Raw genomic sequence first — 114,993 nt, forward strand, 5'->3', positions numbered from 1 at the left:
TTAAATTCAGACAGGCTTGGTGCAGTGACTACTTCCCTGGGGAGCCTGTTCCAGTGTGCAACCACCCTGTTGGTGAAGAACCTCTTCCTGATGTCCAGCCTAAACTTCCCCTGCCTCAGCTTAACACCGTTTCCACGGGTCCTGTCACTGGTGATTACGGAGAATAGGTCACCTGCCTCTCCACTCCCCCTCACGAGGAAGCTGTAGACCGCAATGAGGTCCCCCCCTCAGCCGCCTCTTCTCCAGGCTGAACAGGCCCAGTGACCTCAGCCGCTCCTCATATGTCTTCCCCTCTAGGCCCTTCACCATCTTCGTCGCCCTCCTCTGGACACTCTCGAACAGTTTAATGTCCTTTTTGTACTGTGGTGCCCAGAACTGCACACAGTACTCGAGGTGAAGAGTACTATGGTTATATGGTACTATGGTACTATATGGTTAGAGCAAGCCTAAACAAAACTATCCAATCAGACTGGTAAATCCATATATTAATACAACATACTGAGATGACATAAGGTTCTAGCAAGATTAATATTACGGTTCTAATATGGGTTCTTTAGCACCCAATGGCTCTGTTAAGAAGTTCCTTATTTAATAATTAGCCTGCTATTTGTATTGTAGTCTAACCACCAGAGAGTCAAGACCACATACCTAAGCTACTGCATATTGAATATTGACTTAAATATTGATGTAGATGGGGGTTGATTTTTTTTTGTGTGTGTGTGTGTTTGTGTGTGGGGCTCTTTTGTATTTGTGTTTTAATTTAACAAATTTGGAAGAAAATAATGTTTTTCATCCTTTTAGGACTCTCTATCAACATGAAGCATGGAGTTGAATAGGAGCATTTAATAAAGTGACTTGTATGTGATGGACAACAGGATAAAGATCAGAGCAGAGGGGCAGGTACAATCCAATTTGGAAATGAAGTGGGCAGAAAAGAGGTAGTGAATTCTTATGGTAAAACTTTTTGAAGTTTTGAAACCACATTTAAAATCTGTCCTGCAAATATGCTCCTTCATCCCCTGGCTTGGGACTCCTTTGACTTGTGCCAGGCAAAAATCTGTTGTTTTCTGCTGATGTGAGGACGAGGAGCTCAGAAATTGGAGAGAGGCAGTTGTGGCTGGGCACCCACCCTGAGGGAGCAAGTAACAGACAGCAGGAAAGCTGAGATGTGCTGCACCAAGAGATGAAGTGCAAGGAAGAGTCACAGTCTTGCAGGTGTGTACAGCCTACACCTTGGGCATTGACTGTCAGACTTATGACAACATTGGGACTGGGTTCATTGGGGGGTTGAATTTGGAGCTCTTCATAAACATTTTAAAGAGAAATTGTTGAAAGTTTTGTGTAAAGCATGTGAAGCTGGCTTGCCTCATCTCCAGGTGATACAAAGATGAATTTTCCTACTACAGAATATCTAGCCCATGAACATCAAGGGCTACTTGTTTGGTTTCTGATTTTTAGTTCTGTCCACTTTTTTATTGCATTTTGTTTTTTCTTTTGTCTATTATCTGGACTGGTGAGGTTGGTAAGGAAAAGCAGTGCAGACAAAAAGTGAGGTTACTTTGGCATGTACAAAGTGACCTAGAGAGGAAAAACTTTGGAGGCACTGTGTGCTGCAAGCTCTGCTGCCACCAGAGCACAACTGCAGCTCAGGAGAGGTGGTTTCACTTGTTGATTTAAATGGTGCATTTATTTGAAATTTTGTACGGTACGCTGACTGTATTTGAAAATATCTTAGGGCTATACAGCCCCCAGCTATATTTTCCCTTACTGCAAGCATGCTTTGGAAAGTTAATAGAGAGGAAGTAAAGCAGCAGCTCCCACGCAAAGATTAGAAGAAACAAAAGGCATCGTTTAAAAGCAAAAAGTTAATGCTTGTGGTATTTGAAATATGCATTAGATGAATTTACATATTCACATAATGTGAAAATCACAAGTTTGTTTTTTTGAGATTTCTTCTTTGGGGTCTATGTTTTTGGTTTATTTTTCTTTCAGCTGTCAAAATAATAGGTACATCCTTTTCCAGTGGGAGCCTCTAGAGAGTGTTCGGATTGGGTGTGCCCAATTGACTTCAGGAGGTGAAACTTCTGTTTGCTTTTGTTGATTCAAATTTCTGAGTGGAGGATGCTTGGTCTTCTACTTTGAAATCTCTTCATAAAAATCAATCTCTGTGAAATAATTTTCCTTTAGCCACAGTATTTGTGCTTAAAAGCACATCACAACCTATCATGGGTATAGTTAATTAAAAGAATAATTTAAGCTTAATGAACCAGACTTTCTCCCCAAAGTGGAAGGATACTTCTAGTAGGTTTGTATTTGTGATGTGCACATGACCTGTTTTTACCTTGAAAGCGCCCACTTTCAAAAATCTTGCGTCTTGTTTACCAGTGATTTTGTTCCGCTGTGCAGTGTCATTTTTTCCTTTTCTTTCTTCCTTCTGGCCCCTTTTTCTCTTCCTCCTCTTCTATTTCTTTGTTCTACACTCTTTATATTTTGTATAGGTTTCCCTCCCCTCTGGCATTTTTACCATTTTAAAACATAAAATAGGGCCTCTCCTCTCATTCTGCAGCTGCGACACCATCCCCTGCTGCACCAAATTGACACTTCCGCGAGCAGCGGCTCCAGTCAGTCACTCAAAGGCTGCTACTTTCAGAAGTGTTGATTTAGTGCAGCAGGGGATGATGTGCCAGCTGTAAAACTCAGAGAAAAAAAATAATAATAAAACAACCCTATGAAAAGTCTTATAATAAGAGAGGAAAATAAAGTTTGGGGGGTTGGGAAGAAAAGATGTGAAGGGTGGGAAGGGGCATGGTGGGAAGTAGGGGAGCAGTGGTCACTAGGCAGTGGGGTGCATGGCTGCTGATGGGACAGCCAGGAGGGCAGCCCATGAGCAAATGCTTCTCCTCCTTCTGTTCTCGCTGCTTATAGGCGGTGCCTGAGGTTGACAGGGCTGAGCAGTGCCTCCTTGGTGCTCTGGGGTTTTGTATTTCTCCCAAACTGGAGAGTTATTCTGGGAAAAATTACTGGTGGCACAGGGTGGAGGATTCAAAGTTATGACTTATGACCGAGGGGTATCTGTGCTCTGGGGTCACTTAATCCTTGCAGATTCTTGGACAGTAAAATACGTGGTAATTTTATTCTTATGGTTATATGTTGTATGGTTCATGCATGTAAAGGATGTATTTCTTAAAAATATACAAATAGCACACTGATGTTTAAAGCGCACAAATGGAGAATTCCTTCCAAAACAGCCCTGATTTACCTTCAGTAATGCTCCTAGAAGATATAATTCACAACTTATTGATGTCAAAATATTTAATATGTTGTATCTCTCTCTGCTGTATAACTAAATCCTTAAAGGTCTGGATGGGCTAACATTTTCCGTTACAGTCTCCAGGTGCTCAAAGTTAAGTCTGTTCATTCTGATTGATTTATTCTTGCTAAGTTCCTCAGGTGTTTTAGTAAGAGAAGCACAACCCTGGCTTTCCATTCACTCCTGGTTTGCGTGGCAGCTGCTGGTAATGCCCACTCAGGGATCGTGTCCGTATGGGTACCAGCATGGTCTCAGTGATGCACTGATGCAGCACATCTGCAGGGCACAAAGTCCGTGCCCTCCACCAGCATCGCCTGGCCATGTTGGAGGGAACTTTGCTGTGGCATACGGGCTCGTCCAGCCCTCCTTGATGCCATGCTGCTACACAAAAGCAAACCCTACTGAGAGGCGCTTGCCATACCTTTTGTATCTATTGTCATATCTATTTATATCTATATCAAAGCATCCCTTTTTCAGAGGGGGAGAAATAGAAAAGAAATTCCTTTTTTTGTGATCCTAAATGTAATGGTCTGGAATTTTCATTTTGGCAAGAAATTTCATATAGGTTATATGTACTGATTTCTATTTTCATTCTCAGGCATTGAACCAGTAAATAAATTATTTCCATGGCCCTAATATTTAACTATCCATCACTGATCTGAGGCAGTGAATGAAATAGACTATCTGATAAATATTAATATTGGTAGTGACTTAATCATATGATAAGATAGGACAATTTCAAGATGGACATGCAGAACATAATTCACAGTACACTTCCCAAAGTATTTTCAGCATCTTTTTTTTTTTTTTTTTTGTGGTGTACAAGTCAGTATGACAGACTGTAATATTCATTAACGCTGTTCACAGTGTCATGTGGGTTAGATTAAATAGGAATTAGTGCAGGAAGATGTGTGGTTTCGACCAGTGATCAAAATAGTAGCTCTGAGCTAACTTAGGCTGTCCCTGTCAGTGGCAGGTTTGAAAGGTGCTAATAAATGTGTAATAAACATTATTTGTTTGCTTGATAGCGTACAACGCTTGGCAGGGTTATGTTGAGGATGGGGAATTTTACAAGGACTCTTGGAAAGCCCTTTTCTTACAAGTTTGCTTCATCTTGTAGGTTTGGGCTGTCTTTGAATTAATGGGATACTTAAAATTAAGCATGTACTTAAAAACTGGATTGAGGTCATATTTCACAAGTCTTGGGAAAAAATCCCGTTGTCTGAAAAGCATCTGCTTTTCCACATTTAAAGAAATTCTTTGTAACAGGCTTTCACAATGATGACCTTTGTAATCTTGTTATTCATCATATTAATTGAAGAAGCTCCTATCTGATAACCTTTTGCTGTTTACGATGTGTTACCAAATCATCAAAGGGTGAAGGAACTTTGAAAGAGAAAAGACAATAGATCATTCAGTCCATTTTTCTGCCAATGTAGGATTATTTCTTAGAGAACATTTTTTAGTGTTATGTCAACTTTAGTTTTCAAAATCCCAAGTGAAAGCTTCCATATCTCTCCTTGGGAGACTATTTCACAGGCTAATACATCTCGCTGTCAGGAAGATTTTCCCGATACTCTATTGAGCTTAAGCTTTTTCTTTCCATTATTTCTAGTTATATCCCTTTCCCTTGATGGCTTTACACACTTGAAATATTTATAGATTATTATACTTTTCCCGTAAGAAGTTGTTCTTGAAACTTTCCTCAGCTATCAATATGCTTTTGGTTTTGAAAAACCCACCTAAGACCTTCTAGGCTGAGAATGACATTTACTATCAAACCATACTGTAGAAAGATGCTCACCACAGCATTTTCTTCAGGTTCTTTTTCTCAGGGTCCAACATCCATATGAGATTCTAGCTAAGAGAAATCTGATAGAATGATTTTATCAGTGCTTTGAGAAAGGCTCCTTTGCTTTGCTTCTCGATGCACAGCTCTTCTGGCTGTGCTGAATGAGGACCCCCTACTGCTATTCAGTTCTTTATCTCCTACCTCAGTCTTCTACTCCACAGAAAACTTGCATCCCTATTAGTTTTTGTACTTTGGAGCTTGCATAAAATTTGCTTCATTCCTGCAAATGTAACTGTTGTGGTCAGTACACAGGATATTTCCAGGTAAAACAGAAGGCAGGAGGAGGAGGGTGATGCTGTGCTATAGTCTGAAGTCCAGTTTGGAAGCCCTCAGCTGTCTTTTAGCTCCTTATTTAGGAAACTAAACTAATGTATGTCCATGCAGGAAAATGCAGAGAGCTGTGACAAGTTCTCAGGTAGACTTGCTAGCCTGGGCTGGTCCCACCTTCTCACAGTTCACGGTGGCAGAAGGGGGGCTCCCCGTGCCAGCTGGGAGCGTGGGTGAGCTGGTGCACTACCCATGCTGACAGGCAGGCCCTTTGCTTCCCTGCAGCTTTCTGTGCTGTGCGAGGGGAGCTGAGAGTCTGCTGCTGGCTGCCAATGGATACTGGTGCTGCAAGGGCCTTCTACTGTCAGCAGCTGGAAAAATTTACTTTCTTTTTAGTGCAACTTAAGTTATTGTTATTAGCACTAAGCGTTAGTCCTGGCTTACAGAGAATGGAGGGTAAGTGAAATGGTTTACAAGCTATTCATGTTTGGAGGAGTAGCTGCTGTTGATGCTGTAATTTCTAGCTTGATTTTCTAAGGAAATGCTGCCTGTCTGTCAGCCTTCTCTAATTATTTTCAAACACACTGGGCATTTTCGCAGCTGAGTCTGGTGGTGGTAAAGGTCCCAAAGACGCCAGCATCCCACGGTGGTCCTGTGCCTTGGAAGCAGCTGGGGCACGTTTGGTGGCCTGGCTGGTAGCACAGCGGGTGCCTGAGGGCTTTGTGGCTGGGGACACTGGGCTGAGGATGGTTTTGGAGAAGCAGCGTGGGGAAGGAACGCACCGTAGGTCCCTCACTTGTGGGTGTGTCATAAGGCATGAGGTAGTGTTTTTCCTGCCCAAAGAACTTGAACCTTTCCCCAGGATTTTTCGGGCTGTTATACACCCAGCACTGGTCTAATCATTCGTTCCCTCAAATCAGTAGTTAAACTTGCAATGATTTCTGCTGATACCATATACTTAAAATTCCAGCTGTGTTTCTGAACTTGAGATCTTCCTCCACATCTTGTAGAGGACTACCTGCAGCAGTGGTCTGCCGTCTTATGTAGTCCTGAGCACGGTGTTTCGTCAAGGAGCGTGTGAGGTGGGAATGCCACCCCAGGTGCCACTGTTAGCCTTGGTGCTACTGTCCACCAGGCCACTCCTTTTCCATCCATGTCACAGTTAAAGTCTGTACCTGGTGTGCTTATCCCCAGGTCTGCATCTCTTGTTCAGAATGGCAGCTTTCTGCTTTCCTCTTCCATTTGACTATTCCAGGGCATTTTCCCTAGATGTTTTACCTGACATTTACCCAAGATAACTTTTATTCGTTTTTCTGTGCCTAATTTCTAGACTCTGCTGTGTACATTTCTGCTTTACTTATACTTGTAATATTTTCCAGATTTACATCTTCCACAGCTCTTGACAGTGAGATTTATTGCCTAATACAGATAATTCAGCGCCTTTATTTCTGTACTTAATTTTTAAGAGATTACTTTCAAGTGTATTTCTTAAACAGGTATAAAGAACAATGTTTACTAGCAAGTTTCCCTTAGCTTCTTTTCATTGAGAAATGAAATAAAAAGAGTAATGATATTGCACTTCTGCTGACTACTGTGCTTGACTGATTCACAGGGTATTAGCTCTTAACATGTTGTAAGAGTTTAAAAAAAAAAGTGTCAAACTTTTTTTTGGCACCCAGCTACAGTAGATGCTGTTAGAAGAAACATATGGCCTCACACTAACAGTGTTAAAGCACTGCTAAAGTATTGCATGCATGACATTGACAAATTTCCTCCAGGCTTTTTGTTTTCTGTGTTATTAAGCATTCAAAGTCCAGTATTTCATTACCACTGATGATACGGAGAACCTTATTGACATTCTATCCATCTGTTCATAACATACATTATTAAATGTGAAGCAACTAGTAGGTAGGAGTGCACTTGCCAGCTGTACAATGAATTCTCAGCAGTTTGATGCCCTCTATAAATTTTCTAGTATTCTGCTAGTTTCTCAACATAATTTACAATGGGGATTTTTTTTTATTGGTGTTGTGCATTGTACAGAGGAAAGTTGCTTCAAAAGAATTCTGTATTTCATAATCCTTAATGTGTAATCTTCAGTTATAGTTTTGAAAAGCCCGGGAGTATAATGTACAGGGACTGTGTCTGATATCAGATCTCAGTAACTACTATTTTTTTTTCCTCTAGGACCAAATATACCCCATTACCTATGAACAGGACAAGGGGGCCTCAATGAGTCACCCTATTCATGTATTTTTGGAACCCAGAGGAATTGGTTTGACTATTTACAGATTATAACAGTTGGTAGTTGAATGTTTTATTTTCATTCCCAGTTGGTACAATATGTTCACAGCTGATGCTAATGGCTTGCCCATTTGATATCACATATGGTCCACTATTTGGGCCTCCTGAAGCTTTCTTTTGTGGTCAGGCTGCTTTAAAACTATCATATATTTAGGTTTGTTCTGTCTGCTGAGAAAATGACCATGAAAGTCTGAAACTTGGCAACTGTAGAGAAAATCAGCAATTCTGTTGATAAAGGCTCGAAGAACTTCCATCCAAATATTCAACAAAGAATATTTTTATATAAAATTGAAGACAAACGTTTTACTAGATCACTTGAAATTTGAAATGTCCTCTTTGTTTTTTCCCTTATCTTTGAAGCTGTATTTGAATTTCCCTCGAGTGTTTCAACACTTGAGTGTCATCAAGACTACTTTCATTGTGTGTTCATTTGCATTGGAAAACCATTTGTGTTGAATTTGTGTTACTCAAATCATTATTTATATCTTTATTGGAATATTAGATTTCTGGTAATATTTTACAAAAGTAGAAAACTTGAAAAAGTAATCTAATTTTTCCTTTGGTTTCTAGAATAAGGAGAAATGAACTAAGAATTTGAGAACAAAAATTAAAATTACAAGTGTGTCTTTAGTTCTTATCCTATGATACACAAGTGTTTATATTGACTCTAAAATATAACTGATAAAGCCACAATCTCATGAAAAGATTATTTCAAAAACTATTGCATTTTCCTCTGAGAGTTAAAATTCTCATTTATTCATAGGAGTAGATCATAATAGCTCTAATTCCCTGAGAATTGGGCATTGTATGATAATTGAGCAGGCTAGAACGTTAATTGTCCTCCACTTCACCTCTAGATGTTTAACTCCTTTTCTAGTCAACCAGCAAGCAATAATGCTCCCTTATTTGTGCCTTCCTGTTCAAATAATTTTTTAACTGGGTAATTTATGTGAAATAAAGCAGAATAAGCGTATTCATGTGGAAGGGACATTGAAATTGCGTTAGATTTAACATATTAAATGCCATTTGTTGGTAAGATAGGGTTTTTATGGTTGTAGTTTTCAATCATAGATTTTCAGAATAACAACAAAGTGACCTCATGTGCAGGAGTACTTCTCTAACAGACAGATTTAGCAGTTTGCACTGTATGGCTACTGCTTTCTTATGGCCTCTGCTGTCCCTTGCCAGTGCTAGTTAGGACAGCACCTGTGTGAAAGTTGGATACCTTCAATGGTCTGGTTGGATTTGCTGGACCGAGAGAGGCAACTTTCAGGGGCAAGGTGCCGGCTTGTTTAGTTTAAGATGGTAAGGTGCACTGCACTTGGCTAGTTTGTAGTCTGTTCCTGGAAGCAGGTGGAAATGGAGCTCGAGTAGGAGTCTTTTTCAAGTGAATAAAGTCAGTACTCATCCTGGGGCACTACAGAGAAAACTAACATTTTCTGTACAGGAAAAAAGAAAAACAACAATGTTTTTGCAAGTAAAGCTAGTAGATAAGAAGAAAAATTCTGTCCTCTATTATAAGCAATCTCAGGGATTCAGAAAATGACAGTAACACTTTAACATGCTAACAGTTTCACCTACCTTGAAATGTCTTAAGAAAAGACTGAGGGGATCAAATTATTCAAATAATCACAGCCAAAGACTGGTGCCTGTTGTGGTACAAAGCATTTCTTAGGGAAATCTTGGTCCAGAGAGAACCTAGAGAGGCTAGCAACATGTTGTCTTTTGCAATTTATTAGATAACAAAGTAAGATTATGCAGGAAGAATTTGGACCTACTGGACACAAACTAAATGGTGTTCAGAAAAGGCAGTGTTTCTCATAAATAATTGAAGTAAGTTTTAAGACCTTGAAACAATACTGTTGCACTGTTATTTTCTTGGTCTTATTTATAAAAGTCATAAGCCCACAAGACTCTAGGAACGATCACTTTTGTATTGGCTTGTGGGTGTCTAGCAAAACCTGGGTATTGCAATGCAGAAGTGGTTGTAACCTGGACATTTTATGTACATGAGCATGTCCCCAGGGGTCCATGCAAAATTATATTTAGGGTTGGTAAGCCTATTTTGAGGACGCTGCAGTAGTGCCTGCAGACTCTCTCCAGAGCTAGCTACAGAGAAGCAGCAGGGTGACATGGTGTCAGCTGTGCTGCGTGTCATGGAGCTTGTGCCCACTCTGCCACCACACCACCATCTCTGAGGCAACTGTATTATGTCCCCTGCGTGCTGAACAGCGTCCCCATTCCTCTGCTGTGTTGGCTCCTGCCTCGCTGTGGCCACAGGGCAATTGCTGCAAAGTACAGGATGCTCATGTGAAGGTGGGTTTCAGCTCGTTCTGTGTGCGCCAAGTAATCCTGTTAGAAAGAGGAGTTAAGCTGAGCATGGTCTGTGACTAAGGAGACACAAACCCAGCGGTCAGTGCTTAATAACGTTCACCCGTGAAGTTTTCAAAGCAGCTGCAGACCTGTGATTTTAAAGTTGCCTCCAAATCCACTTGCTTTGCCAGACCTGTTGTGGAAGAGCATGGCTGAGAAGAAACCTGTTGCCTGTGTATGTTAGAGCTGTAGGCCTGGTTTATAAACCTGAACTTGTATTTAGTGAGATAGAAAACAGGGAGATGAATTGGGTACTGTCTTAGGGTATGTTTATAAATGATGCTTTCTGCTTCCATGCAAGTTTGTTTTACCCAATTAAAAATGAAGTTGCGTTGTTCCAGACAAGCTCCTCTGTACAATAAGTCAGAGTTATCCTCATCATTAAACCACTGGTATTTTGGATTACTCCTTAAACATTATATATCATGTTAAAATCCACACATTTAATCTCACTTTTCTTTCCAGTAAAGTTTGGCTGTTATAATTTTATTTATGGTTGCCTAAAACAGGCTTTGCAATACCATCCAACCTACTTTAGGAACATACGCAAGAACAGGATCTTTTCTGATGAGCACTAGGAGAATAATATATATCCTGGGGGATTTTCCCCTCTGTTTTTTTAATATATATATATATTAATTGTTTTAGTCACCCATGTCAGTACAGCAGCAGGAACTTCTTCCTGTGATGTTCCTGCTTCTTCCTGATGTTCCTGATGTTTCCTCTGGAAACCTGCAGCAGGTGTGAGTGGCAGCATCAAATCATTGCAGCTCTAAATATACTTTCTTCTCCTTTTTCTTCTTCCAGCAGAGGAAGGACCTGAAGTTGGGGCTGGCTGAGGTGAAGGGCACATGGAAGTGGCTCATTCAGCTGCAATCTGTACGCTGTGCACAGTGAGGGGTGGGATGGACTTGAGGGAGGCAGCCCCATCTTGGGAAGAGGTTGATTAGAAAAATGGCATGAAGTTGTAATTTATCATCAGCTCTGGATATATTCTGGGGAGTCCCCTCTCGTGATTGGGATTAAATTATGTGTGGTGTTAATGCAGAGTCTTCTGCAACAATGTAAATGAGTTGTTAACATGGCACTTCACAGCCATAATAATTCAAAGCTGGTAGCAGGCTTGATGGGTCTGCAATAAATGTTTTATTATTTAGGAAAAATATACTATACAAGTTGCAATGTGCCATGCTCATTCATGCTGTAAATCAACAAAGATCAGCAGACTGAATAGAAAAATGAAAAGCTTATTTAGGAACTGACACAAGCTTTCAGATGAGCAGGGATGGCTGAAGTTAACTGCATTCATTTTTCTTTGCTTGTCACAGTTGCCACTTGAATTTCACTGCTAAAGATTGTGGATAGTTTTGCTTTATGAAATTATATCTACAGAAACAGTATTTGCATTTATATAGGCTTAGTTATAATAAAGTTTAAGCTTAACACACCCCCTTGCCTTTGCAAACAAACAAACCGATCAGCCAACCAGAAACCCCTGTTAAAATAATATTTATCCCTTGGTTTTTGTAGATCTGAATAGGATTCTGCTAAATGGGTCCCACTGACTGCTGTAAAGACCTAAAACTGGTGAGCATGTGAAGCGCAGGAATGCGAAGCTATGGCCTACCCTCCAGCTTCAGCTTTGCTTTAAGGCTACCTTTGTCCTCACATGAATTAAAAACAAAGCTCTCTTAAAAATGTGGTGAGTGAAAGCACAGATTGGGTGGAAGGGTTGGGAGACTGGGAATTAACATGGTTCTCATGGTGTGGTGATGGAATTCCTGAAACGTGTGCAGCTGCCATCCTCTCTTCTCTAAAACAGTCATAGAGAGCTCATAGTGAGTTTGCTTCACAGAGGAAAAGTTTGTGCTTCTGAGCCAGGCATTTGTATACCAAGGAAAGTCCAATTAAGATGACTGAATTGTAAGTGTCATAAAATAGAGAAGGCAAACAACATTTAATTATAGCTGTGGTGCCAGGGAGTGGTATAACAAAAGAAAAAATGTTCACCTACAACAGAGTGCTGCCTAGCGTATTTGGTATAATAGAGAGACAATATATGGTCTAAACATGCACTTTGAAATAGTTCAGAAATCCGTATCTTCTGATTTTTCATGTAGATGTTTTCCAATTATCAACACAGTTTAAGAAAAAGTAATATATTTTTTTAAGTATCGAGACCTTCAACTTTGTTCACAGGTTGAAGAAAAAGCATTATGCATTAAGACAAAAAGGTTGCCTAAGAAAATGTATTCGTGACCCAGAAGAATGTATAATTGATGTGTGTGGTTGTCTGGATGGAGGAATAACAATAGCAACCATTAGTGATGAGAGCTGGAACAAGTCAGGCAGTGAGGCAGGATGTGTTTTATAGGTCATCTGGGCTCCATTCAGATCTACAGGTTGCTATTCCTTCTCTATACTTGAAAGCATTTAATGGATTATTATAAAAGGAAAAGGATGGTATGCAATAATGGTTTAAATTGAAGCTGTGTGTATATATCACCACTGCGTGACTTCTAAATGAATGCTTCATTTTCAAAATTCTCCTATGGCATACTTGAAAGTTTGCCAGAGCATCAAGGAATTAAAACAATGAATTCAGCAGCAGCAACAGTAAAGGACACTGAACACTACTGTATAGGAAACAGTTTTTCTATTTTGTGACATAGACTGCTATAAATAAGGAAAGCTCACCAAGAAAGATTTTTCCAAACCTGCTGTCTATTCTCTTCAAGGCACAGGAACTGTTTTTGATCTGTTTTTTTTTTTTTTTTTTTTTTTTTTTTTTTTTTTTTTTTATGTATTATTAAGAAAAAAGAATTTTGGGAAGAGGCTTAACAGTCAAGCTATCAAAGCTGAAAGTGCGTGTTACGGAACTCAAATTCGAAATCCCTGCTTGCCTGGAAAATGGTTCTTTCATATCAAAATTGATATAAGTTACAGGGTGGAGAATCTTTTCTGCTTTGTTTCACATGAACATAAAAGTTTTATTCCTGCTTTTAATGGGTAGTATTTTACAAATGTAATGGAACATAATTTTACCAGGTTTCCCTGAGGGAAAGTCATGGCATGATTACACAGGCAGTCCCATCTCATTTAGTATAATGCTTACAATATACATGCAAATATACGTAGGCTACTCAAGTTAGAGGTAGATTGAATGGCATTCAGATAATCATAGAGTGGTGTAGATCCTGAAGATAGTTTTGCAAGAGGAATATGGAATGTATGTCTGCAGGCACACATACCCCCAAGTAATGTTTCCCTGCGATACAGAAGCTTCCAGCTGTGCCAGACGGAAGAACCTGGCATGTGTACATTGGGTGGTTCAGGCCAAACATCTTAGCTCGGTCCCATTTCAAATCCCATCGCTAGCATAGCCCAGCAAGTGAGAAGGAAGATAGATCGAGGAGACACAAACCCTTGTGGCTTGCAGTGTGCCCGGCAGTCAGGACAGCCTGGGAGAAGGAGCAGTCCCCTTCCAGGCAGAGCTCTCGTATCATCCCTTGGGATGTGGGGTTGCAGGGTGGCGGGAGGGACGCTGAGGGGCTCTGCAGGCATGTAAGAAGATTCAGGCCAGGTCAGATAGAGGTACAGGGTGACATAGTTGTGAATTTCACACCAGTGGATTCTGCTCTCCAGAGTCATTGCATGGGGAAACGTCCAACTATACGGATCAAATACATCTTTATCATAATAATAACAAAATGATTTAGTACAGTGCAGTGCAAACTGCAATCCCAGCATGCTGGGTGGATATGTCAGGAAAGTAACTTGCAAGCAGAAATCTGTGCTATAAGCTAGTATGAAAGGTCTTACATTTGTGGACTTGCAGGGGTGTTCTTTCTGGCTTGGCTTGTGCAATTGCGAAGGAGAGACCTGTAGAAAAATGATCTGAATGGCCTGTTTTCTTGCAGGAAATGATTGAGCCATTTTAAAACATTCTACCAGCACATGTGAATGTAGCATATTCCCTAGTTCATGAGCAATATACAGTCTTTTCCTTGCAGCTTTATTACTTCTGCTGAAATCGTGACAGATTCTCATATCAGACCTGTCTGTCACTTAGCCTGATGTAGATCAGAGTACCCTCACAAGATCAGAGAAACTACCCAGATTTTCACTGGTGAAGTGTTGTAAGTCTATAGTGTGCAGAAACCTGGACTTATTACTACTTCTTTGGAGATGCATGGAGGAGATGATCGTAACCAGCCTGGAGTCGAAGCAACAGCAGTTCCTAGTGCTCTCCTGCGGGACTGCTGGCAGCAGAGCTGCCTCCTTCTCCAGGAGCTTGGGGCTGCTGCTTTAGCTGACATCTGGATTGCAGGTGTGAGGACAGCAGTGGGGCTGGCAGCTGCAGTCATCTTTGAGTAGGCAGATCCTTTCTCTTTGGGTTTGAGAAGGTCAAGGTATAATAAGGACAAACAGTGGAAATGATAAAAAATGAAGTACGGAAGCTCAACACCTCTGTCTATGTTAGATTTTTCTTAAACTTTCCCGCTATTGCTGTTAGTAGCTCATATCTGTAGGGAATAGTAATGGATATGTTAGTGCAAAATATGTATTACAGATATGTGCCTATATCTGCTGTGGAGAAAACTAAAGACAGCATTTACAACAAAAATAACTTTTTGTATCATAGTTAGTGCTGTCTGTTCCCTGACCCATTTGAAGCCAACCTGCTATTTAGCGTTCAAGGGGAATATTTGTTTAATATATATATATATTTTTTACTTTATTTTCTTTGTGTTTGTTTGCCACATCTCAATTACTTATCAGTACTTGGGAACATGAATTGTATCAATTTCCTTTTAGTCATGTAAAATTTATCATTCAGATAAACTAACACCTGAGTTGGTTTCAGGCTGCAAGTGTTTACTCTTCCTTGTTCATTAGTTAACATTTCATCTGTTAGCCTGGGATGCGTAAATTTCAGAATGCACCTTATTTAACCTCTAAAAATGTTCAGTGACAGGGCACCCCAGATCCATGCCTGCTCCGCTCATCCTTTTAGAGGACAAAGTTGCCAGATGCTTTCCATCACAACCTTGTCTCATGAGACTACCTTGTTTGTCTGTCTTTTTTATCTAAAGAGATGTTTTCAGATGGGATATAAGACTGATATAAAGTTGTGTTTCTTTGTTGTTTGCTTTTCAAGATTTGCAACAGCTAAGGTGAGCACTGAAGTTGGTGATCTGTTGGGTGTCCCAGGCTCTGGGCATGCTGTTGTCATTTTCCTCTACAAAAGGATGTCCGTTTCTGCTACTTGCGAAATAGCTTTAGATTTTTTTTTTTTTTTTTTTTTTACAATACATTTGTGAACCAGGTAAGCAGGCAATGTAGTTTAATATCAACCAGAAATACATAGTAGGGGAGATTTTTGTTTAAACAAGGATTGTTCCAATTGTAGGAAAATTCAGAAGAATGAAAAGTGTGAAGTAAGCGCATCAAAGCTAGAGGGGTTTAAGCTCCTCTGTGGATGATCTAATTCAGAAGGAAAATGGCCTTAGTTCATGGTAGCTTAATCCTCTTTTACACTAAAGTCAGACCACTTCTCAGTGAGAATATCCACACAGGAATTTAATGTATTTTAACTTACATGCATTATTATCATGGGTTTAGTTGACTCATCTTAACTTGCCTGAATGACCTCTTGCAGGGAAAAAAAAAGACCCCCCCCCCCCCCCAAACCAACCAAACAAAAAAACAAGCAGCAAACAAACAAAAACCTATACACAGATGTATGGTACAAGCTTTATTTAAAATGTAGTCATGCCCATAACTTGCTGTGGGTTTTTGTGTAACAATGTAAAGTGATAGGTGAGAACTCTTTCATAAAGTGCACTTACATACCCTGATCCCACAGCGTAACACAGTTAATTTCTTATGTGCAACTGCACTGCCCAGAAATATTTGGAAAGCCTCAGAATAAGTGCTTGATATCTGCTCACGTGTTGGAAACTACAACACCGGTGACTCTTCTTCATTCAGAATTCCAAACTCTGAAATTTTGGGGCTTGAATGTCAGCAAAAATAATCTCTGTGATTAGTCTTTGTGTAATCATCATCTGTGCTTTTTTTCAGTCCAAAGATATAAAATGATACCAGTCACTTTGGAGAAATTTGTCTAACACGATGTCTATATCAGCAGAATCCCAGAAGCATCTCTGAACTTGCAGTTGATACCTGATGGGAAGAAAGGGAGGAGAAACACTGACCAGCCAGTTTTTCAGCATGTCTTTGGAACAGTTTCCTTTGAGGAGTGTTTTTAATGTCAGACAAATGGCAATGACAGGACAAGATAGTGCTGGAGCCATTCAATGGTGCAAAATGTTGGCAGAAACCAGGATTATGGAAGTCCACTTTTGAACAGCTTAGAGCACCACTGGCACACAGGGGCATCCCAGTTTTTGCTGCTGCTCGTCTGATTCACCTGGCTAGCAAGGCAAATGTAACGGAAGATTTCTTCAGAATGATGCTTGCCTCCTGAATGGTAAGTACCAGCTGTTTTGGGACACTGTTGACAACTTTGTGAAGCTACTGTGAACAGGAAGTGCCACACAAACTTCTTGGTCTTCCATACCAGGCCTTGGTGTTCAGCAAAATCACGTTATGCTTAGATGATATTAGGCTGGTGAGTTGCCGTGGGTTGTTAACGTAAGATGATCTAGCAAGGCTGAACACAGTGGGCTGTTCCTTTCTGTGGCTGAAGAAATCTCTTCGTGAGAAGGAAAATACATTCAGAAATGTGGTGGGTGCACCAGAAATGCTGAAGGGCTGCTGTTTTGTAGGTTGCCGTTCCTAGAGGAGGGGAAGCACAGGCTGTATACGTTACATTGAAAGGTCTGTGCTGCCACATAACCACTACTGCTGCGGTGGATTGCCTTTTTTCGAAGTTCCTTTTGTCACCATTTGAGGTTATGGAAGGTGGAGCAAGCAGTAGAAGCAGAGCTCCGTGCTAAAACAAGAGGTACAAGGGGTTCTTTGCAGATTGTTTAAATCTTTCTTCCTTGTTTCTGCAGCCTCGTTTGAGCAGTTTACTTCACAGTGAGTTTGGCCTGAAGCTTAGAACACTAATAAAGCTGTCATATAAAAAGCATTACTGGTATTTGAGGAATTAAGCCTGTATTTGAGAAGTTAAAGTTTGCCCTGCCTTTTTTTTTTTTTTTTAGCAGTGTTTGTGTACCATGCCTTTTTGAGTTAATGCATAACAACTTGAGTCGGCTAAAAGTGTATGGCAATGAAACTGTGAGCTACATAAAAGACTAAATTGCTTTTTCTTTTTCTGTAATTGCCACTACAATAAAAGCTGCCTTTACTGTAAAATTTTTCAGGGTTAACCCCTGCAGAGCTCTCAGCTTGATGAGGGAGAAGTGTGATTAGAGGTGCGTATGGGAGGAAGAAGGGGGAGAACAGCTGACTACTGGTAATTAGGGATGTTCAAAGACTTTAGGCAGCAGAGGCCAAAAGTTGCAGCCGTGCTGTCCAGTGCCCAGGACGAATTGCAGTGTACTGAGTGAGGGTCAGCTGTGGTCCCTCAGCCCAGTAACTTTGGCAACTCTGTCCTGCTTTGTACCCTTTTCAGAACCCAGCTGAATGCTGCAGAGAGTGACTGGAAGGGGATGAGGGGACAGCTCTGGTTGTAATTCAGGAGAAAAAGGTGAAGGAAGTTTTTGTTGTTCTCTGCTATGACTACTGTTTTGACCAATAGCCATAGATATTCTAGAGCGAGAAGGCAAATGTGGCAGTTCCTTTATGCAAGACCTGGAACCAAACCTCCTGGTTTACAACTTCTTTTACCTTAAAAAAAATGCATGATTTCATCTCCTGAACTGTCAGTAGAGATGCATAGGTTTAAATGGACATACATGGGCAGAGGTCTCAGCCAGCAGAGTAAGAGATGGTTTTGATGGATACACAGTATATTTAAGGGATAGGCATGCAACCATCCCAGTAATTATGCCATCTCTATATTAACCCTAAATATAAGCAAGTCCGCTTCTACAGAAACATCAGCAACATGTGTTGTGTTAGAGCATTCACCACATACCAGATTTTGGTAATGTAATACATTCTGAAAGTCAGAAGAGTCTCTGTCAAGGATATAGGCATCGAGCCTGTATATCTACTGTTAAAATCTACTTTTGTTTTTAAAGTGTAATAAAAATGCCATGTCATTATGATGAGAGACTGTCTTAGGTGGAGAGATTGAACATAGTATTTTTGGTATTCCTGTGGTCAAGTGATGCAAAATGCTAAGAAACACTGCTGATAAACGCTTCCCCTGCTTTCAGTACCCTATGTCATCTGTTCTGTGTGCTTTTCTCCTTTTCTTACTGTTAGAACAGAAAATACTTTTAAAAGCATGGAAAGTAGTAGACTTTTTAAATGTCTGAAATACCATTTCATCTGGAAAAAGGTTTAGAATAAGTAACCTGACGTGTTAGAAAAGGTTGCTAATTATCTGAATTTCACTGTGGTTTAATTAGTGGCATCTACAGTAGAGGATGGAGGTGGTGCTTGTCACCTGCCAGGGAAAATGTTGTCTTTCAGAAGAGGGTAAATGATGTCAGCCAAAATACAGCTTGATTTTAGATGTACAAAAACATTCCCTTTAAGGACTTTTGACGGGCTTAGTTGAGTGGGCCTTATCAGTGGAGTGGGGAACTAAGGTACTAATGCCCTGATGATCTCTGGCCCCATCCTGGGCAGGTCTGAGAGCCACCAGCATCCTCGGTGCTTGCTGTGAAAGGAGACAGCTCTCACTGGAAAAGGCTCTTGGGGTGCTGCTGGATGGGCACACTGCACTCAGTGGCTCCTTACAATTAGAGGAGAAATGAAAACAAGTGGAAGTGTCAGTTCATGGGTATCAGACTAATAATGCACTATCTGTGAGCCAGGTGCATGCTAGCAGAAGCAAAATATTTCTGGTTAAGTGTGCTTCGTCTTGATGTTATGCTTTCTTTGTTGTCCTTGTTAGCTGTTTTAATAAATGCAGTCTGTAATTCCCTTTCAATATATTTTATAGTTAAGGGAATTGGGTATAGATAGTGGTCATTTGTTATGGACAGCTTTGTCCATAGCAGCTGTATGCTTGGAAACACTGGAATCATCTTAATGAGGTGGTGGGTCTGAGCTGGAAGTTGTTGGGGTCAGTGGAAAGGTGGCATTTGATGTCTCTTGGATCCAACAAAACAAGGTTGAATCCCTGTCTAAGATGAGAATTGGTAATGTTTCTGTAATCCAAGATGTTATTTTCTTGCCTGCTCTGTGCTTCTAAGCTTATCCTTTTTCCAGAGTAAGGATTCAACAGGTTGGTAGGCAGGGTAGGTACAGTTGAATTATGTAGTAGTTAGTATTTCAGTAATCATTTCATGTTCACAAAGATGTTCTGAACTCTTTGCTTAGAAATGAAACTATTCTTATGGCAAGCAGTATATATAATGTATTTCTGCTTTGTAATGGAGGAGAGCAAAAGGGGACGTTCATTTCTATAACCGGTATTTTTAAATTTTTATGAAATTTTAGTTCTTAATTATTACAGAAGAAATTGTTTCAAAAATACATTTTTTCTATAGACAGGATTACATAGTAAAAAGTGTTTTGGACTGGCCTTTATGACAGCGTCCATAACGATTTTGAATGTATTAGGCAAAGCAGAAAAGAAACAGCTAATCTGCTGCTCGTAGGTAAATTATTTTTCAGTAATTCAATGAATAAAGTCAAAGCCATGAAAAAAAAGGGGGGGGGGGTACTGATTAAGTGTATGTGTTTATCACAAAAATATCAAAACAATTAAGAGACCATGTGGCACTACTGTGTAGTCTTTTTGTAGTCAGGATATTTTTCCACAGCGTGTGCATCCTGCACATAGGTACCAGTACTGTAATAGGCTTTACCCACTGCACCAGGTGGGGCTGTGGAAATGATGTGAGTGGAAACTTGATGAGCCCTACACACCAAAATTATTTCCTTCAGGCAATCAAGGGGTACAGAAACACCATTATCACAGGATGAACATTTTTCAGAAAATAATCTGGCCATTCTGGCATTCTGGTTTTCAAAGCAGATTTACAAAACAAACCAAAGAAAGAACCTGCAAATGAAGATGCTGAGTAGCAGGGACCCAACAGAGAGGTTGGTTTATGACATGATAATTTTCATTCCTTTCCTGCTAACTTTTCAATTGTATCCGACTATCTTGTTTTTCTGTTTCACTCATTTCCCTGTCCCACAGGAGCGAGTGACCTCAACATGGCTCCTTGTGCAGGAGCTGCTTGCTGCTCCACAGGTGCTAGTTGTCCTTTCCTCTCATATCACTTAATTGATAATATAATAACTTCATCCCAGAGCATGTCCTCCCAACATGCTTTTACTGCAGTTTGCAACCTCTGTTTCAGATCTAAAGAAGGGCTTATTTGCGTGTCTATTTTTCCCCCAACTCTAATAGCTGGTCTCATAAAAGATATTGCCTCCTCCCGTAAACCTTGGCTCTCTAGCCTATGTACATGTTCCTTGGGGGAAGCGAGCAAGAAAACAATCTCCTCAAACCTGGAATTTCCTTGTGAGAGTGAACTGTAGCCATTGAATTACAGCATTTTTTTATAGCAATTTATAACAATTTTACCAATCCCTACTCATCTGATTTGAATATATGAATATGGACTTGAGAAGGGAAATTGAAATATCTCCAGGGCTGTCCAGTTTGTGCCCAGCTTGAAAGATGCTGCTCCGCCTGCACACCCACACGGCCCAGCAGATGAGGACTCACAAGCTTTGGCCAGAGTTGAATGAGAGGCTATGAGGGGTGTGTGAGTCCCCATTTGTGTCACATCATAACGTCATACCCAGCAAGTGATGCCACATTCCTGGTATGAGGGCTTCCTGTGAACAGAGGAGCCACAAGGCTTCAGACAGCCCCTTCCTGAGGGGAAGGCTGGAGGCACGAGGACGGGGGCACTGCTAGGCCTTGCCGCAGAGCTCTGGGCGTGAGTAGCTTTTGGGAAGCTGGCTGTGGCATCACTCGCACAGCTCTCAGCCTTAGGTCAAAACCCTCCTGGGGTTTTCCCCCTTGAAAAATCACCAACCTGTTTCTGAAATCAGGCAATAAAATATGGTGCGGCAAACCAAAGCAGTGGATCTGGCCCCATGCTGGGGCACCCTTGGGGTCATTCAGTGCAATCACACCTGATCGTACTGAAGAAGCGATTTGGAAAGTGCTTAATCTGTATTTTTTGGAAGTGGCTTCATCAACTGATTGCCTTTAATTTCTGATACAAAATACTAATGTAAGAAATCGTGAAGTTTAACTCACAGAGACGCTTCTCTCACTCATAAGTAAGTCTGCGTTCAGCTGAGAAAGCAACGGACATGTACAAAGTAGTAAGGAAAGCAGATTGATTAACCTGACCATCCTTGTTAACTACTTCTGGTAATATAAAAACTAGAAGCCTTGCATGAGACTGAGGTGATGACATAAAAGGATATAATGTGTTATTATCTCTCATTGCCCCCATGTGTTGTTATGGGACAGTCTAGGCTCTACTTAATTCAAAACATAATGAGACATTTATATAAATGTGTCCATTATCTTAAGTAACATTAAAACAGGGTCATAAACACTCTTCTTCAAGTCAGCAGCCAGTTGTACAATGTAGTTCGGTCTGTAGCTCTTATGTGGACAGTTTTCTTCGCAGTGTTTTTAGCAATATCTTTGGGGTATGTGGCATTGCCCACTGTGAGGGGGCAAACAGAGCACCCTGGTGCAGCCAACGTGTCCCTGTGAAGGGGTGCTCTTGACATGTAGCTCCACTGTTGCTGTGTAGTCTTCTGTATTTGTCTTTTACGGAGAATTCATGGATATATTCCTAATTCCCTAGATCTGCCAATTCTGTGTTTCTCACAGAAATGCCTCCTCTCAGAAGTCTGTCAGAAAAGCTGGTCTTGGGCACTGGGTGATGCTGTGCTCACTCCCGGGGGCAGCCAGGAGGGACCTGTCTTCAGCTGGAGCCATGCCCCTGCTGGGGTGAAACGCAAGTGTGGAGGGGCTGAATTTAATGTGTATTGATCACAGGGAAGGAGAAAGATTGTAAAGGAGGATGTCACTGGTACAAGGTGAGCTCAGAGCTGGGTTGTTTTGCTTACTTTACCCCATGCTATGTGGACCTGTGCTATTTTCTGTATGTGGAATGCTCTTGGGCTACCAGTCCCGTGTGTGCCAGTATTGCAACTTGTCACTTTTCAGCCTTCCTCTGTTGGGGTTTGTCACAGCAGCTCCTTGCCTGTCTTTCATTGCCTCTGGGGATGTTCAGTGCTGGGTCCAGCCCAGCTGGTGGGGACCAGGTCCTTGTGTCACATTGATGCTAATTGTGCTGGGCTGTAGAAGCTTCATGTTCTACTCATTTTTGGATGAAAAAACTCCACAAGAACAACCTCGCTGGGCAAGTGGGCAGGGGCGAGGTCGCGGGGTGAGCAGGGGGAGCCCAGTCATGAGCAGGGCCCACAGCCAACACGCACGGCCCCGCGGCTCAGCCAGCACTGCCAGCTAAGGCACACCAATATTTAAGCCACGATGGGCAAACGGCAGGACTGAGACAAAGGGAGTAGCAGAAAAGCTGGTGAGCGGGAGACAGCAGAGAGCAGCATGGAGCCACGTTGGCGGCCGCCCACGCCACAGGGCCAGGCCTGTGAGGAGATGCGTGCTAAGGCTGATAGCACAAGCACTTCTGGTGCGGAGCCCTGCTCTGTGTGAGGGCACATTGCCTCACTTGGCAGCCAGAGCGCTAGCGAGGGTGCTGGGTTTGACTTGGAGAGCACAGGTTGGCGGATGGGTTCTGGGAAGTGCACGTTAATCGCTGCTTTGCAAACTGTTCCTGTTCCACAATCAAGCCCGTAGGCAGCGCGTGTGCTGCGGGGTTGTGGGAGCTGCCTGGCGCCACTGCGCTGCCTGCCTGCATCTGCGCACATCGTGCTGCCGAAGTACGTTGCTGGTTTTTAACCCGACGGCAGGGAAGCCTCCAAGCACAGCTTAAAAAGAATAAAATTGCGGTTGTACTTTAGGGAGCAAAAATGATCTCCTTTGGCATTGTGCTGTTATAACAAATGCGTGTATGTGATTTATCCTAATTAAAAAAATGACAGACATAAGCCAGAGAAACGTCTGTAAATGACAGAGTCTGGTCCTGTCTTTGTTTATCACCATCATAATGCATTGCTGGCCTCCTAAAATCATTAGCCTTTGTTACTTGGTATCAGCCACAGGCTTTGAATTGAGGAATTAAAAGTGTGCAATAGTGAAACAACGTGAGCATTTAGAAGTGGGATCAGCGATTCAGTTATGCTCGATCCTTCTTTATTGCTGTTTTGATTTTATTTTGTCTGTTTGTTTAGCAGGCAGGAGACAGTTTTTCTAGCCTGCAGTTGAAAAACAGAAACCTGGAGTGGTGATAAGAATTTTCCCTTTCTTAGAGTGAATTAAAGGGTTATCCACTGTATAAGGCCACCTCTATGGAATTAACACTGGCCGTTTCCCCATGTGTCGAGTAAATTTTCAGATTAAAACAGACCTCTGAAGGGATATACACGGGTACATTAAAGAAAGATGCTGCGATATTCTGTATCAAAAAGGTTAAACTCATCGGATTCTATGTAAACACTCATTTTACCCTAGCTAACCTGTAAAGATTTCATTTTGCTTCATTTATCTTCTCCCTTACCCTATGCTAAACCATCCCTAGCTTTGATGAAAGAATCATGTCTCCATTCATTTCCTATCTTGCTGAATTGCCTTCGCATTTCCTATCATCTGCACATAATCCTATTCTCTCCATTATTGTCTTAATACCAAGTACAGCACAAGATAATGGATAGGCACTGTAATAACAGTGTGGCCTGTAGGAGCCCCTCGAGGGAAATATCTTTGACGCTGGTAGAATATTAATGCATCCCAGGTTCCTGATCTTCCTCTTTCACTTCATCTCCTGTTTTCTAAACTACATAATGACTTTCATATACATGACAAAAGCATTAGAACAGAAAAAGACTCATTGATGAGCAGCAGGGCTGTGTGATATTAAGAAGCACTGTTCTCAGTTCTTTGTACATTTTTTGACCACCATCAGAGACGGTGTATGCAGGTAATTTCTGATTTGAATAGATACAGGCATAAAGAAGCATTATCATACTCTGTTAATCCAAATGCCCATCACAGGCACTGCATGAAAATAAATTAAAATGTAATTCCTCAATAATGCATCTGTCTACAGGATGATTTTCAGCAGATTAAAAACAAACAACTTGATATCACTTAGAAAGGCTAGTGGATTGTTTTTGAGATGCTTAATCATCAGCAGATTATGAATGGAACAGTAAATCAAAGCAGGGTATGTTAAACAATGTAGACTGTGTTGTAGCGGCAATTTACTGTACATAATTTTTTAATAAAAGGGAAAAATTGATTTTTGAGTGTAAACATTGAATCCTGCGAGAATTTAGCTGCTATTATTGAAAAGGAGAATGTTAAAAATGTTATTCTTGTCATGTAGAAGTAATAACCTTTCATTTCTTTTACAAGAAACAGAAGTTTGCTCCCTTCAGGACTGCCTTTAGCATAACTCCTTTTCTCTCTCTTTTTTAGGACAAATTGTATCTCTTGCTATTGTATTTTGCTAATGTACTCCTGAATCATTCCCTCCCAAACCAGGGTGTATACCCTGGTGAGGAAGAGGAACCCCTCAAACTCCCCTTTCATGCCAGAAAGCAATCTCCAAACTTGCTTGTGCTGTGAGCTCCGGCTTTTAAACACAGAGATCCCCCTGACAAACCAGCCCTCGCCTCTTGTCCTCGAGGAGTGGCTGAAGTGGAGTCCGGCTCTGTGTTTTCGATGGGAGCGTGGCTCGGGCGCTCTGCAGCAGCCCTGCCTCTCCCTCCTGGTGCCAGCTGCCGTAGGAGCAGAGCAGCTACTGACCATCCATCATTGCAGATAATATCTGAGGAGAAATGGGGAAATTATTTCAAATGAAGGAGCTGAGTTAGGAGCAGGAGGCGAGCAGCCTGGTGCTGGCTGTGTGCTGGAGGGAGAGAAACTGACTCGGGGAGAGTCGAGGGCGAGAGAGAGCTAATGTATAAAAGTGCTGAGCAGATGCGTTTTGAGGTTTTAAAAAAAAGAAAAAATCAAACAACAAAAAGATGCTTGAAAACTAATTACACTTTAAATCAATGGTTAAGACAGTCCTTAGGAAATGCACAGGTATCCTGTGCTCTAAGAGCGCGGCTGTTTTCCCATGTTTCCCACTAAGTAAATGCTACGCGGTGCCTTCCAACTTCTCTACTCCATCCCAGCCCGGCTGCCAGGGCTCCGGGGAGTCCCAGGAAATGTCACGGCGAGTGACTGAAGCCATACTAAAAGAAATCTGTCCTGAGAGGAAAAGAGGAGACAGTCTGTCTATTCCTGGCCTTACTTTTGTTTTATTTATGCCCTAATTTTATTTTCAGATGATTCACTTGATTTATTTCGCTGCTTTTAATGTTGTTTCTTCTGTTCTGAACTCGAATGGTACTGTGAAATAGTCTAATATTGAATTATGGTACTTCTGCATTTTAAACTGTGCTCAGTAGGGTGGAAAAACACATGTGAAGCTAAGAGACATTGCGTAGTACATCAGAAAGCTGAAGTTGTCCCTTTGAAACCTGGTAAAAACTATGTTAGCGAGTTCTGCTGCTATCATTATAAATGCAATGCCTTCTCTTTCACATGTGTTTACTTGCCAAGAGAAAAAATGACATCCTGTGTGACACTGGTAGTGTGGGATCCCAGTCTAAGAGACTGTAAACAAGAAGAGGTGAGAAAGAACTCCGCTCACTACTTCGAGAATTCGCTTAAAAAATTGTCGTGGTCTAAATTTAGGTCTGGAATCAAAATATTTTTTTTTTTTTACTTCCTCTTCAACAATGGGTCTGGCTTATGGCTTTTATTGTGATTCTTCCATGGTTGCCCTACGACGGAGGACAGTAATCAACTTAAAATAAGATTTTAGAAACCAGACCCCCAAGTCTTCTGGCAGCCCCGGGGCAGCACCCCTCCCTGCCGCTGTTTCGGGGGCTGCAGCCTGAGGTGGCTGCTCTCCCCAAGTGCAGGGTGGTGGTGGTCTTGCAAGCCTGACAAGTCAAGTCCAGTTTAAGCCCTTTTCTGCTTTATTTGTATCTATTGCCTTTACTGTGTCAGTAGTACTGTGTCTGCTATTATGTTCATTGTAACTGAGCATGGTAGGAATTATCATCATATCATATTATATCATGTGGTGACAAGAAGAAAATCCAAGACTCTAGCAAAGGCTTGAGACCCGGCGTGGTAGTTTTTGCATGGACTCAGAGCAGGAGCCAAGCAGCTTAACATCTGTAGAGATGAAAACAACAACAACAACAGAAAAACAGGCCTGGAAAAAAGGAAATAATGCAGTGTATGTGTGTGCATGCGCGCATAGTACCGAAAATTGATGGGCATTATGGTCACAGTCCTCAAAAGAGCTGTACCTTTGATCACCATTATCAAAACTGAGAAAGACTTTGAATGTCTTCAAACTGCCTTAGAAGAAAGATAAAAATGTGTGTCCTTGTTGTCAGGTTTGGGCAGAGGTCAAGCTGAGCCAGGCAGGGCAGCAACCTGCAGCAGTCGGGAATTTCTCTGCGACCCGAGACCGTGTGAATGCGTCCTCCCTGGGACCTTGGGTGGTCGTGGCTTGGACTGGGGAACTGTGCTTAAAGAAAAATACATGCTGTCTTCCGAGAGCTTGAATGAATAGATTTCAATTAAAACCCTGTTTTCAAATGTATTTTCGATCGTGTTTTAATTAGGTCCTTGTGATCTGTCCCGCTGCTGGGTGGTCAGGCTGAAGGTGGTGGGCTTGTAGCTGCTCACAGTTGCTGGCTTCAGTTTGCGGGGCTTTTTGTTGGAGGGAAGCATGCCATATGTGCCTTTCAGAAACCTCTGATTCACATGGCTCCTGTTTGTTGTTTCTGACTTACTAAGTACTGCTGACTGCTGCTAGGATTTTCTTCTCTTACTTAGAATCACCTTCAGGATTTTGACCATAAATGTTTTTTTCCGATTTTCCTCTGTTTTTTTTTTTTTTTTTTAAATCCCAGTGGTTGGGTTCATGTCATCAATCTGGATTTACAGGAAAAAGTACTGTCTTTGCAGGGCTCAAATAGAACTTTGCTTTTGGTACACTGTATTCTTCCTGTAACTGCTGGCATATAGCAAAATTATCTTTTAAATTGAATTCTAACAATTAAGCTCAATTTTACTATTCAAATACAATTTTGTGAGACAAGACAAACTCTGCTTACCAGCCTTTCCTCGACATCTCTTGAGGAGGGGTTAAAAAAAATATTCTGAATTATATAGCTGAATTTTGCTACTAGCAAGAGAATTGAGGTGGATTTTAAGTTTAGTTTAAATATTATAATGTTTTACAGATTATCACGCCTCTTTTTTTTTAAAGTATATTGTTAGTAAAAAAATTCAAATAGATCAACAAGCCGTTTTCTCTGTTCTATGTAGCTGTACTTCCACTATTAAGAAAAAAATGTTCTCCATTAGATTATCTGTGATACGACCATTTTTTGTATTTTGAGATATCGCATTCATTGTGCTTGAAATATACTTGAAAGGATTTTTTTGTGACAGCAGCTCATGTTGTTTCTAATCTTAATCTAGGCATCACTAATTTCATGTTTGCAAGTAAACACAGAAATGAATGAAAATCCTCCTAGAATTGTAATTGGTGCTGCTCTTTTGTATTCCGGGTTTCAAATCTGTGTGTAATTGTCAGTGCCCTATAGAAATGTTAATTATCTTGAATAATCCTGTTTGCCTTGATCAGGCTGGAGCAGTGCTAATCAGTAAGAAGGTGACACCCAAGAAAGTTAGAAAGCAATATGGCATTAAACTGATGTGGGGAAAAAAAGAGAGGTAGGATTGCAGCTGGGATGGGGAATGTTAGGTGTCTGTAGGGAAAAGGAGCTTGGGCTGACAAGCAGAGAGTGGGTTTTGGGTGGTAAGAGCAGGCCACCTAAAGGAGTACAATTTGAATCAGCTGCAAGGAGGAGGAGAGACCTGGAGAAGTGCTGCAGGGGAGCCAGGACCCCACAGCAACATCTCCTCCTGACCCTGTACTCGCAGGGGTCAGTGTCCACTCCTCTGCCTGCAAGGGCGTTTGGTTGTGGTGCAGAAAGGGAGAAGCAGGACTGCCTGCGGGAGCGTGATTGCTCCTTGAGCACTGTGTGTGCTTCTGGTGCTGTGACAGCCAGCAGAAAGGACTTGCTCATGGATGCACTGCAATGCCCCTGCGCAGCTTCCTTGTGTGTGCTCCCATTGCAAGTGCAGAGAGCAGTGGCTGCAGCCTCTCCCGTGGCCATTGTTAATGGCAACCTGGCCTCTCTTACAGCTGGTGGCTGCAAGTACACGCAGGTGGCTTGGTGCAGCGGTGGCAGGGTACTGGGACAGTGTCCAGGAGGCATTGGTGCACCAGGCTCTGCTATCCGTAGGACACGTGGGTGCGTGCTCAGCAAGTGGGCTATGCTGTCACCTGTGGTGTCATCTCCTGCTCAGAATGCCAGTTCTTCTAAATTTGCGGTCCAACTGAGTTGATGTGAAAAAAAATAAACTTGACATAGCATTTAAAAAAAAATAAAATAAGGCCGTACAAATAATTCTGCTCATGCATTTGTAGAGGGAGAAAGGGGGACAGGACAACCTGTTATCGAAACTACAGAGTGCTCTGAGCTTCCTGAGAGTAGAAGGGAGAGTCTGTGAATTTGGGAAACAATGAGCTGTGAACATTATCATCCTAGGAAAAGGAACATCCAGGGAACAGGAGGCTCACTTGCACTTTGAATCAACATCTGAATTTTTGAGCTGGCGTGTTCATGGAAACAGGGACACTAGAACTCATCCTGTGCTGAGAAAGTAAAAATTACTGCTGTGGAGCGCAAAAATGTCTTGGGAATATAATTACCCTTTTTTTTTTTTTTAATTAATGTAATTTTTTGATTAGTAGCTGCAAAAATAGAATAATTTTCTTGCTTTTTATTCAGATTTAGTCTATTGTGGGATGGGTTTTTGTAGGAAGGCCTTACGTAATCAAATATAGCAAGAATTTGAATAACCTATGTTTTATGATTAATTTGTGATTTATGAAAAGTTTCCCTATTATTTTTTCCCCTCTTTCTTATTTGTTGACCCTGGATTTCATAGTTTTGGTTCTTCAGGATTTGTGTGTTATTCTTCCTATGACGTTTATCCTTACCACCTCCTGCATGGCACAGAGTACACATTAATTTGCTTCTGATCCCTCGTGGTGCTTGCTGGGGGCAGTGTTTCAGATAACCAGCTGATAACAGGGCTGTTTCTAGCGAAGTTGGCCAAACCCACACTCTGCTGCACAGCAGTGTGGGGCCTATTTTAGGGGTTTAGCAGGTACCTGCCATTTACCAGGGCTCTCCTTTGCTGAACTTGCCCCTGCTGTGGCTGTGTCAGCCTCCCGTTTTCTTGGAAATGCTGCCTGACCGAGCGCTCTTCCCTCAGACACCGCAGCAGGGACATTAATTACTGTGATGCCTTTTCATTTTGAAACTGGAATACTGTAGTTTTCTCCTTAATGGACTTCCAGACTGTACTATGTGGGGATTCAAGTGAATTAAAATACTCTGCCAGCAATGTTTTACGGGCACCAAATTTTGCACTTATGTTAAACCTATTCTCCAATCGTTCCCCTGACTCCCTCCTGATAGTTTCATATATTTTTTAAGAATATGATTGATCTCATTAAAAGGTGTTAACACCTCTTTAATCCCATCATCAAATTAATCCCGTTGATACTGTTAGTATCTTAGTAATGAAATATAGAGGAAAAATTAAACTCTAATTTGGCATTTTCAGATTTCCAGCGCTGCTAAACTGACAAGCACCATTGTACCAGCCCTCGTGCTGTCAGAAGCTCCCCTAAGAAGGCTGTTAGCCCTGGTGATCGGCTGGAAGCACAGCTGCCTCTCTGGCTAGCCTCAGACAGCCACGAAGGGGTGATCCTCCGAAGAGCAGGACGCTCTGTGACGCGAGGAACACGACCTCCTCCCTGCACTCGTGGCCCTGCTGCCTGCACGCACGACATGTGTAAGTGCACACTCCTGCTCCTTGCCCTTGCGCGGCTGTGGAGGTGATGCTGTCCTGCTGACAGACACAAGTACCAAGGTCTTCCTCTCTCAGCATTCACAGCATTCAGCGCCCTGCTGCTTGTGCTTCATAAAGGAAACTCCTTATTTTTATGTAAAAGCTGCGACACCTGACTGTAACTTGTACTGTTGCCGTCTCCCAAAGAAAGTTTCCTGTTATCTTATGGCGATACCACTTTTTTTTTCTCAGAAATTCAGAATATAAACACTCACTTATAGCACATCTCCTAAACCAGTGGTGTTCTGTGGACAGGAGCTAAGATTTCATAAAAATACTATTGTCAGGCAAGGTTTTGTTACGGTAGCTACAAAGTAGATGGAGAAAATCTGAAACTGTGGATAATTTGTTATCTACATATCCCTGATGACTGAATTGCACACCTGTAACTGGGAACACTTCTTGCAATGCCGTTTTTAAGTGGGAAAGCTACTGAATAAGGAGAAAAAAAATCTTAACCATAAAAGAAATTGGATGTAGGTTTAGAAGAGGTGATATGTAAAGTGTCTAATTAAGAATAAAGGAAAACCCTGTGCTGAAGTTTCAAAACCAAATGAGTATTGTATGTGGAGATAAAGCATTCCCAAAGGAAATGCTGCAAGAAAATTATTCTCAGCATTTTCTATTCATTTCTATTACATAAATTTTAAAATAAACTCTTCTAAAATATAGCACTGTTTTTATACACATCTCGAGCAGTATCTGCAGGATGCTGCTATGTGCAGGGTTGTCGTGCGAGGGTGGGCTGTGTTCTGCTCTCTTCCATGTGATGTTCTTGGATGTCCACCTAACAAAGTGACAACTGTGAGTAGATGTTGTTCGCATCTTTGAGCCACCCACTCGTTGTCTTCTGTTATGATTCTTTAAGTTGCAGAGCGTATTTTGGGCACCGCTGTTACGCAACCATCTGGTTGCTCTTGAATTTCTGGAATCTGCCAATGGGACATGTGCTGACATTCAAAAAGAGAGTAAGAGACTGTTAGCCAAAATATTCCCCCTTTTGTTTTATAGATAATGTTTGGCTTGCAGTTGTCACACCAAAAAGTTATGCTTTAGGAGTAAAAAAAAAAACAAAACAAAAAAAAAAAACACACAAATAAAAATGTCATAAAATCTTCCGTAATAAATCAAGCTGTGCCTTTACTGCTTTTGACCTGCTTTTGTATGGAAGTTCCTACAACCAAATAGAAACAATAATGTTTACATGCAGTAAAACCTCTCTGCTAAAATTACTGGTGCTAACCTGAGTCATGCATGAAATCAGCCTACCTGTCATCTGCTTGCCTTTCTGTACAAAGGCTTTATATACACCTCATTCGGGTTTCTGTCGGAGGGAGCCCTGCAGCAGGCGCTCCCTGCCCTGGGCAGCCCGTGGCATCTCTCCGCATGCCACTGCCTTGACACAGCCGCTCTCCTGCCCGCTGCCAGCAGCCCCCAGTCAGACACAAAAGGATTGTCTTCGTTATTTGGTCAGCAAGCCAAGGAAGTGATGGGAAGGGGTTCCGTTTACCATGCAAAGGGCACTAAAGGAAACCTTTTTGCATAATTGCGTGTATGTATTTAGCGTTTTAAGTTTTCTACTTCTCTTCAGTGGTGCAGCTAGGAAAACCTGGATTTCCAGGTATGAGGTATCTAAAGGCAAACCCTCCACTGCTGACGTCTGAATGAACTTGTTTGAGGTCTCTAATGGTAGCACAAAGAGAGCTTTCCTCAGCAGAGGCTTACCCTTCTCTGTAGTTATTTCTCTTCTGCTAGTATCTCATATGGATAAGCGGTGAAATCTTCCATTTAGCACTGAATTATTTTTTATTTGATTGGGTTGCTTGATTATTCTTAAAATTCCTGGAAAACAAGTTTTGAACTTGTTAAGGTTAATTTGCCAAAGACTAATGGAAAATGCGTATCAAGCTGCCATACGCTAGATAGATGTGCTGTATACAAATGTCTTACTCTGACTTGCATGTGTATGTGTACTGCAAAAGCCTCAGTGGATGTTAGTGATGTTAATAATGTTAAGTGGTGTTAATACTACTGTGTTTTTTAATATGAATGTCAAGAACAAAAGCCTAAAAAGCCTAAAATGTTGGACAAAATTATAGGATCTCATCTCTAAATTTTTCCACAGGCTCATTAGCGGTTCTTGCCAACAGAAGATGACACTTGGGCTCCTGAAGGCTGTTCAGAAGGCAGCAGGACAATGCCGTGCATGGAGTCGTTTCCCTTTCAGAAAGCTTTAACAAGAACCTACTACCTCTGGGTTAGAAAGTTGGTGTATGATGTAACCATGTTATTTTGTGGCAGGGTGATCAAACAAATCGCTGCTTTCTACTAAAAATACCAACTGAACAAATTCCTGCTGGGCGTTTGGTTGAGGTGGATTTTTCCTTTGTGTCTTCAGTGTAGATGATTGACCAAAGCCATACTTACAGCATCAGCAATCGAAATGTAGCAGCCCCTTGTTTGAACGACAGGGAGGAGGGAACTGTCTGATAGCTAAAGCTTCTCCGTACCTGGGCAGCAAGCTATGATGAACTCACCAAAAATCATGTTTGCAGGCTGTAGGAGAATAACACAGACTGTACAGCTTACCCAGCATCTCTTACTGACCTCCAGTAATTCTGGGACTGAAGGATATTGCTACAAGCTTGTCAGTTCTGTTTTAAGATGAGCAAAGAGTAAATAATCTATCTGAAGATGATAACAGGGTCATGATAATGTCCCAGCAGACTGGCACTAGGTGGGCAGCAGCTGCCCTGGCACTGCACGGGGATGGGCATTCACGGGGGCCATCGCCTTGTGAGATGGGGGGCCCTTGCCACAGGGCAGCCACTGGCTCTGTTTTGTCCTCTGGTTTTACATGGTTCCCTGGCATAGTTTGATTTGTGAGTCTGGTTGTGGAAAAATATTTCTTTTAAATATCTTCTTCATTCTCCATTTGCATTATATTTTGGTATGAAGAAAGCAGAAACCTTAGTAAAATATATGAAAATAGTGCCTTCTGCTGAGACAGCATGTGTGTAACTGAAAGCACGAGGGTCTTCCTGTTCCTCAAGGTTACAAACAGAAAATTCTCTTGTGTATGTCAATCTTCCAAAGGATAGTATGTTTGAACTCAAAATGAGTGCTTCAGGGATGCTGGACTGACACATCTGACCCTGCACACAATTACAGACTTGCTGTAAGTGCCGGCTGCGAATTTCTGACAGACTTAATTCTGCTGCAGGTAAGCTTGTATTTAACAATGATGGAGGCTAAACAAATCTATCTATCTTTGCATCTCTATAGACAAACAAATACTTGAATTATCCAACAAATATATTTTTGATGTAGGCAAGATTTTATGGTTTTTTTTTTTTTTTTTATTACTGCTGTTTTATTTCTGGAGAACTAGTGGAGACTGAAAAGAATGTCTTCATGGTGACTTTTTTGTAATAAGTTTTTGCAGTGTTCTTTGAGATATCTTGGTGCAATTAATAATAATTTAACAACTCAAGGTAGTGGTGCTAACAGTTGGAACCTAGGGAAGACAATGAAAGACTCCCATTTTATCTTAAACAGTACAAAAGCATGATTGCACCATTAGCAGCTCTGGTAGAATATTCTAGGTATCATGTGGTAACTACCAAAGGCAGCACAGTTAATCCACATACAAGTATTAGCTCCAGCCATGACAGGCCACTTAAAACTTGCATGCAAAGAGACAAAATTATTTTACAGTATAATAGTCAAAAAGCTACCTTATGGTGCATGTCAACATTACTGTAGCAATTTGGGGTGGTAAAAGTGATTAAAACAAAACAAAAAAGTATGCCTCACCGTGTGGGATAATTATTTTATAGAAAACTTTTTTTTGTACCAGCCTTTGCTGTTAAAAGGGCAAGGGGCCAGGCAGTTCTCATTTTACATATGAGCACAGACAAGCCAAAATCTGAAAGTGTTTGTGTGTTGAAGGAGCTGTGGAATGAGGATAGCAGCCAGAAACTGGGGGAGGAAACCGAGGCTTCCTGATAGCCTTGGAATTTGTTTGCTTTTAATTCCCCTCTGGGTAACTTGTTGGTAAATCCTACGTAGATCAAAGGCGAAAAAGAGACTCGCTCCCAGGAGAGGCAAGACACGATTCCTGTGACAGGGTGCCCTGTGTCCTAGAAGCTTTACCCTCAAGGTGATGCACCCTCTGACTGCAGGGAGCCAGGGCTGTGGCTGTCCAAAAGCAAATAACCTTCTCCAGGGCTGAAAGCAATCCAAGTACTGTTTGTGGGAGGTCCTCCAGGAGAAACACCATACTGAGGCTGGAAGTGAAGTACATTCCCGTTGCGATGGGATGTGCAGCACAGGGTATTACTGATAGAGTTGCACAGAACGCAGAGCATGGGCACTGAGGTAGACTTGTCTGTTGGAGATGCTGATGTCAATCCAAGCATGGTCTGGGGAATAGAATATATTACTTAAAATACGCTAAAAGTAGACTGCATGCAAGTGAATTGTAATGTGCTGAGGTGAAAATGTGATAAACTACTCTTAGCCTTTGACAATACCGTATGCCACTTCAATTCTTGGAGAAAATGATAAACTTTTGATAAAATAATAAGAAAAACAGAAGAAAACAACCCTATCTTCCATCTGCCTCCATCTCTTTCATTCACAGAAGTGAATGCTCTGTGGGAGCAGGAGGCAGAGGGTAAAGGGGGGATTGAGGTGGGAAGGATTTTGATTATACTGAGAACAGGGGTATGACCAAGAAAGATAGTAGTCAAGATTAAAGAACGAATACTTTATATAAAGCTTAAATGGGAAGAACTCTGTATGTTGCAAAACGAGAAGAATAAATAATTGTTAGTCTTTAGTATTCCTCCCAGAATTGTATATGTAAAATATAAATAAAATGTATTAGTCTTTCCAGTGGGGCTGCAGCAAGGCTGTTGCTAAGGGATGAGATGGCAGAATAATAATGAGTGTTACTATGAATTCTCTTAGAACGAAGAGGGTTTTGTTATCTTTTGTTTTTAAGAGGAACTTTACTAGTATGACATTACTAAGGAACTTTTGAGCAGAATTGTTCTTTTAGAACAGTCATTGCAATTTACCCGTGAGGCTGTTGAAGGCAGAATAAGCAAGCCTGGAGTAGCAGTTCGGTATGAACTACTGCCAATATTCAGGTTCAGTGCTAGCAGAAATACCAGTGTAAGCAGAGGAGCATTAACAGTTCCTTCTCCCCTGTTCCCAGCTTTTGGAAAGAAGGTGGAAGGGCAGGAGGAGAAAACAGTTTCTACAGAAAACAACAGAAATAATAACTTGATGAAAGTGATACCAAGAGATGTATAGAATGTGGGAAGACCTAAAGGGCCTGTTCCTAATCAATAGTACCTTCAAGATATGAACAGTGCAAAAGACAAAGGAATTATTCACCATCTGAGCTGGAGACAAGAAAATGGCCTGAGGCAAATAAAGAAAAAGTTGGGGAATAAATATTAAGAAAAGTTCTCAAAAGCATGTTTTTCTCCTGAAACTGTGCTGCGTTCTGCAATGTTTTGATAAAATGCAAAATTCACTCTTGAGTGCATTTGGAAAAAGAGACCATGTCACAGCTACACGCTGAGGTTCTCCATCACCCTGTGCTCAAATTCTGCTTGGAGGCTGAGTATGTGGGTCATGGCTCTCCTTACGGGATAAGAAGGAAAGCTGACCCCTTTCCACTGAATAGCAGAATCATTTCTGGGAGGTGCAGTTAAGTATAGTGTATTAAATACACAGCTCGGGTTTGAAATGCTGTGGTTTTACACAGGGTTTGGAGAACTTTCCTCCTGTGGTGATGGACTTTGTGAAGGGCATGATGTGCCTGGTGGAGGCTGAGTGGCTTCTGCTGATCTGTACTGTAAAGACAGTGCTGCGTGAAGCAAAAAGGTTAGGTATAACCTGGAATCTGAAGGCTTAAAAAAAGATGAGCAAAATCAGTAGAAAGTGAAGTATAATCCTTTCATTTTGTTTCAACTTGTTAGTTTCAGCATCTTCAGAGAAATTCTTTTCTGAGCTAAGAGCATTCAAGCCATTTCATTCATACAACAAATTAGTGGTGGTGTGCATGGTGCATAGAGGGGAAGAGACATAATAATGATAAAAAAATTAAAATCAGGCTTTTAGCTAATATCAGCAGGTTCTGACTCTCATGTCAATTTCTGTAACCTGATGTAATGCTCTATGTCATGGAACAACGCCCTATCCTAGAGGAATTGCTCTCCTTTTCCCTCACAAAGAAGACCATGAAGAAGTTAGAAAAAAATGTCATATATTGGTGGGTTTGTTTTCTGTTCTCTCTTATATATCGCGTGTTAAAAACTAAGGATGAAGTCCTGGTGTGCTTCATTGCTGTGTATGAGGGGGAGCAGGCAGGCACATGGGAAGGTGCCCATTTTAGGGAAGTGATCCTTGGGCAGCCTGGCTTTTATCTCACGGAGCGTCAGCTCCTTTATCTCCTTTATAGGAGCTTGTGTTTATGTAGCAGTATAGAGAGCTGCCAGGAGAAAGGGGGGAGAAGGGGGGCAGGACTGGGGAAAGCAATGTTTGGTTTTATAAAGCAAGCTTGCCCCTTGGGTGAGTAACACCGGTGATGTGTTGGTAACTGTACCAGTCTTTCAGGTGCACAAAAAGATTTGGCTGTAGGGCTGTACAACCTCAGTTGCTTGTTAAAGATTAAGGAAAGGCTTCGATAGCCTACACTGTCAGTCTCCCTGCATGTATTCCCATGAGCACTGGCCTGTGCCAGGGGTTTGGGTGGTGCCGTTTCATGTTCGACACAACCATCGGCTTGTTGGAGAATCAGCCTTTTGCTTGCACCATGATTAAATCGTAGAGGGGGAACATGTGTTTCTCAAATCTCCCTGCAGCCCCTTGGATACGACTAAGCTTTAAGTGTGACAAAGGGAGATGAGGGTGCATTTGAAAGTGTGCAGTTCTGAGTTTCTTCTATTTGGTGCTTTCATATTGCAAAGATCGTTAATTTACCTCCTGTCAGGTGAAACCAGCAGATTAGTTGCATTAATTTTTGAATGCTCGCATAGTGTGTGTAATTGATCTTATCTTGCCAAAGTCCTGTTTGCAGCTCTGCCAGACATTGGTGGCTGGGGAGCATGCAGCCTGTAAAGCACTATATATTGAACAAGCATTGCTGCTTTAGCAGGAGGCAGGGAAGAGGGGGAATCGCTGACAAAGTGGTGGTTCGATGGGGCTGGGTGCTGGTTTGCTTTAGGCTACTTATTTGATTGGGTTTTTCACCCAGGGTAATGTCAAGTCCACTGCTCTTGGCTCAGCTCATCACCTATACTTACAGCACAGAGCTTTAGGGTGATTTCTAGTGCTCTCCAAAAAGACAGTCAGCCCTTATCCAGGTCCCTCTGCATGATGACCAGGACTTGTAAACAACAGGGGTGCAAAAATGCCGTGCTCGTGGGCTGTCAGGGTACGCTTTCAGCTGAATGTGCAGTAAGTACAGCTGCTCATCCTGGGTGCCCTGGCACAGCAGCACGCAGCGGCTGTGGCACTGAGGGGCTCTGCTGTGCTCAGCACCCGGCGGGTCCTGGCCCCCTCCTGCTGTGCTGCTCGCCGCTGGGACGTGGTCTCAAGGGACTGCAACACTTCCCAGCCAGCAGCCTGTCTGTTTTGGGGTTAGTTTACTGGGCCTGGCTTTTTCTTGGTTTGGTGTACCAGAGTACCGTGGTCACAAAGGAATTTCTTCTGTCAATTTGCAGCGTGCTGATGTTCTTATCATATTACAATTTCCCCTTCCATTCCTCCCTTATCCTGCTTGAGGCAAGGGAAGGGATTTTTTCACCAATTTAATCTTTTGCCTGTCACTTAAGGGGATGAGCAGAGCCTGGTTCCAGGCATGCGTTGCAGCAGTGGTGTCTCAAGTGACAGCATTTGGTCAGGAAAACCCTGACTCCCACGTAGGTGGGTATCTGCCCACCTCTCCGCATGCAGTTCCAGGCTTGCCTGGCGGGCACGTGGCAGGGGGAGCGCCAGCTGTGCGCTGCAGAGGTTCCTCAGATATGCATTTTGCTCTGTTATCTCTTTGCAAATACTATGCCTGGTGGATATTACAGTGCTACCTAAAATGTTGCTTACTTACATTATTCTGAAAAAATGCTGGTAATAATCACCTACCAGCAGGCAGCGGTTTCCTCTGTGTTCAGAGGAATCAATTGCCCGCCGCAGCACTGCTCTCCTCAGGAACTGCCTTAGGTTCATCGCGGTTCTCTCTGTGTTACTGTGAATAGATGTAATGCTCTGATCACGTCTCTCATTTGTGCATTGATTTTGAACTAATGATGTGTTTGTGTGCATACCTGGGAAAAAAAAGTGCTATGTGCTTGCATACCTCCTCCATTTTGGACTGTGTAGCTCAGGGCTGTCATCGTGGTACTACATGGAACACTGCTGCTGGGCTTCGATTTTTATGAAGTCCTTGGAAAGATTTAATTAAAACTGTTTTCTAGATTTCATCTTCCTTAGGAATGGCCTTTTATTGGTTCTACCCATGGGGTACTATTTATCCAATTTAAGGCATTTAAATGCAGAATATTATTCTGGTGTATTTATTCTTTGGAAATCTGTACTACTCTTCCACCCCTCTACAAGTATTTTGTTGTTATGTGGAGCAGATGCAGGCCACATCCTGCTAATCTGCACAGCTGCGAGAGATGAGGTTGGAGCTATTTTGACGCTCTTTGGTAGTTTGTCAAAAGCCTACAGGTAACTTGGGCTCACAGCGTCTGAACATTTTAGGTATTTCTTATGGTTCTGTTACAGCTCTTCCGTACATAATGCTGCCATTTATCTTATTTGGTGTCTAACCAAATACATTTTTCTCCTTGGAGTTTGTTTTTTTTTTTTTTCTAGTGTTTTCACTGAACATCTATTCTGTTTGTCCATGCAAGCTACTCACTCAACCTCTGTTGCCTGCTTGCAGGGTTTGCTTTTGAGTTGAATATTGCAGTGTTCCCAGATTGACACAAGTGCAACATGAGGACATGTCCCTTACACTGGCACCAAGATTTCTGTGTTTCTCAGTGCGCAAAATGCAGCTGGCAATTCAGACAAGCCACAAAGTTGCATGTCTGTCGCTGTGACCATAACACCCACGGCTCTCCTGCCCTGGAAATCCCTTTGTCAGACTCAGTTACCCACAGCTCATTTCTCCGTACATCTCATGGTTTTGCAGTCTCCTCAGCTTCAGGGAATCTCACTGAAAACACAATTGGCATTTCTCACTGAAAATTGAGCCACAAAGAATTTCTTATGTGATCAATTCTTTTCACCCACAAAGTATGACTGGCCCTTTTCCTCAGGTCCCAGTCAATTCCTCCTCACTTTGACTTGTTTCTACTTTCTGTCTTACAGTTAAAATTATAGTTAAAATTATTTATGCAGCCAGATTCCTCGGTCACATCTTGCCGTGTTCAAGGAGACCAGGTTTGCACCTCTCCTGTGCAGGATGCTTCCAAAGTCAAAAGCATTTTCTTTGAATGAAATTCCGTCCTTTTGTCTTTTAGACAACACTTGGGCACCTGCTGTTCTCCTGCTTGGTCTGTACCAGCCTGTTTCCATCTCTACCAGTCTCTTCGTCTTCTTGCCAACCATGCGGATCTTTGCAGAGGCCGGGTGAGAAGTGAGGCTGATGATGCTTTTGTACACTGGGTACATCCCCAGGGATGCAGGTAAGCAGCAGAGGTGGGGCTGTGCCCCACCAAAATAGCACGTGATGTGCTGACTGCGATGCAGCTCCCTGTCCCCCCTCTACGGAGAAATGACCGGAGTGATTCCTGATAGATATTTAATTTTGAACTTGTGTGTTTTTGAGTTATATTGTACAAAACCGTACAATAGCTCTTAATGCTTACAATATAATTTCCCTCAGTTAGTTTTCGTTTTCCAGTATGGCACTAGTTTTATACTGTTATTCATTTTATGTACTCTTTATCATATTTGTCAGTAAATCCCCAGCAGACAGAAAGCAGTGGGGTGTGTTTGCAGTACTACAGCTACCAGGGCTTGGCAAAATAGCAGTGTAAAAATCATTTGCATTAGAGCTAATAAAGACAGCTGGAATGGACCCCAAAATATGTTCAATAAACCAATAAAGCTGACTGCTGATTATACTCCTACTTCAGTAAAAGTAACTGGTTTTCATTCAATGTTTAGAGTACGGTAATTGTGTAGTGTAGTTTTTTACCCACAATTTAGATCTAATATAATGGTCAATGCCTGCCTTTAAATGCTGACAGTTTGCTAACAATTTCCAGTCTCATGCATCTTGCATTTTATTTCCTCCATATGAGGGTAGGGTGAATTTCTCAACATGTAGTTTGCTGTAACTCCTTGTAAATGTTGATTCTTTTATTGTGACCACTATAGCTATCACTTTGAGGAATAAAGGTGTTTATTTTGTTGTTTTGTTTTCTTCCCCTCCCTTTCCCACCAATTCCTGTGTTCATGGTTTTCCAAAATCTTCTGGAGTTGTCAAGAGATCATACGTAGGAAAAGGAATTTCATGAATTAACCAATTAATAGAATTATTTTAAGATCTAGATGCTAAAATGATGCTGTAGATTCTCTCTCTCTTTTCCCTTTGCAAATACGGCTTATCTACCCCATGGAAATGATTTATTTAACATACAAGTGTCAGTCCTTGAGACAATAATATACTACCAAATCTGCATGTCTTCAAAATGTGTGCTCACTCTGAAACATACATATATTGGATTTGCATAAAAGAACATGCCTGTTTTTCTTTGTTTTATGCATGCCAGCAGTTTTTATAAAAAGGTTAACTGATAGATATTCTTAGTAGTAATGACAAATAAATAACATCTCTTTCCTGCAATACTTGACAATAGAAGGATTCTGTCCAGGATTATTATTGGACAAAAATAACGAGCAGGATTTGCCTGTACCCTGTGCCATACATGAAACAACAAATCAGTCCATACTAAGTTCATTTAGCCATATTTTATATCTTCTAGAGCTGGAATTGTGTAGCCTACAATACAATTTATATTTTATCTGTACCATCTAATTAATTAAATGGCCCCAGAGTACCAGACTCACAAATCTCGTTAATAGCTGAATACTGAAATAAAGGCTGTTCACCCCTACTAGAATAATATTTGCATATCTCCACCTGCGATGGGTAATAAGTACCTGCCACAAATCAGAATTATGAATTTTGTACGCCTAACAAAACCGCAGGGGAAATTATACCTCAGACATTCCATAATAATTGCAGCTAAGCTGTTTAGTGCCATCCACTTATTCTGCCTGAAGTGTTTAAAGCAGCAACAGTTGTAAATGAATTCAGGCATACATTCAAGAGAAAATGTTTCAAAAAGTTTTTCTGTCTTGCCATATGTAATTATCTTTATAGAAATGTTCAGCTACAAGTTATAACGTGCTCATATTTAAAATTGCAAATTAAAAAGTTCTTCCAATTAAAGTACATTTTATAAGAGTGCTTTTATAAGGTTCCTATGATAACATAGGAAGCAGCTAGGGCCATGTTTATCATGTTGGTCTCCCAGAATCAGTGATCCAGTGTGTGAATGACTGCAGTGAGTTGTCTGCTTTTGCAGTGCTTCTTTCCCCAATAATGTGCAGTTCCTGGGGGAGAGTTAACTGCTAGGGCTTGGACAGAAATACACTGTGATGCAGATAGTCTTTCATAGGCCAGGGAATTGGGACGTTAAAGTAGGCAGCACAAGCTGCCTCTGGCTTGTTTATTTTCATGACAGAAAAGGAAACTGCATGTGGAACAGAGCTGGGGAGGAAGAGCTGTGAGATGCTTGTGGTTCAAGCTGTTGTCTGAAAGTGTTGGGGGATAATAATATAGAAGCTAACATTTAAAATGTGATTTGTGTTTGAGAGGGCCACAAGGCTTATGATAAGCACAGGTCCTGTTTTGCTGTCCTTGTGAGGACAGCTTTAGGAATTGGACCCATCCTTTCAAGGAGCGTGTAGACAGTGCTCTAAGATATATGGTTTAACACTTAGGCTGCCCTGCGTGGAGGTATGAGTTGGACTTGATGATCCTTATGGATCCTTTGCGACTCCAGATATTCTGTGGTTGGGAATCCAGGGTGTTCCACGTATGTGATATGAACCTGCTGTCTGTGTGCATGTATATCTATCACTTGTGACAGTATGCAATAGTTTCTGGTTTATCAAGAAAAGCTTCTTTGGTAGAAGTCACAAGATAGCTTGGGAAAAAAGGAAGTGTGGTTGTAGGCCATGTTGGGCCAGCTACTGAACCCCTGTCACCTCAGTCCACAATCCCTCTAGGATTACATGTGGAAGGTAGCAGTGGGGTTTGCTGCTATGTCATGAGGTGCAAATTCAGTTGCTGGTGTCCCTCAGGGCTGGCATGTGATGGTGCAGCCGTGAGGAAGGCAGACTTCTCTGCAGCTGTGAAGGCTTGGGCAGCAGATTCCAGATTACCTGAAATTTCATTTTCCTGAACTGTCATTATACAAATTGGGGGAAACTCTGTCATGACCAGGAGGGGCTTATTCTTGTGGAGGGGCCGCAGCCTGGCTCCTAGATTTGTATGTCAAAGCTGCGGCCAGCACCAACCTGCAACTGAGCTCCTTTATGTCCTCACCAGCCAGGGCTGCTGGTGGGGGAGCCAGGGGCAGGCAGCACCTTTGAGGCCATAGCAACGTGTGATTTCTGTTTCACCTCCATTTCCTGATGGAAGACAGGGAAATACAGGGCAGCACCTGTCTATGTGGTGCCCCTGGTCCCAACCCACGTCTCCACAGGCCTGCAGGAGCTGTCTGGGGCCAGGCCTTTACAGGCTGCGTCAGTTTTGTTAGTACATGTGGGGCGGTTTAAGTGCGTTAGACAGTAAACTGGTGAAATTCCTGCTGCTTCTTGTGATTTGAATGCGTGAATTGTCATATTACAGATTTTAGAGAAGGCAACAGACCAACAAAAATAACGCCTCCTTGCCCTGGTTCTCACTGAACATTTTGTTGATTATAAATAGTTAGGTTTCAAGTCTTTGCAACAGAGGAGGACAGAACTTAAGCTGTAGTCTGAGCCAAACACACACACACAAAAGGTATTTGTGATCACTGAAATCATCTCAGGATTTTAAGGTTACTAAGGATTTTGGTGAGTTGTTTATACAGACAACCAAACTCAGGTAAGGGCTAGGTTTAAGCCATTTATATCACTGGCTGCAATACTCTTGAATAACAAGGCTGTAACCTTGCTTTAATGCTTGTTGCCCCTCCAGAAGATGAGCAGAAGTTACAAGAGAACTATTGCTGGAGAGGCAGAGGTCCCCTGTGCTGAGTCCCACTGGCAACATGCAACTCCCCAGGCAGGAGAGCCCCCGAAGCCCCAGCTTTGGTTCCTGTACACGTCCACATTTATATGCTGTGAGTGTAGCCATCGTTTTGCTGGTGTACTAGTGAAGGATTAAAAAATAATTAGGATTTATATGTGTTCAAAAGGAAGGGGCACAGTGCAGTGAGTCACAAGGAGGTGATTAAGTCAGGTTTTCTCAGTCTTCCTAGACTGACAGAGATGAGTCTGAGGGTTTAGGAAAATAGCTGATAGCCTATTACCATGATGGAAGTGTAGCTTAAGACTATATTTTATGTTTTAGAGGACTAACAGACAAGGTCCCTATGGATTTTTTTTCATATTACATAAAATGGCTATAGAAGATGAACCATAATCTCTTGCTAACTTACACATTAGCCCAGGGCAATAAAGATGTTTTTATTGGAGGCAGATTTCATGAGAAGTTGTATGGTTTTATCTTCAAATATTGTACTGTGCTGAAGGCATTTAAGTATCCTGTTGGGACACGCTGTCCTGGAAAGCCGTTACTCTCAAAAGGACAGTGAGGTCACTGGAAAACCTCTTTCTACAGGATCCTGCCCTTTCCCCTCTGCTTGTCTCCCACTCTTTGCCTTTGCTGCAAACAGAGATGAAGCCAGTGTTTCAAGCTGCCACCTGTGCAGGCTGAAGTCCCTGTTCATCCTCGGACGGATCTGTCAGCCTGACGCAGCTGAAAGGGAGGCCCTGGTCTTTCTGCTTGCCTCCTCAAGCCTTGCTACGTCTTCCTTTCTCTCTGTCTGCAGACAGTGCTGGGACCCTGCCTCTCTTCTGCAAGGTTGCAGGTCTGTTCTTCAGTTCAGACCTCCGACCTTGTGCTATTCCCAAGATTGGTAGACTGGCTCCCTGCTATAAGCTGCCACTTATGTCTCGGCTGGGAGCAATTAAAATGCTTGCCTCAACTCCTATCATCTTATCTTGATTTTTCACATCTTTTTCTCTAATCTTGACAATCAAGGCAATAGCTGCTGCCATCCACCCAAACCACCCTCTCCCTGGCATCTCATGCCAGCTAGGCAGCCTCTGTGGATGCGTCCTTCCACTACTAAATCCCTTGATTTCACTGATAGTGTAATCTGATTGTTGTCAGCCTATTCTACCACTCACCCATCACTTGATATCAGTCTATGACCGTCTCTTGGCACCTGCTGTCATTACACAACTCTTAGATATTCCATCAAGTACCTCATGCCTTCTCCTTTGATTCTTTTGCGTTATCTCATTGCAGTTGGCAGTGGTGCTTCATGAATATCCATAAGCCTGACTGCTAGCTGTGATTCAGCACTGCATGTTTGTCTCCATAGCTTGTACACTTGGAAGAGCATTTGCAGTTCAGGGGTCCTTTGTGCCCCTGGGGTGGTCCCTGCTCCCCTGCAGGCACTCTGCCTCTCCACTTCTGTATCTTGCTTTTCCGTTTGGTTCTTATAGAAACTCAAATACATACGAAAGAAGAGTGAGCATCCTCTCTAAAGTCAAAGGCTTCAGGAAGTGGCTAATAGCAACAGAAAACAGATTAAAATGGAAATGTTCGTATGGTTTTCACCACAGAGGCTGCACTCCTTGCACTGCTGTGTAAATGCTGCAGTGTGTGGCATTAGCAACTGTGTTATATGACTTTATTCCCTTTCCAGCTGTATTTGTGTCAGCTTGCTGTTGTCTGGAAGGCAGATGAGAAGTTGGCATTAGTGGTTTCTTTCTATAAACTGTTATGCAGAGGATAATCTCTGATTGATGAGGTCATGCCCTGCTACCTTACAAAGAAACATATGTCTCTCTCCTAGATTTAAACCTAAGGCTGTACTTGGCAATCAGCAGTTTCTCATTGATTATGACTGGCAGGGATTTTTATGCTTTTTTTTGTTTATTTCCTTCATTTATCTAAATCTACCAAATATATCTGTTTAATCTTTCAATCTATAAAAAGTACAGATTTCATCTTATACTGTGCTTTAGTGTCTATGATAAAAAAGACATTTTTCCCTTTACCTTGCACTTTCCATTCATATTGTAATTTTTTGTTCCAAGCTTAAGCAGTCCACATTTCATTAAAAAAAAAACGACACTATTCATACTTCTTTCATCCCTATAAGATGGTAAAAGCAATGTTGCTTTGATGAAATTTGGCAGGTAAGAGGATTGAGTTGAATCATCTCAAACCCCTGGAGTTTTGGGCCTCCAGCTATTATGGTAGAGCAGCTATGAGTATTCAAAAATTGGTCCTTTGTTTGCACTGAATTTCCAAGCCATCTGTAGTGCACAAAAGCCACAGCTCTCTTTATAGTTCAGAATGAATATTTAAAAGTTCAGTTTTAGATTTTATTTGTAGCACTTCAGATCTATCTATCCCATCTGTCTCATGTCTCAGCACTGTGGCATTAAACTGTACTTGGTGAAGTCAGAACTTGGTGCTAGAATTTAAGGTAAATGTTTGTTCCTTTTCATTTTGTGATAGAGTATGCACATGCGTAATCAGGATGTGCACAGAGGACTGGTAACACGTGCTTTTTATTCATATACTGTAAATTATTATTAGAATATTAACAAGCTGCTGGACATACCAGGTTGTACAGTCTGAACATTGTAGTTTAGGTTCCATATACGTGTGCCTGGGCTGGCTGAGAAGCTGTCCTAGGGCCATGTGTGGAACCTCTGCCTTCACAGTGTGCCTGGGTCGTGACAGGTGCCCTCAGGAAGGGAACATTCAAGGATGTGTCATGGGGAGTGGGGACTTGTGCCGGCTGGTGTGGAGGTGGCCATAAGAAAGGGGGGTGGAACTGCTCATTTCAGATGGTGTTTGCGTGCTGCTGTATATGTGCCTGCCCATTTCATGGAAAATTTAGCAAGCAACAACAGTGTGTCCTTAAATCAAAGGAAAATACCTCCTTATGGTAATTCTGTAGATTAGCATCATCTGCTTGAACCAGATCCAGTATTTGTGTTTAAACCATAGTTGCATCTGTCAACAATATGCCATTTTTTTCTTTGTGTTTAACCACAACTTGAGGTCACCTATTCTGAGTCGGTGGTATGAGAAAGGAAGCACCGTATCTTTCATAAAAAGTGGGAATCGTCTACCTCTTATTAAGGCCTCATTCAATTCTGGTAAATTGTTCATCCTTTATTTTCATTCTGTCCCATCCTGAGTTGAAGGAGGATGTGTGTTAGACTCCTGATGTGTAAATGGATCACTACACTTAAAGGAGCTCTTCTCTTCAATAAATAAATATATATATTTATATTTACATATATGTCTGTATCTCCATCTCTCCATCCATTTCTGGGGAAAAAAAGAGGAAAGTAATCTCTTCTATGTAGACTGGTTATTAACCATCCTTTTTTAAAAAAAGCTGTTGTTTTTACAGCCTTGAGTGCTTCAAGTCTGAAATTACATTAAAACAGATGATTGTGGAAACACTTCTCTATTCGAACAGGGTCTGAAACATAGCAAAGATGTTTCAATTCACCATGTAAAATCCATGTAAAATCTGTCCTGATGGCTGTTGTCTTTGTATGAAATGAAATGAATGAAGGACTTCAAGTGTTCAACCAGGCCAAGTGCAAGGTTCTGCACCTGGGTTGGGGCAATCCCAAGCACAAATGGAGGCTGGGCAGAGAATGCATTAAGGGCAGCCCTGCGGAGAAGAACTTGGAGGTGTTGGTTAATGGTTGGTTAACTCAACATGAGCCAGCAATGTGTGCTTGCAGCCCAGAAAGCCAACCATACACTGGGCTGCATCAAAAGAAGCATGGCCAATAGGTCAAGTAGAGAAGTTACTGTTTCTTCTAGTATTTCTCCCCCTCTTATAAGGAGGTCTGAGTCTTGCTACAAATCATAGCAGAGCATGGTCAGAGGGGCTGATAAGCTGGGGATGCAGTTCTGCGGTTCACATCTCCATGATGCTGGCTGCGCATCACCAGCATCCCAGCAGTCGTGAGAGCTGGACTGCTTCGTGGGCAGTGGGGAGCAGAGGCAGTGGCTGCCCCTCTGCCCAGCACAGCCTGGGACCTCAGGAGCTGCCTGCAACTGGGGCTGGCCTCTTCAGCAGTTACTCAATTCCAGATTAGAGAAAATAATCCCCCTCCCCCTTTAAAATAATATGCTTCTTATTTCCAGAGGCCTCAGCCACCTCTGCTAGCACTCTCTGGGAAATAAACAGTCGCAAAAGTGAACTTTTTTGGTGCGTTATATCATCCGACACTGAAGTCTGTGCTCTTCCCATGCAAGAGTTCCCATAGCTTTGAACAAGCAGCCCTATGTAAGCACAAGAATTTGACTCCAAATGTTGTTTTGATTATTTTGAGCAAATTTTTTTTGTTTGCACTTCATGACAGACTGAAAAATACACACAGGTAAAATCATATATTGTGCCTGTAGCATTTCTTACTGACACCACTTCAGCTCACATGGCTGCAGCAGTAGCACACATCTGAGAAGAGCAGGTGCCACATGTGTAGATATTGTATGAGACTGGGAAGGGGACTGTGCTAGAGGTGAGGAAGGAAATGTCTTCATAAATACATTTCTTGATGGCAAATTGCTTCTTGTCAATGGGCATCTGTTTTGTAAAAGTTCAACCTCACTGTACTTTCATATGGAGATGAGTGAAGTTTGAACTTCAGATTCTAAAATCCAAGCTAGAAAGAATTTAGAGGTAGGTGAAAAAAACAATTCAGCTGTTAGTTTCCTTTCCTTTGGGAAATTCGTGGGGCAAATGAAAGAATTTATGGAGGAAGGGAATGAAAGCTCTTCTAGCTGGTGGTCTGAGTTAATTTTTTAAAGACAAATTGAAGAATGTTGTGTTTGTTAACACATGGTTAAATGAACACCAGATATTTGCAAGACTTTTTAAGTCAGGGACACAGTCAAAAGAAAGAAAAATCGCACTAATTTCCCTGTAATAAAATCTCTTGGTGGAAAACTTAAGTGAGTCTCAAATGGAGTCTTATGAAGAAGACATTCACATGAAACCAATGATGACAAAAAGTCTCTCTGGGGAGCTCTGTACCCTTTAGGCTCCAGCTGCCCTACCTTGCCCTCTTGGAAAGGCCTGAAGCTCCCCGGCAAGCAGCCAGGTCTCTGGCAGCATCTGGCAGCTTTTGGTCTATGGCTGACTAATAATCCCTTGAAGTCTCCAGGGGAGCCTGCAGTCTCAGGAAAAAAAAAAAATATATATATATATATAATTTTCATTTATTTTTTATAAAACCTTTGTTCCATGGAGATGCATGACTTGAAACACTGTAAATCTTTATTCTATATAATATTGTAATCCTTTCTCTTTGTGTATAAAAAGTTGCATATTTCCTGTGCTGTGCCCATCTACCCTGAGCAATGAAGTTCCTTCCTCAACAGTAGGTCAGCAGGTTGGAACTGCTGCCTGTGCTGGGTTGCAGCCTGCCCGTTTGTGCAGCAGTCCAGGGCTGTTTGCTTTTGCTTCTGCTCCTCAGTGCATTTAAATATGAAGATGGGTTTGGTTCTAGTCCAAGATTTCTAAGAAAGGGATCCTAAAATTAGATGCATACAAAAACACTGAATGCACAGCATTTTTGACTGGCCTCAGAAAAGCTGTCCAAGAGCTTCAATTTCTTAAGATAATGGCAATTTTTTTAAGGCATATCAAGCATTGATGTAGTAACCTAGTTTCAGACATCCAGTCTTGGATCTGGACCTGCACTCCTATAGGTACACAGTGGGACTCCAAGCTTTAGTCTGTCTAAGCAGAAAGATGATGAAATAGGGTTTTTGCTCATTCAAGTACATGTGTGCTCTCAGTCTCTTTCTGCACACAACAGGAACAAGCAGACAATACTAGTGTTTTGCATCAAGTTCATGCTGGTTGATGGTATAATCCAGCTGCTTCAGTGTAAATCAAAAAAGATTTTGAAAATGTGCAGGTATAAAATGCTGACAGAATGAGCATTTGAAAATACGGCAACTGCATGATCCGAAGAGAATATTTGATCTGAATGTGTTGGTTAATACCGCCACATCCTTTGGCATTGCTGTGGTGCAGAAATGAGTCTCTCATATGGAGTTAGAGCTAGGTGTGCCTTGGAGACCATTGGGGCTTTACCTGGGCTGCAGGTTAGAAAGCAGCACTGCAGCAAGCCTGGTGCTTGCCGTCAGAACTAAATTAAAATAAAACAGCAATTGTTTTGTCCATAGTTTATCCAAGTTATGATTTGGCTTTGCCCCTAGCTCAAACTTTGTCTACCTGCAAGCTTTTAATTTGGTCCTTTTGCTGCTCCTGGTGTGTGAGGGCTGGGGCTGCAGCTCAGCTGCTGGGGGCATTTTGGAGCCAGCATCTCTCCCGTCCCTCCCTGCGCAGCTGCTGGGTGGGTGTCCCTGCTCCCTGACCTCAGCTCCGCCAGCACCTTTGCTCACAGTAGGTGCTGCAGGACCGAGGTGTCTCCTGGCTAGTGGATGAGTTGTTTCAGAGGAGCTGCTTTCCCTCTGGCCAGACTGGCTGCACTGCCTAGGTTCTGCAAGGGAAGGAAAGACCCTCCTCAAAGTGCTGACTCTCTTTCTGGGGCCAGCTGGGGATGCTATCTTAGCAGCTGGAGATCCCCTACTGCACACAGCAGTCAGCATCATGGATCACCCCTGGCGAAGCTATGAGTGCAACCAGTTAGAGCTAGAGGATGAAGATAGCTATCTGTTAAATTCCTGCTTTAACAAGCAACCTACAGCCTTGTGAGGTAGCTCCTCATCCTGTCTTCAGCACCACTGAACTGCAAGGAGGGCTGTGGGTTAGGAGGCAAACCCTCCTTGGCCCCCTCAGCAGCCCAGGTCACTGTGCTTTTTCCTGTGGAGGAAGGGTGGACACACCAGCTGGAGTGACCCACGTCCCTAGAAGAAGAGAGCCAGGAGCATGGCTCCAGCTGGGACACAGCAAAAGAGGCAGGTTGAGCTCAGATGCTGCTTTTTCAGTGTTTTGTTAAGCCAACATACATTCACCCTGTGCATAGTTGTGAAAAAGCTAAGATAGAAGGAGCAAGTGCAGGGATGAACTCCATCACTCCAGGTTATTGATACATTTATTTATTTATTTATTTTACTTCTTTTAGCCATGACTTTGAGAATGGGGAGGGCAGGTCAGATGTCTGTCCTTCTGCGTGGACCAGCACACAGCCAGAGTGACACCCATAGCTCCACCAGTGCTTACTGCCACCAACCTGCTGGTTATTGTTCTCCTGCGTGAGGAAATTTTGAAGATCTTCTCAAAACGAAGATAATGAGAGGTATGCAAACAAAGAGGTACATTTGAAGCCCCAGCATTAAGATGCTAAGTAACCAGTAGTTTGAGCTGCAATCCATGGGTTATTATATATATATTTTTTTACAGTCAACTTTTCCCTTTTATAGCATGACCGATGCTCGATGCCCTATAGCCACAGTTTAAATGAATATTCATGTAAATTTTGAAAAAGAGTAAATTATAGGGACAATGGGGTATTGTTCATCTCTGGTTAACTCTGGAAACATGAACGTATACCTCAAATCATGTGGTTTTCATAGGACAGTTTATGAAATTGCAGAGAAGCATATTCAAATATTTACTTGTTTTATAAATGCAAAGAGATTTTAGATTGTATATCAGCTGAACTTGCAGGATTCCATTAGGCTGCATATATGCACTTGTTAGTCCTTAAACTAGTAAGATGTCATTAAAACATTCATTGACATAGCCACTGTCTACTTTAGCTAGACCTTCAGCATTACTAATTCAGGTCTTCCTGCATTTGCATGCAGCACCTCAGCTACACAGCTTTAATGCTGTTCTCTGTTTTGTTCTGCTGTCAGGTATTCAGCTCCAGTGTTGTCCTCACTGAAAAATTTCTATATTACAGCTCTGAATACAATCTGTTTTGTATGCTCATGAACTAGCTCTAGGACTTGAAAAAAACTGTTTTATATTCCACACTGGTTAATTTTTCATTTCTCTGGCACCTTGGTGAAAAGTAGTCAACACAGTTAACAATACATGTTGTGCAACAATAAATATTTTATTGGATATATAATCTGCACAATTTACAAGTTTGATTTTTCTCTGGGAGTCTGAATAAATCTATAATTTTGAATATTTGGTGAAAACTCATTTTTTTATAGTACATTACACAATAATCACTAAGCAACATATGATTGACTTTTTAATCGCAGGTATAGACATTACCTTCACTTTTTTCCTAACGTTGCTTGACTCTAGTAAAGCTATTTTATGGGAAGGATGGGCTCAGCAAGAAGTTTGGAGGTTTCATTCTGGGAACAATATATAATACATATGCTAGTAAATTTTAGTGTATTCCTTATACGAGATAACTTTAAGAGGGATTTTTAAAAATATGTCTCAATACATATATATATATTTATCTATGATTTTGATATACATTTGTTAGGGTTTGTTGTGTTTTCTATTTTACTGTGTTGGAATTAATGGATTTACTTAGTTGTGTCTAGTTTGTAGCTATTACCCATGTTTTAAGCCCATTGTAATAAAGGAACAAATTCTGTTCTTTTCTACTCCCGTGTTTCCACTCTACACTTACAGGTTTGTTTTTGTTCATGGTTTCATATATAAAAATGTATGGCTGGAGATGCTGTTTGCTTTCTGTATGTATTAATAGATTAGGCTTTTACTGTTGCACACACGTAGAAACTGTGCTTGATCTGGGAGACAAAAAGATAAATGGCTCCATACTCAGGGTATTGAACTCCTATCACTATATTGTGATATATTAATTCTTCTTTAATATATTTATCCTCACTGTGTGCCTGTGAGATAGGGCAGCTAAGTCATGCTTATCTCAAAGATGTGGGATTAAGCCACAGAAAACCCTAAGCAAGTTGACTAAGGCTGCACAGGATGTTTTTAGCAAAATAGTGAATGATCATAGCTCAGAGTAGTGATGTTAAGTATGGGATCATTCATCTTCTGTTCCAAAGCTTCAGCTCTTATTCAGAAGCTATGCTTTATTTTTGCTTAAATAAAATTCTATTTGAAATAAAGCAACAGTTGTGAATAGGAGTATCATGGTCTGCAAGCCAACAGGGATTTTAAATACCATGTTGTGTACCAACAATACCAGTTGTGTAATTCCTCATTGTTTTTCCCTCATATTTTTGCCATTTTGGAACTATTGACCGAGTCTCTTGATGGTGCATTAGCTCCTATTTGAACATAAACAAGATTAAGAAAAGATGATGTGGCAGCTGATGACTGTGGGTGGGTTTCAAACACATAAATTGAGAAATATTTCATGACTTCCTAAGGATGAGCTAAAAAAGAGAAGATGGACAATGCGTATCAGAGAAAAGTTACCCAAAACAGTTGACTGTGTTTAGGCTCTTTAATACTGTTCAGAGAGTAGAAATGAAAGCTCAGGTGCTTGAACAGTTTGAAATTAGGCTGTTGAATGCTTTCAGAAAACAGTTTGTGATTAAAGCAGGTCTGTGCGGATTCTAATGTTTGTTTCTGTGATAGAAACTCACTCGTATCTGGTAGTGAATGCATTTGTTCCAGAACTGTTGACCCTAATACCAATGCATGTTTGAAAAATTGTATTAGCTCATGGTTTAGAATTCTCGTGTATTATAGGAACTATCACTTGTTTCTCCAGATGACAATGAATGTATTTGCTGTTGACCAAAATAAAAAAAAAAAAAAAGTGATCTTTATTCTTGTAATGGAGAACTTTAATACTGCTTCTTTTAAATGTCATCCACCTTCCCAATATCTCTCTTTTCCACCTTATCTGCGCTCAAAAACTCAAGATGAAGTAACCTTACTGAGCACAAACAGTTTTTGAAGTTTCATTAACCTCCTCTTGCCTCTTTGTGTGTGCTTAGTGACTAGAAGATCTTTACAACCACTTTAAAAGTGATTATTGTTCTGACAGTATCCTCTGTGAGGCTTGCTGTCTTGCTGTTGAACTGAATGGGTTGTGCACAGGACATTATCTTGTGTTTTAGCTAAGAACTGTATGACAGAGATAAAGGAATTCAATCATCTTGCTATGCTAAATAGTACAATTTCTTTGATTTTTAGGCTCATGGATCTTCATGTAAAACTACTTCTGTGATTTCTTTTTCCTTTGCTATTGCTGTTTTTGTCTCCCATCTTCCTTTCCCGGTTCTTCCTTCCCCGTGTTTAAAGATATGGCTGTCAGTGAGCTGCCCCTCGCTTATCATTCGTAAACCCACCTTTCAGAAAGATCTACCTTTTTCCCATGTCTGAAGTCAGTAGGAGTTAGCCTTGTCATCCTTTATGAGAGCCCCATCATTGACTATAACCCCATGGTTGACTGCTGTGTTATGCAGAATGAGGCAGGCTGCGAGGATGTCAGATGCAGTATTGAGTCTGTGCTTTGACAATTGGAAAAGACACTGAGAATGAGATTTCACAATCCCAGAAGACCTTCGTATGATCAATGAATTCTGAGTGAGTGAACTAGTAAGTGAACTTCTGCTGGTATAAGGGCAAAATCAAATTAGATCCATCAGCTGTTTCTGTCCTGGATAGCCACTGTCACCTAGAAATTACACAATAAAGAAGTAACTAAATCTGATGTATGAGACAGGGGATCAATGATGTGTTAGAATAAATGCAATGTAGCAGTAAATCAACCACCTAAAATATAAAACATATTCTAAAATATTGCCAATAAAGAGACATTTGCTATTTACAAAATTTGTGAATATTAGTACTCAGCAGACTGTTTGGGGAATAAATTCTGTTCAAAGTTCACTTAGTAAACTACTAATGTTCCCAGTCTGCGCTTTGATGCACTAATATGATACAGGCTCATCACATTACAATGATGTGAAAACGCTTGTCTCGTTATTAATAATTGACAGAGCACATGATGTTATTCACTGCAGGAGCCTATTAACTGAGCATTGGCAGCAGGATACAATTGGAGGGAATAGTCTATCCTTAAATATGAAGTAAAAGTCACCAACTAACTCATGTAGTTTCTGTTCAGCTCTTGGGACAGTGTCCATCTGCCACAGTGGGAGCAGATTGCTACACCTGATCTGGAGAACACCTCAAAGTCTCTACCAGACCTGGGAGTGCCTCTGTTGCCCCAATTTTTGCATTTATTAGAGGGGGAGAATTGGTGCAATTAGGACTGAAGCGCAGCCCCTGCCTATAACTAGCAGTTACTAACTTGTGCTGAGGTATTACAGAGAACACCCAAGGACTGAAGCCACTTGTGCTTGCCTGTATGCTGTTATTCACTGATGTAGTGCTTGCTTCCCCCTCTGCCTGACGTGCTGCTGATGAGGGTCATGAAAGAATCAGCTGACTAAGATCTGGCAAGGACTATGGATTGAGGAATTTGAAGTCCTAATTCATTGCTCAGATCCGAATTATCATCTTCACCCACATCCTAAGTTATTATATCAAGAAGTAAGACCAAGGTAATTCTTAAGGTAATTCTTTTTTTTTTTTCTAAGAAAAAAAATAATATTCACAACTTGAAGCTTTTTGGTCCTTAATTGGTTGACAATCAATCTACAATTGTTCTTGGTTCTTCAGGGACAAGAAAACCTAAAATATCCTGTTTTATCATTAAAATTAACAGATTTATAGAACTGGTATTTTGTAATCAGTATAGCCTGTTCTCCCAAGTGGCAGGCAATATTGATGACATGTCTGCAAAAAGGGGGTTAAATGTACAAAAGTGCTGTATTGTAGCAGCAGTATTTATATCAGTGAAATGGAGCATTTTGTGGCTGTAGGGACCTTGGGAAGGGATGTGATCTTTTTGTTTTGTGTGTATGTGAGTTTCTCTTTCAGGTTAATCTTATTTATAAACTATCAACTTTATGTCAATTAACTGGCAAGATGAAATTTTTTCCAAATAATAAAATTACAAGAGACTTGTAGACAGTACTGAGTTACAGCATCTATGGCATCTCATTATGATGTAGCAAAAAGTCCCTTGACAATATAGTATATTCAGACCAAACATATTCTTCCTCAGTTCTGTCCTTAATTAGCAGCTAAAAGATAAACAATTTTGCTGTCATTGCAGCACGATAACAATCCGGGCAAGGCAATGCCCAGTGAGCCTTGCCTTAAATCCTGTAGCACTAAATGTTCAAACAAATGCCCCCACCCCCACTCTTTACTTTGATTTATTAACTTGAGATGAATGATTTGGCTGTCAAAGTCTGTCAGTGCCATGCAATGAAAATAAAATCAGTGGCAATGCCCCGTGTGTGAAGCCACTCAGGGTATGTAGCCTTAGACATTAGCACAGAGGCTCCAATCCTAGCCCGCTCCCCACCCCCATTCATTAGCTTTCTAAATCCTCCTGTCTTTGTGGAATCACTGCAGCAAGTTGAAAATGATATATGTAATGAAAAACCCTGTCTGCCTAGTGCAGGGAGGGTGGAGAAAAAGACTGTGCTTGGCAGTCACTGCTGTGCTGATTCCAGCAACGATTAGTGCAGACTTTGTTAGGAAAGCTCACCAAGTGCAGAATATTAAGGCACAAAAGGGAACCTCATTGTTTCTAGAGATTTCTGTTTGCCTGCCTGGTTTTGTTTCCCCTTTCGGTGCTGTGACCAAATGTGCTTAGAGCCTTTACTGGGAGAGAAATGCAAATGTTTTTGATGCTCTGTTATAGTTTGGGGCTATTTTCAATATTATGCTATAAATACTTTGTTATCTTTTCAGTATGGGTACCTGAGGAGCAGAAAACCACGCAGATTCTGTTTCACGTGCAGGCAGAGAAAACAGCATGGCATTGTATTGCAGTGTGGTTCAACTCAGTAAATGATGAGTGTGGGAAAATACCGAAGGATAAATATTTGTGTTTTCGTGAACTATGTGCACACAACAATATTAGTTATTTAAAAAATGCTTTATACTCTTTGCATGATACACTAGATTTGATTTTTCAGAGGGACTGGATTTCATAGCACTAGGTCAATGAGAGTGTGGGTGTTCAGCATCTCTGAACGCCAAGCTATAATTGTACTTGATAAGCCAGGGTAAGGGACCTAGATGTTTAAAAATCTTGTGTACAACAAAGGAGTCAAGCAGATCCTGCTTTACAAGGTGAAACAAAACATATCTCATAACTATACAGCAGTGGTTATTTTCTTGGTGGAAATGTAAATTTATTTTAGTCCAGATGCCATGTAAGCTAACAGGCCAGTAATGCAGCTTCAGGGCTTGAAGCTCTGTGGTCATCACTTTGGTTTCAATGAATTTACGTACAAGATGTGGTTTGAGCACAGAAGGTTTGGTGTATTTGCATTCACACATACTCCAACACGGTCTTCCTTCAGGTTTCTGGGCCCAGTTTTGCCTGTTTCTGAAGCTCTTTTGTGTCACTGGACAGAGCCAGACGCTATTCTTGACTGCTGGACTTTATAGTCAGATAGTGTTGTTAGAGATGCTTTGTTTAACAACACAAAGACTTGGTATTTGTCCCATATATGGCATATAATCCAACTGTTGTTTGTATCCTGGTATACCTAGAGGTACCCATAGAGATAAAACTGTGCTTAATGCCCAATGTGCTGGAACCTTGTATTATGAAAAACTCCTTGTCCGAAAGTGTGTTATATTTTCAACTGATGTGATGTGAAAAAGTCAGGAGGAAGGAAAATGGAAAGCATGGAGAAAGGAAATTAGTTGCCCAGGTTCTGGCAGCTGGTTTCAGTTTGTAATCCAGTCCCTGAGCAATGAATCACACTGCTTACCAAAGGCCAATTTGTGGAGGAATGAGCTCCTACTGGGAAGCAATGGGCTAATTCATGCCTATTGACTTCTCTGCCAGATCTTCTCTGTCTTGGCTTTGTGGTGCACTTTACCACTCAGCACAGCATCCAAAAATATTCACAGCATAGCTCAGAGGTAGCAACAGTCTAGGAAAAGGCTGCAACTTACCTGTTCTTAGTGTGTTCTGGATGCATATGTACAAACTCATTGAGATGTCAGAATATTAAAAACAACTACAGCTATGTTTGATTAATGTCTTTCTCAAAATCCATCTCGAGTAAGACAGCCTCAGATATTAAAATTATAGACATGTAGTGATAATCAAAGGGATGCATGTTTTTAGGATATGAGAACTTTGGACTAAATGTGCTGAATCTTGGAGTGCCAACTGTTTCTCTTACTCCAACATATGCTTTTACTTCTGCGATCTTAGCATTGGGCTTTCTGGACCTGAAGGTATTGTGCTTTTGTTACAATTCACAGTCAGCTACTACTGAGGAACAGTTTGTTTGTCCTTTTGAATTGAGCAAATATGGAAAGAGTTTTGCTTTCAAGTTCTGCCTTTTAAACTATTCTGATGTCTAGTAGAGATTCCTTTAAAAGGATTCACTCTTGTCAAAGTAGTAAGTGTCTGAATACACTGTCTGTGCTGTATGCTTTCCTTCCAAATGTAATTACTTCATTACATATATTAGACACTGAAATTTTTGCTTTGAATAAAAACATCAAAATTGTTTATGCCAAATGGTTTCAAGTTCTGGCTCCTACTTTCTGAGGACCATAGCATGTGCTGCTCTGTTGTCTTTTACCTTTCTCCACTGACAATTATATATAAAATAGCCAGAGAGAAACAGACGACAGCCTAACAAAAAGTCCAAACTGTGCAGTGTCCCATCCTCCAGCCCCGAGTCTCTTGTACTACCAAAACTCTTTTGCTCTCCCCTTTGATTCACACAAATCTACCTTCAGAATTTTTCAAACATTGCAGTGCATTAAACACTACAGCAGATGGTGCTTTTTGATGATGCCTTTCTACATGAAGCAACATTTTGTAGTGTATGCTGCATTATCAAAAAATCAAACATGTAATTATGCAAATATGTATGCCTTTATAATAATCAAGTTTTATTGTAAATGGTTGATGCACATCAATTTGATCCTGTAGTGCTGCTTTAAGTGCAGTTTAAGTGGCTTTTCAGTGTACCCAGAGGCAACACAAATGCATCTCTGGAATATTAATAAAATCCTGAATCTTTGAGACACCAACTGGTACAGCATTGCTTATACTGATTGAAACTAAATGCTAATCCTTTCCTTTATTTAAAAAAAAAATCCCCTTTGTTATTTAAAACACTGATATTAGTGCGATATGAAGGGCCATTTTATTTTAAATTGTATTGTAATGTAGTTGTTAAAATAATGTCTAATCATACTATATTCAGATTCCACAATGTAAATTTGATGAGACATGAATCCAATCATTGTACATCCATGAATACAGAGATGTATTTTAATATGTCCAGTTTTTCTAATTCTGTACATTTATTAAGGAAATATCTGTTTTCAGGTTTCAATACTGAATGCTAGAGCTTCCACGTAACCGATTGCTGAATGCTCACTGGAGACGGTTTTGCTCGTGAAATTCAATAAGCTAAATACTCATGGAAAAAAAAAAAAAGCAAGGATTTTGACATCCATAATGAAGTGTAAACTTTATTACTGATCTGATCCTGGCTTTTATCCGTTGGTTAACTTCATTGGTCTAATGACAGCCATCTCTCTGAATGCACACATACACATTCTGCTGCGGTTCGAGTAAGCAGATGGGCTGTGGATACAGATAAACCAAGAGTGTAAATTATGTTTTGCCTGGTGGTTCCTCCTCTTCTGAAAAGCAGAACACAAAAGAAGGAGATTGCATTGCTCGTGGGGAGAAGGCAGTAGCTACATAATGTCCTTCTTACCAGTTCTGATAGGCTGGATGCTTATGTTTGGGCTCGCTATATATAGCGGCTCCGTTAACCTGAAGCCAGGTTCAGAAGGTAAAGGATGTGTGCGTCTCGTTGCTCTTCTCAGGCTTTCCCCAGAACTAATTTTCTGCAAACTTGGTGAAGCTGTATAAGTTGGGCTTTTGTTCTGTAAAAAAATCTGTCTTGATTTTTGGATCTCTATTTTTAATTTACCTTCTTTACTCTCTCTTTGCCTGCTGATATTTATATAGCACCTCACTAGTTTCTGGCTCTACCCTTTGTCCTTTCCCTGCTTCCTTTCAGCATTATTTTTTATTTTTAACTTCCTCTTTGTGATTGTACTTCAGCCCTTTTCATTTTTTCCCCGTGGAGGTTTGCCTTCTCTGTCAACCTTCTGCTCCTCAGATTTTTTTTTCCAAGTGTTTCTCTCAGTTTCCCCACTTGGCTCCGCAGTCCTTCCACGTGTGCTTATTTCCCCATTCCTCTTCTGGTTTCCATGTTTCCCTTCCAGGGTTTCTTTGCCTAATCTGTGTTTATCTTTTTATTTTCTCCCTGTTTTTCTCAGTTCAAATTAGTTTAAAATATTGCCGGAAAAGCTGCTCTTGTGAAAATTTATCCAGATTGCTCTCGGAGCAGCTGCTGTCCTGGCATTTCCAATACTGAGTCAAACCTGAGCCTAGAGGATAGGAGGTCCTTAAAGGATCAAAACTCAGCTTCAGAATACTACCCAAAATATTGGCAAGCTGAACGTGAATATAAAGCCACAGCCGACAGCATCTAAAACCTTCCCAGTTTTGACATGATCTGGTATTTTAAGGGTGTGGGTGGGTTTTTTCTCCTCCCCTGAAAGAAGGGATTTCTTTATCCGTATTTAGCATTCTTGTGAGACTGAAGAAGGGGAGAGACATCATGCATCTTGTGAAGGCACCAGGGCTCCTAAAATTCGCAGTACAATTTTCCATATTTTCTTAATGCACATCTCATAAATCCTAATTTTTGAAAAGCTATTGTGAGAAAATGCTGGGTCAATAAACTGCCTTCTCATACTGAGAGAGAAGGTTGCTTAGAGGAATCAGGAACAACTGAGATTTTCTGAAGTGAAAAAAGCTCTCCAGGAATGTCACATTAACAGCAACATTTACATAAAATTATAAAAATAAAGTATATAGAGATACTGATCTGTAGAAATAAATACTATTGCCTTCGAGTGTTGTAATTTCATTCTCATGTATGCAAACCTGAAAGTAAAAGTGATTAGCAATGAAAATGAAACTTGCTGACTTGCTGTTTTTATCAGCTGTGAACACTCTCTGAACTTTATTTTTTTGCTCTATATTTCATTATCTTAACTGACATTTGTCAAGTTACTTGGTTTTTAAAAGCATATCTTAACCAGATAGTAGCCCTTTAAGTATAAATCCTGTATACCTGTAGCACTGAACCAAAGAAGCTGCCTGAGTAAACTTATTTGATTATTCACTGAAGAAAGGATCTAATTGTTGAAGCTCAATGGGCAAATGGTTTTCATCAGTTCCATAAATCTGTTTGTATATGAAAAATCTATAAGTACTATTACCTTTTGATTGCATTTAATATTCAGAAACCAAACAATATGCTGCTCAGCTTCTGATTTTATTTCAGTTGTATGGCATTTCAAGCTTAATTTAAACACAGTAATAGCAAAATCTACATCCAATGCCTTGATTTCAATTGCAAAGCAACCTAGAGAATCATATATTTTAAGGAAGTTTTGTCTAAAAGGCTCCATATCAGTGCGTGCTTCAAACATACTTTGCTGAAGTCTTATTTGGGGCAAACCGTTAACTAGAAATCCATAGTACTTTAACATAATTTTGCACTATTAAAAATGAACTAGAAATACAAATATATCTTCTTAAATGGCGATTTTAAATATATTACTTGTAGACTTGTAAGTAAAAGTATCTTTTGAAAGAAAAATCTGAAGAATATTTTGAATGGGTGGAGTTTGGTATATAAACTTAAAATATTGTGGGATACGATGTTCTGCCATTTAATTGACTGCAAATTTCAACCTTTTCTTTATATAGTATTTCATGAAATGTTTGAATTTCTAGGCTACATTAGTCACATAACAGTGAATAAACCATGAAGAAAGTAAACTCAGTAATTGCCAGTGTTTTGTTCCATACATGAAAACATCTGATTACCAATGGAGCTAGCAATTTGATGCAAAATCACATGTGAGTGAAGAAGCTTAGTTCAGGCACAAGTGATTTTAGTTCTAGCTTACATCCAGTAGTGTATAGGATCTCTCTTCCTTGGTTTTTCTTTCAAATCTGCTTCCAGACTTTATACTCAGTTCTACATACTCTGGTGGTCTATGTTAGACTGCAATTGTATATGAGTTATATGTTTTAAAAAGAAAATGAGTAAGGTTTTAATGTGGTTAGACTTTGCAGAGCCCAAACCCTGAGGAATCACCCTTCTCTGATTAGCACAATGTAAAATCAGGTCTTAGACTTATGGTGACAGTATCTGGGATCTTTCCAGCGAATGCTCAACAAGCTCAGTTGAGGAACTCCTTACAAGACCTTCAAATGAACATCAGTTCTTATTATTTATTTTAGTGGGCTGAAATGCTTTAGCTCTGACCATTTATGAATAAATTTACTCTGTTGGGGGATAACTGGATTCAAAGCCTACGTTGTGTCAGTGCAGGTGTTTTTATGTGAAGGTGGCAGGCATAGCGACTGCGTTGAAAATAGGACTATTATTTAGAGGGGAAAAAAGGTAAAGGAAGACACTAAAACAAAACAACTGATGAACACTACTAACTCTGACCCTTTGCCATTTCCCTCTTCATTCACATTTTTCCACAGATAAATTTAAGAGAAGTTGAAATCAAGATAAATTTACTGTTCTCTATGGAGAAATTTAAGTGCAGGAATACATTGCTTTGTACTTATTACTTCTATTCTCATTTTATATACATTATTTACAGGTGCACTGTAACAAATCTTTGTCATTAAAACACTGTCTCTAAAAACAAGAATAAAACTGTTTTCTCCTTTTTGCAGTTTTCCAATATATTAATCTGTCACCAGAGCTCCACGTGAAGTCCTCTGCTGTTCCTTCATCCGACCGGCAGTGCGACAGAAAGGCCTGGAGCTGGTCGGGGCCAACCCCAGGCCTGAGTGCTGGGTGCGCAAGCTATCGCTGCAAGACTGGCAGGTTTGTTTATTTTTTCTGATTTTATCTTTTTTTTCCTTTTTTTTTTCTTCCCTTTCCTTCTGGGTTTGTAGTAGAGGTCTGTATCATACGATTTGTAGGACCAGTTGCAACCACTCGTGCACCTCAGCTAATAAGGAAACAAGCAAACCAAATTTACAGGAGCTAGTTAAATAGTCCTTAAACTACATCTGCTCCAGACTGCGTTCATGAATAAGCGTACTTTTTTAATAAGATGTTGATCCTGCCATTTGCATGTATGAGTGATTGTCTGAGAGCTGTGAAGTCCTGCTGAGAGCAGGGGAATTTGCCATGACATTCTGCCTATGAAGAGAAAAGTGTAATATCTGTTTTTTAAAAACTGTGGTTAAAATTAAAGTTCCTTGAGAATTTTTCAATGAAATAGTTTCTCAGGAAGAAATCATTAAAGCCAAACTTTGTCAAGCACATGTCCCAGAACAGCCAGCTATCTAGTGGTGCCTAGCATATTGGCAAGTGATGAAATCCAGACACGGTTATTTCAGTTGCAAATGGATGGCTTTGCAGTAGTTGTGCTGGTTACTGAGGGACAGCGCTTTCTCACTTTTGGTTTAAAAGTTGAAAAACCTGAATTTTATTCTCAATATAGCTCTGAAACAAATATCAAAGCCTCTCTTAAGGAACGGAATCCCTTTATTCAGACTAGTCCTGAATTTCGAGTCTTGGGCCTGGATTTTCTTCTGATCCTGAAATTCTGATGAAATTTCTAGATGTGTTTGTTGCTGTGCTATTAAAAAAACATAGGTTGGATTTCAATGAAATTTCTAACGCTACTTTGCTGAGGAAGGACTACGCTTCCGGGAAGTGGACCTACAACATTTATTTGGCAAACTCTCACTTTGCACCATAGATTTTAACTTTGAATTTTGCAGTAGAGTTTTTTTGTCCTGTTGCCAAAAGAAATGAAACCTGTGTGGGTGAGCTGATTTTCTTTGTTCCTCTCTTCCAGCACCTTCTCTCAAATAACTGTTGAGCCAATTGGCCAATTTCGATCGAGTTTGATGAAAAGACAAAGCTGTAAGAGACATTCAGTTTAGGAAGAAAACAGCTGCCTGTATACATTTGAGGGACCCAAATTAATGATTTTACTGAGGAAAAGTGATCTAAAAGCCAAGAGCCAGCTCACCAGTCAGCCCGTAGTCTTTGAACTAGCGTCAGCAGGGACTGTTATCTGCCCCAGTGGAGAGGTCAGGGAGGGCTCCTGTGGGAGGCAGGCACCACAAGGGCACTGGAGAGACCGGGGGATAATAGCACAGAGAGATGTTTGTCAGGGGATTTACATGGAAATATTGCTCAGAAGAGATTTGTTAGCTTGTGCTTGGGTCCTTGCAGTGTAATGGTAGCTGTGTAATGTACTTCAGAGAGGACCAATGAACATATCTACCTTAGGGTGGGTAAGTTAGCCCGAACTGACAATCAAATGTTAAATAATTAAATTGTTTTAGCTATTAATTGTAAGTGAATGTTGTTTTTAATTGCACTTTAATAATGTCATGCCCTTTATAGCCAAAATTAATGTTTTCTGTCTCTCTGTTTCTGAAGTACATGTCAGTTTAATTAAACTATTAATGGTAGACAGATTTTTAAGTACTTTATATTCTTCATTAAATTGTATCTGTTCAACAAGCATAAACAAGAAAATAGACTCAGTTAGAAGCAGATTCACGTTCTGCCTGATAAATCATTCATCATCAGATAAGATGATGAGGCATGCTTGTTTTTCCGTAGGCTCACAATGATAAACAAATCCACTTTTATATTATAATATTTATTGAGTTCATAGAAAAATAAACAAGACTGTTCATTTTTAATATTAACAACAGGCCTGAAAGCTATTGTTTGTGTTTATGACTGGTCAGTGAATAGAAAGCAATATCTTGATGGTCCAAGGGTCATTGTTAGTTCATTTTGCTTGAGGTGCTTGTTAGTAGAATATTTCTCTGGTCTAAGATGTAGTTCTTTCAGGGCCAGCAATGATGAATATTTTTATTATTCCTGCAGTGTAACCTAATTGCATCTGAAAAGAATTAAAATGTCTTTTCTATTTGACAGAAATGATATATTTATAAAGCAAATGTTGAATAAGTCTCAATCCTTGTAGGCTTTCAATACAGGAAGGGTGATGAAAACAGCTTTTTGAAGATTGTACAAGAGTGAAATTATGGCAAGGTCATTTCTTCTCTGGTGGCAAAGCCTGCAAGTCATAATGGGCTGTTAATGGGCTAACAGGAAGAAATTAGGAAATGGTGCAGCAACTGCTCATGATACATTCCAGCACATATTATATAAGCAGACAAAGATGTAACTGGTTATAATAGAGACAACAATGTCCTTCCTTTGTGTGGCAGATCAATCAATAGCCAGGCATGTGATCTTGTTCACTATTATGTTAGTAATGAAACCTTCTTGTGATGTGACAACTGTGGAATAACATTTGGTCACAAAGCTGGTGCTAACAAGCACAACTGGCACTCTGGTAATTAGACTGATTTCTGGTCTACTTTCACAGATTGTCGATAAATGCAGTAAACAACAGGCTGCTTTCTTTCAGAACAAGTTATATGAAGTCGTCATCCATTTGGCGGTAAGTACTGTACTCTCCTTCACTTTTCATCAGACTGTGGCAAGGTGGGCATGCACATACATTTCCTTGTAAAGTCATGTTTCACAATAAAAACCTTTACATGCATTGTCCAGTGATCACCTAATTAACCTCAGCCTTTGTCCCTTGGGAGAAACGCTAATTTCTCATTTACAGGTAGGCAGTTAGATGGAGATGTTCTTCCACAAATTTCCAATATTGTCCCATCTGACAAAGCTGTGTCTACTGTGGACAACCATTAGTATTGTTTAGGGATAAACTGAAAATTTAGAATCTATAAATTATCTTTAGTTTTAAAGGCCAAGAATATAGATCATATGAAATTGTAGTATAATTTGTTACATTAAACAAAATAATTAAATTCAGATACAGTTATGTTAGCTAGCTTTTCCATCACCAGTTTAGAAATGTTATGTCAAATGTAATTTGGTGTGTTTTTTTTCTTCCCTTAGACCCAAATGCTGCAAAGCTGAGCTGTAGTTTGGTCTTTTTACCTGCATGGCAGAGTAAGATGAATGAGACCTCAGGCTGCACAATTACATGGTAAGTTCGGTGGGAAGGGACTGCAGTAGGGCTCAGGTCTGACCTCCTGCTCAAAGCAGGGCCAGCCTGAAGCCAGACCAGGTTGCTCAGAGCCTCTTTTAGTCCCATCCTGTAAACCACCAAGGATGGAGATAACACAGATGCCCAGAGCCCTTGCTCCACTGCTGTTCCCTGTATAGAGATCACATTTTTGAAGTATAGGTGTCTTTTCACAAGTTTCTTTGGTTTCAACTTGATTTTGTTTGGAGACAGTGCTTCTCAGAGGTACACATAGATTTCTATGGCTAAACTTATTGATAAAAACTGAAATCTTCCGCTGATGCATCACGGAGACTGCATTCATCTGTCAATGGGAGTCTACACAATGAATCTTTCTAGCAGCATAAAGCCAGAAAATAAAATCTTAGCTGCTAGAAGAGACTGGGCTCAAGCACCATGTGCTGCAGTAACTAACAAGTATGATCACGTAGGTTAAAAAAGAAATGTTTGGCCAGAGCATATATGAAAGCATCATAAGTTTGGAGGAACAACCTATGTATTTGGAAGGTAGCTGAAGGAACTACACAAGGAGATGTTTCGCCATTCATGTCATTTAGGCTCTGCTCTTTTAAAGAGGTTTTACCACAAAAATGACTGAATGAATATTGAAGAAAGGCAGCATAGTGTGTTTCCAGCTGTGTAGCTGGAAAATCTTAGCAAGAGTTGCACATATTTAGACCTAGCTAGTTTACTGTCTGTAGAAAAAGGTTTTTATCAGGAAAGAGCACAGTGTTCTTCCTTCTTAAGGATATATTTCACATTCTAAACTGATTTATTTGATAAGATTGAATAAATTCTAGTTCACTAGCTTTGAAAGGAACAGAGTACGGTTAGTGACAGAGAATTTGCCTTGGCATTCAATGTTTATTTGCCATCAGCTACTTCCATATTAAATTGTTCCATTTACAAGCTAGTATATTTTTTTTTCTAAGTGCCTACTGCTCTGTCTAGTTGTGGAAAATGAAGCTTGATTGTTTATGACCTGCACTGCACTTCATCACTAACCTTAAGCAAATGTACAAGTTCTGGAATGAGAATAAAGCTTCACCAGTGGTGACATAGCATGAGGCAAAATATAATGCATATTACTGTTGCACACCTGTGCTGGCTTTCTCATGCTTGTTGAGATAAAAAGTTTGCTTTGCTAGCAGGAAAAATAGGTATGACTTAAGGGGCCGATATATTCTGATTGGCATAGCTCACTCATATTAACATTAATGAGCAATATGGATGTATATTGACAAGAGAGCAGACACTTTAGGAAGCACGTAAGTGCAGGAACAAGGGGACATTTTTATAGAGTCACTTTTCTGACCATAACAACCCTTGAACAGCCATATAATTGAACTTTTAGACTCTCTAAAAGAGTGCATAATGTGTTTGCATTGCTTAATAGCTGGCAAAAAATCTAGTGAGAAAGGCCAGGTCTGCTCTTGACCTCTGGGACAACAAGATGTCAGATTCTACCTACTTACTGTTAGACCTGTCCTCGGCAAAACACCTCTTGACACCCTTCCTGCACGCTTAACAGTTATCTTCCAGCTTTCATCTTTCCCGTGGAAATTAATAGTTAAAAATTCATTAGGAAGGAAGCTTTGTCACTTTCTGGAGACCTCAGATTTCTTTTTTTTTTAACCTTTCCAGTCTGGTTTTGAAGGCTGTAGATGCATGAAAGAAGGTAGGGGAAGAAGGGAAGGTTGCTGATCACTGGTTTTCTTCTGTCAACAGACCTTTCATGTTGCACCCCACACACTACAGAGCTGCTGGTAGGTTAGGTGGACCATGATGGCTGGATGTAAGGGGTCAGCTCACACGTTTTGGAACAGTGGTGAACAAGCAGCTCCTAACACCAAAAACTCTCCTCTGGGAAGCTGTTAGTTTGTGTTTATTAGACCCATCTGTGGTACGTGCAGAGGGGCAAAAAGGAGGGTCAAGTTGCGGCACCTGCAGTATGCCCATGTTCATGAAAATCATAGAATGGCTTGGGTTGGAAGAGACCTTAAAGATCATCTTGTTCCACCTCCCTTGCCATGCCACCCCCTAGATCAGGTTGCCCAGGGCGTTGTCCAACCTGGTCTTGAACACCTCCGGGGAAGGGGTATCCACAGCTTCTCTGGGCAAAATGAGAAGTCATGCTGCTGCTCAGATAACAGCTAGGAACCGTTGCCAGGGTAATTTAGACATTTTCAAAAGAAATGATGAAGGCGGAGAGCCTTTTGACACTTAATTCTCTGGTTCTTTTTCTTCAGATGCACAATATCTGTCCAATTTCTCACTGAGAGTTAGATCCTGATTTTCTAACTTGACTGGATAAGGCAACTAGCCAGAAGAAGTAAGAGATCAGCTGAGGAAGTTTTAAAACTAGGTTTACTGGGGAGCCTCAGGCTCCTTCTGGCTTTTCAGGCTGCAGCAGTAGCCAAGAACATTTATTCCCATTTCCACTTGGCAAAGAATGTTTTTATTTTTATTTTTTTTTCCAGATACGGGTATCATTGTTGTTACTTCTTTTCTGTCTTTCCCAAATTCAGTTACTGAAAAGCTGCTTTCTGGATGCCTTTGGCTAATACTCTTGAGTGTCCGTTTAAAACAGATGGACACAGATTTGATGTATAACAGCTTTTTGGTTTTGTGACAAATCTGACCTGGTTGAACCTGAATGAGACAGTTGAAATTATGTTTTTATTTATTATTTTATTATTTTATTTTTAAAGGCATTTTATTCTACATCCAAAGAAAAAAGCTTAAATAGTTTTGGATTCTTTTTCTCTTGTTTTAATAACTATCCTTTTGCAATCACGACACATTTTCATTTTTAGTAGAAAAAAGCAATTTGGAATCTCTATTTGAAAATGCTAAAAAATGTTTTAAAATTAAAAACAAAACAAAACAAACAAACAAAAAAACAACCTCCTTCCTGCTCTTTCAGGCCCAGAACAGAAGCTGTCTCCATTGCCCATGACCCCCTACCACCAGAGGCTGTGCTGCAGGCCGGGGCAGGCCGTGTAGGCCGACCTGGCAATGGGGGCTAGCACTGATGCTGCCATGAGTGCCATTGTGGCTTTTATGGTCCCACACATGCCACTGCTGAGCTCCGTAGCCTCGCTAAATTGATTTCCATAATTTTCCAGGTTCACCTTGATGTGCTGTATTTCTGGCTATGGAGCTTCTGTGGTTACGGTCTAGGCAAGGTGTGATTAAAGAAGAGGTACTTATGCCTATGGCTCCTCTGGTGATTTTATCAGACTCTAACCTCTTTATCCGAAATTTATCTGTGGAGAAAACCTTTGCTAAACATAGCTATTGCACTGGCATCTGCATAAATGCATAGCCAGCCTGAATCAGAGGGGTCTGACAGCCCCCCATGCTTTCATGGCATGCTGACCCTAAGCTGTGCCTGTCCCAGGAAGATGTGTGGCACAAGTGAAATCCCTGTGCACACCAAAGGACTCGATGTATATTACTGTGTATGTATTTTGGTTGCTTGCTTCAGACCACCTCAGCATGCCCCCGTGGGCAGAACCTGCACGAGCAGCTGGAGCCCATGAGAGCACTCCCAGGCTCTGTCTCCCAGTTTATGGTCACCCGAAATCTGGTTTGCGTTACCTGAGGCTGCTCCTCAGTGTGAACCATGGGTGCAGAAAGGAGGACAACTGTCTCCCCTCTGTACTTCAAAGGTGCGTCCCCCCTCCAAGCTGTAGCATAAGCATCCAGACCACGCGACCTCAGCTGCCTCAGCAGGGGTGTGTGCACCCACCAGGGTTAGGAGATGGCAGGTGCCTACCTGGCTCCCCAGCCAGCTGACAGGAGGACCACAACCTCCGGATGGCCTCTGGGAACTTCTGCTGGGAGCGGGCACAGGGGCCACCACCACCAATGCTCGCCAGGGAGGAACACCACCGCTCTGCAGTGCTAGCACGGGGCCACGCACTGCTGCTCTCCTGGTCCTCCCCTGGTCCTCCTCTGCAGCTCTTGTGTCACTGTGACTCTTGTCTAGAGAAGTTGCATCCTACCTTCCTCTTGTCCTGCTGAGTTTCACCAACTTTCGGGTAAGTTGCAAAGCCTTGTTACTTTTTCCAGTGTATCTACTTGGGGATGGCTTCCTGACACATTTGAGGTCCTGTGTCATTTGGAAACACTGAGCTAGTTTAGTTAACATTTAAATTTTTCTTGGATTTATAATCGTTCTCATGTGTCAAGAGGTCAGCTAAGACAGCTTTTTAAGCTGGAAAAGCTAGCAACAAATCCAATCAAGTGAATATCCTTCGGTTTCAATGGCTTTTCCTCTCCTTGTTTCAAGCCCAGAAGGAGGCCTTAAAGTTGATGAGAAGATAAATTCAATTATACTTAAAGCCGACTTTGGCTCTTAGCTCTCATACTACCTTTCCCCATCTTTACCATCCATCCTATTGCAATCGTTTAAATTTGCCCCAATAGTGGTTTGCCTATTAGCTTTGCTAATGAATTTACTAGTGCAAAAGACCACTTGCAGGGCTGTCCTAAACATAATGAATGTAATTATTTAGCACAAAACTAGGGCAGCATCTTTTTCTCTCTTGACAAGAATAATTCTTTATTCTCTCATTAGCTATGTGCCTTGGTTTCAGTAAACTAGTTATTGACCTGCTCATTTAAGGAGCTTCACTCTAAATGCTTCTTCCCTTATTTAACTCAGACAAGTTCCTATAATTTCCCCTCACCATGCAGTGCTAGCCTGTAAAATGTAACCATTGTTCATTTGTTGTGAAGAAAGCTGGAAGACAGGAAGCTATTCTTAGATGGATGCTCAGCCTCCCGAGCCCTGCTTGCTTGTCCCTGGTTATAATGGATACAAAACTGTATGGGGCTTAGTAGACATCATGTAAACTCTATAGGAAATCTGAGCCAATGAATCATGGAGACAGACCCCTACTGAGCATTGTGTGTCTGAACAGACTGCAAATAGATAGAAAAGCAGCTTAAGCAAGTGGCTTTTATATGACAAGAATGCATAAATTAGAAATGAATTGAGAGTATCTGTTGTTTTAAGGCAGTTGGATTTTTACTTTCAGTACCATTGCGCTGTTATAACAAACCACTAATTGCTCAGGCTGCGCTGGAGGCTGATGCAGGATATTTTGCATGTGCGTGGTTTCTGTCACTCCACGCCTTGTGCCCTTCATTGCATGGGCTCTGTGCGGCAGCCCAGCAGTGCCATCCCCAGCTGCTCCCCTTGTCCAGGACTGACTGCTGGGCATCCTTGGAGGTTCCCACCCAGAGCACAGCAGAAGCACCTGGCGAAAGCTCACTCCAGCTGTGTCAGGGCTTCCAGGGCCTTGTCATCTCCCAGCCAGGGTGTGTGCTGGAGCTGTGGTGTGGTGGAAGCACCCCTCTCCGTTTGGCAGCAGACTCGCATCTCTGGGCATGGAGGAGGCTGAAGCTGCACCCACCATGGCCTCAGCAGCTGCAATCACCTCTGCTCTGCAGCTGTGAATGGTGGTGAGTCAGGGAAAAAAGCACTGCTGGGGTTAAGGGCTCCATGCAACGACCGAGCACAGTTTTGTTGCTTGCTTTTTGAATGTTTTCTGGCTTTTTTTTTTTAGTACCTTTTTTTTTATTAACTTTGCCATTTCCTAAGATTAAATATCCTGTCTATAATTGTTCACAGATTGTGATAATCATCTGCGGGCAGATGGCCCATAGTCTGTGGTCCAGCAATTGTAGGAAAGAGATAGAGAGCAGCCCTTGGTTATGTTTAGAAATATAGGAGCTGCAGTGTTGCTGTTTCTCGTGGCCCAGTATGGGCTGTAGCACGTCCTGCTCGGTTATCCTCTGAGTCATCTGTGCCAGAAGAAAAAAAGGAAGTCCCTGGCTATATTTAATCTGAATGTCCCCTGGTGTGGGCTGGTGCTGCCCTGAGCCACCTCAGGGTACCAGGGGCTGTCGGGAAGGGCTGTGTCTGTGGTGTCACCAACCTGCCAGACACCTCACCATGCCCTGCACCTCTTGGCAGCATTGTGTGTCCTGCATGCCACTGCCCCATCCAAAGTGCAGTTCAGCTTCACGTGAAATGCTCACAAAATCCTGCAATGTGCAGACCCTGTGGTTCTGGGAGCTTTCTTGGGAGCGGCAGTCGGGAAATAGACATCCTGATGTACATGTGACACGTCTGGTGGCTGCAGATGTCTGTGCTGTGCTAACTGCAGTACGTCTGTGGAAAGGGGGGTTGCGTAATGTAAAAAAGCATCAGGTTTTGTTTGTGAATATAAATTCCAAACCTACCCACTGCAGAAAGTCAGTGCAAGTTATTCATGCTTCAGAAAGGAAAATAAGGTGCTGTATTTTAGCTGCCTCATTTTCTCAAAATTATTCTTAAAAATCTAATGTTTTAATAGAAAAGCTTTTAGGGTAAGTATTTGCTATGAGGCAGCTTACTTGCAAGGTGTTTTTCCATTTCTGCTTGGTAGATTCAGAAAATAAATGCTTTATTTTAGCCTAGCATTTGTCTGTTTGAATGTAATTGTGCTGCAAAAACTTAGCAATAAACACCTTCACCTTAGGGAAAGCTGGTTAACAATTTCATTGCATTTTTATGTTTGAATAATGATGCTTTAATATATCTTTTCTCAACTGTAATTTCCACCATCCTTAAAAGAACAACTTGGCTTCACAGTGCATGAATTCTAAGCTAAAAAAGAGACAAATTAGGACAAAGCCTGTTGGCAGTAGAGAATGGGCAGCAGGACAAGATGGTATGACTAAAAAATACTGTTCAAAGCAGCAAGGTTTTCAGCCTGAGATTTAGAAGGCTTTCTGGCTTAATTCTGTTCAAAACTGTTTAATTACAGCTTCTGTGGGGCTTATTGGTGTGTGTTAGGCTGCAGGATACGGTCTGGGTTCCCAGGTCATGACTCATGGAGTTGCCTATGGTTGTGTGGTTCTGCAGAAATAGTGGAGATATGCACATGTAAAAATGGTGTACCGGGCACTGTATCAGTCTTTACTGGTCTGAAAAAAATAAAATAAATATGCATTTGTCAGATCTTGATGAGGGAATTGCATGAGCTACTTCTTGACTTGCTGCTCCCTGAAATGCAGAACTAAATTTGAATGACAGCTTTTTTTCTAACGGCACCAAGGTTCATTTGTAATGTCAGAAGCTGATATGAGGGCAGTGCATATGTAACATGATCCCCTCCAGTCCTTGGTACAGTGAGTGTGGTGCTCTGGCATTATGTTTTTCCATTTCGTCTGTACATTTCTAGCTCTGATAGCCTGCAAAACTTTCTTTGCAAATCTTCATTAGTTAGTTCACATGAGATGTGGGTAAGGAAAGAAAGAAGGGAGATTGAATCCTGGTCCTTCAATCCTACTTAGAACCTTTTTCTCTTTCTTAAGTCACCATTTCTGTATGAAAAATGATTTGGCAGTGAAATATTATGGTGTAAATTGCGAGAGGAAGATTAATACATCTTCCATCTTGACAAGTTTTCCCACTGTGTCATTAATATTGAGACCCTAAGTTTAGCTTGTTTTTAGCAGCTTGATGTAACTCAAAGAAACGTGGGGTTAGTTTCATTTGATGCACACACTCATAGACTGTTCTTTCGTGCAGGTTTAGTTAGATTTATTTATCTCCATTTTAACAAAATTAACTGTGTATCAAGTAATCACCTGTCACATACTTACAGAACTCCCACAATTTCATAATTGCTAAAATGAAGAACAGGACAAAGCACAATGTGTGTGTTGGGAGACAGTGCAGTCTTACAAAGCTAGTCTGTGCAAGACAGAAGTGGGATAAAGGCAAGGGGAAAATGTATTCCCCAAGATTTATATTTGAAAATTGAACACAAAAGATGAAGGGCCTGGGATCATTTTCTCTTCTAGAGGGAATGTCCTTTTTGAGGGTTAAGGTGCAAGCTGTTTCTTCATCTCTAGCAGTGGTCTTTGCCTCCCACCCACTAAGAGAAGAAAGTGCCCTGCGACACCATGCAGACCTTTGGTGAAGTTGCCTCTTTCAGTTGCACTTCAGGAAGCCTTTTCTTGTTCCAGCTTGTGAGGCTCTTGGGTAGTCTCATTGGAGCTGCTATTTCCAGTCTCATTGTCCACCTCTGGTGTGGTACGTGAGCCGGGACCCGCCGTACGGTGGAGACCACAGGAGCGCGTGTCCCCCTGTTGCAGACACTGTATTTTTCAGTGGAGAGTGGAAGGGGAGACAAAAAGCCTTGTAATTGCAAAGGCTTATGATGTGTGCTGTGTGATAACCTTGAATCCGTGATTTCTTTTCATCTCTGCAGATACATATTTGTATCTAAACCCATCTTTTCAAGCTCCTCTCACTTGACTGATCATTTCTTGGTATCCCAGGAGAAGGGGGTCATCAGGGCACAGAGGAGGAGCCAAAATAGCAATATTATACATCACATAAACACTTTAAGAATTGGTGAATGAACGCAACGTGCTTTGCTCCAATACTTATCAAACAGAAAGAGGAATCTGTCTCGGCATGCTGTAGGATGATCATTAATTTTTAATAGTGTTAATGTTTATTAGTGACAGATGATTGACTTTAAGTGCCTTATGAATAATAAATAAATGATGTGGATTTTGGGCATCTGCCTCAGACTTGTATGCAAAGCCAGTGGGACTAACCTTTGCAGTTTTAGAGGAGCGTAGCTTTGATTCCTGGACATATGCTGTGACACAAGCCGTAAGGCTTCTCAGATTTTTAGCTCCGATAAACCTGAAAGGCCTCTCTGGCCTCTTTGTGAGACCACATCGATTGTTCGGTGGCTTTAGGATGACAGGGAAGCTCCTTGCAGCTCTTTTGGCTAATGTGGGACTGCTGGAAGGTGCATTATTCACTCTGAGGCTCTGCTGGATTTCATAACACTTAAACACCTGTGTCCATCAAACAGAACACACAGGATCTCAGCTAGAGCTGTTCTTGACTTTGTAATTTCATTGACTGACAGTTTAATATCTATTTATTTTCACATCTGACTCCAGTAGAGACAGGCTGGCATCCTGAATGTCAGGATATTATGCTGACAACTGTTTTTTCATTACTATAGGAAAAAAGAAAAAGAAAAAGAAAAAAAAAAGATTCTTCATAAGTAGAGAGGTTCTTTTCAAGCACAGCAACCATAATAAAGACCAAATTATACTTCATATAAAATTGGTGGTAACTAGTGATAGGCACATATTTATGTGTACGTATTTATAAAGGAACAAGGGCATATGGTTTTAGACTTTCTAGTAATCTGTTTCTTACTTTTATACTCTGAAATGCTATTTAATTATATTGTTTAAAAAACTGGAATAACTGTCTTTACCATGGACTCTCGTAAACTATCTTTGCTAAAATGAAATGTTTAAAATCAGTTTATTTTGATCCAATTTTGTTTGCTTTCTAAACAGAAACAAGTGGTTTATCCCATCTAAATTCTACAGTATTGAAATTATTTAAGAGAACATTTCAAGAAGAGAAAAGAGAAATGTGCATGTCTCAGCGAGGCTGTGCTGATATTTAGAGAAAAGAGCGTAAATCTGCTTCCATATTGGGTACTGGCCAAGTCACTGATGATTCTGTAATAATGTTCTCCAGATGTGAGGCAGTTAAACCAGACCAAAATGGCTGCTGCAAACTTGCTGCCATTCAGCTCATGCTATATAAACAGAAAATTTGTATTTAATTCCACTTTAGTTCAATGGATTGTGATTAATATTGTTATTATCCCGATTCACTTTATAGACCTGGCTCTTCTGGGTTTTCTCAGAGCACAGCACTACACATCAGCCCTGGTTACATGGTATACCCGACAGGGATATCTGATGCAGTTGCATTCCCTGAACTACTGGGTGCTCCAGCAGCGGGTAAGAAACACAACAGTGCTCGGTAAAACATTTAGAGAGACTGAAATTGAATTCCATCCTATCCAAGAAAATATGTGAGCTCCTGCTGTCACTGGGGAGACACGTTGGTATGGAGAGCAGGTTTCTGCATCGCACGCTCAGGTACAATTGCCCAAAGTCCACCTGAAGAGAAACTTGGGTGCTGCACATTGCTTGAGCCTGCCTCATAGTGACAGTGTGTCTTGTTTTTCCCCAGGAGCTGTCTGGGATGCAGCCACCTTATTGTCATCAGCCACCCAAATACCTTCAAAAATCAGTCTTCTGGTGGACTCTGCCTTGCTTTACCATGCCAATAAAGACATAGATGGACCCATATTGGTGATCAAAGGTAAAGAGAAGCACCGTGTTGGCACATTTTGAGCATATAACCAGCAGGGTGAGATTTTGCATGCTAGAAGCAGAGAAGATTTCTGCACAGCTAATCAAAGGGGGCAATATTTTAAATACTGGTAAAGGCTTGGTGCTCTGCTTGCATTTACCAGTGTCAAGACAAATGGGAATAGCAAGGACAAATGGGAATCTCACATGATCACAATGTTTCTATTTATATACACATAAAATAGAACAGGGTTTTAAAAGCTAATGCAATTTTCTATTATAATGATACCCTTAATAACAATATGGTTTCACTGCAGAGATATAAACAAATATAATAGAAATGAGATAATGCTATGAAATAGATGCATTATTTTTGGAATTTGAAGGACACTTGCCAGAAAACATTTACCAACTTATGCAATCCACAGCAAATGAAATAAAAACTTCGCTTCTGCTGTTGCCTGGATATAATGTATTTATTGTGCAGTTTCCTTATCGCTGTGGATTTCTAACATAATTAGTTGTTTCTGTTGTCTAGTGTACAATATCTGACCTAGAATTTACCAGAACTCACAAAACAAATGTTGAAATAAGAAGAAAGATAATACTTTTTTTAATTCATTGAAAGATGCAATGCTGATAGTTTGTTTCCACACTAGAGCTACCCACCAGCGTTAGATATGCTGTGATTATCTCATGTATTTTATTGAAGTCTTATGTTTAGATTTTGCATATACTTTCCTGCCAGCTGAATTGAAATGAACTGCAATATCCAATTAAAAATTATTTTTTTCTGCTTTAGATTCCTAATGTTAAAAATATTGTAGTTGAAATAAGAGCTGACCTGAACCTAAAACACATCCTATGATCATGTTGTAACTAGCATGTGTTTATGGAAAATATTAGACTTTCCTCTTATTATTTAATCCATCCTTTCTGTCTTTTCTTCTGTTTTGGTGGCTTTTAATTTGGTTCTTTGCTGACTGTGTGCTACTTTTAATCATCTAACAGCATTTTATCACATAAGTGACCATGTCTTTCTCTTTCGTTATGAAATACTAAAAATAGGAGTGCATAAACAGGTTGCTGGATGATGTTTATTACTGAACTTATGCTTACCATGTCTTCACTTGTCTATGTTGTCGGAATGCAGGCAATCTGTTCTGATTCACACGTGTAATGAGTTGAAGCTAGTGCAGAGCATCCCCGTACTCCTGGGGCTGTGCCTGCCTCTTGGGACTCTCATTTCCTTCCCTTTGGGGCTGTGGGATGCCTGAAGAAAGGGACCCACTGCCGGTAGGGTGGCTGGGCGGTGGCATGCGTTGCCTGGGGCAGGCAGGTCCCCAGCATGGAAAGTGAATGCTGCATGGTAAGAAAACATAGCATTAAAAAATGAAGGGTTGCTTGTGTCTTTGTTATCGCTGGGTGACCCCTCTGTCTTTCTGCCCAGTTGAAGGGCATCAGGTTGGGAACCTCTCTCCTCCTCCTTTTTTCCTTCTTGCTCCTGTCCTCTGTGGGCTGGCAGGGTGCAATGTGCAATGCTGCACACTCAGCCCTGCAGCAGTAGCTGAGGCTCCGGCATGCTGGCGTGCCTTGCTGCCTGGGGAGATGGTTGCAATAGCGACACTTGAGAGAATCAATACGTCTACCTGTACTCGAGCCCCTCTGCCTTTAACGCAACAGATTTATTATTTTTTTTTTCTGGTGCTCCCAGTTGTCTTCATTTCACAGATTATCAAGGCAATATAGCACAGATGCTCTCCTTATTATAAAAAATGTGGTTAGGTATGTAAAATGTCAGTCTGGATGCTTCCCTTGCCTGTGTGATGCAGGTTTAAATCTGAGGCTGGGCATGTGATTCCAACTTGCCTTGAGCGTAATAAGGAAGTAATTACTCAGCTGTTGAGAAAGGTCCTAATATCATTACAGATAACCTGAATGTCCAGGCAATATCTGGATATTATTTGAAATGGTTTCAAAATACATTTAAAAAAAATAATAAATGTCACATTCAAATCACATGGAAATAATACGAGTTATCGTAAAAAGTGTTATGAGATAATTCTAAATGTCAGTTTAGCATATTTTAGCCTATTGGATCTTTAAACAGAGTTGAATAACATCTTTCATGAAGTAAATGTCTTTTTGGTAAAACTGAAAGGGACAATAATATTTAAAGGTCAGTTAACATGGAGAGTTGGTTCTAGTTATTATTATTAAAGATCCAGCTGTATTAGCTTTACACAACATTACCCCACAAATCCTTATTAAAACTGTAAGAGCAAACCACATCTTTCTCTCCCTCCCTCCTTCCTGCCATGACTGCGAGATCTTTGGTTCGACTCTCTCTTTTTTGTGCAGAACAATTTCACTAGTGAATAGTGCCGGATGATCCTCGCCCTGCTGCTGCCACAGTGCATCCAAAGGAGTCATACATTATAGTTCCTGTCAATGCTGTGAACGAGAGAAAAACCTCTCATTTCTACCTTACGTTTCAGCCTCCCGCATATGATACGAGCCACCCTGCAAGCAATTGTTTAATAGTTTGGAGCTGCTTAGGAAATGGTAGTTGATTTCAATTTTTTATTTAAAGAAGAAGTCGCGGTGGTGTATTGTACGGCTGCTACTGCATTTAATTGAAAACAGGCAGGCTGTCTGTCTGCCCATCTAGCTGCCTGTCCATCTGTGACGAATTGGTATTAATAGCCTGCAAAATGCAGTGATTCACTGAGGCACGAGCACCCCTCCGCCCCCTGGCACTTGCCTGCCAAGGAGCTGCTGGCAGGGAGCGCGTCCTTGTGCCATGCCCCCTGCCCACGGTGGGCAGCCGTGAGGGCACTGCTGGGGGCAGCCCTGCCCACAGCTCTGTCGCCTTGCCCCGTGTTTGAGTTGTGCTCTGCCTGGGTAGACTGGCCCCCAGCACCTCAGTCCCCTCCTTGCAGGAGCTGAGGAGCATAAAAGGTGGCCAGCTGACTGCGGCTAGCCATGGCTGGCTTCTCAACGTGCTGGCAGAGGTGTGAGCTGTAGGGCAGCCTCAGTGCATGGGCAGAGGGTTTGCTCTGAGTTCGTGTGCGGGTCTGGATGTTGCTCTGTGCTGAGCCTGTTGCAAGCTGGCCCTGGACAAAGTGGTGGCGAGTTGCTGGAGCCTGGGGCTCCCTGGTGGGAAGTGGCCAATGCAGCAGCCAGTCGGTAAGGTGGCATCCGAGGAGACCCCACTGCCTGGCAGTTCTTCTCCTAAGAAACCTCAGAAATGTATAGTGTCTATTTCCACAAAACCAGAAATGTGAAGTAACATTACATAAATGGAAGGGTTGTCAACGAGCTGCAGTTTTGGTGTGACACACCAGTGCCATTGCCTCACCTGTTAGTCATGGACGCCAGGTTCGGCGGGCAGTGCTGCCACGAGGTAGGCTCGTGGAGGAGGTGTTGGTCCAAGTGTAACAGCGCTGCCTGCAAACATTGCCGTTTGTGTTGCGTTGTTCCTTCAGCAAATGTGTTTGGTGTTTCTTGCTTTAGGTAGGTGCTGTTCAGGAGTGCAGCAAAACATTTGCATCTCACCCGGAGAGGCAGGTTGCTGCTGGGTGCGGAGCTGGGTCCGTGAAAGGGGCCACCACCGGTCCCTCCTGGTGGGGACAGGCACTGCTGCAGGTGGCCAAGAGGGCTGCTGGCTGCTGCCCCGTGTGAACATGTTGGGGACAGGAGGTGGGCACAGGTGGGAAAGGGACAGGGCAGTGTCCCGCCGGCAGCTGCAGGGTGCTCATCCGCCCTCTCTCCCGCTGGTAGGCGCTCTGTGCCCTGCCCTCTGGATGTGAGGGAGAAAATGCTGTTATAGTTGAAATGCTTTTATTTGTGAAATATTAACTTTGTGTAATATATATTCAAAAGCAGATACTCATTTAAAGGTTATATTTAATATAGTGCTGCACCAGTTTTTCTATTTTATTATTATTTTCTTATACGTCTTTCCACTTTCAGAGGCAATGCTCCAGTGACTACTGCAATATAATAGCTGCTTTCTCTCTCACTACACAATTTGACAGCATTTATTCTTTCCTTCAGTGAACATAATTACTTCACATATGGAACCTGTGATAGCCTACAGGCATCTGAGAGAAACCAGAATCATACAATCTGTCCCCTTTGTGAGCTTAATTTACATTCACAAGTGTCATTTTAATAGTGCTGGCAACATGTAGGATAAAAATTACAGGTCAGCTGCAGCATGTCACAGGGAACTGTGCTTAAGTCAATAACATGGTATTATTACATTCTGGATAATTTTACAAGGTAGATCTCACAGGAGGAATTTGACCCCTATTTCTTTAGTTTTCTGCCTTTTGGTTTTCTCCATAAAGTAATTCATTTAGAAATGAATGTTGCAAAGCTGCAAACACATTGATGTAGAGGTTATTCTGTAGTAGGCGTTTCCAAATCTGAAAGCAACACCTTTCACTTACAGTAACTTGTAGCAGCACTTACACCGTACATCTGGCATATTTTAAGATTCTTACTGGTAATTCTTGATTTTTTTCCTGATTTGTGTAATCAAGACACCAAGGGTCATAGTCTTCTGTCTTTTAATTTCATACGGTTGACAGAAGCTTCAGCTTTCTGCAAGCGATTAGTATATAGCCAGCTAAAGCAGTATCAGCCTAGGTGTTTTACAGACATTTTGTCAGAGAAAAATAGTGAGTGTCCCAGAGACATGTCGTGTGCAGAGCTATGTAGAATACCTCATTTAATTTATGTTTTTATAATGTCTAAAAGTAATACCTAATTTCTCAGCCTGGCATCTGTAATATAAAGTTAGGTGCAATAAGCAATCTATTAATAGATAAATAAACACTGATTATTTTTAATAAAAATCCAGTTTTGGGTACAGAGTCAAATCCAAACATAAAATCAGACTCAGCATTACTGATTACTTTCTGTTTTTTAAAAAATCTGTACTTGACTGCAGTTTAAGTAAGTTTTCGAAGTTTGTTTAAGGGAAGTGCTCAAAGTCTTGTGTAGTTTCACTGTAGTAGTCTAATGTTCAGAAAGTCCATATATGTACAGACAGGGAAAACACATCCCCAGGTGCATCCCTATATTCAGGCATACCCACACACGCTCATTCTGAGTCATACATTCATTCACTCCCCCTGAAATTTGCATCCCTGTCTTGGTGTAAGCACTTTTACTTATTTAAGCAACACAAGGGGAAATCAATCTTTTATTTAATGATGCGTTTTCTTATCGCCAACAGTGTTGGAATTTGAGTGCAGAACACCATTTTTAATTAAAAAAAATAAAAAATAAACACAAAGCATTTTGTTCCTTTGAGGAGGCTAGGCAGATCATACTTGTATGTTTGTCTATTGAAAAAGTGTGACAAACCAACAGCAAGGAATTGGAATGACCTCCATGTATTTTCTTGGTGAGCCTTCTTCTGGAGTACTCTGTCAAGTGAAAGGATGGTGAAAAAATTCAAGTAGGTTTAAAAGAATGGAAGGAATGATTTGAGGTCTGGGAATTGTGATTGTACAATGAGAGCCAGGTCAGTCTATTAACTCAGCTACGTGTACTTACGTCCAGTGAAGATGCCTGCTACCTGAGGACTTGGAACACGTCCCAGGATGTGAAAAATATGTATAGAAAGATCTAATGATTGCAATTAAAGATAGGAAAATGTAAAATTGGTAAGTAACACATTTTTGAGAGTGAGATAATTAGGCATTGGGAAGGACTTCTGTTGGGACTGGTGGATGACCTATCAAAATTGCATGGCTTTGTAGAAGATGTGCCCCACTCTAGAAGGCATGTCCTATACAGAGAGGCTGAGTGCACTTGGTTTGTTCAGTCTGGAGAAGAGAAGGCTGAGAGGTGACTCCATTGCTCTCTGCGATGTCCTGAAGCAGGGAAGACCACAGGGAAGTGCTGCTGGCCCCTGCTCCCTGGGAATTGATGACAGGACACAAGGGACAGCACAAAGCTGCGCCAGAGGAGGTTCAGATTGGGTACGAGGAAGGGTTTCTGTAATGTGAGGATGGTCAAATGCTGGAACAGGCTTCTCAGAAAGGTGGTTGATGCCCAGTGCCTGACAGTGTTCAAGAGGCATTGGGACAGTACCCTCAATAGTATGCTTTAACTTTGGTTAGCCCTGAAGTGGTCACGCAGTTGGACTTGATGATCTTTGCAGGTCCCTTCCAATGATCAATTCTAATTCACTCAGCTGGTGGCCTGATGTTGGAGGCCAGTGGGTTCCATTTCATTGCTCCTATTTTACAGGTAAGACCGACTGTAGCTATTCCTCCAGGTCTTAGTCCTTCTGAAACTATACAGCCAAGCTCTGAAGTATTTGACCAGCCTTTGTAACTGTATATTTATTGTGTTCTTCAGAGCCTGGAATGGCAAAGTGCTTGCCTTTCTGATATTCTTTACCACAGCAGAAGGTTCCAGTTTTGTTTTCAACTCTCAGTTGCTGCAAGGCTGTAGGTTAGGAAGCAGGAGCTACAGGAGGTACGCTGGAGATATTTTTTCTTCCACTGGAGCACTCCCTCACCCCACACACCCCCTTTTAGCAACTAAATCCTGTGGCCGAGGTATACAGTAGCTTATTTGCATGTATCAGTATTTTATGTGCCTGATGATCTACTGACTAAAGTGTTTTACCCATGAAATATTTGAAAGATAACAATTTTCATTCTTTATGATGATTTGATATGATCTACAGTTCAGTTGCAGATGTAATATTGTTAGTTCATCAGGAGATGTGCTAGACTGTCTTGTTCTCCTCTCCTTCAGCTTCCATCTTCCCCCTCAGCTGACATTAAGGTTTATTGCTTGTGTGATTAATGGTTCCCATGTCTGGTTTTCCTATTTTGAAAAGGGGAAGAAAAAAAAAAAAAGAAAGGCTTACAGGTGAGGCTTTGCAGACAGGAGAAAACCAAGTACGAGGCTCTGCCTATGAAGTGGTGGTGGCATGCAGGCCTGTGGGCATAATCTGTCAATGTTGCTTTAGTGAAGTGAATGAATCCTTATGGTGCTACTGCCAGCACGGAGTTTCTCCTGTGCTAAGAAAAGCCATGTGCTGGGCTGGGGACGCAGCACCAGGCTGTGTTTGCCACGCAGCGTGCTGTGCCCACTTCCCGCCCTCCTCCCTTGTGTGCAGCGGTGTGACGGGCAAAGAAGTCCTGAGGAGAACAGGCGGTCTTTCATACTGTGTTTTCTGAGAGATGGATAAATCTACAGATTATGTGTGTGCCGTTTTAGTTTATCATATAGAGGATGAGGCTGAACAGAATCTGTAGTTAATATGAAATTTAAAAAGATGCAGTGTTTTTTTCTCCAAAGCTGACATACAATCTTCTTTCCCTTAGTTCTTCTCCTCCTCCAAAAAAAAAAAAAAAAAAAAAACCCTGCCAAGCTCTTGTCTCTGATTTGTTCATAAATACAATATCAAACACCTCCTCTGTGCCTCTGATGTACATTAGAGAGTCCGCGTGCCACTGTGCTGATTCATCTGGAGGATGCCCTGCCAGAGAGTGGCTTGGCACAGTGTGGTACAGGAGAGGAAACTGATAGTGAGAAAAGCAGAGGCAACAGCATAATTATGAAGGATTTTTCCCCCTCGTGGTTATTTATTCTTTTTTTCCATCTTTCCCTGGGTTATTTCTCTTCTCAAAATGAAAATAACCTGGCAAGAAAACAGTGTTTCCACTCCCATCATTTTTTAGGCAGGCAACATCAGGCATGTTTTTTTTTTTAAGTGCTAACTGAAGGATGATTATTCACCGCTATTTTTTGTGGAAGCAAGCAGGCTTGTTAACTGTGGTGATGTTTTTAATGGTTCTATGGTGTCCCTGTGTCATTATTGCTTGATTTATCTGTGTCTAAAGGATTATTTTGTTGAAAAACTTACTATGGATCTTGTGGTTAGGGCTGACTTCATATGCGTACAAACACGTGTGTGAAATTGTATGAAAAGAAGGGACACAACTGTTAAGATACTTCTGTTTTCGGCTTTTGACTCTGTGTTATAAAATAGAAACTGTAGCCTTGAATTTCCATGCTTTAAAGTGGCTGGCTTCAAAGAGGAATTTCGTAATTAAGAGCAGCTCAGCTACAGCTATCCTACAGCGTGAATCTGTGTACTCCCTCTCCTACAAGTTCCTGACTCACCTTCTGTCATCCCCCTGCTTCTTCCTGCGGGACTGCTGCTTGCGGCCCTCACCTCCCCACTGTCCCACCCAGGGGACGTGTGCCGAACTCTCTGCCACCCCTTGCTGCTGTTGCGAGGCCAGCCATAGCCCTACTGTCACCCGCACCGTCCTCGCCTCCTTCTCCTACCCAGTGGAAGGCACACACACACACACAGTGATGCTGGCAGCACCTGGCTACCAGCACCAAGTCTCATCCCTTCTACCAAAGTCTCATGGTCACGCTGTCTGGCGTGCTTGCTGCTGGACTGCACGTAACCAGCTGCGCTGTAGGGGATTTTTAATCCTATGCTGAGCCTCTGCCTTTTGTGTGTGGCTGTCGTGGGTCTTTGAAGGGTTATAGCCAGCGTGCCAGTGTGGTGGTAGCGCAGTTGTTGAGTCTGCGGTGTCAGCCCAGCACTGTGGGGATGGGGAGAAGCAGGTTTTCCCCCATTTTAGTTTAACAAAGGCATGTTGGGCTGCTGGGCTTGCAGTGGCTCAGAGCTGCAGCTGCCCAGCATATCCAGCTCCTGCTCCGCCCGGCTCTTTGGGAACCCAGAACCTTTTCAGCACCACGTCCACAACGGCCAGTTTGTTGTATTAAATCCAGGCCAGGAGGCTGAAGTTGTATAGATAAAAGGAACAAAGTGCCTTATTCCAGGTGGGTCCCCCACATTAAGTTGGCTGTCCAAAAGCACCTCGTTCTGTGGACAGAGACTAGGGAAGGGGAAGACAGAGCACATTTTAGGGCCACTTTGGAGACCTTTAGGTGGGTTGTGGCCATTTAGTCTTCAATAAAACATGAACTCTTGCCATGGCAACCCTGGTGGCACATGGTGTGTGCGCTGCCTCTAAGGCCGTAACGCAGGCAGGCCTCTGAGACTGCCAGCGCCGTAACACAGGCAGCAGGCAGGCGATCCCCGCAGAAAGTCTCACAAACATGCAGAAGGAGATGTACAAGCAAACGGCCTCGCTTCAGGAAACGTCCGTGTTTTCCCAGCGTGGGTGTAGGAGGTGGCACAGCGTGCTGCCGGGTGCCGCGGCTCTGCTGACGCATGCTGCTGGAAATGGGATGGCGTGTGTGGTGGGATGGCGGTAGGGAGTCACCACCACCCTGAGCACCCTGCCAGGGACCCCCGTGTGTTTTCCTTAATCCCCACTTAACCTGCAGAAAGAAGCAAACTGTTTTGCAGTGCCTCTGTTCCTCAGGAGGTCTCGGGGATGTTTAACATCATCTTCTGCGGCGTTCTGTGCTGTTACCCCTAGGGCAGGCTGGGCCCCCCCACGATAAGTGGGTTTGGATCCGAAGCGCTGCTAGATCGGCCTCCTGGAAAAAGGATGCTCCGCCTGGTAAAATTTGAAACAAAATGTTTGTTGAGGAAGTATTAGATTAGTCACAGATTAATTACGATAGTCAAGTATTATTCATCTGTAATAAGAGTGAATTCTTCACTCAAGATTCATAGCAAAATAACATTATTTTTCAAACAGAAGTAATTTAAATTGAAGTAAGACCTTCTAATACCACCATCTGTACAAGTAAATTACTTTCAGAGTAATTAAATATGCATATCTGGGCTGTGTACTGTACTGATGAACCAAGTTTTATGGATGCAATATGCTTATAAATCCCTTAGGTATTAAATATGAAGAATCCATGGCATTTTGCATTCATATAACCATGAATAAGAAAAAAAAATATTTTGTCTGTTGCATAATTTGGGGGAATATAGTTTTATTAACTTTTCCTAGTTAATTAATATTTTTGCCAAATAGCAAATATGATCACCATATTTATTAGTTTGACATTTCACGGGGACTTAAAGCTCCATAAGATATTTTAACGTTGTATGTGTCTGAATTTATGATCGTGACACACTCACTTATCTTCTGCAGGTTCCCAGGAAGCAGAGCAACGCAGTGAAACTGAAATCATTATGTTGACTGAATTCGTTACCACTGGATTCGCCCCACCATGAAATAGCACTGTGCAGCCAATTGGGATTCATGGTCACAGCCCTTTATTGGATCATCAGGGTTTATAGTCCATAACAAATACAAATACAGAAAGGAACAATAACAGTATGATACATCTGACCTATTATCCCACCTTACCAGAATCTGTATCGTGAGTACCGAAATAGGACCAGCTGAATGCTTTCTGAGGGCTTTCTGTTATACAGACAAATGGGAGAGTCATGTATGAAATGGAAGCCATGTCTCCAAATGCAGCGCTCTTGGTGCGGTCTTTAATGACTAAAAGCCATCCTTATGCATACAACATGTCGTTTGTGATTTTTTAAAATAGTGGTTTGTAGGGAACCTTGGGAGCTTTGCTTGAAGCATGTGAACACTGCAGAAATATTTGGTTAGAGAAGTAACTGAAGTCGGTTCTGCAGAATACTTCAGAAGAAATCTGAAATCCCAGCAGATCACCCCTTTCAGAGAAGCAAACATGCCTGTCTACCTGCCACCAAAATGCGAGAGCGAACTCCAGCGTAAAAATACACAGTTGGCACAACCTCTGTTTGCAAGTCAGCCACTCTGTGCTACACAACATGGCTGATCCTTATATATTTTGTGAATCTAATGTCATTTTTGTCAATCTTTTGAAACATATGGAAGGTCTCTGTAGTAGAGAGATTTAATCTACCTATGACACTTTCACAGTTATCTGTTCAGGTTAATCTTGGGAGGCTGGTAATAGATATAGAATGTTAGATCAATTCTTTCTGTACTCCTATGGTAAAATAAAAAATGTTGATCTGAAACTCAGATAAGCAAGGAATCATGAGGGCTTGATTCCTCTTCTCTAAGCCTTGTACTAACATGTATGAACTATCTAAGACTTGTACTAACACGTAGGAAACAGCAAGATGTGTGTCCTAAAGGTCATGTCTTTGGGAGCTGTTTATGTATATTTTAGATCATATTTCATGGTAGACGGAGGTGCATGTTTATATGCTGAAGCGAACAAATAGAAATGTGTGTGCCAATTGGCAATCCTGAAGTTTTCCAAGTTTGAACAACATAATTTCTGATCTAGTATAAGGTAAGTTTGGTGAAAGATTCAGTTGAATCTCGTCTGGTCATGCACATGTATTGTACCGGAGTTAGCCACTCTCTGCATGCGCTGTCTTAATGTTTGGATCTTTTCTTTGGATGTTTTGTCACCTTTGTCTCTCTCAACCCCAGATCATGCCCAGCCTGCGGATCCTAGTGCCTCTGCTTGCTTCGTTTGCAGGCTTTCATTTTCCAGAACTACCGCTGAAAGACTAAATGGTGGTGTTTTTTTCTTTTCTTTTTTTTTAATTTTATTTTATTTTTTAGCAGATTTTTCTAGCAGAGTTGAGGTTTGAAAGAAAACAAAACAGGAATTTGGATGTGAATGTGTTGTGTAAGTCCTTGGAAAACATGCTTTGGCAGATAGCTGTGTGGAATTGCTCCTAGGAGGGCTGTATATAAAAGACTTATATAGTACTCCTGAGCAGACCTGATTTCCAGATCAAGGTTTGACCCATAACAGACAATAATAGTTATTGCTTTAAGGCAGTGGAATACAGGCTGGAATTTATATAATAACATCCTTTGTACAGGAAAATATGCAAAAGAAATTCTACATATTCAAAAAAAAGGAAAATTGAAAAGTGGATCTTTATTTGGTTTCTGAATGTTTGTGTGTGTGTGTGACCAGTTTGCCATGTTCAAGTCCAGGTTTATGCTAAAACATTTTCAGATCAGCACTGTTAGGGTAATGTAGCACAATTTCCAACAATTTGGAAACTGACCTTCCAGTGTGTTTGAAATACCACTGTGGGACAAAGATATTAAAATCTTGTCTTCCTGTGTCATGGATGCTTCCTGCTCAGGATATGGTTCTCACAGAGGCTGGAGCATTATTTTCCATACCCTTTCCCCCCCATTTAGCTTCTAGCTACTTAGACAAAATTGAGTAAAGAAGCCTTTACCTGAGAACCTTTTTACTGGCTGCCATGCTTTTAAAGCTTTAAAAGCTTTTGCTGAAAAGGTGCCTATTTTCTTATCACTTTTTTTTTTTCTCCTCGAGAAAAAGGGCATCATTTGAAGTTCTTTTTTGGCAGCTGTATTTCATCATGATACATTATGTCAGGGCACATCAGTCACATGAGATTTTATGAGAAAAAAACATACCCTTTTTAGATGCCCCTCTCTGCAGCCCCCTTCAAAACATAGTGTTTTTTCAAGAAACTCTTCAACTATCAACAGCATTATGATACTTGAAACATCGTGGGTGTAATGGCTTCATCTTACTCAATTATATAAATGCTACTTAAAGAAGAAATGTAGAATGTAATGTGGTGAATTTAGTCATTCTGAAAAAAAATTGACCATTTTCACCTTTTACTGATGTTTACTTTTCAGCGCTGGGGAAGGGCTTCTTCTCTTCTGTAAGCAGACGAATCCTGTGTTTTCCTTATTTTACCATAAAATGAGAAACATTCTGAATTCAAATGAAAATGAGGTACCTTGATGAAAGTGGGCTTCAGGTGTCGCACACTAAGCATTGTACATTTCTATTTGCTCTGATCCTCTAGCACACATAAGATTTCACCTCTTCACCTTTGAACAAGATTGCACTAACTTTGATCTTTTCAATTTTGTTCAACTCCAGGGAAGGAGCAGCTACTTGAAACATGTTATCATTTAGATGTTCAGAGGTTCTTTTTTTTTTAAAAAAAAAAAAAAAAAAAGAAGGAAATAATAAAAAAAAAGAAATTGAAAGCTGTACCATGAAGTAAAAGCTGTAGATTTTTAACTTGAGCATTAGCTTTTGTAGCTAGCATGTTATGCTTTAACAGCAAAAGCTTTCTCTATATGTAGAACAAAATAATTTGTTCTATGTGTAGAATAAAACAACAAAAAAATGCAGATTTTTAAAGCAAACAGAATTATTAAACATGTAAACATTTATCCACAGTAGTGTTACGGTTATCCTTTCCCAGGTCAAAGCATAAGCTTTGTGTTCCTGCTTCTTTCCTTATGGCCTCAGTCTGTTATTTGAGCCTCTGTACTACTGTGATATTAATTCATGATACTGACAGTTAATCTATTTTTATAACTGTTATTATCTGAGCAAAATAACAAACTAGGTTCTTCATTTTCTCTTCAAGTCTGAGAACATATAACAGTGGGAGCAAAGTTAAAGTATGATATTTTCAAGAACTCACATGGTTTAGCAATAGTTCTTGTAATGATTGTCACTGTGTGTCAGTATAGTAGCTCTTTTTCTTTTCCTATTACAAGCCAAATTTTTCACCTAAATACTTGAAAATTAAAGGCCCCATTTCAAACTCCTGTTCGCTTTCTGAAGAGCAAAGTGGCTGTAAGGTCCAGGAAGTTTCATTGACGTTCATATGTTAAAGATGACCAAAAGCTTGCATTTTTGGCCGTTTGCTCCTTTTTCTTGTTATCTGGTTTGCTCAGACTTGCGTTGTTTCATCCCATGTCTTCTCTGCTGAGGCTGCAGTTGTTCAGGGGTGTTCACTGTAAGGAGCTTTTTGTGCCCATTGTACCAGTCAGTTGTCAGATCCTTTTGCTTTATTTTGAAGTTGACTTTGCACAATCGTGCAAACAGGGACAGTTTCCCTCTTCTAGGATGTGCTGCTTGTTGAATTCCCTTCCATTGACAAGCTGTTGGAGACAAGTTAATGCCACGTTAATTTACTTTAACATCTGATTCTTCCTGTCTATTCTAAGGGTTGCTTAGACAACAGATCATCTCCTAAATGGTATCTTGTAAAAGGTCTGAAGTCCATTTTAGACCTTTAGTGAGCAATTACTCACTATTGATTTCTGGGGGCAAATACGACAAGCTGAAGTTAGAGTTGGCTCCCGTTATGTTGCCCAGGTGCTCAGTGCTGCAGTGCCTGGCCAAAAATCATCTGCAAGTGAGACCCAGACTATCACTGGCAGATCTCAGGGCTGAGAAAATCCTCTCATATCTCATTGTCTGCTGGGTGCAGCTCCAGGTTCTGTCAGTGGGTATAGGAGCGAGCTGTTTGTAGTGTCCTTCCAGAAGGCTGCAGTGGGGAAGCACCCCCAGGAAGCACTGGCATTCCCCTGGCACTCCAGCAAGGAGCACTGGTGATAAAGGCTCATAATTTTGTGGTAGTTTTGAGGTAGATGTCTCTGTCCAGGTTCAATGGGCATCATTCTACTCTACACAAATAGTATTCAGCTTTGTTTCCATTTCCTTAATTTTTCCAGAAAACTGCAAAAACAATTTTTCAGTCAAAACTGCAAGAGACACTTAGAAAAAAGATTACTCATAACAACATGACTTTTTTTTTAAAGTAATACATTTTAATACTAATTGTGCTAAGTATATGCAGGATATAGTATATAGGACAATATCTATCTTAAAGTCACTATTACCTAGATTTTTTTTTAATAGTAGTTGGTAGTTAAAAGCTGTCCTTATTGTACTGAGGAAGTAAAATCCACACTTGTTAGGCTCTTATTTCATCCTCTTTCCTCTAGCCTCACCTTTTTGGCCCCACTAACTTTCATGTCCATAATGAACTCCATTTAGCTTCCCTGCAGTAGGACCTTGTCTTTGTTAATCACTGACCCAGCGACATGAAGCTGCATAGGAGAGCAGATTTTTTTTTTTTCTGAATTTTCTGTACTTCCTTCAGCAGTTGTAACTTCTAAGAAACTGCAGAACAAACAAGTATAAAAGATCAGGTACATGGCCTGAAAAAGTAATGTTTAAAAGATGTCTCATTCATTGTACTCAGTTTTCTGCTAGCTGCTGACTGCAGACTGACAGCTGAAATCTTAGAAGGAGTTAATGAGATTAGGTCTTTGGCAATTGATTGCTCGATGCTGTCTTCTCATTCAGTGATGTCAGTCTTTTTTTTTCTTTTTACTTCTTCTCAGCAACTGCCTATGAACTTCTCATGGAGATCAGCTGGGACCTTGCAGCAGAAATCTCATTTAAAACAACTGGAAATGACTTCACCTTGGCCCACGTCTCAGAGTAACAGCCATGTCCTCGTCCTCCAGCCCTGCTGTGAGTCAAAGGCATTTTCTGGGCTGTTACTTTTCTGTGCCAAATGACCTCGAGCAGCTTACTGGCACCCTGTCTTTGCTTGGCTCAGCATGCACATCTCTCTTGCTCTTTATAAACACACACACGTACTCTCCTTAGAAATGTACCCTCTTCTTAAAAGCTGGAGGTACCAGTCCTTCCTCAGGCAATATGATTCACACATTTTAGTTCAGAAAAGCCAATAGTACTTCTGCATGCTCTTGATTGTGAGGATTTTTTCCACCTGATAAAAAAAAAAAAAGCTGTGTCAGATACGTGGTACTCAACTACTGGTATATTTCTTAGGACCGATTCCTTTCTGCCTGTACTTGCATAGCAAGTGCAAATTGGTTGAAAAAGTAGAGCAGTAACAACTTGTACTTGCTTTGCTGGGATATAAATGGTGGGAAGCTTTGCAAAGAGGAGGAGAGCCAGCCCACCATGCCTCTCAGCACAAACACAACAGAGTTGGAGAAGCCTGGCTTGGACTGGTGTTCCTCTCTGCTAATTGGGAAAGCTGAAATGCTAATAGAGCTTGTGGTCTGCTTCAGGTCAGGTGAAGGTTATCAGACTGCTGGAAACCATCAGTACTTTCCAGGGAAGTGCTGTGAGGTTCCCTAGGATGCTGCAGAAACAAACATGTTTTGTTATGTGGAGAATCTCTGCTGGGGAACAAAGAGCAGGCTGAATGGTGGTAGAGAGGCATGGGAATGGCAGCGATGTCAGGGGTGCCAATGTGCTGGAAGATGCTGTGGGGCAAAATAGCCATCTTTTGTTTCGTCTTTTTGCATGTTAAACATCATGGAGATACTCCCGTGAAACGAAATTGCTTGGTCTTTGCCACCGATTACCTCCCTGATCTTCAGTCTTCCAATAAAAAGCTCCACCAGCCAGCTGTTCCCTGTGTTGAGCACCAGCTTAGATTTGAGCACAATATGAAAAGAAGACAGTGTAAAACGGGGAGAAGGCAATACCGAGAGCTACACGCTTCCTAGCTGATGTGGTGGACCCACTTCTTACATTCAGTAAGGTAATGTAGTGCACATGTAACTTAATAGCAAGTTCTGCTAAAATAAAGAGGGCTATTTGTGTGTATAAATACACGTGTGTGCTAAAGTGCTCTGCTGGGCTGGGGCCAGGATGCTCAGCAGTGTGCAGGCTGAACCCTTCCAGATGTCTCTAAAGATAAAATGAAAAGAAAGCGACAGTCAGTCCTGCTTACGTGGAACCCAATCCAGCTTTTAAAAGGCTACTTTTGATAATGAGGTATTTTGTGTACTGCGGCAAGATGTGAATTATAAAACCACTAATAATAATGTAGTTCAGTCAGGGTAGCCTTGAAATTAGACCCCTAACAGAGAGGTTGCACTGCATAATGATAGTACAGTACCATTTGTTTCAACACATTTAGCACTTCAGAATGGGATTTTTTTTGTTACACACCAGATGTTCTAGTGACCCGAGCATTGACTTTAAAAGAAGACACAATAGAATAGTGTGTCAAGGTCAACAGCACAAATTAATCTATATTATTGTGCTGTCATATTATACCGTATGCCACATATGAGCAAGATCTATGGTTAGGACTTTCCTTTCATGCAACAATTTTTCTGTGTGGGTGGGGGTGCTTTCAGTATAGAGATCTTGATCTTTCCAAACCCTTAAATCCCCCTGAAAGAACTCTGATTCTTGCTTTGATAGTTTAAATTGTAAACGTAGCATCCTTACAGAGGGTGAGAAATGTGTAGGAATGTGACTGTAATCTAGCAGAACTGGCAAGAGACCGCAACACAGTGGAAAGTATATTTCTTCACTGCAAATTCAGCATTTAAAGACTTCAAAAAATGATCAGTGTACCTTGGTTGTCTGCGTCTTTCTCTGGACTTAAAAATGTTACAGGGGAATAAATGAATAATCATTTCCAAACATTTGAAGTAATGGCTTACCTCAAGTAGATGCTTTTGTCTCTGTGAATCCCCCGTATCCCTCCTTTTCCCTGCCCTGTGACTTCTAAGCTATTGCTGCAAGATGGCAGGATGTCAATGCCCCCAAAATTGAACCTGTGATTTGTTTTTCTTTGATTTATGGGCTTGTAGTCAATAAACTTTATAAAGGAAAGTATCAGACTGAGCAATCAATCAAAGATAAGCAGATTCTTGTCCTTTAAAAGCATTTCACCCCAGTAAGCAAGGGCCTCATTCATCTTTTACAACCACTCTTGGAGCTTTCAGCTGAGAAAGGACTCGCTGCTGACTACAGCCAGTTCTGCTGAAAAGTCCCCTGTTGTTGCATTTGAACTGAGATTTTTAAAATTCATTGCAGCAGTATGCTTTGCTTCTGTATTATTTGTGATCTCTAAAGGGTAGATTGTTTACATGTCGTTACTAAAGGTAGATCTTCTGGCTGTGTAGTGAGGAAAATGCTTCTGTTTTTAACTGTCAGGCATGAGCTGTTGTTTTGCAAAAATAGTGTTCATTTTCTTTGTTATTTGACAAAACAAAACATAAAAAAGAGTTCCCATTTGTTCTTTTAGTAGTATGTGAATTTCCCTTTGAGTAAAGCAAATGTTATCCTGCATGTTTTGCTTCTCTGAAGCACAGATGGTGTGCATATGCAGATTGGTGATTTTCTAATCAATACAGTGACACTTGGGAATATATGTAAGTATCGTAATAATGCATTAGTCAGGAGTGATGTTGTAACACACTGAGATCATACACATAAATCTAAGACACCATGTCTAGACACCCCAGGGAAGATGGCATGCCATGGGTTAGAGCAAGCATTAAGGAAGTGCAATATTTCAAATATGATGGGAAAATAATGCAATTTGCAGACTTTAATAAAACCATTGGGGAATTAATTTCACTAAGGGTACACTCTCTCCCAAAACATCCACGTTCCTAGGTTTGCTTCATGGATAATCAGAACAAGAGACACTTTACCTGCTATCTCAGGCATAAACACAGTGCGATATCTATGAATTGTGCTGTATCTTTAATGCGCTGAATATGAAAATAATCCCTTTATAGGTAGTGCTTTAGCAGTGCAAAACTACATTATGCAAACAATGCACAGATAGCAAAAACCTTGGAGATTCAGAATTTGAAGAGCTTATAAATTAATCTCATAAGTGTTGATTTGAACATGTTCAGGGAGTGCGCTCAGCTGTAAAACTTGACCAAACTAACCTTCCTAGTTTTAATTATTAGCTTTTTGATGATCAAATATTAAATGAAGATGTGGGATTTATGACTCATCTGCATGTATAGGTTTTCTTTCTTAGAAAATATATATCTTTAAAAGAATATTTGCAGCCTTTAGTTATTTTGTTGTTTCTGTATAGCTCTTGTCATATAATTTTAATCAGCCAACCTCTTTTTAAATATTTGCCAGTTGATAACTACTCACAAGCAAGTAATTTGCAGTACCATGCCAGGAATGTTGTGATAAAAATGTCAATTTAAACCTGGCCAAGGATGACAATCATAACTATTTCCAAGTGAGAAACTTGAGTGGAATACATAACACAATAGTACTTTTTGCTTTCTGCTCGTGAAATATGTGCTGGAACTCAAGAGGTTCCTATAGCAATAACCTTCACAGTCAAAACTCCACTTAAAATTTGGCTGCATTGGTAGCTCCATCAGCCTCATCATCTCTTGTCATGTGAAAGGCTGATAGTAGAAAATCTTTAATACATCTGAAGATTTTCAATTAAAATGCAATCAAGTCAAATGCTAGCTGTAATCAGTCCTATTAATTCTGCAGCTATAGAAATTAGTAAATGAGGGAGCTCAGGTTTTGCAAATAGTGACAAAGATGTCTGTCCTATCTGAACTCTGTTTCAGAAAATAAGTGGTGCATTCATTAGCATGGAGTAAAACTAAACATTTCAGTATTTTCCTCTCCCCTCATAACTGTTTCCCTCTCTGCTCTATAAAGACGCTGATCTATAACCCTGTGTTTGGTCAATAATATGAAGTAAAGATACTTTGAAACCAAAACCTGAAGCATGGCAGTTTTAAGTGTAAGTGGTATTTTAAAATGCATGGGAGATTGCTGGGTGAGGTAGCAGAGCTGCAAAGCCTCTCAGCAGATAGACCTGGAGATAGCCCACCTCCTTCAGAGGGTGGTAAAACACCACTTACGCTTAAGCTCCTCACAATTCAAAGTCAGGTTTCATATTCTAGGACCTTCAGGAAATCTGAACGGGCCTCAGGGCTTGTTCAGGGGTAGAAATCTCTCTGCAAAATAATAATAAGGAACGGCTTTCATGAATCTCCATGGAGATTTCTTTCCTGTGAGCATCTTCCAAGGCCTTTGCCACAGTCAGGGCAGAATGTCTGTTATTAGACCAATCCTCCTATTGTCCTCTGCCTCTTCCTATCCAGCTGATGCTACCCAGCTATTATTATTATTCTTTATTATATATTCATTTGCACAGTTCTCATTATAACTGTGGAGTGTCAGTAGCACATTAATGATCATTCTTTAACCTTATTTTTACCCTCGAGAAATGTTCTCTAGTTTCTTCCTCTTTCCTTTACCTTCCCTCACTCTGGCACTTGATCTTTGTTGACTCTGCTGTGTTTCTGTTGGTACTTCATCCATGGTGATTACTGTCATCCTTCATAATACCGTGTTCTGAAGTCCACTTGCTTTAATCACTATCACTTAAGAATGCGCTAATATTTTAGTTTGGAGATGGTTTAGCTGATACCAGTTCTTTAGAAGGAAATTCTTCACAGTCAGGTTCAATACATGTAATCCTCACTATTTTCTAGAATAGGAACCAAATCCTAGATTCTTCTTTCTTATGGGAGCTACTGTAGTCCAATTTTAACATTATCTGCCTATTAGATGGATCTTTGTGGTATATGGGTCGAATACATTCTTGTTTAAGGTCCTGGCTGCATCCCACCACGCTGCTCTTCAGTGGCACACTTGCACTCCTTGTCATGGAGATCTGCAGCAGGGGAAGCTTGCATAAGGCTTACCTTGTCTTCTAGTTAGGTACCCACATGTGCTTTGGATCAGAAGCCTCTGTGGATCCAGTTCTCTTGCTCTTGAGGGTGTAAATGAGGGTGCCCTCCAGACAAGGCTATCAGATCGGGCTCAGCTGGGGACAGGCCATGATGGGTGGTGGGAGGCTCTCAGTGCCTCCCTGCTGTGTTGCCCATGCCCAGGAAGCACGTGGCCTTCACCTGATGGTCAGGGACATCATTAAAGCTGGTTGTGAAGAATATCTTGTCATCCTGCAGGAATATCAGGCGCTGGACAGAGCAATCTAACCTTGCTTGACCTTTCACTGGGCTATTTGACTAAATAGATGAATGGGAGTTTTATTGGTGTTTCTCTACCTAGATCTTTTACGTGGCAGTTGTGTCTGTCTAAGTAGTCTAATGCCTCACATTCTGAAAATCAATATTTTTATTTTAAAAAAGCTAGAAATGTATTTTATTGTTGTTGTTGTTTTAGGCCTACTATCACATCCTATAAATAATACTGATTTTTTTTTTTAGCCTGAAAAACTATCTAATTTCTGAATTGTCTTAACTCGTTAGTCAAATACAGTTCTTAGGTAAGTGCAGCCATGCTTTTCATGCATTACGCCTCTTTTGTCCTCCGTGTATATACAAAACTGGGGTAAATGAGTGCAGAATGGGGCCTTCTGTGCTTAAACTGCACCTAAAATTTCACTATGGATTTTTTCAGACTGGGGTTTAACTGACAAATACATGAAAGCAAAATCATAGCAGATTGTGTATTCTCATTTTACCTCAGATAATGCAGATGTTGTGGGACAGTGATGGGAATGTCTAACATTAAGCAGGCCTTAAACGGTGTTATATGAGTTACTCTGATTAGGCTAAAAGTTAAAAATAGATTTTATGTTTCAGTCTCAGTTATAGTCTTTTCCTGGTTTCTCTCCCACACTCTTTTTAATTCTGGGGATATGAACACTGCCATCTTTGATGTTCAGAATAGAAAATTTTAAGAGAAGGTAACAAAATAATAATATTCAAGGTTAGGATCATTGCTCCATCTGTTGTCTGCTATGTTTGACACAACTAATATTATACTGCATGTGCAACTGGAAAGGACCAGGAGACCAGTGCAGTGATGTTTCTTGTGGCTGCCTGAGACATTTGTAAAGGCACTTTTCAGAATAACTTCTGCTACTGATGACGTTTCCTTGCCATGTGTTCCAGACTTCCGTACCAGTATTTTCTCAATTTTCATTCTGAACACATGCAAAAAATTGAGTAATCCAGTTTTCAAAACAAAATCCAATGAGACGGTATTTTAAAATACATTCTTTATTAGCTGGCTCTATGTTAAAGTTTTAATGCAAGTCTTTGGACTGCATGGTAAGTAAATGTCCATTTAATCTGTCTACGTGTAAGACATGAAATCCTCTTTTGAGTGTCTTATAGTAAGCATTTTGATGCTTCAGGTGCTGAACAGCGTATCTGGAGTCTGACTCTCTGTGGAAGAACAGATTTGATTCATACATAAACTGAGATGTGATAGGGGGTTTTAAGGTTCATTTTTTTCTATGCTAGCCTTACACAAATGCAACTGAGAAAGCAATTGTTACATTTCTCTGTTGAACTGGCATGCTAGTTTCTTTATAATTACTTGCAACTAGCTTTTTAATTCTTACTGTTATTTGCCTTTCTTGGTTAGTGAGGACAAAATGTCAGATTGCTCAATTGCATTTTATGTGGGAGGAAAATAGGAGTTACAAGAAGGTCAGTCTGTGACTTTTTAAGGAAACAACACAGAGAAGCTAAGCAACTTCAGTCACTAGTTACAGAAATTCATGTATAATAATGTTTTCTGAAAATACAGTATCATCTTATGGCTTTAAATAGATTGTCTTCATGAAAAGTACATAAGCCTATTTTGTATAGAAACTAAAGAGAAAATATTCATTTCTTCTTGTCGAGGGAATGTCCATAAGAATTTGTGATAGGCGTCTAAATGTGGAGGTAAGTAATAAGCAGGTATTGACTTCTATTGAGATCAGTATCGAGATTTGTTGACCCAAAGAGGTTACAATTGACTGAAGAGTGGGGCAGTAAATCTTCTTATTGAACAAAAAGCAAAAGTCAATATATGTATTATTATAAACATTTTTCTTTTGGTAGAGATAATAAGGGTGGAGTGGTTTAAGACTTTGGATTTATATGGCCATGATAGCATACAGCTTCTATTATTTAGTCAAAGGGTCTAGAATGCCTGTTTTGTGCGTTGCTGTTTTTTTTTTGTTTGTTTGTTTTGTTTTACATTTATTTATTTTTAATACAGCTTCACCAATCATGCCAAAAAAGTAAAGTCTGCATCAACTTTCACATCATAAACCCTTATTCTCATTGTTTTATAGCTCAGCCATAAAGATTATTTCCAGATTGAAATTTGGCCTGCAAGCTCTTTGCCTAAGAATCACTTTTTTCCCTGGAAGGGTGAAAGGAATAAAGAAGATCTATTGAACTGTTTATTGAATTTTAGGGGAGCAAAAAAGGACGTGTTGTGATTTTTATATAATTCAAAATTTAGATTATATTCTTTATTGAATACTATTTTCTGCATAAAGCAAAGATTTACTTGACTAGAAAGGAGGAGACTGCAAATATTCTTTCAGTGCTTTCAAACACTTGTGAATATTAATCCAAGCTTTATATTGTAAACAAGTATTTTTATGATACTTATTTTTTAGTCCATTCAATTGTGGTCTGGTGAGTGCATTATGTGTTGGGTTATCGCTTGGAAAAATAAAGAGGCAGAGCACAGAAGAAAACAGAAATCCATCCAGCTCAAAATATTAAACCTATTAATTAAAATAATGTATAAAACATAGAGTGACTGAAGAAATAAGTGTTGAATTGCTAGTTTGTAACATTTATATCTGTTAAGATCTTGGCTGCCGGTAGAAACAATCCTTCAGCACCTCCGAAAGTCTCTAACAAAAGCCATCTCTAGTTTTGCACTGCAGAAACCATCTGCCTCCTGCCTTCTTTCACAAGATCCTCTTACATTTCCTTAGGATTCACGAGCTTCAGCTAAATTAGGGCACTTTGCTGAATCTGTTTAGCAGCCCAGGCTACAATAAACACATCAAGAATATTCTCTGCTCTTTGCACTGGCTTGCTGTGAAATTTCAGAAGAAACCCAAGTCCGCATTCCTCGCAGCCCTTGGTAGTAGGTGCAGTGCAGGAGCAGCCCTAGGGATGGCTTCTGGAGCAGAGCGGCATGGTTTGTGCCAAGAGCGGAGCTGCCTTCTGCACAGGGCAGAGAGGGACAATGACCTCGTCCAGAGCCTCGGCCCAAGTTCTGCTCTGCTCCCTGCTGAGAATTTCTTTTCCAAAGTAAGCATTTCCCTGGGGGTGTGTTGGGTTTTAAGAAAGAGCAGCATCTAATGATGTTTTGCCACCTTCTTGCAGTTGTTTCTGTCTATTGACTATAAGAAGTTCAAATCGGTTTCCATTTTCACTCCATTACAAAGGCTGTTGATTAAAATCCTACACAGCCACAAAGGGTCCACCAATGTATTCAAACCTACTGAAACTTCATCCATTTCTGTTCATAAGACAGTTTCTGCCTTTGCTGTATGAGTATGCACAAGTTAATGTCTGCCTGTTGGTACTGATGTGGTAATGGTGGCAGTTATTGATACAGATCATTAGATGGAAATAAAGGATCTCAACTATGTTAATGGTGGAAAACATTTGAATTCAGTAGGAACAGGTCTGCTGATATCAAATGAACCTTTAATACATCAGGCTTTCACATTGTCACATTCTGGGCTGTAACTTCTTGGGAAGAAGCAGATTTTTATTCTCATAAATTTTGTATTTTTGTATCAGAAAATCGGCTGCTTTTTGGTCTATAAACAGTCTAAATGACTTCCTTATGTCTGCTGGTCTCCATGTAAAACATGTTTATAGCAAGTGAGCTGTAAACCAGCTTTGTGAAGTAAATGGGAAAATCTATTTATGATGGCATACATTCTCCAAAACTAAAGCAGAGTAACTCCACTTCTGAATGAGATATGCCTTTAAAAATATTATAGAAAATAAGCACTATATTAACAGATAATAATAAAAATATCTGTTGAATGGCTAAACAGTGGGTCCAATGTCCCATCTGAAAAGCAGCGTCTTTTCGAGTATGAAAATAACATTTCTGTGGCTTTTCCCAGGAGTACAACACGACCTGCTTTGGGCATAATGAGCTGTTTTTTTGTTTACAGCACAAGGTAGCGTGGTAATCGGAGTAGTGCGGTACAGAGTCTGGCTTTTAGAGCAAATGTGCAAAGATGGGTATGTATGGGATTTATTAATTAGGTGTTCACAAAGTTAGCCAGATCATGATTGTTTTGATCATAATTTGCTCTTTCTGAACTTTCACTGTTCAAAAGAGCTTTCCTTAAGCTAGAGGTGTGCTGCTCTTACCACTGTCTGCCAGAGTGTGATTAATAGTAAAATAATGTTGTCAGACAAACTTAAACTGGTAAAGTAACTTACTTTTTAAAAAAGAGATGAGAATAGTGGGTTGCGTGGGTGAAAAATCTTTCCAGCATCACAAGGTTTGTAAGCCCAAAGGACGTTTTTATTATAGTCAGTGGGGGATGTTAGAAAAATGAGAAGTTGAAGAGCCAAAATGTGATTCTAGCTGATTCTTGATCTTGCAGGGGGAGGCTGTGCTTTTTGATTTCTTCCATGAAAGCAGAGTGCACACCTGTGGTATCACATAAAACATTGCATAATTATAAGACTAATGCCCTGAGCTTTCTCCCTCCAGTGCTGGCCCAGGCCACCTTTAACGAAGGACTGAGTTGTGGTGGCCTTTGCTCAGGTCTGCCTCTGTGACCTGCAGGTGTTCCCGTCCATACTTGTTGCCCTTGATGTATATTTTCTGGCATTGCTCTTATTTTTGTTTTCTGGGGGAAAAATTAATGATGTTCCATTAAAACAAGTTCACCAGTCAGGCCAGGTTGTTCTCTTTTCTTCCCTCCCACACTTGCAGCCTTATTGTATTTAATAGCAAAGTTCACGGCTTTCCTCTCTCTGCTCCTTGCCACTCAGAGGTATTTAAAAGAGGATTTTAAATGTCTATTTTTTGTGTTTAATCCTTGATCCCCTCTGCCCCCTGCCAAGCTCACTTATTCACTAGAAATAGCAACCTCAGTCCACATTTTGCAGCTCTGGTAATAGTAATTTTGTCTTTTGCTTTTGGAGTATAAATGATTGTTCAATTCAGACATTCAAATTAAAGTGAAGTTGCCAGTGGAAACGGGTGACTCATTATACGATGACTGAGGACAAATAAAAAGGTGCCTGCGTATAATAATCAGAAGATATTGACTTTGTTGAGGTCAGAATCACAATTTATTAACCCAAGAGGTAAATATTGACTGAAAACTTTGAGCAGCTTTTTTTTTCTTCTTCTTCTTTTCCTTGTAGCCCAGAGAAGACAGTAGAGGATTGACTAAATAACTCCATCTGCCTGCACAGTGAGATGGAGACTTCTGCATTTGCTTGCAGTTTTGTGCTCGTCTTTGTTCTGGCTCTTCCAAGGGCAAGAGATTTATAGCGTATTTAGAGGAATATTTAAATCGTGCTTATTTCTGTTGTTTTGTCATTGATTCTGCTCTTGACACACCACAGCCCTTCTCCTGAAGGAGGTTTGGCTTCTGAAGGCTTCTTCGGGTGCTCCAGCCCCAGCCTGGGTGGCTGTCTGCACCACCTTCTTCCCCAGCCACTTCCTGACCATTCTGAGCCCATTCTGTGCTGGAAGCACGCTGGTATGGCAGCAGTCCTGTGCCAAGGCCACTCCTTGTGCCACTGACACCTTCTCGCTCTGCCAGCTGCACAGGTGCTGCTTCATATGGCTAAAATGAGCACCCAAAACTGTTATTCTGCTGCCTTTGGTTGGAAAGCAAGGCTTTGACAGGTTTCCCCCATCTTTGACTTCTCCATCCTGCTGAGGGACTGTAACGTAATCTCCATCCTCAGATGGAAATCATCTCCATCCTCCTCCCTTCTCTTTTCTCAATCTTGAATTTTGCTCGATAATTTGTGTTTTGTTTTGTTTTTTTCTCTCTCGATGTCCTCGTTGCCTACTGCCCTGTTTCTTTGCTCCTGCATCTTCCTCAGAGGAAGGCCATTTGTTGCTCAGAGCTTGATTTCTATGAGGCAATGCAAGGCAGGATTGGGTTTCCATACATGTTTAAACATTACAAACAACTCCAGTGAGTTTTTAGCAGGTGAGAGCTGCTTAGTGAGAATTGGAAACGTGCTTTGAAAGCAATTTCTGAACCTACTGAAAAATCAATCTGTGAATAAGGAACTGCAAAGTATTAGTATCAAATTGTTATATGTGAGAGCAAGATCTTAATTCCGACTTTACCTGTGGATTTCTAAGAAGCTTCCAGTGGAGGTGTGGGCACCTGTATAACAAACTTAAGCCTACTGAAAATAAATTTTTCCTTGTTATCACTGCAGAGCCTAGAACAAACCCCACAGATCTCCGAGCACCCACGAATTGCGGGCTGGAAACCGCTGCCACCAGGTGGTTTAATGCTCTGTGAGCTCTGGGAGGATCTTTCCTGCTGAAGCTCATGTTATAGCTTCTCTGAGCTGAGCAACCTGGCCCGAATGGTGACATTGACTGATTTAAGCATTTTAAATCGCTTTGTAGAGTTAGAGGCTTAACTGTAGATGTTGCTTCTTGGAGACTCCAAGTCTGTACAGAATACTTCCCACTGACTGACTTGTGTCTGGTGTAATGGAGCCTGCTTGACCTGATCCAGAGACACCCATTACCTTCACAGATGAGGCCCCTAAAACACTTCTGGACTCAGACCAAAGTAAAGGGCCAAGGGAAATGGGTTTTAAAAGCCTTAGCGCATCTCCCAATGGACTCAGCAGTCCACATTGCAAAATTTATATGCATAACTTTAAATAGTTGGCAACTTTAGGAAGCAGAGCAAAGAGCAAAGTAGAGCTACTTTAGATGATTATTTACGAGGACCTTTTGTCTCAGATGCTTCTGTAAAGAAAATCTTGCCCATTCAGTAGTTCAAATCATTACATGCTAAAGCTAAAATAAGCTGTTCCTTGCTCTAAACGAGGATCACACATTCACTGCCTATTTAGCAAGCACACTTTCTGTGTTTTAAATTTAAATGATTTGTCTCCCTTTATTTCCCAGTGCTCAGATGAAGACACTTTCACTCCCCAGACTCTGCTACCGCTCAGTTGCCCTCCGAGTATTTTGTATGAAAGGTCATGGTCTCACAATACTGACTCCTCACAGAGTTCAACTGGCTCTCTTTGTAGGATAAAGCCATTCCCCATCTCCACAGCAAGGGAGATCCCCTGGCAGCAAAACAAATGTGCTTAGTTATGTGTGGCATGAACCTCAGCTGCACTGGGAGCTGAGCTCCAGATAACATGTAATGGCAGTGTATATAGAATTACAAGGCTAACCCATCAGCCCCTCTCAAGAAATTTAACTATGAAATGTTTTATTTTGCCTAGGGAAAGTCTATATGGGTCTATCATCTAGTTTCCAGCAAGGTCCAGCACTTCCCTCTCCCCTGTTGCTTGGTAGGATGAATTCCATATAAAGAGGTCAAAAAGACTACTAGTGTCATGCCATAAATCAGGGGTTCAGCTTAGATGAGAGCCCAAAAGGCTCCTGCTCATCTGGTGTAAAGTGACTTGTTCTGCTGCAGTCAACAGAGATCTGACAGCAGTGGATTTGCCCCAAGAGCTTCTGAATTCCCACTTTAGATTTCTCTCTCTGGTATTTCAGATTTCTCTGCTGTCAATGGGGGAGATTTTATTAATATCCTCTAATAAATGTTTTTCAACTGCAGCTTCATAGGGTATCCATGCTGCTCCCTGCCCACAGATAATATATTACATATATGTGATTATAAAAATACCAGTAGCCAATTTAGTTTAATTTAAATTTAGATTTTGCCCTAAACAAATACTGATGTGCCCTGTATATTTTTACTGCCAGATCATGATTTACTAAACTCCATTTTGGGGGTTAAAGAGAGCATGCCTTGCTCCATATAATATTTAAAGATTACCTTGCACATGAAATCAGATGCTGACACAAGTCTCACAGGACTAAGAGGTTTTAATCTTTTGCAGAGCAGTGCCACGTTGAAATATGTATTACTACATTCAGAGCAGAGCATGTAACAAATGTCCCACTAGCAGGCATCAGAGACTGCAAATTTCATTCAGTGCAATCTGCACCACAATATCAACTTTTTTCTAGAAGGGAAATTGCAATGCCACAAAGGCCGATGCTTGACATCACAGCAAGGCCAGCAGCATAATCTCAGACATTGCAGTAAAAAAGGGTTTGCCATCCTGTCCTAAATGCAGGAGCCATTTAGTGCCCTTTTCACAGCAATACATAGATTTTACTCTTCAAAAAGGTGAAAGTTTACTTACATTTCTGTAATAAATGCAATGTGATAGCAGTTTAGGAACCATGTGATTTTTGATTTTTACAAGTACACGAGCCTAAAATACAAAAAAAAAACCCAAAAACTCCTGATTATCTTTAATACAGTTAGTTAAAAAGAAAACTAGCCCTCTTTAATGGAAATCACAAGCAGTTATTATTTAACATAAATGACTAATGTTTGAGATATTTTTAGACATTGCTGCCTTCTTAAAAATTAAAACACTCAAGCTTAGCTAAATGATTCTGTGATTCTTAATCTATCAATATTTTAATTCATTCTGTCCACTATACCTAAGCCTCAGACAAAAATATGAAGTGGCAAGCTGTAGAAGGATTAATTCTCATTGCATTTTGGGAGCACTCAGTTTGTATGAAGTTGACATAGATGAGGTCTGATTACAATAGTTCCTGTATTTTGACAGTGTCATGGAGGTATTATGGGATTCGAGAAGGACAAGAGAATGGCTTTTCCATTCTCCTTCAAGGTGGGGGACAGAGAGTACAGTTTGATGTTGAGAATGTTCCTGCTCCTGGTCTCGTGTCCTGTTTCTGCTAGGTATTGCAGCAGATGCCCAGCTGAATGATGCCTCTAGGAGCTTGCTATAGTGCTACCAGAAAGCAGTGGTGTAGTTTTGGAGGTAGCCAAAACCTTACACTGATGTGCAAGTGTTTGAGTTTAGAGGAATCTAGCCCCGAGGAGTTGGGAGCCTGTGAAGATGACCCTGCACATTCTTTTTGAAATCACTCCTATATTTGCTCAGAAGTTTATATGCGGTTACAGTAGACATTAAAGTAAAAGAGCTAGACCTATTGTTTTGGAGTTATGGAGGTTGTGCTGAAGGATTTGGTGCAAAGAGGTTAAGGTAGTCCCGCCTTGGGCATGCAGAGCTGCTTGCCGTGGAGCACTTACTGCTCCCAGCTGACCGCCCTCATGGCATTGGCCAGGCTCTTGAAGGTAGGATCGTCATAAGCTAGCCCTTGCCTGGCAATTTTTAAAGCAGGGTACATCATCTTTGTTCCCTTTACAACCTCTAAGGTTGTCATCTTCATTTTTCCTCAGCGTGGCCTCCCCTAACCCCTCTTTCTGCCCTCTGTCGCCTCCCTCAGTAGGATAATGAGGAGCAGATGCCACAGAAATGCACGCACCTTCTAATTGAGTTAGAACATAAAAGGGAACAGTAAAAATGGCACAGAGACATTTGCTTTCAGTGCCTTCCAAATATTTGGTGTTAGTTCAACACTGTTGGTGATCAGCTAACCCATTTTCTTCTAAATCTGGTTATCTTCTTAGATTTTTTTTTTGAGACAAAACTTACTAAACGTTTGTTGGTCACCATAAACACAATTGGATCTATTTTATCCTAAATTAGTGTTTCTCTCAGCATGACTTACAACATCATACTGATAAGTCTCAAAACAGATTTTCAGTGAGTCATGAGCGTACCAGGATGACACGATTCCCTTTACAGAAATAACAACTACAGGCGCGTTAAAATATAGAAAGAATTTGAGAATCTGAAGTTCTTTGCAAAATCTGCAATACTTTATTATCAACATTGCTGATAGTGCAAATGGGACTGAATCAACTGATAAATGTTCTGTCTGGTCCAATGAATTGACTTACTGTTTATGATCCCTTTAGTCACATTTTTAACTGTTTTGTCATTCCCATTAAATCTCCCTAAATATTCTTGCTGGTTCAGTGCTCTCGACCAGGAAGCTTGTGAGTTCATGAGGATTTGTACATGATCATGAATGATTCATGAAGTGAGCTTAGAAAACTAAGTTTAACATTATTCAATTCTGAGGAAAAAAGAGCATCTTCTCCCATACTCGTAGCAACTTGGCTAAGGAGGAAGTGTCTCAATGTCTCATTTCAAACACTAAAATTCAGAGCATCTGTTGCCTTTCCAGCTAAACCTCATATCTACTAAGAAGCAAGAGGAAGTGTTTAACTTGCTGCTGTAGACAGGCTAAAAACAATGGAGTTTTGTTTCTTGTTTCGCTATTGCATGTTACCACATACCTGGCAACATGGCATGGCCGAGCTTTCGGTGTACAGCTGACAGACAGTATCTGGCTATGTTGACATTTCTCCCTCACATTTAATCACATGTAGTGTTTTTCTCTAAAAGCTACATGTGAAATCAATTGGTCTTGTTTTAAATTGTTTATGGTTGATTCTGCAGCAGCTTTCTATATCTTTCTTAGGACAAGAGAAGGCCTATAAACGGGAGTGTTAGGGGCTGGTGCCTTTACTTCCTTCTCTCTCTTGACCTCTTTGTGCTCTGTAATCCTGCCCGGCAGACAGAAATATTGTATTCTTTACTACTTCATTTCTAATGTATACATATGGCATTCGTATTCTGGGAACTTACCGTGCTGTTTCCCTGCTGTGCATATTCCGTACAGATGATGTTTGAGTCTTGGTTTTCGCATCAGTGAAATGGGGATAATTGTGTCTCTTTGATGTACTGATAAAAGTGCTTTGTGAGAGCTAAATATTTCTTTGTGGAACATGCAATAGTGTTTGGAAGATCTGTATAGCAAGGGGTAGAAGGAGGACAGAGGCATGGATCTGATGCAAAAAAATCAAGACAAAACAGAGAAGGAAGACCATGGCTATTCCATTGCTGTTCTTTGTCTCCTAGCTCTGCAAGAGGAGGATTTTCCTCTTCCTTTGCAGAATGAAAAGAGGAGATGCCTGCTGAGAGAATAAAACACAACAAACATGAGCATACTACGGTGAAATATATTTTGCTTGTACAATAGAAATTTTGATCCAGAGCTATAAAAAGTTGAAATGCAACCCATAAATTAAAATCAATTCAAATACTTTTGTTACTAAACCTCCGGGTGGTTTTTTTTTTTTGTTTTGTTTTGTGTTGTTGTTGTGCTTTGTATTTTTAAGCTGGAAATTTTTTGATCTCGTGGTTAAGAGCATTCTAAGGTGTCCCCTAGGACTCTGATTTTAAACTGGTCTTTCATTAATTGCAGTTTCTCTGGCTGTTTGTTAGGCCATTGCCATGCTGTGTTAAGGTCTTGATGCTTTTATCTAGCCCTCCCCTATTCTCTGTTTGTTCTTCAGTGAGGATGAGAGGAACCCTTACAGTATGCAAATATATAATGCTTTCTGTGCTTCTTTCTTTAGAGACATAAAAGGATTTTTTAAAAAGGCAAGTTGAATATAAGGCAATAAAGACGTAAATCTTCAGAAGCAGGCAAGCTACACTCCCTTTGCACTTCACAAATGAAGCACGGTTTTTGCAAAGAAAGAGTTTGTTAGGAGAACCACAGAAAGCAGAATTTCCATAATGATTTGCAAGAAAAAAATCTGTAACACATGGCACCGTATTTCCTTCAGAACTGCAATCCCCTTGGGACCAAATTCTTTACTACTTAATCACTGCAGTAATTAGAGATGATGTTGGCAAGTGTTCATTGAACGTTGTGTCATTTTACATCTTAAAACATTTTGGCATTACTTTCCATTTCCTTTATTCAGTGTATTCTGGCCCATCCACTGGATGATTAGGCACAGCTGGCCTTTTCTTTGGTACCAGGTCAGCTTTGCAATTAAGAACTGTGTTGGTCTGCACTAATAAAAACAGGGACTAAATTGTTCTATTTGTGGCTTATGCGTTAATTTTCCACCGAACATTTTTTACAACGGCTTGTACACGAGCAACATAATGTGAAACAAATCTTCAAGCGAAACAGAGAATCCAGCCACAAAAAAAATGGCCTTGTCCTGCAAAGAGACTCCAAATGTGGAAAACAGCAGTAGCAAATTGTGAATAAACATCAGTCTGAATGAGGCAGAGCTCCATAGATGCAGAATAACACTGCAGCATCGGACATGTGTGCGAGAGGCCCCGGTGATGCTGCCCTGCTGCTCAGGGCTGTGGGGAGCGCTGGCAGCGAGTGGATGCTGAGCCCCCCTGCACCCCAGGCCCTGCGAGCAGCATCCCTGTAGCGCTGCTCCTTCTCCTTCCCACTGCCCAGCATACACCTGACCGAAGTGATGTTGGATGAGGAGAAAGAGAAAAAGAAAAGGATGCTTCATCCCGCAGATCTGTCATTTAAAAATCTGTTGGTGAGGTTGTGAGGTGGGTTGGTTTTGGTTTTAGTAATAAGGTTAAAAGGTGGTGGTCTGGCTTCTCTGCATTTCAGCTCTGTGCCTGTAGTTGCGACTTCAGAAAAGTAGACAAGAGCCTTCTCACAGAAGATCATAACAGCTGAAAACTGGGTATGTGAGTACCATTCTCTTTCCTAAAATCCAAGTATCATTAACAGCTTTAAACAACTTACCAAGGCAGCAGGGCACAGTGGAAGATCCCTTCACTATTTGTTTGGGTTTAGTCTATCCTTTTACTCTTTAGATCTTACATTAATGTTTGGAAAAACAGAGATGATGCAGGACATAGCGCATTTTTAAATAGCCTTTGATGAAGGGCTGGAGCCTTCCAAAGGTTAGATGTGGAGGGTGCAGCCACAGCATGGCTGTTATGGATGCTTCTCCCTGACCCTGCGCGGCTGAGCATCCTTCCAGCCAGGTACACCATCGAACCCCACTGAGGTGTCCCTCACACCTTGTTTGGCTCTTGACCAGGGAACAGTTCCTAGTTTCCTCTGCCAGTCTTATTTCTTACAGGCTGAAACGGAGAGCTGTAGAATTTAAAGTTCAACTTAAATGACAATTTGTGGAACTAATGACCTTTAATAGGACAAGGTGTGGATTATAATGTCTTTTTAAATGCTTCCAGAGTAGAAAAACACACAGCAAAATTATATGACAAAAATTAAAAAAAAAAAGGAAAAAAACAAACTTAGTAACACAAGCAAACAGTAACAGCCATTATGCTTTTAAATTTTCTCTCCACAGCCTGCAAATCTTCGCTTTGACTCATGCATACTGTGCATCTAGCAAAGGGAGAAGTAATATTTTTTTTAACCACTCAATTATAATTGGTATACTATTATTTCATTTTAAAATGTACAAAAGCTGAAAAGTACACACAAGAAAAAAAAAAGAGCAGTATGTAAAGTGCAATAGAACTTTACAAAATGCTATTTCCTACACCCTCTTTCCCCTCATACGCATCTGTATGGAGAATCGAACTGTGCTATCATGGGCTTGAAAACTGTGTGTGTGTATATTTCTATATCTGTCTGTCTATCCATCTGTCTATTTTTAGACACATTAACGTGGCAGACCAGGACCCAAAGAGGTAGTTGTGGCATAGCACACATGCTCTGCAAGGCACTAAAACTCTTAGAACTTCGTGGCGGGCAGATGTGTTTGGGAGTTTCTATCCACATGTATATACACGACTGCTGACCATGCCATGTGTGGCAAAATTACACAAACTGATGCTACAGGTGGCTAAGATGCAATGGTAGCACTGTGGTGATACTGACCGGTGCGTGTCAGTGCACAAATGCTACAAGAAAGGAAAAAGGTTTTATTCTAAAATTTATTTTTTAGAACCCATATCCGGGAACTGTAAAACACAAATTCTTTTTCATATAGAAAGACTATGAAAGTTTGAGGACCTGAAATCTGAGACAGGCTGTAACAATAATTCTAAAATTAACCTGGCACTGTATGGTCTAGGAGCAGACAAGAAGTCTTAATGAAAATTGGTAGTGCGTAATAGCTCAAAACTGATTGAAGGAAATTACTGCTCCTTTTAATTCTGCTTACAAGCCTTTTCTGCAATCTCAATTATATTTCAGAGGTAAGTGATAGTGTCTATTCTTTCTGCAATTAATCCATATATTTGGTTTGCATGGTGTTTGGGAAGTCCACTGAGATCCAGAATTAATGAGATAGTGGTATTTCCAGAATAAAGCTAGTTCTGTGAAACTTCTGAGAAAATTCGGGCATAAGGCTGATCTCTCTGCTGCTATGATACAGATACCTGTCTGTGTATTAGTGGCCTGATATGCTAGGGACAGGTGCTGGAATTGTTTGAAACTGAAATTTAGATTGCATTTGGCAGTTTGTTTCCTTTCTCCAACACCAGTTCTTAAATTCCAGAGCTGTGGGTAATCAGCAAATGTGCATGAAAAAACATTATTTATGATTTTGTTTTCTACCCTAAAACAAACTGATTTTTATTTTTCTTTCATTTTAGAGTCTGTCATACATACAAATCTTCCAAATGATGATGCTAGTTTTGTGCTGAAAGTTGTCTCTCTCAGTCTTTGTTACATTTATGACATATATTATAATGATACCAAAAAGAAGTATATTTTGAAGGATTTTCTGTAGGCAATTTGGATTTTGGACATCTCAAGCCATCTTTCCATTGTAACTGGTCTAATTACTGTTTCCTAGATTCTCAAACATCTAAACAAACCTAAGTATAGTTGAACATTTTAAATGTTACTTCCTTTGCTCTTTTGCCAATGTAAATGCTCCTAAATAATCATGGGACAGTAGGAATTACGTGGTGCACCTTAATAATCAGAACACTGAACACGTTGTGAGGGGCTGCAGGGCCAGATTCCTTGGCTACTGTGGGTGGGAGCACAGCCAAACCAGAAGTTACCAAATCTAGTGGCAAAGGTATAGTATAGTCAGGTTTCTTTATCTGACTTTGTCTTGTGTCTGGTTTCCATTGCTTTTAATGCTTTTAGATCCATTTATTGGGTTAAACAACACAAGGTTGTGCCTGTTCCCACTCCTCAGCTTCTCCGAGGTGACTGGATCTCCTATCGTTTAAAAAAAGCCTTTAAAAAGTGTAAGTGCAAATACTTACAGCTTAGCTCTGACCTGCACCCCCTGCCACTGCACGAACTGTACAGGAGGCAGGTTTTTGCTCCAGTGCGATGTCGTAGGCACAGTCCCTGTCCTGTGCAATGCCAGCAGCAGCCAGGCTCCAGCCGAATTCAGCTGCTGGACGGCCCAGGGAGAGGAGCAGACTTGCACCATCGGTGCTCTGCCATGTGTGCTTTTATTTTATTTTATTTTATTTTATTCAGTAATAATAAGAGCCTCTTTGTAACATTTGAAGGTTGAGGTAAAAAATCAGCTTGGAAAGGCAAATGGTAAAAACAGCATGGGGATTCATTTACTTCTGACCACACCGAGCTTTCTGCTTTTAAGCTCAGAATGTAGTTTTTTTCCTCTAGCTGTGGGAAAACTAAGCAAACCAAAATGCATCCTTTCCTCATTGAAATATGACCTATTTTCTCTCTTGAGGCTCACAGACACCCTTCTCCAGCTCCTCCCCCCCCCCCCCCAAAAAAAAAAAAAATTTGTGTTCTGCAACAAAAGGAAATATAATTATAAGCTAGACTCTCCTTTTGGTCACTTTAAATCCACATGGTATTCTGTACACTATTCCGTGCTGTCAGACATACAGGAATTCTACCATGTTGCAAAAAAACTATACTCTGTAAAAATGAGCTTTACTTTTTAAGTCATGTCGCAGTAAATTGCCTGTGAGTGTGTTATAAAAATTGCTGTACTTCCTGCGGGAAAAGAAAAGTGCTGGAGAGGTAAGTTTCTTATCCTATTTTTTTAATTTCTATCTGTTGTTTCAGAAAAAATGAAATCTGCAAAACTTTAAATGGTTACCCCTACAAGCAGTAAATTCAGAAATATTTTCTGTATTTTAAATGTGTTTTACATGAAGTTCTAAGTTATAGCAGTGGCGCAATTTCCAGATGTGGTTCATATACACACAGATTAAGGTAAGCATAACAGGTTGAGCTAAAATTACCAACTAAAATTACAATGCTTCGGATTATTCAGTGTCTTTCCTGATAAAAGCTAAAATGATATGTACTTTTAAGACGTATATCCTGAAATGTGTGCCTTTAAGTCAGGAGGTGAAGTCAGCACAGGTGAAAATCAGTAATAATTGTGCAGCGGCTTGTGGTTATATCAGAGTTATTAATTATACCTCCATATGTACTGTCACAAGAAGTGTCCCTCTTGTTGGGAGTCTCAGCAGAGAGGTCAAGGACTCCAGATGGAGGTAGGCTGAGTTACCTTCTCGGTCTTTGATGGACCTTACTAGGTCTAGCTCTGTTACCATAGTTTCCATTTTGTTCTCTAGATAAGAAATAGAAGCCTGTTATGATCAGTCGATTGACATGGGGTCCCTGCCTGCAGTGAGGTTTAAGGGAATGAGAAGTTACTATGCAGAGGCCTGTTGTGTGTAGGTAAAAATCAATTTTTGTTCTTTATTTTTTTGCTTGCTTGTTTTTAGCCATATCCCTGTTCGCAGAAGCTTGGTGTTGTGCATTTAAGTCACCGGGTAGGTAAAGGATATCTTCAGTGCTATTTTATGAGATGCTTTGTGTAATTATTGCATAATTCAGAAACTTGGCTGCTGTGTGTCCTTTAGTGGGCTTGTTGAGCTCGACCTCTCTGGCTATGGCCTGTTTTACTGGCTGTCCTATGAACATTGTTCTCTTTTCACTTTTCACTGTCCTTTTATGTACTTCCTGCACTTGCAAGTCCACTCCAAAATTTCAGAGCAGTGCTTCTTTACTGAGGCACTATGAAGTTATAAAAGCACCGGATGCAGTTAACAGTAATAGTAATACCTCTTCTGCAGAAACAATAATTGCCTTCAACTATCTTCTCCCTTACTAAAATCACTGTTCCTTCCAGCACAAGACAGGCTGTGAGAAATACAGGGACAAGCCTTTACTGTCTATAGCTCTCCCTATTTTACTGTCAGTAGCAATTTCAGATCACTTTATTCCCATGCCACTGTCATTCCCCCTTCTTCCGTCTCTCTGGGCAGTGGCCAGGACTTCTGAGTTAATGCAAGTGTTGTTGTGCAGAAGCAGTATTCTCTGTCACCGTTCCTTTACCTTAATAAATAGATACTATCTGCTAGAGAAGAAAAGCAGAATGTGTTTCCTTTTAATTTATTTTGTAGCCACTGTTAAATGGTAGGGAACTCATTATGTTCCAGTCAGACAGGAAGTTTTATTTACAATTCCTTACCTCAACGCAGCCATGGCAAACTATATCAGCCTTTCAATTTGTGCATTATCATTACTTCCCTACTTTCATACCCTTTCCAGAATTACACTACCACTGACCTGATGAACCCATTTTCTTTTAAAATCACTCCTATTTTATGCTTAGAGATTGCTTGGGAAAACTCAGCAGGCAGCTATAAGAGCAGGAAAGTTTGCCATGTATAATCAAAAGGTCAGAGTCTATTTTCAGGTGCTTGTTAGGGGCCACCGCTGAAGAAAGAAGGGAGCCATCTGTGCATGCTTTTCCCAAAGCCGGGGAGAACAGGCACTGATTCACCTAATGCCTCCTGTTTTATCATGGATGCTGGAGAGGGCCTGAGATTTTCATCCCAGGACACAGCCAATTCACATTCCACATGCCCAGAAGCAGCCATTCAATTTTTGTGCAGTGGCTTTGAAGGAGCAGGACTCTCATCCTTTCACAAACACTGACAGCTAGACTGATATATGGAGCTGAAGTGAATGGATGACAGTATGATAGGGATCAATGACTCTTTGAGGTTTACTTACTTTTTCTACAGAGATCAGACATTTAGGTATGAACTGCCAACACACCGCTTCTTGCATTTCACCCTTCTGTTCAATTATTCCTATTAACTAAACTTGTATGGAGCAGTAGCCAATATCCTGCCAGGAAAACAACCCTAACCCTAAATTCTGTATTTGTGGACTGAATCTATTGCCCCAAGCCCTAGCATCATTGGATCACTTTCTTTATCTTGCAGCTCCTTTGCTTTCTCGTCTCCCTACCTAGAAAACAAGCTTTAGCACTTTAAATGCTCTACCTCCAACTCTCCAGCTGAGCAAGGCAGCATAACGGGTCTGAAAGCTTTGTCTTCTCTTCTGTTTTCAATAGCTTTTCTTTTCCAGCCTGAGCCCCTGCCTGGCTCCCTGCATCTCAGGACATTTTATGCTTCTGCTCCTTCCCACGTTTTTGCCCATGTTTCTGCTTCTCCACAGTCCTTCCCCCTGTAGCACAGAGCAGTGGTATACCAAAGACCACTGTTACTACATGTTCCGCTGCCTTGTGCACGAGCACAAAGAACGGTTACTGCTGGCACAACCATACAGGTCAGCTTAGAGCTCATCCTTATTACCTGGATTAACACAGTTGCACTAAAAGCTATCTCATTCTTGTCTT

General features: G+C 40.9%; 1 long non-coding RNA gene across 1 annotated transcript; it reads left to right on the forward strand.

The window, feature by feature from the left end:
• The first annotated feature begins 806 nt into the window (after positions 1-806).
• Positions 807-87,019, forward strand: LOC121074170. The gene is made up of 7 exons (XR_005822180.1): positions 807-900; positions 62,500-62,653; positions 65,199-65,273; positions 65,744-65,834; positions 75,607-75,728; positions 75,964-76,095; positions 86,162-87,019. It is a non-coding gene; the product is annotated as an uncharacterized LOC121074170 (long non-coding RNA).
• Positions 87,020-114,993: the final 27,974 nt, after the last annotated feature.

This window comes from Cygnus olor, chromosome 8 (assembly GCF_009769625.2).
Source record: "Cygnus olor isolate bCygOlo1 chromosome 8, bCygOlo1.pri.v2, whole genome shotgun sequence".
Lineage (NCBI taxonomy): Eukaryota > Metazoa > Chordata > Aves > Anseriformes > Anatidae > Cygnus > Cygnus olor.